The sequence below is a fragment of the Pecten maximus genome, chromosome 5, assembly GCF_902652985.1.
Source record: "Pecten maximus chromosome 5, xPecMax1.1, whole genome shotgun sequence".
Lineage (NCBI taxonomy): Eukaryota > Metazoa > Mollusca > Bivalvia > Pectinida > Pectinidae > Pecten > Pecten maximus.
The window spans coordinates 9,716,293-9,851,337 of record NC_047019.1 but is presented as its reverse complement, the minus strand read 5'-3'; the positions used below and the strand labels follow the sequence as shown (position 1 = coordinate 9,851,337).

The 135,045-nt window shown below is 36.0% G+C and overlaps 5 protein-coding genes across 6 annotated transcripts; 2 read left to right on the top strand and 3 right to left on the bottom strand.

Annotated features, from left to right (window-relative positions):
* Positions 1–1,669: 1,669 nt before the first annotated feature.
* Positions 1,670–21,037, bottom strand: LOC117327092 (catalase-like). Its single transcript, XM_033883922.1, is given in 14 exon segments — positions 1,670–2,669; positions 3,082–3,243; positions 3,534–3,685; positions 4,915–4,936; positions 4,938–5,054; positions 5,686–5,838; positions 6,956–7,147; positions 8,817–8,996; positions 9,673–9,723; positions 10,048–10,178; positions 13,081–13,191; positions 20,417–20,515; positions 20,518–20,587; positions 20,919–21,037. Coding segments are annotated over 13 exon segments (1,497 nt in total). The 5' UTR covers positions 20,976–21,037; the 3' UTR covers positions 1,670–2,669.
* An 11,943-nt stretch (positions 21,038–32,980) lies between these two features.
* LOC117327091 (glutamine-dependent NAD(+) synthetase-like) lies at positions 32,981–51,365 on the top strand. The gene is made up of 19 exons (XM_033883921.1): positions 32,981–33,141; positions 33,312–33,372; positions 34,022–34,138; positions 34,910–34,963; positions 35,266–35,407; positions 36,128–36,216; positions 36,956–37,073; positions 38,277–38,408; positions 39,254–39,328; positions 41,775–41,896; positions 42,486–42,637; positions 43,239–43,407; positions 43,891–44,026; positions 44,742–44,848; positions 46,055–46,186; positions 47,060–47,129; positions 47,955–48,083; positions 48,729–48,905; positions 49,301–51,365. The coding sequence occupies exons 1-19, from the start codon at positions 33,057–33,059 to the stop codon at positions 49,997–49,999; spliced, it is 2,766 nt and encodes a 921-aa protein (XP_033739812.1). The 5' UTR covers positions 32,981–33,056; the 3' UTR covers positions 50,000–51,365.
* Positions 51,366–61,375: 10,010 nt separating this feature from the next.
* Positions 61,376–70,886, bottom strand: LOC117327090 (mitochondrial uncoupling protein 2-like). Its single transcript, XM_033883920.1, has 5 exons — positions 70,586–70,886; positions 68,840–68,971; positions 65,714–65,918; positions 64,544–65,033; positions 61,376–63,500 (listed from the first exon to the last, which is right to left on the bottom strand). The coding sequence occupies exons 2-5, from the start codon at positions 68,954–68,956 to the stop codon at positions 63,326–63,328; spliced, it is 987 nt and encodes a 328-aa protein (XP_033739811.1). The 5' UTR covers positions 68,957–68,971; positions 70,586–70,886; the 3' UTR covers positions 61,376–63,325.
* Positions 63,507–101,881, top strand: LOC117327088 (peptidyl-prolyl cis-trans isomerase-like 4). Of its 2 annotated transcripts, none has more exons than XM_033883919.1 (12): positions 63,507–63,524; positions 91,918–91,985; positions 92,585–92,649; positions 93,463–93,580; positions 94,209–94,351; positions 94,741–94,837; positions 95,833–96,074; positions 96,212–96,278; positions 96,585–96,696; positions 96,885–96,969; positions 98,479–98,605; positions 99,144–101,881. In XM_033883919.1, the coding sequence occupies exons 4-12, from the start codon at positions 93,497–93,499 to the stop codon at positions 99,435–99,437; spliced, it is 1,251 nt and encodes a 416-aa protein (XP_033739810.1). In that variant the 5' UTR covers positions 63,507–63,524; positions 91,918–91,985; positions 92,585–92,649; positions 93,463–93,496; the 3' UTR covers positions 99,438–101,881. The 2 variants fall into 2 exon arrangements, with proteins under 2 accessions (XP_033739810.1, XP_033739809.1); XM_033883918.1 differs by lacking the exon at positions 63,507–63,524 and adding an exon at positions 91,254–91,425.
* On the bottom strand, positions 100,800–111,386 carry LOC117326755 (8-oxo-dGDP phosphatase NUDT18-like). Its single transcript, XM_033883477.1, has 8 exons — positions 111,378–111,386; positions 108,701–108,749; positions 108,199–108,359; positions 107,383–107,503; positions 106,981–107,077; positions 105,279–105,425; positions 104,200–104,305; positions 100,800–103,301 (listed from the first exon to the last, which is right to left on the bottom strand). The coding sequence occupies exons 1-8, from the start codon at positions 111,384–111,386 to the stop codon at positions 103,044–103,046; spliced, it is 948 nt and encodes a 315-aa protein (XP_033739368.1). The 3' UTR covers positions 100,800–103,043.
* Between the last annotated feature and the right edge of the window lie 23,659 nt (positions 111,387–135,045).

The window sequence follows — 135,045 nt, the reverse complement described above, 5'->3', positions numbered from 1 at the left end:
AGTTTAATAAGATGATGCTCAATAAATTAAAAGCCACAATCGTGAATGGCAGCCATGGCAATGACAGACTTGTGAATAGCAGCATTGTCCTTATGGAATAACACACCTTTATTGAACTTTCCGCGGCGCTTAAGTTTAACACTTTCCCGTAACTGCCTCAGAAGTAAAGCATAGAATGTGCCATTGATTGTTTGTTCCCTTTGGAGATAATTTACCAGCAGAATACCATCTGCATCCCAGAAAACCGAGGCCATAACCTTTTCAGCTGATGGAACAGTCTTTGCCTTCTTTGGCGTGGGAGAGCCAGCTAGACTGTTTCCATTGTTTCGATGGTTGTTTGGCCTCTGGGTTAAAATGATCCATGTTTATTCCATAGTGACAAATCTCTGAAGAAAGTTGGCAGGATCTTTCTCAAAATAGGCTAAGATTAGCACGCGATAATGTACGCCTGATGTGCTTCTGATCAAATGTCAGAAGTCTTAGTACCCATCGGGCCAACAACTTTCTCATTGCAAGAAAGGAATGTACTCTTTCCTGTGAAATGCCAACTCTACTGGCTACATATATTTATATTTACATTTACACTGCAGCCCCACTATATAACTTTACCAAGCTCACTTGAAGGTTACGAGTCCATAACTTCCAAATCTTTATTATGACGTCATTATTATAGTGATATAGTCATAATTGTAACGTTGGCGATAACGAAAGATGGCTGTTGAAAATTTGTTCATTCATCGTAGAACCAAAATTCCTGGATATAGTCTTTAAAAATCGTTGTCAAATGTAAATATAAGCATTGAACTGCTTTCATTTGGAAGTTATGGGCTGATGAATGCCAACTGGACAAAGGCAAATTCAACATGAAGCGTCTGTCAGTCATAACAATATCATGAACTTTCTACTGGCTACATATATTTAACTGTGACTCGTCTGTCTGTCATTATAATATCATGAACTTTATTTACCATTTCTGGGTTTGCAACATTGACAGGCCTTCCAGGACGTTGGTCATCACCAAGGCTCTGTCGACCGCGCTTAAATGCCGCTACGCATTTTTTCACTGTTACATATGAAGGAGCACATTTCCCTAGCGTTGCTACCGTATCATTATGGATATACTTAGGTGTTGTTTATGTAAATATTGGATCATTGCTCTTTCACCGATTTTGTCCATTTTGCAAAGGTCTCGCTTGTCCAATTTACTCTAGAGTGTTACCTCGTCGATATTAACTAACCAATGAGACCAGGGCCCAGTTGTTCAAAAGGCGATAAGCTTAATCACTTGAAAATCACACTTCTCCTTTACTTCAATATGTGTGTACATTCTTCAAAATCAGCAGAGAAGAGACTGGTAGGTGTAATGATTTATGAAAAATTTCTCAAATAAGTTTTACCAGAAGTTATTTTATCAAGATTTTAATATTGTTGTTATACTGTGCCTAATCACCTTTTAAACAACCCGGCCCTGGTTGTCGTAAGGAAGGAAAACCACATAAAACAACAATTTTGGGTACGGTTATCGAAAAGGTGAATTTTCTACAATCTTTTCCATTAAAAATAAAATATTTGAATATATCCCCTTGAATAAGTGATGCATCAAATATCAAAACACACTTAATGATCATCATAAATGACAAAGAAATTAAAAGATAACAAATTATTTTCATCAAGTTTCCTCCACCAAACGCTTTATTAATTGTTATCATTCAGACAATTTCACGGCTTATCAATCCTACCTGTAAGTCTCATCAATTTTCAGCATGCACACATCATGAAACGGACTTCAGTTATAATATTGAACTTTTTTATATAGATTTCTATATATATGTATATTCATATATAAATTATAGTATCCAATAAATTTTACAAAGTCTTAGGTTGGATGTAAGTATATAAAGGTGCAGAAGTCATATATAAATCAACATTATATAATTTGCATGTACATACAATAAAATATGTTGTTTTGATTTCATCAGTTTTCACAAGACGTAGAATTAACACCCACTAGGTAAAATTACAGTCTCTAGATAATATAATTCACGGTTATTCACCATCGGTTGGGGAAAATGGCGCGGGCCTAGAAACATTTGAAGTAGGCGTTAAAAGTATGGAGACTAAGACCAGTGTAAGATTGCAAGGTAGGTCAAGTGGAGTAAAGTGGAGTAAAGTAAAACATAACACTATGAATTAGTTCTGCTTTTGTAAAATTCTGCATAAAATAACCATGTCGAATTTATATAGAATTTACATCTGTTTATATATTATATATGTATATTTACACTGTACAGTGATATATGTAAATTGTATTCTCATATTAGATGTATTAAATGGAGAAATTTATCATTTGGAGATGTAGGCTGAAACCTGAATGGATAAAGTTTGGTTCCTGTTTAAACGTAGCAACATCGAATGCTGAATCATACTGCAGCCAGCATTATAATCCAGATAAGGATTTAGGACACTGGAGATGAAACGCTTGGCTTAATTTATAAAATTATCTCGGTAGCTGATGATACGTCCACATATATGGGTTCCTGGTGTTTAAGAGTCCTCATATTTGAGTCGCGGATGATTAAGTCTTATTCCAATATCTGGGTCTCTGGTGACGGTATATTTCAGTCAATATCTTGGTCACTGATAGACTCGTTTGCGTGGACCTTTGGGGCCTGAAATGCACAAGACACGATTACAGATTAGTCGTTCTAGGACTGAATAACTTAAAAATTATAGCCTAAAACCTCCAGTATCCAAAACAGGATTCTAGCTCACCTTGGGGACCAAAGGTGCATGTTCTGAAATGGGGAATATATCTTGTATCTCTTCCAATTCCAAAAGATATTTTGACTTGGTAAATCTTTTATACTAATTTTATAACCAATTTAAGAATGATTTGATTCAAATATATTTTATTTGCTTCAAAAACATGAAGGATTGGGTACAAAATATTACAACTTTACTAAGGCCCTCTCCACAATACATACTACATAAATTGATCACAATCAATACCATTTTATACAAATGATTAAAAAATAAATATCATATTACCGAAACTTTTGGCTGGATTTTACACAATATTACCTAGTTTTTGTAGGAGTCCAACAGTTTCTGGATACCACCTCCGAAGTCTGGATGGACCTGCGTAAAGTTGTAGACTGTTCTCTTTTGGATGAATTCCTGGGCGTCCTTCAAGTGACCTGCAATGTTCTCCACCAATCGTTGACGCTCTTCTTGGTTCAACACCTACAAGCAAGTAAGTATGTTGTAGAAATGTTTTAAGCTAGTTTATTTACCCATGTTGATGGTGGATATAAAAACGTGAAAAAAATGAAACGAATTTAAAATATTCTAAATATTTTGGATTTTAAGATGAATAAATGTGAAGGTGGAGATACACAAATATCGATAAAGGTACGCGAATGTCAGTTGTTGGGCCCATCGGCAAATTATAACAATAATATAGATAAATAAAATTAATAAAACGAAACAAATACAAACAAAAAAAACAAAAAAAAAAGAATTGTAATTATTACCTTGTTCCAGAATGTAGTGACCTGAGAGAAGTTGTCCTCATCGCGAGTCTCGTATCGGGTGACATCCCCAGAGATACTGAAGGGACATTCCAGGTACTTAGGATCGTCCTGTGGGCCAGAGAAACTGTTTGGGAAGTAGTTTGGTGCATTCCCTGAGAAGAAATCATATGCATATACTTCTATTTACAAAAATTATTACATGGAAAATTTGATGTAGTTAATACTAAACATGTTCTTTGTAAAATCAGGACCCAGTTTATAGATAACATGAATACAGAGATTTGCGAAAAGAAATCTTGTAAAAGTTTGTTCAGTTTAACGATATATACAATGGGTAAGTTAGGAGATTGACAAAAACATAAGGCTTAATTGGCAATAGGAACATTGAAACATTCATTTCAACAGTATATAGACAATTTATAAGAGGAGTCAGGGGATGGACAAAGCGAAAGTGTAATTCGTGTCCAGAAGTTTGCTTTCCCCCCAAGAATTATATGTAAATTTAATTAAATTGATCCAAAGGTTCTATTGTTAAGAGTTCCTTTTCTTGTTTAGAAATGTATTCATCTGGTCTGATCTATGAATTTTAATACCAGCTAGGTAGCTGGAATGTAGACTTTGTTTTGCAATAGTGACGACAAGGTATCACTAAACGACACTATTCCCCCAATTTGTCCATCAGTTATGGTGGTATTAACATAGGACCTTCAGCCTTTATTGATTTGGAAACAACTATAAGCAATTAAAAAAGCAGTGTTTGAAGTCTTAGTCCACTAGCAATTTTCTTATTTAACGAAACCATGATGACGATCAGAACCCGAGGGATCTGTCAAAGGGAATTCGAGCGGAAAATATTTTTTATCAAGAGTAACAGTGACCTTTACCTTTGAGCTTTCACGTGAAACAAACTGTTTTAGCACGGAAGCACTTTGTGAGTTTGTTTCGTGCAAGGGAACTCGGGTTATAGGACAGACACCTACTTTCTATTCATAGTACACTGACCTAGACCCATTACCTTTTGAAATCCGAAACAGACACTCCAAAAAGCAGTGTGTTATGTTATATCCTTATCGGCCTTCTTCAGCGTTCAAGAATAATTGAATTTTCTACTAATATTTTATAGTGGCCTTGGCCTTTGACATTTTGGCCGAAAAATGTATCTGGATATCAAACACGCAGTCCCATTGGAGGGGAGGGATGATGATATTGGAGGAACTAGAGTAATTGGAGACAGTCCATGTGGTTTGGCAGGTGACCATGAACTTCTTCATGTCTTATGTAATCAGACCCTATTGTGTTACTTTTATGAATTAGGCGTGTACTTGTCGACCACCTAAACTGATAGTAGTCTGAAGAATAACTGCCCAAATTCCCAAAGTACCTTGGTTGTCACCCACACACTGTGGTCCCGTCACGCTGGTAGTTTCTGGCATTGGCTTTGTAGGGACAGTTGACTTCCAGTTGGAGATAGTTACTGCCAAGTCTGTGTCGGTGGGTGTCGGAGTAGGAAAATAGACGACCCTGAAACATCATCAAAACGAGCATTAAGACTTGCGCCGACAGAACACTAACTTTAGCGACATGTAATCCTAGCAAACCAATAAATGCAGTATTTATTTTGTACTGCCTACTGAAAGATCCATATTACGAGCTGATATGAGAGCAGTGTGTGAATTCCATTAGAACGTGTCTTATTTAACGAGACCATGATGGCGATCAGAACCGAGGGATCTGTCAAAGGGAACTCAAGAGCGGAAACATGATTTTCATCAATAGTAACAGTGACCTTTACCTTTAACATAAAAAAGGAACCACAAAGTTTTGCTAGCAGGAAAGTCATACATGAAACATGTTCTTCGGGTTGATAAATGTGAACATACTTTGGTATCAATCTTCCGCTACCTTTTGAGTGTCCTTGAGAAATCTCCAATCAAGGAAGGGATATTCTTGGTTGTTTGATCCAAGACTGCCGAGGGGTAGTCAAGGAAGAAGTTCAACCCAAGGGTGATTCAAATGACCGTTGTGAACACACTGAATCATGTCACAGTCAGCTTTTTCGCCCTGTTCGAACCCACCACTTCATCATTTGATGTTTAAACAGTGACGCATATCCTTTTGACGAAAACGAGAGATTGTTAATTTCAAAACTAACCTGTAACATTTTGTCGGGGCTAGCCTCGATACCTGGAATCATGTGAGCAGGTGAGAATGCGATCTGTTCCACCTCCGCAAAGTAGTTCTTTGGATTTCTGTCCAGTACCATCTTTCCAACAGGGATTAGAGGGAACTCTCCCTGCGGCCACACCTAAAACATACACAAAGCAGTTTGCATCCATTTTCACATATCATTGTATGAAGACAGTTTAGTATCAAGAATTCTCAATCCAGCCATTACTTAAGTGTCTCACTAACCTTTCTTTTTTGGAAGAATCCGTTTTTCTTTACAAAATTATCTCTCAAACCTGTGTAACTTGTTTTACAATGTGACTACAGTCAGGTAGATCATTGGTCGCATATCGCACGACAACACAGCTGAACGCTGGCCTGGCATTATCGCACCATTTTGTCCTGTATCAAAGGTTGGTTTGTTTTTGTTTTTAAAGTTCTATTAACAGCCATGGTCATTTAAGGACGTGCTAGGTTTTGGAGGTGGAGGAAAGCCTGATTACCCGGAGAAAAGCCACCAGCCTACGGTCAGTACCTGGCAACTGCCCCACGTAGGTTTCGAACTCGCAACCCAGAGATAGAGGGCTAGTGATAAAGTGTCGGGACACCTGAAGCACTCGGCCACCGCGGCCACCTTTGTCCTTATATACTAGCATTAAGTACAAGTTTGCTGTCTGTGGACGACTACCACCTGTGGTATTGTACCTGTTGTGAATTTATATTTAAAGACACCTTTCTCTTGTGCTTCTTTTGTACACCCTTGTGAATAAACATCATATTACTTTCCATTATGGATTTAATTGTAAAATATTTTATCTACATCGCCGACAAAAGAGTAATTATGATTGATTGAAAACAAGAGAAGGATATTGTATATTCTTATACAGTACCAAACGTTAAATAGTTTATGCTATAACAATCCATCAAATGTTTGGATACTTAATATAAAATTCAAAATGGATACATGATTTAATACATCCTGCTGAAATTCTGGCAAGCTTCGCCTCTAAATCGTACATAACTTTCGGTCATATATTGTAAACTATCATTTCATGACGTTTTAAAACATTTTTTTTCATTTGTCGGTGTTACTAAGATTGTATATTTTCTGTGACAGTTATACGATGTCGGCGGTATATCATCTTTTAAATTGCCTCAGGATGGGATTTTCGGGTGAAATTATCCTTCGTGTAAGTAGATGTATTAATGGCAGAATGGACGTTTATCAGGTACTGCTATATGGAGTGTAAATTTACCTTGGTGAGGTCAAATGGGTTGTACGAGACCTTCTCTGCCTCTTCGAAGGTCATGACCTGGATGAAGACCGACCACGATGGGAAGTTGCCATCCTCTATAGAATTGAAGAGATCCCGGATCGCATAGTCTGGGTCATTCTTGGACAGTTCTGCAGCTTGGTCAGCCATCAGGTTCTTGATGCCCTGATCGGTCTGTAAAATAGCACAAATGAACAGTCATGATAAGATTTCATACTCATTTAGGATTGGAATTAGTTTTTTTTTCTATTAAATGTGAAAAGTGTAGTTCATGTGGAACTTATTCGTTGGCAAGGAGAAAACAAATCGCGTGTCCAGCATTGGCTAAATTTGTTTACTAGATTAAATCATATGGGATTAGATTTATGTCTGATGCAGGATTAAAATCCTTTGTTGTGTTTTAGCTCTACAGCTGTAAAATGTATCTTGATTTTCCAGTGTTTATCGAGTTTGTTTTTTACAACTATCATCACCTTCCGCTGATATTATGTCCTCGGGGAGACTTTTCCATGGTAAAGATCTTGTTTGTTGTCGATATGACATTTTCCGAGTGTCTCCTACCGCTAACGACGCGAAGCGATATCATCCCATTTTTCACGAAGACACTGGATGAAGCAACATGGATCTATCTTGTGTATCACTCTGATCAAATAAATTATGATTTTTTAATACTTTGACAGGAGCGTGTAGGTAAAGACGTAGTCTTTCTTGAAAGGTGAGAAAGGCGAAGCACGGAATCTCTTTGGTTGTTTACGATTGTACACTCTCAATTTTGTCAAAATGTTCTAAGAATTTTCATATGTTGATGTAAATAAAAGTCTTGACAAGCTCCCGGTAATTTCTATACAGTCGATTCTTCGCCGCTTGCATTTTGAATGACAAAGTTGTCATAATAGGGTAATTCAAACCTTCCATTATTATGAGATGTAAATATTCTCTGGTTGTACGAGTTTTTTTTTGTTTTTTTTTCGACAGACAAATTTATTACTTTTCAACATTATCTCCTTCAGTATCTATACACTTTTTTCAGCGGTGTTCAGGGCCTCAATGCCACTTTTATAGAACTCATTTTCTCGGCTGTTCAGAAAGTCATCCACTGCATGTTAGGGTTAGGGTTAGGGTCAGGGTGTCTGAAATAGCTGTTTTCAGATTTGGAAATAGATGAAAGACTGATGGAGCGAGATCAGGTGAATAAGGAGGATGCTCAATCAATTTAAACCCACAATCGTGAATGGCAGCTATGTCAATGACAGACTCTTTCACCCTAACCCTAACCGATTTTGTCCATTTTGCAAAAGCCGATCGTTTTGTTTCGTTAGTGCTTCCTCGTCGATATAAACTAACCAAATGAGACCATTCCTTGCGTACACGGCCCTATACAGTCAGAGAATAGTAGGACTTAAAAGAGCATCCTTGTGAATACCTCCTTCAATAAGAGTTTTTTTTCTCGTTATTTTCTACTATTTGATATAACTTTAATCTAAATACTGGTGGAAACTCTGTATTCGCTATATACTGATCCTAAATTTATCTCGATACTTTTTCGTGGTTTCAAAATCTCCAATATTACCACTAATTTGACTCACTTCTTGGATAAAATAATCATACTTTGACAAACTTAAAACTTATTATGTGTCACTGTGTCTAAAAGTTCAAGCCGAGGAAAAGAATACATTCACAAACTGATAACTTAAAGTGATGTATTTATAGATACCTTTACTGTTGGGTAAATTGATTTAAAAAAAAAAAAAAAAAAAGAAGAAAAAAAAAAGAAAACAAACAAAAAAATCCTAAACTATACATTTGACGATATATCTAGGTTTGTTTACACGCATTGTTTTACCTTAAAGACGAATTTGCAGTAAATAGGTTTGCCTTCCCCGTTGACCATCTTGAAGGTGTGACTTCCGTAGCCGTTCATTCGTCGGTAACCGTCGGGTGTTCCACGGTCAGAGAATAAGAAGGAAACTTGGTGGGTGGTCTCAGGCCGAAGTGAAATGAAATCCCAGAACATATCGGGGTCCTAGTCAAACAGGACGTAAAAAGGTATGTGAAAATGCTAGACATTGGAAATACACATATACTAACCTAAGACAGCTCTTTGAAATGCAAACTCATCCACAATGCCAATTATTCTCATATTTGACCTAGACACCAATTAATCTAAATATCAAGTCTGCATCGAGATTAAGCAGAAGACGATTACTCTTCTGGAACGCCTGGTAACATTTTACAACATTTGGAACTAGAATCACAGTTTCTATTCCATGTAGGCATTGTCTATGTTTAATTATGAAGTGTCTATAATGAAGAATATAAAGAGGCATTATAACCTCTACCTTAATTGACCTTTAATCGTTGAAAATGAAATTTACATCACACGAGTAATTTTAATTCCCGAATTTCGTAAAAAGTTTCACAAAAATATATTAAAAGAAATGATTATCAACCTTTGACCCCGGAAGTGGATATCATGGTGCCATGATTATTTTGGAATTTACACCTAACCTTCTGCTGGGACAGCAGATGTATTTTAAGATATATCACGAGAAAATTTGCAATATCAAGATGTTATAAATGAGACTGTTTTGTTTCAACAAGTAAAATATCTTGGTGGGGTGCAGGCTCTTTCGACCTCTTTTTCTTCTATAGAAATAGAAATATTCCAAATGAATGAAGTAATACACAGTGCTACATACCTTAAGATGAGTCTGTGGGTTTCTCTTCTGTGTGTGGATGAAGCTAGGGAACTAGAAAAAGGAAAGCCGGTAAAAACTGTTAATCAAATTTATTGATAAATTCAATCTTGAACTATCTCAGTAACTCAATGAGGTTGATGAATATCAATAATTGGACAACTAGCAGAAACTCAACATGGATGAATGTTCTCGAAAAAAATCAGAAAATAATGAAATAAAAACCAAGTGAGATGATTGGCGGAAATATATCGAACCTTACACAGAGTGACACTGATTCCAATACACATCTCTGAAATAATTTACAACACAGGGTTCATCACATCTAAAATCACATCAATACTCAAATGTAAATTTCATGTTGATATGAATACCTACAAATATGGGGTCCCGGATGAAGAAGATCGGGGTATTGTTGCCGACCAGATCCCAGTTTCCATCCTCCGAGTAAAATTTTATGGCAAATCCTCTGGGGTCACGGGCAGTGTCGGCAGACCCACTCTCTCCTCCTACAAACCCAAACATTAGTGACAAAGCATTAAAACAGACAAGAAACTATTGAGAAAATCTGCACTTGACCTTTGACCTTGAAGAACCTATAAAGAACAGGCACAATAGATTTGTTCTCTAATCATTCGAGGGAATTTGTCACAATAATCCAAGCATATAGAGCAATGTACATCTTCTGTAATTATGAATTAAAGGTTTTCAGCAGTTTTCATAAAAATATCCTATGGTTTTATTGGGAAAATTTGCATTTATCTGACCGTTAACCTTTGACCTTAGGTCAAGGTCGCAATGACCCAATCACAGAGCACTGCACTTCTTTAAGATATCTTAAACGGTTTTTTAAGTTACGACCGGACAAGAAAACATTAGAATAATCGGTACTAACAGTACATTATTTTCTGATGATCAACGAAAAGTTACGAAAATACAAATGTATAAGGATACGAGTACATTTTGTAGTTCCCCTTGTAACACATTTATCACCAGAGATGGCACTCGTCACATCTCGGCCTATTCCGTACCTACATCTAGGTTTGATGAAGGGTACCGGAATCGGCCGAGGTTAGCCGAATGCAGAGATGGATATAAAAAATGTGTGCTCTATGGACCGTGAAATGGCAATCAGTGCCAAGTCCCTGTGCTTAAGGTGACCAATTGCCTTATTCTGCTATACATCATGACCGACTTAATTGTGTACAGCAACAACATTAGGTTTTCCATGGTGGTCTTGACATACGGGACATTTTTATATCAACCAATGTTCATATGTATGTACACTCGTCACTCTCGGAAACTTTATATTAATTTATGGAGATACATAGCTTCAGCGCTAGCGTTGCCGGTCAATCATGCTCAGTAGAAGAGGCCCATTTGGGGTATAAATATGCGACTGTGACACTCGTGCATATAATTAATTAATTACTTTTTATATATTTATTCTTTTTCGGCATAGCCGTATAATTTTCTTTTGGCCCCGGATATGACGCGACAGGTGACGTTACTGGTCAAGATGAACTATGTGATTGGTCAATGTAGCGGTAAATGCAAAATGCAGATATGCAGTTAAAGACGAAACAAAAGTGGATGTATCTATTCAAATGACACATTAATAAAATAATATTCCTGATTCAAATGCTGTCTTATTATCACCAAAAATTATTCAAACTGATATAATGTTGTTATCCGTGCTGAAACGCATTGATTGATTAGTTCGTTAATGTATTTTTACCAGCAGTTTTACATTATAACCACCCGCATTAAAACTATGCCGTTTATCTTTTTAAAAGATATTTCTTGTTGATATATCTTTTTTGATTATTTATGTTTGTGTCCATAACATTTAAAAGAACTTCGGCCATGCCACTTTTTATTCAAAAGATGACGAGGATTCCTAAAATACCTCCCAATTAAAAAATACGTACATTGTTTAGACTTGTTGTCGCGTCGTGGTCATGATCTTACAGATATTTTATATCTGTGCTAAAATCTATCGTTAACGAAGGCCGTACGCCGACATGTGATGAAATCACGTGATTAAAATCACCTGATACAATTGTATCACCGATACAATAAAACTTGTTATATACGACCCTTTTTGACATTAAATCAATAAATCTTGATGTAATGTCCCCTATCTTTATCAGTAGACAGTAAAAACTTCACGTAACGGGTCTTATTTATGAACACAGTAAAATCTGTTACAATGCCCTCACGAGTCAGTATAAAACCTCAATATTTAATCCCTTGCGTTTCTTACAACTTAATAATACTATTCCTTTCTCAAGTTACTGTAAAATATCAAAATAGCACACCCCGTTTCTCAATTTACAGTTATTAAAATCTCAAAATAATTCTCATTCTCAATTGATAGTTAAACCTCAAGTAATGAACCTCGAAATGATGCCCCTCAATTTAAAGTAAAATGTCTAAATAATGCCCCTCATTTCTTAATTTACAGTTTAACCTCAAAATAATGACCCTTGTCTCAAAATATACAGTAAAATGTCAAAAAAAAACCTCATCATTTCTCAATTTACAGTAAAATATCAAAATAATGCCCCTCATTTCTCAATTTACCGTAAAATATCACAATATTCTCGATCGATTTACAGTTAAATATCAAAATAATACCTCTTATTTCTCAATTTACAGTAAAATGTCAAAATAGTGCCCCTCATTTCTCAATTTACCGTAAAATCCCACAATATTCTCGATCGATTTACAGTTAAATATCAAAATAATACCTCTTATTTCTCAATTTACAGTAAAATGTCAAAATAGTGCCCCTTATTTCTCAATTTACAGTAAAATATCAAAATAATGCCCCTCATTTTTCAATTAACAGTAAAATGTCAAAATAGTGCCCCTTATTTCAAAATCTACAGTAAAATGTCAAAATAAGGCCCCTCATTTCAAAATTTACAGTAAAATCTCAAAATAATGCCCCTCATTTCTCAATTTACCGTAAAATCTCAAAATAATGTCCCTCATTTCACTCTTTTGTAAAGTATCATATTGACACCAAACCAATCTTTACTCATACACTGGTAAAGAATGTCCCTCATTTCATGACCAATGGTTTGTCTGCCATCTTTTTTTTTACCTCGGATTTATTTTGAAATATCATTTAACTTTTTTCTAAGTTCCCAAAAATATTCTTGACACCCCTCGTTATAATGCCAATTTCAACGAGGGCAGTATATTGAATAGTATCTTACTTTACAAATGGTTGTAGTATAACAAGGTTTAAGCGGAAATGGCGACAACACATCCAAGTTAAACTGTACTGGTGATGGCAGTAGTTTTAGGAAAATATTGTGTATGGTTTATAACCCAGGCCCCTCATCCTTCATCGGCTGTTTCGCTATACTGATCAGAATTAACCTTTGGAGTGATACGTACCGACTGTTGAGAAGCGGATTCCCACTGGAGTCTTCTTTCCCACAAACTCAAACGGCTTGGCCTTACAGTACTTTGTGATGTCATGTGTAACCTCAAAGTATCCAAAGGCACCTGTAAAACACAATGTTAACTCAGCATCAACATTCCCACAATTTGTGGAGTGATTAAAACTGGATTATCTCCCCTGGCAATCTAACCGACATTATGCATCATTTCGACACGGATTTCAGGACTACAGGAAAGTTGATTATGATTATTTCGCAACGACAATATGATTTTGTTTGTTTTTGTTTAACGTCCTATTAACAGCCAGGGTCATTTAAGGACGTGCCAGGTTTTGGAGGTGGAGGAAAACCAGAGTACCCGGAGAAAAACCACCGACCTACGGTCAGTACCTGGCAACTGCCCCACGTAGGTTTCGAACTCGCAACCCAGAGGTGGAGGGCTAGTGTTGAAGTGTCGGGACACCTTAACCACTCGGCCACCGCGGCCCCTACGACAATATGAAATGACGTATCGGGATACATATGTCGTATGACAACAGATGTTATCGTCCACTTTCATCTGTCAAACGACATCTTCTAACATTGAACCAGGCGAGGGTTCAGTACTTGTACAGCGTTGTGCGCCATATGGGTATGACATTTTATAGGCTTGCATCCAGTTTAATTAAGTATTATGTATATATGGATGTTATCTTGGTATTTCGACTTTTGTATTTCTAATGGTGATAATAAACTTTGAATTGAATTGGATTGGATTGAATTGAATTGAATTCAACTGAAAGTATTGAATTGAATTCAACTTAAGGTAGACCGACCCTTCTGTGACGTCACAGACATGAGTCCGGCGATCCGGCAATCCGGCGTCCGGCAATCCGGGCCCTTGATTATGTTCACGAATAGTTATAATTACACCTGGTTTTATTTTCAAGTCAGCTGGGAGATAAATGTTTAGGCCTACAGCACGATGCAGTCAAGAGGTGAAGGGGTCAGGTTTGTAAAACTTTGCTTTCAATGAAGTGAGAACATAAATTAAAGATGGTCCATTGAAAACAAGGACAGCGCCGATGTATCACATAATGTGCCAATGTGTGACGACCATATAACATTAGTTACAGTCTCGGCGGAGACAATTTATATCAAGTCAGGAAGAGGTTAGCACATCTCCAATTTATGGCAATGTAAAACAACAGGACACTTCATGGCGCACGGGCCGACGCATATTGGAGTTGGGGACTTTGGCCGATGCTCTAAAAGCATGTGCACTGTGCGGCAACCAACAATTACTTCATTATGTACTCCATCTGTCAGATTGTATATTGTTAGGGGAACGTAAGTTCGGCCTTGGGCACTTTACATGTGATATATTGTTATTCAGAATGCGAAGTAGTCAACCATATTCCAACCGCGGGTAGACACAGATCAGAAAAAGGAGGAAACGCATGGGACGTAAACACAAAACTTGCAACATGCATTGATGGTATAAAAGATCTATATAAACTCTCACGAAATTTACGTTGACATTCGACAATTTTTCAAAAACCTAAAACCCGTGAAATTGATGTAGATGTTAAGAGCCTTTTTACTCATATTCTGGATATATTATAAATATTGTATTTAATCAACTGTAGGCCTATAAAACACGTTTCTTGTGATCGGTCTAGGCTGGAGATTTCACTCCATGGGGAGCTCTCTACAAGGTTCGAGCAGTTTTATAAATAGATCATAACAAAAACGGATGACGGATTGACAATCACAAATTCGGACCCTTTAAAGAGGCATGTCCGTGAATGAATTGTAACGAGTTGCATAAATGCAAAAAATACATAAACAAAACCCATCAAAAGGCCAACTCTAGTTATTTCTACATCACTACCATGTCAGCAAATTGCGGCGCCCGGGTGTTAAACTCAAGAGCGTCTTGTTGCCACAGGTGTAGAATACGGATCCAATAAGACTTGACAATGTCAAAATATATAATTCCGATAAACTGTGAAAATTACAGTCATTTCAATCGCGGATTTTGCTGTATATGTTGCATAATTCGTGGATTGCGGCATAATTTGGTCATACCCGCCTACAATGTGGGCGAATTAGCAAAAAATGAGAGGTGTTTTTTTCTGTCAGTTATCCTTGCAAGTTATAGCCAATTTATCATTTTGTTCCGTGGTCGGGTTATTTTCCTTGAAGGACATCATTATCACATCAAAAAAGAGAAAAAATATCCCAACCGTTCTTCCGATCTCGTCTTCGGCGTTCATTTTCTATAGAAATTATCGTTGCCCGGGTGTAAAATTCATCGATGCCCAGGTGTAAGCACCGGCGTCCGGTCAGTACGATTGAACCGGCCGGTGAGTAAAGCCTGGGGTCGCGGTTCGATGACGGTGGAGGCACACTACTTGCTTTTCTGTTACATCGGTTGACCATTCCAAGTGCAAGCTATATGAAAATGAGAGGATTCGTTGGGGATAAAACCTGGGTTAATGTGTGTCCGGAGCGAACTCGTTTGAAAAGTGAGGAATAGTGAAGCAGGTTTTAATTGTAAATAGGGTACATAGTGATTTCAGGTGGGGGAATTTCCATTAATTCAGTCGGTAGAGCGACGGAGCAGTAAGCAGAGGGTCGCGGGTTTAACCTCTTGTGGAGGCACTAAATTCGCTTTCCTGTTATATATATCATGAAAATATTGTTGTATCGTCTGCCCTTTTACGTTGTTAGTAGCAAAGAAATATGGCAGTAGAATACTGATGCCTGCATTATTAAGTGCACGATCATTTGGAATCCAACAATGCAAAGTAAAGACAATGAAATTCACATCAGGACAACGATGGCCTGAGGCTATAGAAAACCTGGTCGGTCTATGTAAAATTTCTTAGTGTTGGCCCCAATGGCTATGAAAAGTTTGAGTCCTGACATACATTACAATTCATGTAAACAACATTCCAATATTTTCTGACAAATGATGATATGAAATCAGAGCTTAAAATAGAGTTGTTTTTTTTAACCCAATTCCATAATAGCGTGTTATTACTGGATGATGCAAGCGTTTGCGTGACAGTAATGCTACTTTTCAACAATATGTTTACAAAATGGGTCTATGGAAAAATGACTTGGGCTATGGGATTTCAATTTTTTGTAGACATACTGTCTAAGGAATTTTCATATATACTTTCATGTATAGATGTTTAGATGTAATACATAGTTTATGTTACAATGTGTTTACATGTTTAGATTTAGATTTTTTAAAAAGGGGGGTATAATCACCTATTATATTTCGGCCTAGTTTGTAGCATTTTTTGTGTGTCATTCTTTTAAATTAACCCCCCCCCCCCCCCCCCTAAAAAAAAGTATAAAATCTGAAAATGTGGTAGAATATACATGTTACGGTGAGTGATTACTGTCATAGCTGCGCTCTTCTAAGGCTTTGCCTTCATTCAAATTATATTATCGCATAGGTTGGAACGCTCGACACTCGAGCAACATTGTTAAGCGCTGCAAATGAAGCATGTTCTGGCATTCTGTATCGCCGATACGCTTCGTTTGACATGGCGTATTAGAAGCAAGCGTCTGAAGGACCATTAGTGTAATGTTCTAATTTTCATCCGGAAAAGAGGAAAATATCCAGAAAATGTTAATTGCGTTTGGGAAATCAAACAAATAAAATTCTTTTAAGAAAAAAAGAAAGTACCAGTAACATAGATTACAATATAATTTATGGAAGAAAATGGTAAAGATTTAACAAAAAAAATCATCAATCTCAGATTCCAAAATAACTGCTCTAATTTGGTAATTTGAGCCATACTTGAAGCACAAGTTTTGGGGTACCAGCAAAGTAAACGGCCATGGTGTGAAAAGTAATATGGTGAGGTGTTATTTTAATTTATTTTTCTTAAAGCATACATATGAAATTTTTAATTAAGCAAAAAAAGGGGGGGTCATTTTTCTGTTCATTTTTTCAGGAAAAAAATAAACGTGTATTTTTTTAAACAATTTTTCACTAAAAATAACCGGTTTTTCGTATAAAAATAGCCATATTTTGTTAACCACCCAAAGAATCTTCTCTTTTTTTGATAATTATGAATGATATTGCTCATACTGATGATATAAATAGGATATAAACTTCTTTTTATGCTTCAGGTGAATATTATCGGGGAAAGATAAAATCTACCAAAACCCTTAAAAATATGGGTTCAGCTATTAATTAATACGTATCATTATGGGCCCTGGTAGTAAAACGAACGTGGTGACATATGTTTTTTATGTGCTTTTTGTGATAAGGGCATAATTAACATTGAAGTACAAATAAAATTAAGGAGATCTATCAGAGGAAACCCGAAGGGTCGGTCTACCTTAAGGTATTGAATTGAATTCAACTGAAAGTATTGAATTGAATTGATTTGAATTCAACTGAAAGTATTGAATTGAATTCAACTTAAGGTATTGAATTGAATTCAACTGAAAGTGTTGAATTGAATTGATTTGAATTCAACTGAAATATTGATTTGAATTTGAATTGAATTGAATTGAATTGAATTGAATTGTTTTAAATTTAATTTAATTTAATTTAATGTTGTTATGACAATACATCACACGTTCATACCTAAACTGGGTCAATAATTGCTTGTAAAATGGTAACTCGTTCCTGAATCTATACACTCATGTAAATACCATGACAAACAGATACACGTGATATATTAAGCCTTTTTATGCATGGTTTCAAGTAGCGGATAGATTAGGTTTCACATACGTTACAGACTTATAGGTATTAAATAAAGAGGTCCAATGGGGAGTTGCAAGTTTTATTGTGTATTTTGAAAAAAAAAAAAAAAAAAGGTTTAAATGTGGCCTCTGGTTATAATGATGTGTTAAGATGTTCTGTTCATACACAACTTTGTGGTAACACTTTAAATTAAAGCGAAAAGGGATTTGTTTTAATGAGTTCTGAGCTGGGTTGATTTAAATGCATTGCCATGATTCCAATGCTTGATAATTAAATGAAAATTGTTAAAATTAACTCATAGAACTTTTTTTTACTAAAATTTATGGATATTATTTTTAAACTGAAAAGAGTTCAACTGATAATCTGATAATGTACCTACAACCATCTTCGGCCCCGGGTGAAAATCGCACTAACGCATGAAAACGTGTTGATGCATAAGCGGGATAAGGCACTTTAAGTGGTAGGAGAAGCTCTGTACGAGTTCACGCCCAATGTTGTTACAACTGATCTGCTATTGTCATCAATGCTATATATTAACTAAATGTACTCGCCATTTCAATTATCCGGAAAAATCTCGATAAATTTTTAGCTACTTTCGTTGAGTTAAAATATCAAACTCAATCTCCAACATACCGTGACGTGACGTCATAAATTTTAGAGAGAATTTTTAAAGCAGATTACATATAGCTCACAGGTGACCCCATACATTTTCACGACCGATAGGGGAATCGAACCCCGGCCGCCTAGGTGAAAGGTAAGGTTTGTTACCACTGTGCCACCCGACCTTCTTCAATTTATTCATTGCTTTAACATAGCCCATCAGTGCATTAGAGGTAATTTCAAGGTGTTCTATCAAAGATACATATATAAATGTAATTTTCTGAGGCGTGAAATCTTAAATGAATCCAATTTTCTAGGTGGAGTTTCAAAACGTTGACAAATATTTACACTAATTAAGAAGCTGCCCTCAGGCTTTTGAGTTTCAATGATTTTATTTTTTTTCTCGTAAGAACATTTTGAAATATAAACAAGATTTGCCAGCTGCATACACCTCTAGAAAATGAGTCTAAACTAAACCGAACACTATGTACAACCAGACAAGATATGTAAATTTAAATATTTATATAATGTTTATAATCACCAGCCTTATATGGTATTAATTTGAGAATTTGTGGGGGGAAAAAATACTGATGACTGGCGGCATTAAGTTTGCATAGTGTTTCACACTAATGCTTAACATTTGACATTTCGATATTATAGATATGTGATTAATATTCCTAAGTTATGCACATTTCTCGTTGTCTGCACCGTTGATTAAAGTAAATGTCCTTGAATTTGCTAATAGAAAATAATTCTGCCTCGTAGCATATTATAAAGTTTAATTGCCTGAATGGAATGAGTAAGAATTTATATTTCGGAGAGCCCCGGCGCGTGGCGCGCGAGTATCGGTGGCGGAAAGTGCCGAGCGTTTCCGAGTTGGAACACTTGTGTTAGTTCAGCTGTAATGTTGTTTTCGTAAATATTCGTAGACCACCGTGCGTAGACATGTCTTTTTCAAATTTTGAATAAGATGAATTTTTTTTATAAAGATTGGGAAGAGGTTAAGAGCATAGATATTCTTGCGACAGATGAGTGTTTTTGAGCATTGTAAATCTTGATGTTGTAAAGAAATAAAACTTGTGCTCGGCGTTGTCGAGCCATTGTGATTTATTTGAGATTTTATGTTATAACTTGTCATGAGTATGTTGATGGCGAAGGCACGATACAGTGTTATAGGAGATCTCGAAATTTGTGAAATAGTTTTGGGGTTTCATATTCTTGAAAAAAATTATCCGAACATTCAATTATCCGAATATTCATTTATCCGAACATTCAATTATCCGAGTATTCAATTTTCCGAACTTTCAAATATACGAACATTCAATTATCCAAGCTCCTGAAGTGTACCCACACAAAAAATCCGGACATCTGGATAACCGAAAAGCTACTGTTGCGAGATATAATGATACGAGAAATGTGTATATGATTTATGGCCATCAAATGTTTTACATATCTACTGCACTATCTACCACACATACAGCATCAGTGTCTCTGTTCAGACATATCTATAATATGGAAATGTATTTTGACAGATGATTCAGGAAACTGTACATGAACTTTCTGTACAGGTGAACAGTCGACCAAAAAATCAAAGTAATTTACCCACATCGCCTGCCCTATATAACTCATGTTATGTCCCTGTACAACCATGTCATCAGATTTTTTTTATTTCTTTTCATCTTGTAAACAAAATCCACTAAAGCGTAAAATAGTAACCTTTTTAAAACGTAACGCTCACTGATCTTGATTTTTCATTGTTCTCAACGACCTAAAAAATATGGTGAGAGCCAAAAATATGTTGCATGGGTAACTTCAAGCCATCATTTTGAAAATTTTAAGATAACAATATTATGCTCTATTTCTTTCGGCAAGGACAGGCAACGTCATAGGAGAGACAATTACGAAACTGGTTGTTTTATTACATGTACTATTTTAATCAAATAAACGCACGGAATTTTTAATAATAGTTCTAACTGGCCTGAGACGAAGGCATGAGCCCTTTTAGACCACTGACCTGCTCCCTTAGCATGGACGACTCGTTCCGGGATGCGCTCCCTATTGAAATGGGCCATCTCATCCGTGAAGGTGAAATCTTGGATGAGGACTGGCCCCGTGGTCCAGCGGTCAGTGTGGCCGTCTTAGTGCCCACTGGGGCACCTGTCCCTGTGGTCAGTACATCAGGTTTCTAAAAAAAAAAAAACATCAATTGATCTGGGTAAAAACAAATTTGGTCAAGACTTGAAGATTGCTTAGCAAGTCCAAAACATATATATCTTTTTTTTTCAGATGTTTAAAATTAATTTATTTTAATTTACACTACAATAGACAATACCGATTCGACAATCTTGTTGTTACGTTTACAGGAAGCTAAATAAAATGAAAAAAATCGACCAGCTTGATTCACAAACTCACGAAGAATTTACTTACTTAAGTTACCTTAATATATGTTAATGATGTCAACGATAGCCTTTTGTTTTACACAAACTGTTGTACACAAATTTTCATCTTAAACTTACCGCTTTAGATTTCCTGAAATCATTGAGCTGGTTTGTAGCTTTGTCCCTGTTCGACATCTTTATTCTAGCTCCTGTCCGCTCCTGAATTACGTTCCTCCAGTGTCGCAGTCAACTTAAGTAATACGAAGTTTATTATACCTATCGCTCGCTATATGGCTAGGTTGTGTTCTATTTTTAGTTAACTACAAGTGTCGTTGTGTATTCATCCATTTCAAGATCCTGGTGTATTAGTTCAGGTGAACAAGATACAAGCTGTTTGAAATGTCCTTTTCCTTTTTGAAGTATGTATACACATCGCGCGGTTAAAATGTACAAGTTTAATCAATTTAATGTTTCAGTTATGTTTGTCAAAGACGGGAAGAACTGATGTCAAGGTGTCCGTCCGGCGTCTGTTCATCCGTAAATAATTCTAATTATCGCTACTCCTCCTGAACGGTTGACTATAAAGTGGCTCATGTGTATACAACAATTGAGTCGCTATAGAATATGGACTACGATTGGTCCTGGGCTAAATAGACCCGTTCAGAAATGACCGTCGTCTTGAAAATTTTCTTATCGCTCCCAACGGAAACTGGATCACTCCAAGACGTTATTTCCAAGAAATGCGTTTTGTGAAGGTTCGTGAAGAAATGAACAATGACGTCAAGAAACATTTCCTTCTGTGACGTCAGAATACATTTCATATCTAGATGCACAGGTGATTGCCGCTTGACTGCCACATGCATAAACATCTAGTAAGCATTCAAGTTAGCAAACATGAGCTGTAAAATTCGAAATGAGAGAAAAATATACAACAGAGGTTTGTTGTATGTTGAAGATGGAACAAGCTATTAAATGTTAATCTTTTTTTCGAATAAAATTGTATTCCTGTCGAGGGAGCTGAGAAAATTAGTCAATGGATAATTTTAAAGTGTCCATTTAGTTGTCTTTCCAAAGCACAAAGAGATTTATTGCTTCGTTTCCATATGTTAACCAAACTTAGTTTTTTTTCTGATAGGTCACGTTTATCAATGTTCATGTGGCAGACAAAGCCGGGCCATCGCACGGCTCTGATACTGACAACATCACACGTTAAACTGAGCAGACGGTGTTGATACAGCTAAGGAGGAGGGAATAGTCCCAAGGAAGGGAGATGGAGGCGTAGCCCTTGTATTGGAGTCTGACGATTCAGAAACCTGACGCTTTGACATCTCTTGCTCTCCCCGGTGCTTCCGAATACAGAAGGAAATGCCCGCAGTACGCCACACACTCCTGGGAGGCATGCAGAGCTGTGATATACGGCTCTCGACGTCGTCTTCCTCCCATATACAGGACAGCTATTGACGTCAGCCAGACACGGGCAAAACGCAACCGAGAGAGGAAGGCGGCCGAACGAAAAAGCCAAATGGACCAAGAGCTACGCCAGAGTTCAGGGAACAATTCAGAACTCGAGCGATAGACAAGGACTTGAATCCGTTATCATTTATATACGCTGTTTAGCATGATTTCTTTATTGATATTTTAACACATTACGGATATTTCAGTTTTTTTATTTTATTTTATCTTACATAATATAATTACATAGAAACGTCGAAGCTTCACAGAAAGTCAAATCGGTCAAGAGTTACGCCAGAGTTCAGGCAACAATGCAGAAGACGACCAATACATAAGGACCTGAATCTATTATCATTTCTGTATACATTTTTGTTTTTCTTTCCTTTTTATAGTAAAACATAACATTCATATGTTATATTTCAATTCTTTGTTTTATAATTTCACAAACACAATTTACTTAAAAGATCTCAAAATCTTTCAATTTTCATAAAATATGGCTGGCTATGCAGCTCGATCTCTTATGCTTTCCACTGTATATTGAACAATATATTTTTGACTACTTTTTCTATGAAATAACCTCAACCAGAAAAACTGACGTCATATCCGGTGTATAAAGCAAGAGCATTTATATGAACAACAATGGGAGTTAAAACACATAAAACAAGTCCAAGCAAGTAACTAAAACACGATATTTAAATTAATTAGCCTTCTGAAGTTTGTAACCGTCGGCGACCATTCATTGATTCCTTACAAAATATAAGAGACAGAAAAATATTTTTTTTAAATAATTATTTGTGTGTTGTTGGTATAAAAAAAGTGTCAATTTTTTTTTTTTTAAATAAATCTGTCTCTGATAAGAGTCGAACCTCTATGGTTCCTCGCCGCTCGTATCGGTTTCCATGGTTCTTTATTCTCACAGTCATCGGCTCTCAACCGCGGTACTGTGTTGACCTGCAGGTCTTCCGTAGCGTAAACACTTTGACAGATTTTTTTTATGAAATATACAACATCCGATAATTATTACAATATAAATTTAACTATTTCTGAGTTTAAGTGTGTACTTGTCTGAGTCAAGTTTTGCTTATTAATAAGTGATTTTATAGCTTAAAGTGACTACTATCTTATGCGATCATGATGGCCTACATCTTGAAAAGACCATTAAATATCGGGTAAACGACATAAGAAATGTAATAAAAGCCTGTGATGCGGAAATCTGATCTATGGAGTAGAAATGTGAATCATGTTGTAGATAAGCAGAAATGTAACTCTGGTTTAGAACTTTGACCCATGAGCTCATTCATATATTAACCGTTCATCAAGAAATATAGGCGGGTTGATTCTCTATTTTATAAGCACCGGGGGTTTCATTTTACCGAACTTCAGTCTAGCCCCTAAAACGTCTGAAATGTGATATATACTAGGGTAGGATCAAATACACGTAGTCAGTAACACATTCTCAAGGCCGCGGTGGCCGAGTGGTTAAGGTGTACCGACACTTTAACACTAGCCCTCCACCACTGGGTTGCGAGTTCGAAACCTACGTGGGGCAGTTGCCAGGTACTGACCGTAGGCCGGTGGTTTTTCTCCGGGTACTCCGGCTTTCCTCCACCTCCAAAACCTGGCACGTCCTTAAATGACCCTGGCTGTTAATAGGACGCTAAACAAAAAAACAAACCAAAGACAAACCCCGTAAAGGGATGGTTATACGTGGTCGTCGAATACATTGACAAACGAAAACTCCTTGAAAATCAAAGTACTGTTCAAGCTAAACTCTTGTGCAATTTCATTAGTTGACAATGTTTTACAAGTCTTTTTTCTGATGGAATTGTATCATAAGCAGGATTTCTCTTATTTTTGAGCAAGTCAATATTCAGTTCTTTCATTGGTTTTGATTTGAACATATTTTTATATTGTTTAGACACAATTGGATTGGGCCCTCTCCATAAATATATATTACAAAGATTGTGATAGCGACACAGTATACTAATGATTATAAAGAAAGAAAAGCAAAGAAGAATGACAAGAAGAAAGACAGATCTAGACATCGAAGGGTAAGATAAATGTTGGTATTCATTACTGTACTTTGACAGATAACATATTTGGACCTGACCAACCTCAAATGTCCAATGTATGCATTTTAGTTAGTCAAAAGCCGTTTGAATGTGTTTACACAGTTGTAACATTGAATATGTTTGATGTTTACTTGTTTCAGCAAACTTTGTTGAGGTCCATTACAGGAACGCACCAGTCAAATGTAACTAATCTAGAGCCTTTCAATTTTGTGAAGTATGTAGTTTCAAGGTAAGAAATGAATGTGAGACGGACACTGCAACATTTTGAAGCGTTTGACCAGAGTCATTGTATTGAGATTGTATTAGCGATATAAGACTCTTCCGACTCTCAACTCCAAGATTAGTTGAATCTGAATGATGAAGAACTTGGTCGAGCTCAACTAAGTTTGGAGAAAATCCGCCATATTGCGATTCTGTTATTGCACGGAAAGGGTATAGATGGTATCTCTTGTCAATAAATAGGCCATAAGTCCCCCGATGGCAAAAGTGGCAATCGAACATGGCCGAGCTTTTAAGGCATTTCAACTTGTAACCAAGTTTGATGGAAATTTCTCCGAATAGTTAATGTCGAGAAAACTAATAGTGAAATTTAGAAGTCTTTACGGCATTTAACCAGGTCATCAGAAAAAGGTACAACATTTGTTGCACGGAAGTGAAGTGTGAAAGATAGACGAACCCAAACTAATACCCTCCTACCCCCTACCCTGGCTAAGTGATATGTCTGAAATTTTACTTTACGGATACATCAGTTTGATGAATAATTTTATGTATGCAATGACAGTTTGATAGGAATAATGATTTAGTCCAAAATTGTATGAACAGGAATACGAAATGACAAAGAATAGGTTAAAGCTGTATACAGCATTTTAATACAGCTTTTATCTTTACATCGCCAGCTAATTTAACCGACAAAGTTCATGCATGTTTCTTTATTTCATCAACAGCTAATACAACTGAAATTATAATACAGATTTCATATAAATATCAACAGCTGATGTCACTGACAAAGAAAATGTTACTATGTTTCATCTATATCATCATCATTTCATTACTACAACACTATACTATCATTTCATCACTATATCATCATTTCATTGCTACAACACTATACTATCATTTCATCACTATATCATCATTTCATCATTATATCATCATCATTTCATTACTACAACACTATATCATCATTTCGTCATTATATCATCATCATTTCATTACTAGAACACTATACTATTATTTCATCACTATATCATCATTTCATCATTATATCATCATTTCATTACTACAACACTATATCATCATTTCATCATTATATCATCATCATTTCATTACTACAACACTATACCATCATTTCATCACTATATCATCATTTCATCATTATATCATCATCAATTCATTACTACAACACCATACCATCATTTCATCACTACAACACTATACTATTATTTCATCACTATATCATCATTTCATCATTATATCATCATCATTTCATTACTACAACACTATATCATCATTTCATCATTATATCATCATCATTTCATTACTACAACACTATACCATCATTTCATCACTATATCATCATTTCATCATTATATCATCATCAATTCATTACTACAACACCATACCATCATTTCATCACTACAACACTATACTATTATTTCATCACTATATCATCATTTCATCATTATATCATCATCATTTCATTACTACAGCACTATATCACCATTTCATCATTATATCATCATCATTTCATTACTACAACACTATACCATCATTTCATCACTTTATCATCATTTCATCATTATATCATCATCAATTCATTACTACAACACCATACCATCATTTCACCACTATAGCACCATCAGTTCATTACTACAACACTATACCATCATTTCATCCCTATAGCATCATTTCATTACTACAACACTATACCATCATTTCATCACAACATCATTGCATTACCATTTGTTTATTTAATGTAAATGGTATAAATAAAGCCTCAATCAACACGATTGTTTCATTGACATTAAAACACATTACGGATATTTGTTTTTATTTATTTATTTGACATAATATAAATGCATTGAAACGTTGAAGCTTCACAAAAATAATAACTTAGAAGACATAAAATGAAAAATTCTTGCAATTTGAAAACAGGGGCTTGACAGTTTCTATGACAGAGCATGAAATTTCTTGCTATAGAGTCAGACAAGAGACAAATGAGTTTGGGCGCAGACACTTGGAATAAACATAGGAACGAGTCAAGTTTCTCGCTGAAATATAGAGCTGTGTCTTTTTACAATTACCATACAATTTATTTTTGATGACCGGCTTTATATCTAATGTGTTTACGAAGTCTTTATGAATTTGAAACGCCATTAAACAAGATCCCGCATTTCCCCCATAAAGCCCACGGGAGGTTGAGAAGTATACCGGCCAAGATCCTGAGGTGTTATGAAAGGTTATATGTGGGCAGTGTACTCTGGGACACAGGGACTGGAGAATTAGTTGCAGTCTACATGTATTTGGACCTTCCCTGGTGAGTATAGCACATTTTCTGACGTTTTTGGGGGGCTAGATTAAAATTCGGTAAAAATGACACTCCCGGTGTTCATTATATAATGACCGAATTTTAATATAGCCCCCCAAAATGTCTGAAAATGTGCTATACACACTAGGGAAGGTCCAATTACATGTAGACTGTAACTGATTCTCAAGTCCCTATGCTCTGAGAGACTGTTGTAAAACACTACAGTTTTAATACTGTACAGTGAACCATTTTCAGAATTTCTTTTTGTTTGTTTGTTTTAAATCCGTTACCATTTTAAAAGGTTCATTAGGTTATTGACATTGCTGCCTTTTCAACCTTCGCCGTTATGGTTTTCAAAAGGAATCCACACTCCTTAGAGACAGTACCATTTATTTATTTATTTATTTATTTATTTATTTACTGATTTATTTATTTTTATTATAATGGTGGTTTTTTTTATAAGATGATATTAAATACAAATAAATAAAAATGTTTTCCTTTGATCCTTCTTCAGTTGCAATAAACGCAAGATTTTGATCGGCCATTACTTAATTTGTTCTGTATGTAATTCAAATGATGTCGAGGATGAATTTCATTTTATTCTAAAATGTCTTTGTTATTCTGATATTCGTAAGAAATATTTGAAAAGTTACTATTTAAAAAAACCCAAGTATGTTTAAATTGATAAAATTATTTAACGGGCAAAATACCAAAGAATTAGAACAAGAGATCCCAGAGGGATCTTGGCGCCCACCATTGAATGATCTTTATAGGTTCCATGTCAGATTGATCTTTTCTCTACTTTTCCCTTCTTCTAAGTCTTACTAATCTGTGTAAATTCAGAAACAGCCCTCTATAGCTAGTACTTTTCCAACAAGGGGAACCTATATATAAAATTTAAGATTTAGCGATAATGGCTGTCTGTCGGCCATGTTGTTTTCCGATTGGTCCCAATATGCAAAACTATATATAGCTAGGCACTGAGGGGAACCTACATATGAAATTTGAGAAAGATCCCTTCAGCACTTTCTGAGAAATAGCGATAACAAACTTCAATTGTCAAAATCCAAGATGGCTGCCTGTTGGCCATGTTGTTTTCCGATTGGTCTCAAAATGCAATTATGCATAACAAGGCACCAAGGAGAACCTACATATGAAATTTGAGAAAGATCCTTTCAGTACTATCTCCGTAATAGCGATAACAAACTTCAATTGTCAAAATCTAAGATGGCTGCCTGTCGGCCATGTTGTTTTCCGATTGTTCTCAAAATGTAATATGCATAACTAGGCACTAAAGGAACCTACATATGAAATTTGAGAAAGATTCCTTCAGTACTTTATGAGAAATAGCGATAACAAACTTCAATTGTCAAAATCCAAGATGGCTGCCTGTCCGCCATGTTGTTTTCCGATTGGTCTCAAAATGCAATATGCATAACTAGGCATCAAGGGAAACCTGTGTATGAAATTTGAGAAAGATCCCTTCAGTACATTTTTGAGAAATAGCGATAACAAACTTCAATTGTCAAAATCCAAGATGGCTGCCTGTCGGCCATGTTGTTTTCCGATTGGTCTCAAAATGCAATATGCATAACTATGCACCAAGGGGAACCTACATATGAAATTTGAGAAAGATCCCTTCAGTGCTTTCTGAGAAATAGCGATAACAAACTTCAATTATCAAAATCTAAGATGGCTGCCCGTCGGCCATGTTGTTTTCCGATTGCTCTCAAAATGTAATATGCACAACTAGGCACCAAAGGGAACCTACATATGAAATTTGAGAAAGATCCCTTCAGTACTTTATGAGAAATAGCGATAACAAACTTCAATTGTCAAAATCCAAGATGGCTGCCTGTCGGCCATGTTGTTTTTCGATTGGTCTCAAAATGCAATATGCATAACTAGGCACCAAGGGGAGCCTACATATGAAATTTGAGAAAGATCCATTCAGTACTTTCTGAGGATTAGCGATAACAAGAATTGTTTACGGACGGACGGAGGGACGGACGGAGGGACGACGGACCACGGACGCAGGGCGATTTGAATAGCCCACCATCTGATGATGGCCAAATACATCAAAGTGGCAAATGTCAAAAGAGTTTCTTTAACATAGGTATGCTCTCCGAGTATATTGTCTCTGGCACGAATTTATGTTTTTTGTGTGTGTTTTGTCTGATGTTGTCAATGTTATGTAACATTTGTACATGTATATTATGTATGTATATGATACTGATGAGTCGGAAGACTCAAAGTCAATAAAGAACTTGAACAGTCCGGGAGCTATAAATAGCTGAAGCTTGGATTTCATCTGATCACGATCACTTCAAATATATGATGAGAAATACACTTTAAAAATGAAATCCGGGTACAAAGTCTATAGATCACGCAAGATATTGATCTATTAACGTATATAATTACAAGCACCGAGGATATTTAAAAATTTTCTGCAAAAATATGACTAACAACACAACAAATGTACTTTATATAAGAACGTGACCCCCCCCCCCCCCCCCCCCCCCCCCCTCAGAAATACACTTGTCCTCCATTTAGACACCAACGCTTGAAAACATGAATTTTCAGGTGACATTTTCAGATTTTCGTCAAACGTCGTTGTTAGTTCAACTGTATTGCACAAGTTCAAAATGACAGTGTTACTAAAATATTACGTTTTAGTACAATAAGGTCACAAATAATGGATCTGTATACTATCTTTCTAATTAAAATTCGATGTTCAATTTAACTCTGTATGTATAATTAAATTAAACATGGAGTTTCAATAAGATTGACATATTGTATAACACGGAGATGTGAAATGTGACTGGCTATGGACAGGTGACCCCTTCTGTGGAAATGTGACCCCTGATACAGAGATTTTACCCTTGGTTTTGAAATGCAACCCCTGTTATGGAAATGTGATCCCTGTTATAGCTATGTGACCCCTTTTGTGGGTATGCGACTTATGCTATAGAAGTGGAACCACTGCTATAGAGATTTAACCCCGGCTATTGAGGTGTGCCCCTTGCTATAGAGATGTGATCGCTGCTATTGAGATGTGAGCCCTGCTTTAGAGATGCGACCCCAACTATTGACCTGTGACCCCTGCTATAGAGATGTGACCCACGCTATAGAGAGGTGACCCTGTTATAGAGATGTGGCCCATGCTTTTGACCTGTGACCCCTGCTATTGGGATGTGGCCCCTGCTATAGTGACGGGACCCCAACTATTGAGATGTGACCCTGCTATAGAGATGTGACCATATCTATAGAGATGTGACCATATCTATTGAGATGTGACCCCTTCTATAGAGATGTGACCCCCGCTATAGAGATGCGACCCTGTTATAGTGACGTGACCCCAACTATTGAACTGTGACCCCTGCTATAGAGATGTGACCCCTGTTATTGACCTGTGACCCCTGATTTAGAGATGTGACCTCTGCTATTGGTATGTGACTCCTGCTATTGAGATATGACCCATGATATAGAGATGTGACCCAGTTATAGTGATGTAGCCCATGCTATTGACCCGTGACCCCTGCTATAGAGACGTGACCCCAACTATTGAGATGTGACTCCCGCTATAGAGAAGTGACCCCCACTATTGAGATGTGACCCCGGCAGTAGAGAGGTGGCCTATGCTATTGAGATGTGACCAGTGCTATTGGTATGTGACTCCTGCTATTGAGATGTGACCCATGCTAAAGAGATGTGACCCTGTTATAGTGATGTAGCCCATGTTATTGACCTGTGGCCCCTGCTATAAAAATGTGAGCCCAACTTCTGAAATGTGACCCCTGCTATAGAAACGTGACCCCTCTATTGAGCTGTGACCCCGCTATAGAGATGTGACCCTGCTATAGTGATGTGACCCCCGCTATAGTGACGTGACCCCAACTATTGAGATGTGACCCCTGCAATTGAAATGTGACCACTGCTTTAGAGGTGTGACCCCTACTATTGAGATATGACCCTGTTATAGTGACGTGACCCGAACTATTGAGATGTGACCCCAACTATTGAAATGTGACCCCTGCTATAATGATGTGACCCCTACTATTGAGATGTGACCCCTGCTATAAATATGTGACCATATATAATGATGTGACCCCAACTATTGATATGTGACCCCTGCTATAGAAAGGTGACCCTTGACCTATGAAAGTTCTAGCCTGTTAGATACAAAACCAGAAGTTACGATAAACTTTTATTTTTTATCTTTTAAAAAAATCAGATGGATAAATGATTTAATGCACCCGAAGATTTTATATATAACCTTCGGTCATTCCGCGATTATTATCATGGCGCCATTTTTCTGGTGATATAATGAGATATATTTCTAAAACATGGCTACCTTTTATGTATGTTTTGTGTGAAGCAGTGTATATTACACATTCGAATACCGATCCGTTTTTGCAACCGGTACACATACATGTATATCACGATTTCAGTGCTTGATACATTACATTAAAACGTCCTATATCCCATCATCACGAATTGACACTTCGCTTCGTCGCACCATGACTGTAACCGACATTCAGAAAACGAATTACCTAATAAATGTGTTAAAAAACTTGTCCTAAAAAATAACACGGTAACGGGAGTTGAAAATTCGCTACCTGGCCGGATCGTGTACGTGTGTACACGTGACATGTCACCTAATGCGCTCTTACAAAACATTGCAATTGCAGTTGTATAGAAACAAAATACCTTTGATATTTTTGATGTCCTGTTAGCGTCCGGAAGGAGACACTGCACATATACATGAATATTACAGTAATACTTTATTTTAATTAAAAGCAAAACATTCAAACCGTCCTCGTATGAAAGATGGGTCTCTATGTAAACGAAAGACCGTCATTGGAGCAGACCTTATCTGGGGAATGAATCGGAACGCACATCAATTTAAAACCAATTTATCTCTTTGAACTATAGACGGTCGGGAATCCGGGTATTTGCATCATCCGTCCGACCTCACTATGCAATACTAGTTTACACCCTATACTATAGTCATAATATGAAATCCACCGTATCAGTTTACTTGTGTGAACGTTATACTTCAAATCATGAGAACAAGATGACAAGAAAAAGAGCTGCATATGGGTTAAGGGAACAAGATACTACAATAAAAAAAAAAAAAAAATGAAAAAAAAAAAAAGAAAAAAAATGGAAAAAAAAAAAAAAAAAAAAAATGAAAAAAGTTCCCGATCCAGAAAGTACCTTGTGTTCTTTGTGCTATATTCGTCTTTTCGACTTTTCGCCCCGAATAAAATATTGCCTAGGCAAAATTATTTCTGCTTAAGCAAAAATAAGTTTGCCTAGGCAAAATTCGATTTCTGCCTAGGCAGAATTCGATTTTTGCCTAGGCAGAAATAATTTTGCCTAGGCATCAATCGAATATTGCCTAGGCTGAAATATTTTTGCCTAAGCAATATTCGATTTTTGCCTAGGCAGAAATAATTTGCCTAGGCTATATTTTAATTTTGCCAAGGCAAAAATATTTAATCATGACAAGTTCTTTGTCAGATAAGCATGTCTGTTTTAAAATGTAGGAGTATACGTCCCTATTCACCATGCCTAATTTGTAATAAGTATATACAATAAACTGAAGTCAGTTGTCAGGGCAGAACTGATATGACGTAAGTAAGCATAACGGATCGATATTTCTGAAAAGTATTTTCTTTCCTTCTTTGCTGGATTAAATCGACCAATGTACAGACAGCTCATTTTGAGACGGTGTCTCCTTATAGTAGTTAGTGACTACCTCTCTGAATAACAGAGTACCTCAATCATCGCTGAAACGGCCCGATCCTTCCTCGATCCTGTCTGATCCTGTTAATCCTCAACCGATTATGCCTAACTTCCTGTTAATCGTCTTACCGTACCGCATGCAGTCTTTGACAGGGCTCGCGATATCACGTATTTCTGCTTTAAATACTTGAGAGTCTGGTGAAAATTCAGCTTGCTATTGATTTTTGTCATTATCAAGAAGATATGATAAAGCATGGAACAAAACGTCTGCTACAACTGCAACATTAGCAAATAATGATCGCTCTCGAGGTACTCCGAATGAATATTCCAGAAGTAAAAGTCAAAGGTGTCCCACATTATTCGAACTCTCCTGTAAGGGAGGGAAGGAAAAAAACTAATCGATTTTAGCAGAAGGTTGTTGCTCGGTTGCTGAGACGCTGAAGAAACTCGTGTTGTTTTACATGACAGAAGGAAATGGGGCGAACGGCAACGCTTGCAACATGTACCCTTAATCAATGGGCGATGGATTTTGACGGAAATATGTCTAGGATTTTGCAAAGTAAGAAATCCTACCCGATTCGTGTCTAACAGTAATTTACCTAGCCTACTTTCTGTTGAAGTGTTGTGCGTTACCAGTTGTCCTGCGACACTGGTCTGAACGTGAAAGTTAATTTAGGGAAAGATGTCTAGATATGGACTTTAATGATGTTAATTTTTTTTCTTAACCAGGTATACAAAAAGCCAAAGAACTTGGAGCTAAATACAGACTAGGTCCAGAATTGGAAATTTGGTAAGATCATTAGAAAGACACAACTATCTTTAGAAACATTACAATATTGGTCGACACTATTAAAATCAAAATCTTAAGAAAATTTTGATATGACTTTCTGCAAGCTAACCAAAAATGAAATGACATCTAATTCTGCAAGTACACGTATGTTAATGTCTAATTTTTTCACAGGGAAAAACATCAGATAGTTTCAGATAGATAATGAAAATACAAATGTTCATGTGACTTACTGTAAAAACCTGTGTAATTTGGGCACCAGTGTAATTTGCGCAGGTACTTTTTGGGGCTGAAAATGCTGAAAAAAACCCACTTCTAATCCGTATATTTTGCGCATGAACAATTTTGACCATGTCCATTAAGTCCCGAAAACAATGTGTGAAAATGGCACTAACGCGGATTAGCACAAAACTTTGCTTAAAATCATTCTACTAGATACTTGATGATTAAAATAATCTGATTATTTTGTATCATTGAGAAGGAGAAATATAAAGAAAATCACTGAGAAGCTTAAGGAGATGGCAAAGTTTCGAATCTTGATTATAAGCATACACATTGCCAATTACTCTGAGGTTAAATTTGTTGTCATCATTCCAAAGCAAAGATTATGTAAAAATAAAATGAAAATGTTCTGAATTTTAATTCTCCACAGTGGATATGGATGTGGAGATCATTTCCTGGAGAGTGACACATTTCTACACAGCTGGCAAGTCCTAGCTAACCTACTGACAGCTCCTGAAACACAGGACATTCTTTGTGATGTGGGCATGTAAGTGTTGATTTGGGCACTGGTCATTTGGGCCGCACAGATTCTTACCAAGTCTGCATTATTTTTTTTATGATAAAATCCATATTAATAAATTTTTCATATTTTTTCAATCAGATACAGATTCTGCCAAGTCATGAAATGTCAGATAAATGAATATGGTAATGGACTGGACCTAACTTACAAAATTCATCACAATGAGCCTTTTAAAAGTTACATCCCTTGTGACTTGTTTCAGCAAGCATTGTCAATTTTGCATGGCCTTACTGCAATAACTCATCAATCTCAAGCCATATGTTTTTAAAGATTCATAGACATTGTTTGGACTCTCTGAAGCTGAATCAATGGTATTGTGTTTCAAGTTTGTATACACTTCCTCCAAGACACAACAAGAGTCATAGTGAAAAGTAATGGCTAACTGTAGTGTGTATCTATTATTGATTGATAAGACAATTTTATGGACTTAATGATGTAAAGGAATCAACCTTGTAATATATATTGATGTATGTGGGCAATTGTACCCTAAACCATACCTTGATTATCCTCAACTAAGCCCCTCCCTTAGTGTACAAGACTAGTACCGTATTTACCCTCAAGTAAGCCCCTCGTTTAGTGTAACAGTTTACAATGGTTTGTACCAAAGTTATTCCTGTATATACATGCTAACAATATTCATTTATTATTTATTTATTAATTTACAAATTGATTTGTTTATTTTTTAATTAATTGATTTATTTTTTATTTACCGGTGTTGTTTATTTATGTGTATTTCAGGCCTGTTATGCACAAAAATGTTGCTTACAACTGCAGAATAATCTTCATCAACAAGTAAGTACATAATACTGTGTAATAAAACCTTTTTAATGACCTTTTTATATGATAGAATTTTAGGATGCTGTTGGGGAGGTGTGTATTTGTAGAGTCATTATAAGGAGTTATAGGTCAAGATCAGTCATAGAGGGAGGTTGACAATAATGTTCCCAACTATGTGAAGAAAGTAGATTCTTTTAATATTATCATTACATGTATTGAAATCGAACAATGAAAATGATAAATATATTGTCGGACATTCACAAGAAATATGCTTAAATTATTTACTAACTGCCAAGTCTATTGTTGTTTTTTTTTAGAAAAATTCTCCTGATTCGACCAAAGATAGCATTGTGTAATGATGGTAATTATCGTGAGACACGCTGGTTCACGGGTTGGTCCAAACGGAAGATGACTGAGGATTACTTCCTACCTAGAATGGTACAGGACATTACAGGACAGGTGTGTTATAGCATGTAATGTGTTCGTGGGTAACAGGCTATCATTTTCACTCCTTTTATTAGAAATCTCCAGTGATTTTCTGTTTGGAAAATAAGACATGTTTGTACAGCTGTACTATTAAGAAAAGGAAACTATTATTAATAGAAAGAAAGAAAGACAATGCGCATGAGAGAATTTTTCAAATTCAGCTTTGAAAATGACATCAATTATTTGGCTTTTTTGGCTTAAATTGGCACAGATAGAGTGGCTTGGCCTGATGATCGGTGGACTCATCATTCATCCATTTGTCTATTAAACATATATCAAGCTTGAATTTTAGGTCTGTTTCTTGGTCTTTAAATACTTTTAGATTTTGCATAGATATTTTACATATTACATGGTTGTTAAACAAGAAAATATCCATAGTTTTAGTCTTGAGGTATAATTAAGCATTTTTTCCATGAAAGCTGTTGGTTTTCAGGTGAACCAAAATATTTATTGACAAATTTAGAAAAAAATGTGCAATTAAAGCATTTTAGAATCTTGTCACTTCATAGTAACGTTTTACTAAATTTTCAATATTACATGCAGTTGTTTCCAAAAGAGCAGTGTTTCCTTTAATTAAGGGGAAAATAGTTCATTAAAACTGACACATTTAGGAGTCTTCACGGCCGGTCTTTGGGGGTTGGGTGCGATACTACGACTTTTTGTTTTTCACACAACATTCATATATTATTACAGAAAACGGTACCCATAGGTGACGCTGTGATATCTACTCTTGACACATGTATTGGAAGTGAGATCTGTGAAGAATTGTGGACGTCACACAGGTCAGTGTGCATTTTCTGCATTCTTATAATAACTAATTTGAAAGTATAACAGTATGCATTCTAATTACATTTTTCCTCTTCTGTTTTCAGCAAAAATAACATGCTTTAGATATCCTGAATTCTCTCTGATCTAGTAATTATTGATAAACTTTATTTATTTCACAACAATTGCGAAACAAGTTATATCAACTTATATTAATCACCCTTGTTGGCCCAGATGAAAGTCAACGAGGGGTCTTACTGTGGGAGGAAACCGGAGTACCCAGGGAAGCCCAGGCGGTCAAGCGCAATCCATACCTTTTCACATCCGATTGGGGAATCGAACCTGGTGGCCTAGGTGAAAGACAAGTGTGTTACCACTGTGCCACCCAACCACCCAACACTTATTGGTTGGCAAGATGGTGCAGTGGTAACACACTCGCCTTTCATCAGCTGGGGTTTGATACTCTGATCGTACATGAAAAGGTATTTCCTCTGGGTATTTCATTTTCCTCCAACAGTAGGATTTCACTGGTGTGTCCATTTGGGCTGATATGAGAAAAGTTGATAATACTTGTTTTGCAATAGTTGTAAAAATATAAGTGAACATTTAATCTATATATATGATTATGTTTGGGAGATTTTTAGTCCTGCATACCATTGTCCCTCAGCTACAATTCATCAATCTCCCGTAAAAAAATACTTATCGTAAATTTGTGCTATTGGTGATTTCAGTTTGTGACATGTATCTGTGTTACAGTCAGCACATTGACATGAGTCTTGATGGGGTAGAGATCATCACCAATTCAAGTGGAAGTCACCATGAACTGAGGAAATCCTACGTCAGGGTGGACCTCATAAAATCTGCCACCATGAAGGTACGACCTACTCATGTGTTAATTCCTCTTCTCCTTCCACCGCTGCCCCCTCTCAACACACACTTACCACACACATGTAGCTGGCGCATAAGGATGACCATCCTTATATGATCGAGTACCATTACTGTTGATAGGATTTGGTTTGTTTAACGTCATCAACAGCTAAGGTCATTTAAGGATGGCCTCCCATGTGCGCAATATGCATGTGTGTGGTGGTTGCGTATGTGTGTTTTGGGAGGCTGCAGTATGTTTAAATTTATGTGAAGTCTTCTTGTGATAGGCCAGAACTTTCGCCGATTTATAGTGCTACCTCACTGAGGCATACTGTTGAAGACACCCAGCAGGACACTACACATGGTCACATTATACTGACGATGGGCAACCAGTCGTCCCACTCCTAGTATGCTGATCGCTTAGCAAGAGTAGAAACTACCATTTTCAAAGACTCTGGTATGTCTCGGCCAGGGGACAGAACCCAAAGCCTTCCTCACAGGGGCGAACACTCGACTCGAGGCCAAAAGTGAGGCATTGTCAAGGGAGACAATTAGGATGAATAAAGTTGTTTAGAAAGAAGAGAAAAGATAAGACCTCTTACGATTATACAATGGGAGCAAAAGTTACAATTCTAAAGCCCTGCCTGCAGGGTTCTATTGATAGGAAGTTAAAAAATTCAAAACCAAACCATTTTCATTAAATATTTCTCAACGAATTCACTTTCTCGTTAATTTCTTTAAAAAAATTTATTCTAAGCTTATAAGATTTCTGCTGCTCTTTAGAATATTAGAAGAGAATTCTGACTTGTGAATGAAACTGTAATTCTAAATGAAAATTTATTAAATAGGGACAAAAATGAAATATGGATTTATACAGCAAACCTGGCAAAAGTACAGAGAGAACAAGATTAAGTGTTATGGAAGGTCTGGCATCTTCATTGAAGACACTTGACCAGATTCCAGATAATGTTACATTCTCAAAATGTCAACCAGGGTGGTGACAACAGAACCATCAGATATATCAAAGTTTACTTTTAAGAATTATTTATTGAAGATTGCCAACTCTCTTCTATTTCTGTTTGGGAATTCTTAATTATAGATTTGTGACCGCCTTAGAAATGAGTTGGTACTTTTCTATCATGGTTTCCTGTTCACTTAGGCATCCTGACAACAATTGTTTTAATATTCTGTGATTTTCTTTGTTTTACAGTGTGGAGGTGTTTACATGTTTGCTAACTTTGTCGGCTGTGATGGAGAACGTACCTACTATGATGGGGGCTCGGCTATTGCTATCAATGGTCAGATGGTTTCTCAGGGGCCTCAATTTGCCATACAGGAAGTGGTATGTGTTTGATATCTGCAGTTACTATATTTATCTTCCAATAAGCCCCTTCCCCTTGTGTATAAGCTTAGTACCATATTTATCCTCCAATAAGCCCCCTTCCCTTCTGTAAAAGTTTAGTACCATGTTTCTTATCCAATAAGCCCCCTTCCCTTCTGTTTATTATCCAATAAGCCCCCCCCCCCTGTGTAAAAGTTAAGTAACTTTTTATCCTCCAGTGAACCCCCTCCCCTAGTGTGAAAACTTAGTACCTTATTTACCCTCAAACATGCACCCTCCCCAAGTGTAAAAGTTTAGTACCATATTTATCCTCAAACGTACACCCTCCCCTAGTGTAAAAGTTTAGTACCATATTTATCCTCAAACATATGCACCCTCCCCTAGTGTAAAAGTTTAGGGCCATATTCATCCTCCAATAAGCCCCCTCTCCTTCTATAAAAGTTTGGGGAGTGCTTATTTGGGAACCACTATAAGCTTACTATACATGTATTTTAAAATTGATGATTCTGTGATAATGAAAAAGGGGCTCATTTGTGGATAAATACAGTGATCTTGTAAACCTGCATAAAGTAATGTATAAATTCATATTTTGAAAACTCTTACACTAGACTTTAAAAAATATATCTTCCGTAAATTTTCTTTTGAATTTTGCCCTTAAATTGTTCAAATTTTTGTCAAAATCAGAATTAATGCATATGTAAGCGTATGTAAAACAAGCTTGATCTTCAGGTTCCTAGCACGTTCTCAGTGTTAGCACAATCTGTCATTAACTCATAGATATAGTCATATTCAGTTTTAAATGCATACTTGTGAACCCCTAGTAATATTAATTTGTTACCACTTAGATCGTGAACACTGCTACGGTGGACCTGGAGGATGTTAGGGGTTACAGAAACTCACTGAGGAGTCATTCTTGGAGAGTAAGTGATTGATACTAACTATAATATATTGTCGTTTCTACCACAATACACTGTGTTATTCCACTCTCAAGTCATTGTATAAATGTGCCGACTGTTAGATATATATATGTTATATTCCACTAGTGGAATATGACCTTCCCATCTTTTGATTGGTCAAGAATTCGAACTTTGACCCGAGCTGCAATTGTTATTGACGTCATCAATAATCAAATGACGTCACATCACCGGGTCCCTGCCGTCACCTGTACACCTTATTTGTATTCACACGCAGTGGCCGAGTGGTTAAGGTGTCCGGACACTTTATCACTATATAGCCCTCCACCTCTGGGTTGCGACTTCAAAACCTACATGGGGCAGTTGCCAGGTACTGACTGTAGGCCGGTGGTTATTCTCTGTGTACTCCGGCTTTCCTCCACCTCCAAACCTGGCACGTCTTTAAATGACCCTGGCTGTTAATAGGATGTTAAACAAACAAACCAAATTCAATATCATCATCCTGTTATCTACTGAAATTGCCCATGTAATATTTTTGCATATTTTACTATTGTAATATACCCTGGAGCATCTTTAATTGGTGGCAAAATTGAAACTTTCATGATGTAAAATTGCGCAACAAAGTGACTGCCTACATTTGAATTTGTCCTCCACATTTAAAATATAGTTCTCTGAGTTATGTAATGGTAAAAATTATCTTCACTTTGGTTTCATTTGAATTTTCGTATGAGATATATTATAAAAAATTCAATTTTGCTTGCAATGAATACCTACAAAAGATTGCAAATACATGTATCAGAGTAATTTATGATATTATGTTAGAGAAAATCTGATGATTTATTATGTCAGAGTGTAAATATGGCATTGGTTTTGTACAGTACTTTTGTACAACTTGAATACTAAAATCAATGTTTATTGAAGATATATAATTTGTAATGTACATAATATCTGACAATAAGCGTGTCTAGATTTGTGACTTATTTGTACAACTTGAATACTGAAATCAACGTTTATTGAAATTACAGTCAAACTTCGATGTTTCGAAGTTCAAGGGACTAACAGAAAAACTTCGATACAGCGGGACTTCAAATTATTCATGGTTGACAATAGATCGATGTTTTCTTGATAATTAAACAGAATATGTATCGGTTACAAAACACTTATATCGCGTTTAACAGATAAAACAAAAGAAGTACAATGCACACTTACGTAAGTCGTTAGGCTTTTCTGCTAAAGACACGTGCGTTTACGTTATGTGCATATAAAATACGGAATGCCGATCGGTTGGAGAATGCATGATTGAATGACAAATAATCGATTTACTTGGATATTTATGTATAAGTTTGAAACGTGACACTTTGAATATGAGTGAAGCCATTGCTAATTGTTTGTGTTTAAAAATGGTCCGGTTGTTTTACAGTTCCTTAAAATTTACTCACCGAACGCTGATTTCAATGGCGGCTGAGATTATCAGAGACGACTACCGAAATGTTTTACCGGAGTGATTAAATGTCATGGCTTCTAAATACACTTTTTATCTATCAATTTGATCTGATTATTAATAAACCCCATGACCGGGAGTGACAACACACGCTATCGTTATCCCTATTGTCAGTCAGGGTATTTGGGGGAGAGGTGTGAAATCTTGCCGCAGGGGTCACGACAAACACCTGTCCAGTGGTCAGTACAGGTAAATTTTTTGTTCGAATCATGAGATGTCAATTACCTATAATATCATAGCTAACGGGTCATGAAAAAAGTTCGATACATCGAAAACTTCGATTTATAAAAATTCGAATCATACATAGTTTCGTTAGTAGTGTTATATAGTGAGAAAATTCGGGACCAAGCAAAAAGTTCGATACAGCGAGAAATTCGAATCAACGAAGTTCGAATCATCGAGGTTTGACTGTATATATGATTTGTTCTGTACATAATATCTGGCAATAAGCATGTTTAGATGTGTGGCTTATTTGTATAGCCTGAATACTAAAATCAATGTTTATTTTAATGTTTTAAGTTTATTTAATTGGTACTGTATGGTATATGATATATCTGGCAATAAGCCGAGATGGCTTACGTGTAAGCACTGACTCAAAGTATGGGAATAAGCTTATTACACAGCATTGAAAGTATTTGTTACTATTTCTGCGGAAATACAATAAAGAAATGAGCTCATCACTAAGCATGGTCTTATCACTGATTAGATACAGTACATTGTACACAGGCATGACAAAAAATTACAGTTCATAAAGATTTTTTGTTTTCTAATATATTTGTCTTCAATTTGCTGAATATATGTTTATATATATTTCTATATTTACCAAAATTGTTGTCATTGTTTGTTAAGTGATATGATCATAGAAAGTTGGTCTGTTTTCATTGACATTCTCAGTTGATCCCGTTTTAAATTAACATGTTATTGAGAATAAATTACTGTTTTCTTTTAAAGGCGTCACAGAGTACATCGTTTCCCAGAATCCATTGTGATTTTGCAGTGACAAACAACGATTTCTTCAAACACACAACTGATGTCCTAGAGTGGAAATATTGTACAGCGGAGGAGGAGATTAGGTACATGATTAGTGTGTGTGTGTAGACAATATATATTACAGCTTTCTGTTGAATACAAGTTAAATTTCAACAGTATGACAGAATACTCCAATATTTTCAATGTGTGCCAGAAAGAACAAAAAAAAAAAAAAAAGAAAAAAAAAAAAAAATGATATGCTCTACCACATGGTTGAAATATAAAAACACAAATTTCTATTACTTCTTAAAGCCTGCACAAAGTTCAGTATTTTATCATTCTTCAGTTAACATGAATAAAATATATAACTGTATGAGGTATGATACTACAACCTTGGTTGGTCCGATGTGTGTGCTTCGATCCCTACCTAGGCATTTTATATTTCTCATGAAGCTGAGAACATGACCATCTTGTGCTATCATGGTTGCAAATATTTCTTTGGATAAGACACTTTAACTAAATTGCTTTAAATAACAAGTGACTGACATCAAGTATGATGTTCAGTGATGTAGCCACAAGCTACTACAAGGTGACAACACCATGAAATGGTCCTGGCTCTTTATTGGGGCCATTAACCTACAAACATGCAACCAAACAAAAGCTGTATAATGATAGACCCATAATGTGTTACAGTGACGGGCCTGCCTGCTGGCTCTGGGACTACTTGAGACGGAGTGGCCAGGGTGGATTTTTCCTGCCACTGAGTGGTGGCATTGACAGCTCCAGTACCGCTTGTATTGTGGCATCTATGTGCCACAAGGTCTGTGATGCTGTTAAGGAGGGAGGTAAGATTTATATCATTTTAATATTCAATTAAAAAAAAAGAAGTAGAAGAAGAAAAGAAAGAGCTGTTTTAAGTATAACCATGACTATACAGATGATATACACATATTTTGTAGTGATAAGTACATTTAAAATGAACATTAATATAAATTCAGTCTTACAGAACATATGTAAGTGATTAGAACATTAAATACATATTGATTAATAATGTATATACCTAATACTTGCTGAATACTTACAAAAAATATGGTAAAATTATAGCATATTTCTGCTATCAAAATACTCACAGGACCAAAGTCATAAAGGATGTATTTGTGGTCGAAATACTGTCAATTTAGGAAATATTAATCTCCTCAATGTTTAACAAACGTGAAGTTATAAATAACCTTTTGATTGGATGAGTATATTTTCAAATTGTTAATCCTTAATAAATTATAGTACTATCAAAAGAATTTGGAAATCAAATTAAACAACTACTTGCTACAGTTAGTCTATCAATGCTGAATCGAAGAATCTCTTTCTTATGTTTAAGAAACAGTAACTGTTATATTCTTTTTTAATACAAAATTAATTCAAAATAACTGTATGATTTTACTCTTTCAGATACTAAAGTGCTGTCTGATATACGTCGTATCATTGGAGATCGGGCTTACATTCCTCAGGACCCACGTGAGCTCGCCAACAAGGTGTTCACCACCTGTTACATGGGGTCGGAAAACAGCTCTCAGGAGACAAGGGACAGGGCAGCAGGACTAGCTCAGCAGATTGGCAGGTATACTTGGGTCAAGGTCACAGTGGCAGTATAACTAGGTCAAGGTCACATTGAGAGAGGCATAACTAATTCAAGACCACAGTGGCAGATATACCTAGGTCAAGGCCAACACATTTTACATATATTATTGTAATTATCTTCCTTTGTTTTTCGTTTTTATCTTATTTATCTGCAAATAAGTCCCTTGCCTACAATTAAGTCCCACCCTCTTCTTCATTTTTGCAGAATCATCAATCTTAAAATCATGAGATAAATGTGGCTGGTTCACAAATAGGCCCTCCCCAGATTGAATTAGTGATCTTATTTTACATTTGGGAGGGTTGCTTATTGATAATAATATGGTAATGAACATGACAATACATGAATCATTTACAATATAGTTGATGATAATAAAAGCTCTCATGTTATTATTTTTGTGACTTTATATACCACATTAACCTTCATTGTGTATTCACCTGTACCTCCCTTCATTCTCTTCTCCAGCTTCCACTTGACAATCAGTATAGACATTGCCGTGGCAGCCCTCCTCAGCATATTCACAGCCACTTTGAAACTAGTGCCCAGATTCAAGGCCACAGGAGGAAGTCCAAGGGAAAACTTGGCTTTACAAAATGTTCAGGTAATTTAGTTATCTTTCAATATGTATACTTCACTATATATGCCTATTGTATTATTAAAAGGCAGTGATGTACTCATGAAAAAAGAGTTGTCTAATACAGTTAAACCTGACTTTACCGACCACTGACTTTCATGACATCCTGTATCATTTGACCATAGTTGACAGAAGTGTGACATGCTCCACTATCATTACCGACACTAACTTTATCAACACACTGTCATGTCCAACACATTGACTCAGCCCCATACAATCAGTATGTCAGGTTTCATTTCACACTGAATCTCTGTCTCAATTATGTATTGACTAATATAGTTTTTGTAACAACAATTGTTAACATTTGTTTCTTGTTTTGTTTTTCATATATTTCTTCAAACAGGAAATTTTTGATACTTAAATTGTCACTAAGCTTTTTGACATTGCTTATAATCATTGTCCATCAAAATAACAATGTAATGAGTGAAACTAAGTTATCAAGGACACATTATAAAGTTACAGATATGATTTCATTAAAAATATTACTGGACACTGGAATTTATAAATGCATCTGCCATAGTGGTAATTAATAAAAAAAAAATTAGTTCTGAAGAGTAAATGAACATATCAAACATTTCTTACTATATATTATACCTGTAGTTTTATGAAAATGTCCCAGGTCAAACAACAGTTTATTAATTAGTAAAACCTTTGAATCAATTTGTATTTTGTTTGTCTGAAGGCCCGAGTGCGGATGGTTCTAGCCTACTTATTTGCCCAACTGGTTTTATGGGCGAGAGGGAGATCTGGAGGTCTCCTGGTGCTTGGGTCAGCCAATGTGGACGAGAGGTAGGTCAGTCAACAGGACGAGAGATTGGTCAGTCAATATGGACAATAGATAGGCCAGCCAATGTTGATGAGAGGTAGGTCAGTCAAGGTGGAATAAATGTGGCCATGGTTGAGCTGGCTGTTTTACGTAAGTAGGTCTGAAATGTTGAGTATTTTGAGGAGGTCTATGTGATGTCATCTTTTATATTGGGGAGAGGAAAATACTACCAGCTCATTTTTAATATGGTGGATCTGTGTTCTTGGGCCATACTTTTGACTTTATGATGACATTGTACATGTATTATACATACTTTTCTTCATATTGTCTTCACACAATCTTCATCAGTGGAAAGATACAAAATTTGACTTTTACCTTTGATCTAGTGACATTGCCTCTTTGACCTAGTATCCTTGACCTTTGCTTCATCAATTCATAACAAAATGTTCATCAGTGAAAATTTGACCTTCTGATCTTTGTACCTAATGAAATTGACCTTCGACCTTGATTTTTGACAAATTAAAGTATGTGTATTTTTGTTACCAAACGTCTCAACCAAATTTCATGTAAATCAGTGATAAGGACAAAAATTATCAGCCAGGAACATTTGTGGACAGAGGAAAGAGAGACAGAGTGATTACTATAGGACACCCATATTATCTCTAGTACAGGGCCCTATAATTAGCTCTTTTGAAACTGTACAATAAATACACTTCAGAAACGAAATTGTAGACAGATGTATGCATTCATAGAGTCTGTATATGATGATTGATCCACTTTCCTGGAAGTTTAGACTCTGTAATGTGAAAACTTTTAACATCTGTGATAATGTATTTCAAATATCTTATTAACAAAATCAGCAGCAGCTTGATATTCTTGTGCAAGATATATTTTAATTGATTTTTACATTAATTTTGTTAACTTAGTCTTATAGATCATCTGCAATCAAAATTGATTAAGAAAACATATATCTCCAATTATAAGAATTGATTAAATTAAAATTGCATGGATGAAAATATTCAGTATCAATACTGAATTTAGTATTTTGGAAATATTTCCCCTTTATATGCCTATATTAAATTTTGACAAAACCAGCTATTTCAGTATTTCAGGAACCGGCACACTTTCACCCATGTAATTGGGTTACTTATTTGAGAACATAAACTATTTAGTCTTCCTGTGACAAATGAAAAGGCCTGACCAGAGAATTGCTGTGTTTTAACTTGTAGCCTACGAGGATATATGACCAAGTATGACTGCTCCAGTGCTGATATCAACCCAATAGGTGGGATTAGTAAGACAGACCTACGGAGCTTCATACGGCACTGCATCACCAAGTTCGGCTTCACCACACTGGAAAAGTGAGTTCTGTTTTAACACAAGTGACTTAAGATATGTACAGTAAATGACATTCACATATTTATTTCAGAACTTCTGAATCATTGAATGTAGGTTGGGGAATGGATATCTAACTTTGTGATCCAAGTAGAATTAGATATTACTATCATGGTTATTAGTCCCTAACTGGTGAAACCGGGGCGACTATAGGTTTCCTTCCTGTCTGTCTGTCTATTCCTCCGGTGAGACGGATGCACTCACTCAGATATACTTGTGGGGGGGAATTAATGATTCATTCTGTGCAAATATTTTTGTCGCCTATAGGAGGTGAACTTTTATGTAAATCATTAAACCTCACTGCACATGTGCTTTTTTAGCGATGAAATGAACGGAAATTAAATGTGATGTCCATGCCAAATTAAAACTTGTGCCTTGCACCCCACAAGTTCACAGACAAAACACTTCACCTCATAAGACAATCTTGTCCATATCACTGTCCGTCCACTGAGTTTTCACACTTTTCTCAGCCATGCTTCAAGGTATGTTGGTGAAAGTTGTTATGTAACTTCAATATTAGTAGCTGCAAATCAAGTTTAAGGGGTTTTGGGTCAAGGTCATCATTACTATTTTTAGTGGGGGCCGGTAGTGGATGTATTGCTTTAGCAATACTCTCAGAATGCTTGTATTTCCAGGTATTTGATATCGGAATTATTGAATAAAAATTCATTCTATTATGTGGTTGCTGTAATTTGTCAAATTTCAATACTATTGTCACCCTCGTTATACTGCCAAAATTGATGTGAACAGAATGTGGCGGTATAATAGGGTAGACAAGCTGTACTTAAAAAAACATCACTCTGATTCAGAAATTACAAGGAAGATTTCTTTTGTTGTAGAATCTATGATGCTCCTCCAACTGCAGAGCTGGAACCTCTATCCAATGGTCAACTGGCTCAGACAGATGAAGTAAGTAGAATATTAAAAAGTACTCTTTGGAAAGTAAAACAAAAGTCACTGTTAAATCTAGTAATCTACTCACCAAGGCAAACTGTATCAAAGCCCCAATATACAAAACAGAGTGTGATTTATATACATTATGTAGTATAGAGTAAATTAATTTCTTTATAGGATAAAATTCCAGTTTACATATGTATGTCCAAATAAGGAGAAACCATGGTTACGGTATATACACAATGGTATCCTACATATTAAGCTTGCAGGGAAAAGTCACAAAACCACAAAAATACCAAAGTTAAATCATAGCAGATAGCATGTGCTGCTGCAAATACTCAGGTGTCTTATGGATTGTGACTTGCATGATCGCACACAGGGGTCTGTTGTTACGGTCAGGTGAATTCAGTCTTTTAGCTCTAGGGTTTTTCTGTGGGAAGCATTTTATGCATGAAAGTAAATCTGTAACTAGATGTAGAAAAGTTTCTCTATAGTTGGTCGGCCTAAAGAAATGCAGTTCAAATGCGCTTTCTGCACTCTACAGAATTTTGTCCTTCAACAAATTCAACCCAATAGAAAAACAGTTAAATTTTAAAATGCAGTGACATTTAACCAGATCTCACTAACTCAGTAACTGAAGTACAATATTAATCAAATCACACTAGGTTGAAAGGTCTCGCTAACCAATATGGTTGAAACTGATCTTAAAGGTCTGAAATACATTCAAGACTTGGTGTTTTAATGTTGTTGTCAATTTCTCTCATATGTAATAAGGGTTATTTATTCAACTTCAACAATTCCAATGTCAAAATCTAAAATTTAAGATTTTCTTGGTTTTAGGAAGACATGGGGATGACCTATGAGGAGTTGTCCATATATGGGCGTCTAAGGAAGCAGAACCAGTGTGGTCCATACAGTATGTTCTCCAAACTGGTTCACACCTGGGCAGACAGGTATTCACCAGAACAGGTAAGTTTGAACAAGCTTGTTTCCAAAACAGGTAAGGTCATGTAAAATTACACCAAAAGAATTTATGGGTGTTCAAATAGATCCAGTGTTTTACTGTGCAGTGCTTAAGTATTACTTTCCAAATGTATCTTATCTCAAAAATATAGTACCCGTCACAGGGGCTTGACTCATTCCTTTTACCCAGAATGAAGTATTTATCCCCAGGTTCTGATCCCCTGATCACTTATTCTTGGTCATATGAACGTTTCAAGCCCCTGTGGTACTTGTATGTCCAGTTTTACAGCTATATATTTGTCTGCTTTTTTCAGGATTTATTAGTTCGCTGAATTCAGTATGGAAAATGAAGACTTTTGTCATTAACCTGCTAAGACCTACAAAACATCTGGAGTGAAAGATCATAAAGTTATGAAGGCCGTATATTCAACTGTATTCCATAGTTGCCACATCTGTATAATAATGTTGAGATGATATTGAATGCTATTTTATTATGACCTTTTATTTCTAATTATTTGGTAATGATATGGCTAATACTAAACTGACCTGATGAAATCAAGTGTGAAAACTGAAGAAAAAATAATTCTGATCCTGAGTAAATTTTAGAACATTTATTCCTCACATTGAACTTAAGCTTTTGTTTTACAACAGGTTGCTCAGAAAGTGAAGCACTTCTTCAGATGTTACGCCATCAACCGTCACAAGATGACAACCCTGACTCCGTCCTATCACGCCGAGTCCTACAGTCCGGACGACAACAGATTTGACCATCGTCAGTTTCTCTACAATGCCACTTGGCCGTGGCAGTTTGGCTGTATAGATGAACAGGTGAGATTTATAATCCTGACAGACAGTACCAATAATGTACTTTACTATCATGTTATTTATTGTATCAGGTATAATTCTTAGCTATTCCTGCTACCGGGGAATTTCAGGATTATTAGAATGAATAAATAATAAAAGTAGTTTGGATTTCAAATAGTGCTTCCTGATAATAAATTAGCAAACATTTTACCAATAGGCCATAGTAAGGTTTGCACTACTGGTATTTTGTTAACTTGTGTGAACGCCTGTTCATTGTGACATAACGTCATTTATGACGTCATTGAGTTCCCTTTGAAAATAAATCTTACCTGAAGAGCCCAGCGATAGGTGAAAGCTGCTAGTAACTTGGTCGTTTATTCCTATATATAATGTAGATACACAATTTATATCAATTTCAGACTCAGAAACTTACTGTACTGTATGAGGAGAGAAAAGACCAGCAGACAGATAGAATTCCTTCACAGAGTCGTGATGTAAACAAAAGTATTAACAGCAATGGCAAGACAGACCACAGCAAGGTTACAAAGCAAGGCTGGGGAGGGATGTCCAATGTAGGTGTGGAGGTTGCCATTGGAGGTCAGGGCACCTGCTCAGGGCCAAACGAGGTCAAGGTTGAAGATGAAATGGAATCAATGCATTCAGAGGCATTCGAACATTCCAAGGTGGAAAAAGAGGCATTTGAAAATTCTAAGATGGAAAAAGAGGCATTGGGAAATTCTAAGATGGAAAAAGAGGCATTGGGAAATTCAAATTTGGAGGAGGAAGAAATGTCAGGAGACATCCATGGAAATTGTGATAAATCTATACTAAGGGAAGATATAGGAAAGATATGTTTTGAAGATTTGGATGGGCAATCTGGTTCTACCTCTACTGGAATGGGTAGGGGGAGATCCTTAGAGAGAGGAGTAATGCTAGAGAGATGTGATCCGACCTCTGACAACCAGGACCTAGGGTGGGGCTGTGAAATACGAGAAGTTGAGAGATGTGGCCCCTCCCTAGAGGACAGGGATGTAGGTGTACAGGGTAACAAGAGGAGGTGGCTGGAAGGGACCCTGTTGGAGGGGAAACGGTTCCGGCTGGTTCAGGGAGTTGCCTGATCTCAGGCAGCAATATAATGAACATGCATGAAGCTGTAAATTTAACATTCATTTTGTGATATCTTGAGATATTTGTTACGACCTTTTCATTCAAAAATTCCTTTAAAGCTTTTTTGATTCAAAACGTTTTCAACGGATGGTTTCATTTTTTTTTCTTATTATAACTGATCATGAAAATACAAATGCTACCAACTTTAGATGGAAATAGACTATATTTGATGGGAACCTGGCTTTAAGAGTTGTTCATCTTCTTTTTGATTTCAAAACTGCATGTGTTAGAATTTTAAAATTATCAGCACAACTTTCAAGAAAGTTTTTAATTTAAATTTAAAAATTCATGATAACAAAAATATCTTTATATGATGTGTTGTCATTAAGATCTAGAAACATGCAAATACTGATTTCAGTAATTATGAAAATTTTACTTCAAGTGTGCATGTATGTAAATCAGAATTTTATGAAACATGCAAATGTTGATTTCAGTAATTATGAAAATTTTACTGCAAGTGTACATGTACGTAAATCAGAAATTTATTTTACATATTAATTATATATACATATACATGTGTATATGTATCGGTTTGTTGTAGGATTTTGTTGAGCAGATCCATGACATCGGGTAAAAACCACAAACCTGTGGAGTGATATATATTTGTGGAGTATGATGTATACTTAAATTCCAGTTGAATATACCTGATATATTTCATTATGAATCTAACAACAAATTCCTCTAGAATATTACTGATCAGTATTTTGATATTCAATCTGATTAATATACAGATCACCATTGATCATCCTTGGTTATCTGTATTTTAATCAGACTGTTTGATATTTATACAAATATCAATTTTAGCATAAATATGTGAATTTCTTTTTGCCAGTTACCAACCAGAATCAGTTTGATGTATTATTTGTTATAAAATTTGTACATGCATTTAACTAATGCTGCAGCAGTGAATCAAAAATTTTAATTTGATATATATGAGAGCAACTATTTTCTTACAATTGAGTGCCATTGCTTGACTAATGTGTCATGTGACTATTAATAGTGCATAAACAACATACATACATGAAATTTTTAATATAAGCTTAAGGATACTATTTATTTACGTTATAGAATTTAAAATGAGATTTACATAATTTTTATATACACCATGTATAAGTTTAACCTAATGGCATGCCCATTTTAGGACTGGTATATTGTTGGTTGAAAATCTGCTGTAAGTTGATAACAATGAAAATCATATATGGCTCGGTCCAATTAAGATTTTGGTTTTGTTTGGTTTATTTTGTTTAATGTCCTATTAACAGCCAGGGTGTGGAGGTGGAGGAAAGCCGGAGTACCCAGAGAAAAACCACCGACAATGGTCAGTACCTGGCAACTGCCCCATGTAGGTTTCAAATTTGCACCCACAGGTGGAGGGCTAGTGATGAAGTGTCAGGACACCTTAACCACTCGGCCACTGTGGCCCCCTCCCATTATGATTAAAAGTAAGACAAGTATAAGCTTAAAATAACCAAAGGAAGGGAGATGTCTATTTGTTCATTTTACTTTCTTTGCATTTGATCTCACTTAATCTGGCAAAAAATAAATTTGATTGTTAAGATTTTTAGCTCACCTGGTCCGAAGGACCAAGGTGAGCTTATGCCATACCGTGGCGTCCGTCGTCCGTCCGTCCGTCCGTCCGTCAACAGTTGACTTATTTGACTTCTTCTTCATAACCACTGATCAGAATATGAACAAATTTGGTCAGAAGCATCCCTATGGGTAGGGGACTCAAAATTGTACAAATGATGGAGCTGACCCCCTGGGGACCTCTGGGGTGGGGCCAAAAGGGGTCAATTTGGAGCTATTGATATAAACGACTTCTTCTCTGAAACCAAGCAATGGCTATCGCTCATATTTGCCAGGTAGCATTACTATGGGGTGGGGATTCAAAATTGTACAAATGAAGGGGCTGACCCCACAGGGGCCTGAGGGATGGGCCAAATGTGGTAAATCCAGCTATATTGATATAAACGACTTCTTCTTTGAAACCGAGCAATGGCTGTCGCTCATATTTGCCTGGTAGCATCATTATGGGGTGGGGATTCAAAATTGTACAAATGATGGGGCTGACCCTCCAGGGGCCTGAGGAGCAGGGCCGAATGTGGTCAATCGGGCTATATTCATATAATTGACTTCTTCTCTGGAACCAAGCAATGGATATCTCCTATTTTACTGGTAGCATCACTATGGGGTAGGAATTCAAAATTGTACAAATGACGGGGCCGACCCCCCCCCCTGGGGGCTGAGGGCGGGGCCAAAAGGGGTCAGTTTTGCAAAATTGAAATAAACGACTTCTGCTCTGAAACTAAGCAATGGATTTCGCTCATATTTCCCGGGTAGCATCCCCATGGGATGGGGATTCAAAATTGTACAAATGGTGGGGCTGACCCGGGCCGCCAGGGGGCTGAGGGGTGGGGCCAAAAGGGGTCAATTTGGCTAAATTGATTTAAACAACTTATTCTCTGAAACTAAGCAATGGTTTGACTGGTAGCATCCTATTGGGGTAGGGATTCAAAATTGTATAAAGGAAGGAGCTGACCCCCAAGGGGGCAGAGGTCAGGGTCAAAAGGGGTCAATTTGTCTAAACAAGTTCTTCTCTGAAACTAAGCAATGGATATCACTCACATTTGTGTGGTAGCATCCCTCTGAGGTCGTGGATAAATGCACTTTTTGGAATTTTCAGTATTAAAATAAAATCAATGTACATATACCCATATAAAATGCTTATGATATATATTGACATAGCAATACCAGCGACAAATATACTTCATCATCATTCTTGTTTCATATCTCATGAAACCAGGTGAGCAATACAGGCCCTCTGGGCCTCTTGTTTTGAAACATTTTCATTTTTGCTTGGCTGTGTATAACATCACATGTCATTCCCAGGTCAAGGTGAGAGGTCAAAGGTCAAATAATTGTTTAGATGTGACTTTCATACACTAAGTGCTTATTCAGACATAGACGTATTTTTACACTGTTGATTTTGAAACAAAATAAGCATTCACTGATCATATGAAACCTGTACTGTAGCACTGGCCTATCATGTACCTATCCTGAAAGTCAAGGTCATTGGAATTCTCAAAGGTCAAATAAATTGATTTCTTCTCCAGATATCCATTTTGTTTCAGTCTTTAATGTGATATGGCCCAAGGCATAGTGGGCCCACAGAGTTGACAGAGGGCTTGATTCATAGAACCATTCCACTGTGATTTTGAGTAAAATGATTTGTAATAAAAACTGAATTCAAGAAATTAACTTTGGCACTATTACTGACATAATTAGCAAACTGTGAATTTTCAGTGTAGTTTGCAATCATATTAATATTTTATGAAAATTATTAAATAACTACAAATGAATCAGTAAGCAGTCGACAGGATGCTGAAATTGTGATTCCAGTTATGAACTGAATTCACTTGACAGCTGTATAGTTTAAAGTCATCCTAAATGGTTGATGTTCAATTTCAATTGCTTATTCCAAAACAATCATCATGCTTAGTTATAGAATTTCAATCATTTATTCAGAAAATTCATCATAAGTAATTATAATCTAGAGATTCTATTAATTAGAGATAATTTAAATCAAATCAAATACGACACTTCATTGGACAAGTGCATTAATATAACAAGAAGTTCAAGATTATATTCTAAGAAATCTTTTCTCGATTTTTATAATTTTTGTTTTATTAAAATCAGAATTGATTTATTCTAATTTTGTAGACTTTAACTTTTAATCACTGTTCTTGGTTTAAATCATATATTCATATATATCCTGGTTGATGTTAATTATAATATCTAGTAGATATTTAGATGTGTGATGTTTTTTGTGAGATAAACATTTATGCTGCAGCAGCTGTTGAATTAAAGTATCAATCATGAATTTATACTGTTGGAAGTATGTATAATTATGTATTTTGTTTTCTTCAAGTAGATATGAAAATTGTACTTGAGTTGTTTTAAGTATTAGTTTAAATTTTCATTACTCAGAAACAATGACAAAACAAACTTTAGCAACTTATGCTAATATTGCTCATATTGGCTTGTATGGAAGTGTACATGGGGTCTGAAAGGGTTATTTTACACAAGGTGGACAATTTTTACATGTAATGACTGATAAAAGCATTGACTTCAACAAGTTATCTTTACCTATGGTCAGTTTGGACGAGCGAAACACCCCCGGCCAATATAGATTTAGATATGCACTAACTATATAGTGCTTTGGGGAATGTGGAACTGAAGAGTCATTGGATCATATATTTTATGCAAAGTGTTGGGTAAATACACAAAATTGTATGTTTTTATCTTATAATTTTGCTGGGATCACAACTTCATTGCCTTGTAAGGCTTATGTCTTGTCAATTTTGAAATATAAACATATATTTTACAATGTTTAGCTAAAAAAAGGCAAAACTGTTGGGGTGCAATCACATCATCACTACCTCATGAACATTTCGTAACTCAATCTAGCTTGATCTATATAGACAAATGTTGTATGTTTGTGTATAATCATGATTATGATATATGTCAACAGACAATTTCTATGAATATATATTAAAATGATATGTTTGTGTGATTTAAAAAAAAAAAAACGAAATCCTTGTGTGGAATATTCCTTTAATCCTTTAATGTGTAAGGAAATCAGAATGCCCCTGTTAACAAAACAGGGTCAGTACCATACAGTCATTGATTCTATACTTAAGAATTCATATTTGTACTTTTATTTTATATTCTGACAGATTAAAGATTTAAAAAAAATGTTGGGTTATAGTTTAACTTGTGTTGTATTCTATGATCATGGTATGGATGTGGGGGCCGCGGTGGCCGAGTGGTTAAGGTGTCCCGACACTTTAACACTAGCCCTCCACCTCTGGGTTGCGAGTTCGAAACCTAAGTGGGGCAGTTGCCAGGTACTGACCGTAGGCCGGTGGTTTTTCTCCGGGTACTCCGGATTTCCTCCACCTTTAAAACCTGGCACGTCATTAAATGATCCTGGCTGTTAATAGGACGTTTTACAAAAACAAACCAAACAAACCAAAGGTATGGATGTATATAAATTATGTAGTGAACTCTCGACACCAACACTAGCTGTGGTGTCTCACTTCAGAATGGCAGGATTCTTGAATGCGTCAGATGAATCTGACGATGGTGGAGCTTAGAAGACAATATCGCCCAACCTCTTGGAAAATTAGTTGTGACTGATAATTGAGACCATCAAGGTATAACAGTGCTGGTGGTCCTCAGGCTCACTGACTGTCGGCTCTTTTTTAGATGTTTGGATGGATGTCTCATCTGGCAGGTCCATATTTCCTTGCAGACATGAAAATTAATACAGTAGTCATGTGTTCATAGATCTATGAATGCATACATCTGTCTACAATTTTGTTTCTGAAGTGTATTTATTGTACAGTTTCAAAAGAGCTAATTATAGGACCCTGTATTAGAGATATGGGTGTCCTATAGTAATCACTCTGTCTCTCCTTCCTCTGTCCACAAATGTTCCTGGCTGATAACTTTTGTACTTATCACCGATTTACATGGAATTTGGTTGAGATGTTTGGTCACAAAAATACAAACTTCGGTCAAAAATCGAGATCGAAGGTCAATTTCATTAGGTACAATGATCATAAGGTCAAATTTTCACTGATGAACATTTTGTTGTGAAAAGTCAAGGTCACTGGTTCAGAAAGGCAAGGTCACTAGATCAAAGGTAAAAGTCACATTTTGTATCTTTCCACTGATGAACATTTTGTGATGACAGTATGAAGAAAAGTTGGTAGGAATGAAAAAAAAGTAGTCAACTGACCAGAGATCAAGGTTACTGAGTCAAAGGTCGAGGTCATTTTGGCTTAAAGGTAAAAAATCACAATGTCAGAAATGTCAAGGTCACCGCGTCAAAGGTCAAGGGCAGTGTAGGTCATGGGAAGGTAAAGGAAGGAACAAGACTGACATCATCAAGAAGTATATATTATGTTTCCTTGCTATTTTTTTCTCTTTTTTTTTTAAAAGTTCAAATGTCAAATGTCAACTTGGTGACATGGGCAGATGACTTTGGATGATTATTTGGAGAAATTTCCAAACGACAGGGCCCTTCCTGACCTGTTGAAGTTATTCTTGTCACCAAAGAATTTTTGTTAAACACTGATATATACATGTAGACACCCCAGATATCTCCTAAACATATTATGTCTATAGTTTGGTTTGGTTTGGCTGCGGTATGTTTGTGCTCGTTTTCTTTGGATAGTGTGGAACTGGTGTCGATATTATAGTGCTACCTTACTGAAGTATACTGCTGAAGACACCCAACAGGACACCCCACTTGTCACATTATCCTGACAATGGGCGAACCAGTCATGCTAAGCACTAATCAGGAGTAGCTACTACCATTTATATAGGCTCTGGTTTGTCTCAGCCAGGGAACAGAACCCAAAGCATTCTTCACTAGGGAAAACACTCAACTAAAGACAAAAATGAAGCAGTGGTAGGGAAGACATTAGGAAGAATAAAATTGTTGGAAAGAAGAGAACAGATAAGATCCCAAATTTAGTTGCCTCTTATGATCATGCATTGGTGGCAGCAAGTACAGTATAATTCTTATGCCCCAGGACAGTGTGTCTATAGCTTCTACTTCTCTTACATTGTGAGATTCAATACCCATAGCTACTGTCTGCTTATAACTACTCAAACTGGGTGGTAACAACATATATCCTCTTTATCCTGCAACTGCCACCGCATTGTCGGCATACACCCACCGTATATATTTTTGCTGTATACGGCAGTGACGGAAAACAGCTGTATTTTGGAATCTTAGCACGTGCGTCAGTTCGACTGACCTACCTTCAAAGTGAAACTACGTTAGAACCGAGACATACTTATATACATGTCTCTGGTTTGAAAGGCGAACATATTTCTGTCATTTTTGACACCGTTTCACTTCAAAATGATTATTTTTGATGATTATTTTTTATGACTGTTGCAGGATAAATAGAATACATGGTCAGTGTCTTAAAATATAAGACAAAAGTGGCTCGCCAAGGCTCGCCACTTTTGTCTTTCTTTACCCTCGCCAAAATACAGCTTATATTTTAAGACACTGACCATGTATACTCTATATATAGCTACACAAGTCTATGTTTGAGACTATCTGCCTCTAACTACAACTTCATACAGAAAAACCCACATGGTTAGGCAGTTGGCAAAATGCCTTTTCATGTCTGATCAAAGTATCAAACTACCACCTGTTTATAACAACCATCTATCTATAACAATCATCTGTCTATAACAACCACCTGTCTATAACTACCACCTGTCTATAACTACCATCTGTCTATAACTACAATCTGTCTATAACAACCACCTGTCTATAACAACCACCTGTCTATAACAACCACCTGCCTATAACTACAATCTGTCTATAACTACCAAATGTCTATAACTACCACATGTCTATAACTGCTTCCTGTCTATAACAACCATCTGTCTATAACTACCACCTGTCTATACTACCGCCTGTCTATAACAACCACATGTCTATAACTACCACCTGCTGTCTATAACTACCACCTGTCTATAACTACCACCTGTCTATAACTACCACCTGTCTATAACTACCACCTGTCTATAACTACCACCTGTCTATAACTACCACCTGTCTATAACTTCCACCTGTCTATAACTACCACCAGTTTATAACGACCACCGTTCTATAACTACCACCTGTCTGTAACTACCACCTGTCTATATCTACCACCTGTCTATATCTACCAAATGTCTATATACCACCTGTCTACAACTACCACCTGTCCATAACGTCCACCTGTCTATAACTATCACATGTATCTAAACCCATAAACTAATTAAGAACATATCTGACATTGGTTTGTTTTTCGCCTTGCGCCTTAATCATATTCGTTCTTTCATTACATACTATATACATGTACATGTAGTTATATCAATAAAAACGGACGATATTTTTGTGAGGAAATATCGTAAATACTACGTTTGAAAATAATATGTGAATTACAGAATGATGTGTGGTTGGGATATGTAACAAGTCCTTGTGCTGCAATTATTTGATGATTGTCACTTCGTCGAATATACCAAGTCACCTTCGTGTATGCGTACCCTATATATATCATTGTATATAATATATATATCAAATTATAGCGTGAAGAGTGGATATTGGAATCAGGGTACAATGTACATTGTCAATATCACCCCAGAATGTCAACGTTTGGCGTGACCCATATACAAAAATGTATATGTATAAAGAATCTCATAAAAAACATCATGCTAATCAGAGCAGGACTAACAGGCTATTTTATTTTTATTTTTGTTGAAATGGAATATTCTTTCTACACAAGGAAGTGCTGGTCACTCATGTGCGACTTGTTTTGCAAAATCCTGACCTTGTTCCAGGTTGTTTATCAGTAGATTTGACCTAAATCACCTAATTTGCATTGTCTGGGTCAACTCCAGTAGCGTGGGCCTTTCGTCGTTTTAATGCGAAAATATAATTATTTGAAGGGATGAATTATACAAATCTAAAGGGAGAAAGAAAAGAGAGATAGAGAGAGAGAAAGAGCGAGAGAGAGCGAGAGAGAGCGAGAGAGAGAGAGAGAGAGAGGGGGGGGGGGGGGGAAGATCTATTCAATGTTAAAACCTCTGCAATGGTTATAAGTTACAAAGCTGTGTACCAACCGTCAGGAAACTATTGCCTGCTATCTAATGAAACGTGTTTGTTTTTCAAGAGAATATGTTTATTTCATGACTCAATCACGTTTATGTAAATTACGGTCTCAATTTTACACGTCAATGCCAACATCCTTTGGAATGTGTTATTATTTTATGGGACACAGTTGTTCTGGACTTTGGACCCTGTACATACATACTGTTGCACCTCCTCGACCAACATTTCTTAAATATATTACCGACCTTTGAGACGAACTCGACTATGTCAATGTAAAACCGTACATATATTGATATATTACATCTGGGTATGGAGGGACCCGCGCGATTGAAACCTGCTATTTGACTAACGCCTAAGTTAAAGTACATGCATTTCATAGCGCAAAAGACAAGAAACAACGGGAGTAGGGAGTTATCAAATGGTATGTTAATTACCTGAGCAAAGCTCGAAATGTGCCAAGGCGGTTATGGGCCAACACTGCGTTGTCGAAATAAACAAAAAGCAAAGCAAAATCTGACGATGAAATGTGTCCGACACTTGGCAAAAACAACTGCATATGCAGTTTTTTGACCACATTTTTCTTGAAATCTTGGACAAACATCAATTGCTTATGTATATATTGTCCAGGCGTATATGGGCCGTCGAAGGAAACGTAGTTCCCAAGAAAAAACATGTTGTCAGGCAGGTGACCTCGTGTAGCGAATCTCGTCCGCATGTGTGAATGCGTTAATACTGCCCAAATAACCACCAAGGACATGTTTACATGTAGATTAAAAAATACGTAAAATACACCGAAATGAAGCATGCATTTTGAGTAACATTTTCACGGCGAATCAATTTCACTCGAATCTCATTGCAATCATGCGTATCAATTAGCCTCGTTTTCGTTGAGAACGAATACAGCCATTTTGAAAGTTTGGAGGGCTGTGAAATTTGAAAGAAGAAAATAAGCAGCGGATAGAAAAAGGGAAAGAAAGGTAAACTCTGACAATGGAAAGCATTCATCAAGTTGAATATGTCTTCCAAATGTTTCACAATATTTTAGTTTTAAGCCGATAGAAATTATAAACTAGACCTATCAAATCCCGTAGTTCTCGCTTCGAATCAGTTACACAGTGTATAGGCCTATATATATTGAGTACATATGCTTCACAATGGACGTTCTCGGTTGTACAAAATATGTGCAATGCATTTCAGTTACAGTTTCAATCCGTACGCGTGCGTTGACATGAAACACAATGACGGGTTCCACTTGCGGTACCGGTTCACATACAGATGATCTGGTTCCAGATCCGGTTCGTTCAATCTCCTTGGCGCCTGTTATTTTTCCGTGTCAATATCGAATTCTCGGTCATGTTGGTATTGATAAAATCGTACATGATATTTTTGCTGATTCACCTTGAGCTAAAAAAACAATTTCGTTGACAAAACTCTCGAAAACATTTTGGGCCGCGGGGAATTATTTATAACTACTCTTAACATGTTTTCACATGGATGCATTATTTCAAATATGAATGTTAAAATACTGTTATTAATTCAAGATCCTTATCAGAGAATTGTACATTGTCGTATACACACGGCCATTTGTATATATACAGTATATATATGGTCACTATATATAGTAGTATGTACGTTTGCGTGAGTAATTGTCATCAGGGAACAACTGTATGACGAGCGCGTTATAATCGCCCTTCAACCCGATACATTATAAATCGTGTCATATTTTACGCAAATATTACGCCTTTAAACGTCATGAATGAAGTATTTTACATATGTTGTAAACAAACATAAATAATAGAAATGTCATGTCAAGTTAAAGTATATAGTATTGTTATTATAAAAACGACCTAGTTCCACAGCTTCTGTTTTGAATTTCATTATCCTCAAACCAAAATTGTCCTTAAAATGTTCCTGCAGAGAATAGCTAATGTCGATAGTTATTGATATGTAAACTGTCTGTGAAGTAAGTGTTATTTCCTCTTCTTTACTGCACATCAACAAACACATCACAATATTACATGACTTCCACTCCAACCAGCATATCGGTATTATCAATACTCGGTAAGTAATGCCGCGGATATTCGGCGACACCTCTCTTATCTGGCAAACATTTATCTAAACATGATAAATGGGTCGGAATACTGAAACAGCCGAATAAAACAACGTGTCTTAAGATTCGCTAAATAAACGCGTGCATCTATTTATGGTAACATTCATCCCACCAATAAATGTTTGAGATTGAAATTCATAATACAATATCCTATTTCATATTTAACCAATCGACATTGGCAGATATGTCGGATCAACAACATTGCTATATATATTCAACATAACTTGACTATAATATAGTGAATAGTGTTACCCGAGGTTACTCTGACCCTGATACCATGCCTGGTGTGGGTGAAAGGAGCCCTACACCAGACAGGATGTCAGGGTCAAAGGAAACTCGGACTATGAATTGGTGTTGAAATTTGTTATGAAAGCAGTAAACTTTTCCTAAAGCAAAATACGAAATCTAATGATACATAAACTAATGTTACAGTATATGTATTTTTTTTCAGATACATTAACACGGTAGCGACACAGACCAATTAGGCCTCTTGTTTATTCCGAGTCACTCACAAATAACATAATAATATAATAAAATGTAGTACTCATATGTTTTATTCTATGGAATGAGAACAAGTTAATGGCGGACCCAGGCGCTGACTCGGAGATGAGAGTTCCAATGTTGTTTGTATTAAATACAAAATTTATGAGACAAATATGTTATAGGATAATGTGTACATGTATTGTTGAAACTCCGGAATCAGCGACTAATTCGTCACTATTGAAATGTTTGAGCGCATTATAAAATATATACAATGAAGTGAACTTCCAGCATAAGTCTACATTTGATACCTCTTTATATCAACTATAAAATAACCCAGATTCATTTGATACAAATGTATATTAACAACAATAAAAACACACCCTTATTCATTTGATACAAATGTCGGGGATGTCAATTAACATTACAACCATTTACAAATAACAAATAACTGCGAGAGGAACTCACCTGAAATTTTCCGGACCTCTCTCATACTAGAACAATGACGATTGCATCATCATACACAAAACTGATGCAATAATTTGAAAGACAGCGGCGATTCCATAGAAGTAGAAAATTCTACAGAATATAATTATAAGCTCGGCACAAGGCCCTGTGTTTAGGATGATAATTACCCAGGAATGGGTAAGGGACAGGATATGGTATACATATGAAATCTAGGACTGAACATTGGGACCCGTTACTTTCCGTATGTGATATTTGTGATATATGTGATAATTGAAATCCTCAATGTAGAAAACTATGTAACTTAACTGTTTTACCACTCAACAACTGAATAAATGGAAACCTGATTCTTAAGAACGTACGTGTATACTCAACACAAATTAATGATAATCGTGTATATAAATGAGGCACACGTAAAAATGTACATATTATCTTATAGTCACCAAGGGGAAATTTCACATGTAAGTGATGGTGATAAAAGGAACAATAAGACTTCTTGGATGTCTAATGGCAAATTAACATAATACTATTGATTAGCAGGGAGCAAGTGTGTAATGTATACAAAAATTTACATTTGATGTAAATATATGGTATACTAATTAAAAAAAGACCTGTTTGTACACGTAAGCATGATCCCTTACACATCAAAATCAAACTTATTGGAAAATATGTATTTTTTCCAAGTTGTTAAAGTTATGATCTTTACATTGATAAGGCAGTTTTACTCTCAAGATAAACCAAAGTTCTTGGAGTATTAAGTCCTGAAAATTCTTAATTCGACCCAAAGTATTTCTTATTACTACAAAGACATCGTATAGTATACGATAAGCATCTTTCCTGTACATTTCGTCGTTAATTTCATTACTTGTTGGCACAAACACTTGTATAATCATCGTTCGGACACAGATTTCATCAAATGAAATTGTGCATGTTTCTGACGTGCGAACGAAGGAATGTCCCTTCATTTCAAACACATGCATACTGCATTGTAAATCTCTCAATGTGTTGCATGCGGAGTACCAACTCTAGTGTTTTACACATGTACATGCATATCTATAAATAGAACTTGCAGTTCTCTTATAAATGTTGTACGTATAAGTTGATAACGTACAACCAATATTGCTGTCAAACATTACGTGCGATGAAGTCACAATACACCTCGATGTATACTTAGTATAAAAGTCACGTGGCTTTTTCCACGTCTCTATCACTGCATGGAATGAGATGATTGGTTGTTACAAGAGTTTGACATACATGGTTGGTTGGATCATAAAGTGTATCTTGAAAATCCGGTATAACGAATTTCCGTTGTAATGAGGTTATCGGTTCATAACCACCTTTAATCACGTCACGTTCAGTTTCTACACTGGATACACGTGTTTACAAGAACATAAATAGCATCACATGCACGTTCATTTCAGTGACGTCACAAGCATGCAACTACAGTATTTTTGTAAGTATCGTAGCACCCTTTTAATTCCGTGAGCATCGCTTGGAACCTGGTTAAGTCAAATATCTTATACTGTATTGAGGAGGTTACTCCGTTTGGACGAGTTGCTGATCTCTTTTTTCGATGACGTCACAATGTGCCTTGGCCAACTTAGGAACGCGGAGCGTGGATGGCGGATCCATCACCAGCCGTTTGATTTGTTCATAACAAACAAACGTGGCAACATTCCAAGATCCCAGTCTGACGAAGGACGGCGTGAACCTGAATAAAACAATAGATGGAATCGTAAGTACCAGGAAGAGCACAATAAGCAGGAAAACTTCAAGTATCCTTTTATTGTTACGATTAATCTTGATTCTGATATAAAATCCTGCCCTTTGGTCTTGAGCCAGACTGTTGTTATGCTAAAGGTGCTCTGCACTGTGTGCACTGGTGACGTTTGATCAAGGTCATTAAAATGTGTAGCACTAAGCTGTTTACACATGTGCATGATGTTGCAGTGGTATGATTTATGCTTGATTTAGTAATCTGGTCATAATACATACTATTGACGCTAGTCTTAATATACCCCCGTGTCTAAATAAAAGACTGTTGTTATGGTATCTGAATGAATTATGACCCTGGCTTTGCATGTTCAGTATTTCTTGTTGGTGTGTGGGTGATGTAATTATAGAACACAAACAATCTCGAGAGAATCATATATATTCACTCTTAACGTTGTTACCCGGATCCCATGTTTATTTGTGGATATAGAGGTGAAACGGAGGTAGTTCTAACTAGGAAAACCAATGCACCGCCTTGTTTTCTATTCTGTGTCCATGTTTACTCTTGTCATTTCTCCGAAATTGTAAATTTGTATCTGACACCAATCAGTTAAACGCCAAAAGAAAGTGAAATAACGATAAAACAAGAATACAGACGGTATATTCAAAGTCGCAATTTCTTTGTGTCAAATTCTCCCGCCAATTTCACTTTTAAATATACGAAGAAATGAACGCTCTATAAGACGAAATTACTATATACAACATATTAGCATCTTCATAAACGTATAATATAAGTAACCTAATCGCAAATATTGTTTTGATAGCACAAAGCGTCGCGTAAATTTCTATATAGCTTATGAGTTCCCACTTGTAATGAGTAACCTCATGGACCAATCAGAAATGCCATGTGATATTTCAGATATCACATATGTGATATTTGAAATATCACATAGTATGCAATATAACGCCAACAAAAGATCAAAGAAAAACCGAGGCGTCATTGGATAAAAGAAATAAAATAAACATCAATGTCAAACTTACCCTTTATAGAATGTACGGAAGCCGTTTTCATTGAAGACTTTGACTGCACAGTCTATCACCCCCTTGTAGCGTCCTTCTTCGGCATTCATAAATCTTGTCTTTATAACGTCAACTGGGTTAGCAATGACTGTGGCACAGAAGCCTGCTCCGAACGCAGATACGAAATGGCACGGGAGATTGTCCGACAAAATGTCCCTCGATATAATGTTCGTTTTTAATATGTCGTAGGTGACTATCTCTCCGACATTGATGATGCTAGTTCGGGCCATGTTTGGTATCATTCCTTTCCATAAGCCATACCGGACCCCCTCTTGCTTGGCTATAGTCTTGTATGCATCAATACATCCCGAATATCTATTCGGAACGCCGCCAGGCTGTGCTTGCATTCGTACCTTGACGACATCTGTGGGTTGAGCGAACCATACGCAAACGGTACCGGTCGTAATTGCAGAGGAGATGCGAATGAAGAAATTATCTTTTTTGTTGGTGTCTGTAAAATAGTAAAACAAATACATGTATATGTGTATATGAAATGTTAGGGAAAGAAGAGTATCTTTCACACTGTCGGGTTTAAAACAGAATAAATAGAGACAAACATCAAAGTATTTTCTAAGTGGAGACCTAAATGAATGTGGACACAAGAGATTTCAAATATTTCCTTTTTATAAAATATGCACATGGAGAAATATCTAATGCGATTGTTCAAGCCAAAATTGAATAGCTTTTCATATATATTTATATAGACATGATCTCCCTTTTTAGATTATGACGTCATCATACAAACAATGCTTTGCTGTTTGTCTCCTCCTTTCTTTGAAATGTTTTGTGTATATTATACGATTGCCAATCCAGCGACATAATACGAAGTATTTCAAGATTGTTGTTCAGTCATTTTGACTTCAGACTACTTTTGCCCAAGAATATGGAAAAAACAATGTGGTATATACGAAAAACTCGCAAAAAGATAAATTTGACTGTATCAGAAACGAAAATTACCTCTCCGATTTTATGCACGAGATTATAAAGAACAATAGGATCTCAGAATCACCAGTAAGTCGGAATTAGGGGTATTTTTGTGTTTGCGGAAAATGATGAAATGGCGTTTTTTGGACGCGATTATCAGCCGATTGATTGCGCCATGGATACAACAGTTCAATGATAGATAATTACCATTATAGATCAGCTTTTTGTATTGCTTCTTGACCTCGTCATAGGATCCAAGTCTGATGGACGAGAAACACATCTGCCTCTGTAAGCCTGGCACAATCCCCTTATACAGTCTCCGGGCCCCGTCCTCACGCACAACCACGCGGATTGTACCAAACACGCCTCGGTATTTTAGGGCTTTGTTAGGGGACATTTTCTCACCCTGTACCTGTAAACGCAAAAAAAAATGTAAAAAGTATTAGTTTTCTAGAACAAACACATTGTTTAGGCATATACAATACGTTCAAAAGATGTAGATTTGCGTCATTATAGCCTTAACTGAAGAAAGGAATTTGTTGTCCAAATTAACCAGATAATTGTTTCGCAACCCATTACTCTTTAACTGAACTGAATAGCACGATGTGAGGAAGGGAGGTTGTTCGATATCATGTTGCATTTGTATTTTAATGGACGCCGAACGTTGTGGCACGAGAGATCGTTCGATAGCATGTTTTCACTTTAAGTTTGTGATAGCTAAAGGTAACTAATTCTAAGAGCGACGATCTTTTTCAAACAAAGAGGGTCACGTGATTTGAATTTAGCTGAGTCAAAACAGCAAAATCAGTGTTTATTTTGTAAGCAGGTATATTATGTACATTGTAACATTTAAGTAAGAAGCTTTAAGGAAATATATCGATGAACTCATTGTCTTGTCAATTACTGTATATTACCTTAAAAATTACTGATGTTGGTTAGTTTACCTGTATATTCTATAATAGACTGCATTTACAATTTATATTATTGCATCCAACTTTATTTTTAGAACTCATAGTTCATTAATTATTATTTCGTACATGATATGTACTAATGGTTAATTAAACTAGCGGCGTGATGCATACGTTACATATTTATATTAAGTTTTCTTCCGTCACCTGCCACGGGATTTAGTCTATTATCACATGGTTATGGACTCGGGTCATGGGAACTGAGATCTATATGCTAATAAGCATGAAGTTATACCCGTGACGTGATAGAAATAGCTCTATAAAGCTGATGTCACCTTAAGTTACTGTAACACATCGATACCAAAACATCCTGTACATAAAAAATGCCATTTTGGAATTTATTATATATTTGTTACGTTACGCTTTGGCTACATTGAAGAATGCAGACGATGTGTCACATGATCTTCGATTATTTATCCTAGATCACGTGATTACGGCAGCTGATTGCTGTCATTTCATGAGATTTGGCAATTACAAGGTCTAACGTTGATCAGAAGGATCAGGAAATAATATTTCTTTATTCCACAGTTTTGCTTATTTCATAATTTATACGGGATGATAAGGTGTCGTGTGTCTTGGATCCTTATAAGGGGACAGTAAAGAGTGAATAGGGTCCACATAGGATGACTTGCAGAAAATATTCGGTCATTGATGCATATTAAAGTACATCTACGTGCCGAGAATTATCCATATAGCTTCTTTGACCTACATTTCTACTGATGCTAAGGTTGATTGCCCTCGAAGAATGCCTACATGATTTACCCGACTTGTGTTCTACATGTGTACGTATTATTACTGTGCTGCCGCAGTGTACACAATGAGTGTATTTGCAGAACAATTAACATTTTCAGATTTTATTTTGTTCGTGGCTCCACATAATCATGCAAAAGGAGACGGAAATATTTCAAACTATAACCTTAAGTAGCTAGTTTTTAAAATCTTTCATACGTTTCGAGGAATGTTTTTCCCCTTCGACATCTTATCTGTTCTCATTCAACTCAATTCAATTCAAACTTTACTATCACTAACACAAGTGTAATTTGATAGCTGAACAAGAACAACATGAAACTAACAAAATTATGTATACAATACATAATACTTATACAAGATGCAAGCATGTCATCCTCAGCTCTAATTGTTTAATAAAAAAACAGGTCTGAAGTAAGGTCTTGTATTGGATGACAACGTTTTTGTATTAGATATGGCTTACCGATGAAATCCCCCTCTTTTTTCATTTCAAATGCAAATATATATGAAAGCAAGAGACACTTTCTGAAAAATGTTTTGGGTCAATGAACTTATAATATGCATTGTCATATAATTATGAAAAACATTGTGCAAGGTAGAAAACTGACAAGTCTGTGAATGAATCACCGCGAAAAACTACTGGTTTAACAGTATGTCAGTACACAGTTTGTTTTGCTGTTGTCAGCATCGCCCTATTAAGTCGGTGAAGTGTTGCATTTGTTGTATACATGCATACACAGGATCACTATTACTGTCACACTCGACTGCGGACGGACTTTGAACCTGTAAATAAGTTATACTGTCTTCGCATGTGACTGAACGGAACTGAATAACCTGTATAGGGATATATACACATTTTCAATCTGTCTAGTTTTGTCGTCGATGTAAATCAATAGCAAAGACCTTGATATAGATCGGAGGATTTTTAAATTCGCCCACATTTTAATGAAGTCATCGGTGACACAGTGTGACATGCTCGCTGGTATATGATGAGTAAACATTCATCGCTGATAATGTCTTCCGGTTAACATACCCCAATTAACTGTTCAACAAGTATTTTAAATACTTTATACCTAAAATTTTAAAACGTTAGTTTCTTATGGAACATTTACGTTAACAGCGCTGTAAATATTCAGCATAATCGCCCTTTTGAAATCAAAATATATTAAGTCATATGTTTTACCAATAACTGGTCCGTCCTTAAATGACCTTATCTCATGACATGAGGTTAAATATTTCATAACCAAACACATAGCTGTGAAATAAATCATATCACTTTATTAGTCAATCTTGTTGACCAAAATAGAAAAGCAAGCACAATGTGAAATTCCCGGTCGGCTTGGTAACCTATCATTGTAAGTTCGATAAAAGAATCGAGCCCCTGTCACTCCAGTGTACACCGAGTGAGTTTCATTTTTAAAAGCCACAAAGCATCTATTTTTTTACAGTCAATGTGATTTTGATTTTAATCTACAGTATGATGTCTTTGCTCATTATAATTTTCTATTGATATAATTCTTCATGAAGAGTATTATTTACTTTCATCATTGAAGAAATATTGTGACGTGGTTGTTAAATATCAAATGTTGGTAAATTTATTAAAGAAATCTTTGATTACCTGCAGGAGGACCTTGGCCGTGTCCAATGGGAACGTCGCACAATCAGCAATACATGCTGCTGTTCCAGCGCAAGCTAGATTCTCCAGAAGATCTGGTTTTCTGTGTTTACTCGCCATGGTGTAATTGTATACCTGTAAACACAAGTGAGAGTTAAGGTCATATTACTACATTGTGAAGTTTTTAATTTTCCTCAAATGATTCCAGTGGTTTTTAGATGAATAATATCTGGAATAATCATGACAATATGGTAAGCAATCAATACATTCAAGGTTATTGTGAAATTCAAAATGGTCACCATGAGAGCATGTTTTGAAAAAAAGTTAACCATCTGAAGGACCTAGTTTTGCCCAGATCTATTTATGGATGTCATTTAAAACGTCATTGCAAATTCAGCCGCTTTTGTAAATATTATAGACTTTTAAAAACAATGAACATCTGAAAGCTGTTTCCGCGGTAACTGGTTGAAATTACCAAAATCAATACGTTCTTTCTTGATAAAAAAAGTTTACCAACAGTTACGGTAATTGTTAAGTAAATAAATCAATAAGCATTGACCGGCATCTTTGTTAATCCTAGTTAACGAAGGGATACATAATCGAGTACTTGAAGTGTAAACAATTGATTTCTTTGGTATGTTATCTTCCCTGAAGTCGTTACAAAGAAGAACAATGTCGATATTACTGGATTCTCCTACTTCCTGTGGTATATTGACCTTACTTTAAATTCTTTATTAAGAAATGCTATGACTTTTTTGTGGTATAATACCTTCATGTAAATTCTTTATAAAAGCCTGTGCAAAAGACAGTCACGATATCAGCACAAATTTAGTTTTAGATGCAGTTAAGCCAAAAGGAATTTAAAGAAATACTATACAAAGCCAACTTAGTGACTGAACACTCCTACACATGCTCCATATAGATTTATGTATATATTTGGCATTTGGTAGTTTTCTTTGGCAGATAAACATCCCCGTAAAGTCTATAATGACGACTGTCGTGTTGTTGGCACTACCTCCAAAACGTCTTTATAATCATGTCATTGGCTAACTGTATTTGTTACGCTCCTTTATATAAATCTATTGACATGTGATGTGTATTGGACGATATTTTCCTTGGCATGTAACAGTAGATCTCTATGTGAAATCCCTTTTAATGCCATGTGGTTATTATTAGTTCAGGGACAATATAATTTGGTATAGTGACTGTTGTTGCTGTGTTATTTGCGAAGTGTATAAACTACCATTACAACTCTACGATTGCATAATATGTCATATCCCCTACGTAACTATTTACTCCCAAGCCCACCGACCAATGACGCTAGAAATTAAAATAAGTGTACTTTCTTTTTCAGTACTAAGAGGTGAGTGTTGGTTTGAATTCTGATGTATATAAGAACCGTGTAACGTTAATCGCAGGTACGTTCCACCCAGGTAAGCACCAGACAGTATTATAATGACAATACATAATATTATATACAAAAAAAGTGTAGCAGGTATAATATACGCTAAATCTATATCAATCTCACAAAGTGTTATTACAAGAGAATATAAGTATATTATGATGAAATTTACAACGAAAATACATTTATTGTCTTTAGTGATGTTATTTACAATTTCTAATGACTCATTTGTTTAGTCAAACTTTTGAGAATTATCAAGGAAATAAAACATGAATTTCAAATATTATGTCATCAAATCATTTAAAAATCACAGCTGACATAAAAACAAATGACGTAAATAAACTTACCCGATGCCACTAGTTATATGAATCCAGCTAAATCTCAAATACAATGTATACAGCACAAGGCTAGCTGACAGATCAGTCTGAATGTTCACTGGATTGCAATTGAAAATAGTCTTGTTGAGAATTATTTTGAGAATTATTCGAAGTCATTCGTCTTGATTTCTCACTGTTGAGGAAAAGTAGTGATTGTAAACTGTTTCTGTAAATCATAGTTCTTCTGTGTTCGAAAGCTGTCTGATATCCTGGTAGTCTGGTAAATGTGTCGGTACCCGCTCCTTTGCACCTAGATTTATAGGCAGTGATCAGCTGAGCTGATGTAATCCGTTCTACGTGGAAGGTGTGTCTCGTTCCAGCTCTCTGATTGGTTAAGAAAAATTTAGGTCAATGATCTCCGTGACACGTGTATAGGATTGTTTACAAACACTGAACTGGTTCGTCTTCGTTCATCGTGTATATATTATTCGCACGAGTCATAAAGTTGTCTTTCTTCGTCATTTGTGTTACTCTGTTATATATCCAATTATTAGCACAGTCTATGATATGCACTTTGTGTTGATGATCCGAATGTAAAGATTGAAATTTCCTGTCGTAGTTGTACTGTAATTTATATATATACACATACACATCTATATTTATATACTGACAGTGTGACTCGACAGTAAAATAAAGTTTGAAGCAATTCTAATGGAAAAAATTTCCTATTATTACGTGTCTGATTTATTAAGAGGATATTATATCAGGTCACTACGCGTTAAACATGTAATCTACGGAGGGGTATTGATAACCCTCTCACACAATGTCATTTACTTGTCAACTGTCAATATCGTGTCACAACTCTTTTGTGTAAAAATGCTAAACTATATGCAGTATTGTTTAAAACATCGACAAGTTTACCAAGATAATAAAGCTCACAAGCTCATCTCGGGTGACGTAAACATGTAAGTTAATCAGTACATTGGTTAGATAGGGGACTAGCTGTTAAATTTCCGTTAAATGGCATGCCCCACGTACACGAAAATCGAGTAGACAATCAAAGCTTTCATGTAACATGTTACTGTGTGTAAATAAAGTTTTGTTGGTATTGTATTTTGAAATAAGACAGTCAATCGAATTTTCAATCGTTAATGTACCCACATTAACGATTGAAAATTCGATTGACTGTCTTATTGCCTCCTGCGACCACGTCATCCGTGACCCATTCATTGTTAGAGAGAAACGCGATGGGGTGACTTTTGTTCAAGTGGTACTTCCGCTTTCTGTTCAGTGCTTATGAACTCTTTAAATATGTTCATAATAAAGCAATAGTTCATCATTTTGTATATAATGAAGCATTTTGCATGCTTTTCTAGGGAACAATGCTAAAAAAAGAAAATTTAGAATGTTTAGAAGGTGTCCCGAGTGGTCGTTCTGTATGTACGTATATTACTTAGTCCCTATAGTACAGCGTTTGGTATCTCCCGGGTAGGTGTGCTTACGCAAACTTTGTTTTAATTAGGTAATGAAAATTATTCGTATCATTGAAATTTTAAGTCAAACTTATTATGATGAAACACAAACAGTTGCTACTTCTTTGCAATCATCTTCGTGTTTTTAAAAGAAAAATCTCTCAAAGTATACTTTTTTTGTTGAAAAAATGATGACAATTTTTACGAATATATTAAGGTAGCATATGCGTATAATTGATTTAGCTATATTCTATTTTAACTAAATCTAAATAATGCATGACTAAGAAAACACCATTATATTCGATCGGTGTTTATTGTATCGATCAATAATTCAGTTTTCCTATATAGCTTAATATGTAACCGAGCACGTCCGTTCAACAAATTTTATCAGCCTCCTCATATTGTCAGTGTACTTAAAGTTCTCAAATATGGACATGTCGAACATGAGACAAATTCAATGTATATTGCACAACATCAAAATTGCTATCTTGTTTGCATTTACAAAAAAGTAAAAATGAGTGGCCATGCAGAATGTATTAGTTTTATGTTGTTATTTATCGCAGTCGACCAGAACAAGGTTACATGCATGACTGATCACTGTCGAAAATATTGCTGATAATTCTTGTCTTCCATGTTTACATAGAAATATGTAGGGAGGCACATAATGAGAATGGATTACCGTTTAAGTTACACAAAGTGCAATCACAAGCTTGTTATAATGATGTATATTAAATGTTACACAAATTCGTCCTGTCACAAACTTGTTATAATGATGTATCTTAAATGTTACACAAAGTCGTTCTATCACAAGCTTGTTATAATGATGTATCTTAAATGTTACACAAAGTCGTTCTATCACAAGCTTGTTATAATGATGTATCTTAAATGTTACACAAAGTCAACCCATTACAAGCTTGTTCTAATAATGATGTATCTTAAATGTTACACAAAGTCGTCCTATCACAAGCTTGTTATAATGACGTATCTTAAATGTTACACAAAGTCGTCCTATCACAAGCTTGTTATAATGATGTATCTTAAATGTTACACAAAGTCGTCCCATTACAAGCTTGTTTTAATAATGATGTATCTTAAATGTTACACAAAGTCGTCCTATCACAAGCTTGTTATAATGACGTATCTTAAATGTTACACAAAGTCGTCCTATCACAAGCTTGGTATAATGATGTATCTTAAATGTAACACAAAGTCGTCCTATCACAAGCTTGTTTTAATAATGATGTATCTTAAATGTTCTCAAAGTGCAATTACAAGCTTGTTATAATGATGCATCTTAAATGTTACACAAAGTCGTCCTATCACAAGCTTGGTATAATGGTGTATTTTTCATGTTACAGAAAGAGAAATCAAAATCTTGTTATAGTAATATATATTTAATGTTACACAAAGTCACCCTATCAAAAGTTTGTAAAAATGATATACATATAATGTTCAACACCAAAGTTATATGTAACCGTAAAATTTTCCTTTGGAATATCACTACAAGTTGTCAAAGTGCTAGTTTCCACACAATGGTGATCTAACCAGAGACCTATATGTAGTATATAGGTCTCTGATCTAACTAACTTATTTTGATTGGCGACAAATCATAAAGTGATATCACGTGATAATCACTTTCCTATCACGTGAACATTTTGGTGACATAACGTGATCGTTATATGTAATTATAGTGTTGTCACATGTTCAATAATTACAGTGAATATCACTATTTTATATTCGACGTCGTGATACCCTTATAACGATACGATAGAGCCATTGAATTTGTTACCTTGAGGATTAGTGTTTCACAATAAAGATGAACTGGTTGATCACATTACGTAGATCATTGATTTTCATGGAATTGGCGATTTTCCAATTTAACTCGATATATCAATTTCATTTATTCGGTTCAATGATATTCCGAAATTAAATAAACATTAAACGGCTATATATGTTTCTGATTTGTTTTGTCGCATTAAAAGCGTATACTGAATACGGGTATATATGTACACATGTACTCTTTTCTACTTTCGTATTTACAAGTGTCCTAGAATATCTATAGTATCTGTTTATAGAACATTCTTGAAATTTAAAAAGATGATAGACTAATCTCCGGTAATGTTGTATTTTCCCGTTCTTGTCCCTAAATGAAGAAAGTAAAATTAAATTTTAGTTTTGGTTTCAATTTGAACTGGTCGTAGTTAATCGGCGAGAAGAAATGTGATTTATATAAATATATATGTTTATTGTTCACGATGACTGGTTACGTCCTTGTAATCGTTAACCTGTTTCAGAAACAACAATTGCAGAACAGCCTCTTCATGAGTTTATTTGCTCATTTAAAACATAAACTTTTATTAACAACAAATTTATTCAATCTGTATCAATTCGAAATTCATTTTGATTTGAAGCCTTGGTTATTTTTTTTTATCTTGCCGAAGATTACGCCTTGTTGGGACATTCTGCATTAAACAAACACCGTGTTTACAATTTGCACCATATGTCCTTCTTAAACTAGTTCATTGTCGGCCTTGACAGTCAATAATTCAGCCACATGTTTGCGGTTCAAAATTTGCGCTAGCTTTCCCATAATCGTTAATGTTCATACTGTAATCATATATAACGTTTTATGGAAATTGCGTAGTTGTTGATCACACCCTGTAAACGTGGTTTTTGGCAATTAGAATATCTGTGTTTGGAAGGATTGCATAATCAGTGCCAATATCTACAGCCGGAGACATTTTTTTTTACCAATTAGTTGTTGGTTTTTAAATTTTTCAAAAGATCTAATTTGAAATCCCGACGCAAGGTGAAGAGTATGGGTGTACGTATTTTAAACTGGATTACTGGTGTGTGGAAAACTGTTATAGATTTATGCAATCTTGTCAATAATGAAAACAGGAATCACGTTCTTTTTTAGGAATTTATTTTGAAATTGAATAAACCATCACCGCCAAATATAAAATCACATACAGTTTAACGCACTGTTTATTTTTGGTTTGACAAACACTCGCACAAAATTTCCATTCTATAAATAACAACAACACAACATTAATTTTACATTTTATTTTTGAAAGTGATGTTATCCTGGAATACCTTCCAGCTTAGCTTGTCTTGGTCGCTGGTTACACCCAAAATTCGCACAGCGGAGGGAAAACATATATAGGCTTGCTTCATTGTGTGACGGGCCAAGATGTGGGATGCAACATCCCACTGCATGCTGATTATAGTAAAAGAGGCGACTAACAATGACTTCCCTGAATAATCGAAGGACTTTTAAAGCTTCTATGGCTCTACTCGAGATCCGTTATTTTATTAATTTCCCAGTCTTTCGTTTTTTCCATGTCTGTTCTTTCTTTCTAGTATTTTAATTTATTCCTTTGGTGCCTCTGTGACACCAACCTCATGAAACTCTGACTGTTGGTGTCTCATGGAAATCAGTATATCATCTGGTACCCCCGTCCTCATATAACCCTGGCTGTTATCGTCTGGTACCCCCGTCCTCATATGACCCTGGCTGTTGTCGTCTGGTACCCCCGTCCTCATATAACCCTGGCTGTTGACGTCTGGTACCCCCGTCCTCATATGACCCTGGCTGTTGTCGTCTGGTACCCCCGTCCCCATATGACCCTGGCTGTTGACGTCTGGTACCCCCGTCCTCTATGACCCTGGCTGTTGACGTCTGGTACCCCCGTCCCCATATGACCCTGGCTGTTGACGTCTGGTACCCCCGTCCTCTATGACCCTGGCTGTTGACGTCTGGTACCCCCGTCCCCATATGACCCTGGCTGTTGTCGTCTGGTACCCCCGTCCCCATATGACCCTGGCTGTTGTCGTCTGGTACCCCCGTCCCCATATGACCCTGGCTGTTGTCGTCTGGTACCCCCGTCCTCATATAACCCTGGCTGTTGTCGTCTGGTACCCCTGTCCTCATATGACCCTGGCTGTTGTCGTCTGGTACCCCCGTCCCCATATGACCCTGGCTGTTGTCGTCTGGTACCCCCGTCCCCATATGACCCTGGCTGTTGTCGTCTGGTACCCCCGTCCTCATATAACCCTGGCTGTTGTCGTCTGGTACCCCTGTCCTCATATGACCCTGGCTGTTGTCGTCTGGTACCCCCGTCCTCATATGACCCTGGCTGTTGTCGTCTGGTACCCCTGTCCCCATATGACCCTGGCTGTTGACGTCTGGTACCCCCGTCCTCATATGACCCTGGCTGTTGTCGTCTGGTACCCCCGTCCTCATATGACCCTGGCTGTTGTCGTCTGGTACCCCCGTCCCCATATGACCCTGGCTGTTGTCGTCTGGTACCCCCGTCCTCATATAACCCTGGCTGTTGTCGTCTGGTACCCCTGTCCTCATATGACCCTGGCTGTTGTCGTCTGGTACCCCCGTCCTCATATGACCCTGGCTGTTGTCGTCTGGTACCCCTGTCCCCATATGACCCTGGCTGTTGACGTCTGGTACCCCCGTCCTCATATGACCCTGGCTGTTGTCGTCTGGTACCCCCGTCCTCATATGACCCTGGCTATTGACGTCTGGTACCCCCCCCCCCCCCCCCCCCCCCCCCCCCGTCCTCATATGACCCTGGCTGTTGTCGTCTGGTACCCCCCCCCCCCCCCCCCGTCCCCATATGACCCTAGCTGATGGCGTCCCCTTGACACCTGCTTCTTATGACTCTGGCTGATGGCGTCCCCATGACATCCGCCTCATACGACGCTGGTTGTTAGTGTCTCCTTAACACCCGCTTCTTATGACTCTGGCTGTTCGATTCCCCTTTGGCACCAGCCACATATGACCCTGGCTGTTTGCGTCTCCTTGATACCCAACTATTAATAAAATATTATGACATTGATTGTTGGTGTCTCATTATCACCCACCTCTTATAACCCAGCTGATAACTTAAGATACCGTAATCCCTTAAGGGATGGGCAATATTTTATCGTAACTCATAACTAAATCAATTTTTGGCAATTACATGCATTATAGTAGTTGTTACATAATTTAAGATAAGAGTTTGCCGTTTTCAAAGCCGCCGATACCCGAAACCTTGGATGACATAATTGTTTTGATACCTAGGTGTGATGACAACGTTTAAACTAAAATAAGATAAAGATTATACCAAGGGATACTGCATCAAGGTAGGATTAGGAATCGTTAAAGCATCACTGACGAGTCCTAGAAGAACCCAGAGCTGAATTGTGCAGTGATGAACTTTGGCTTTACTGTATCGAACTCTTAGATTGTATAGAAAAGTCCTAATATCTTGCGTGTGTTTTGTGCAATCCTGACGGTTTTTGGAAATCCAGCATTGAAAATCATGAAACGTATTGAAATTAAGGATCTTTTTCACCTGCCAATCTACATTTTGACAGGTATTTTACCTATTTCGATTGTTTTGGTCTCATATGTTCATTTTAGGCCCTTAGCTAGTCATCAAAAGACAAAATGGCTGTATGATGTCCCTAACATCACTGCCGAGTCCTAGAAAGACGAAACAGATGTATGGTGCAGTCAATTCATTTTGGCTAAACTGTATCAAACAAATTTGTTTTGATAGGTGCTAATAAATCTTAAGTTTACAATTCTCCGAAAGAATAACTGTTTTAGAGACACCTGTCATTTCTGCCGGTTGTAATATATTCCTGAAACGTTATTAAATGTGTCTGTATCAGAGAAGTAAACGAAAAACGAAACTTTCTAATATAATGTTATATGTACTGTCAAATTATTATGCAGTGGCTTCTCTTTAGCGTAAATTGAAGAGTTCCATCCGGAGAGTTAACTCTGTAAGCATGTTAGCTATTTTAGTGCATAAAATGTGTTTAAATTATATCTTATTCAATATCTGGCCTGTTACCTGTCAACGGAAATATGCATGTTCTTAATTTTACGTAGGAATCTTAATATAATGCGACATATTAAGATTCCTACGTAATATTAAGAACCTACATATTTCCGTTGACAAGTAACAATCCAGATACTGTATTGGATATATTTGAGATATCTGCAATCGAGCCAGTACATACAAAAGAAAGCATTTCTGAGAATGAGTTGTGCAATACTTGTCAACAAATCTGCATGCACGGCCCTATGGTGTTTAATCGATTTCGATATGACTGACATTTCACACACTCTAGTCTTTATTATAGAAGAATAATTTCCAAATTATAAATAACAGTCTAAATTAAGTCGTTGACCTCATACTCTTGGATAAAAATAATAATTCGGCAATATGATCGGGATAATAATAGTGCATCTGGTAACAATTTAAATGTCCGACGGTTTTGACAAATCAACAAAATAAGTTCTCTTCCCATCGGCTACTTTATTATTCACGAATGATTTAAATCTTGTTTAAGGTAGAATATTATTTTACGTGTATTAAGTAGATAACAAATAAAACATTATTATTTTTCAGTATGTATCAAGCAAGATTTAAATGTCGTCAATAGTATGTTTTAACACTGAGGAAAAATAGATTACTTTCCGCTTGATTGAAAACGCAACGTATTTAATTCAAACAGAAACCAACGTTATGGACTGATCATATCAATTGTATTGATAATTGCACAGAGGAAAAGACATGTCTAACTATATATTTAACTGTGAAATTCTACTGAACTGTATAATATACTTTTTTCGTGGTTTTGAGCTTTCAAATTATTTCGTGGTTATAAATGTTCGCCTGCAACAAAGATATCACAATAACACATACAACAATATTCGTTGTGTCTATATTCGTGGTTCCAGCAACCACAAAAACAAAGAAATTTATACACAACGAACGATTCTCGTTCTGTAGTATATGTTATCATATTCATAGGCGCAAAAAGAATCTGCACATGTCATTAATTTGGTCTTTCATCGTTTCTGAATCACAAATAGAATTATAACTTTTTTTTAATTTAAAGATGAAGAATTTATTTTGAAACTAAAATACAAAAGATTAGACCAAATATATACTTATATATACAGATCAGGTATGTCCAGTGTTCAGGCCAAATCAGGTCAAATATTTACTTAACTATGCATTGTGTTGATACATGCGGCGAGATCGGGTCCAGTGTTACAATATAATGAGGTAATGGTAATAGAAACATCAAAATATAAAATGACGTAGTTTAACAGATCATAGAGCTGCCATGCCCCCCCCCCCCCCCCCCCCCCCCCCCCCAAAAAGGGACAAATCTACAATCAAATGCAGTGTATGTAATTTAAAAAAGATTAAAATCGATAACTGTACCTAATGGGTTGTGTACTTTAGTTAAAATTATACATGACCGTCGTGAGGGCAAGCTTGTTGGACCAAATACAAACAACGATAAAGACAACACAGAGACTAGTTAGAATTGAAATTGGCCGTTTATTATATGTAAACGACGGACTTGAAAATATGAATTATCAAATGTGACATCCAACTTGACATACAAGAAAAACAATTCGTCCTAGGTGGGGATAAAAAACATATTTCAGATTATCTCACGAGGTCAAGCGAAGATAAATACACGTACATAACTATGTTGGGATACTGCATGAGTCACGCTCGTGCATCCAGTGCGTCAGATGTGTGGAATGTTATTAATAGTCTTTCCGAGAAATACACGGAGGAAGTGGTATTGCTACTCCTTTTCCAAGGTTTCCGAGAACTTACTTATGATAAATAAATCAATACATCGAGACCCAGCTGGTCAATAGAACCAACCCGGAAGGTTTATAAGTTGTTTATTATCCAGTTTACCATGCGTAATTGCTTGAGAAATATAATCCGAATTTGGACTGCTATCAAGAATTTGGTCAGCCAACTCCGCCTTTAACTGGCATGACCATGAAGGTCATGGCTAGCTTTTGAGTGCTCTACCTGAGTATTTTTTAATACTGACCACAGGTAATAAAGGGATTTATTCACTTGATGAAATAAATCTGATAACTAATGACAATTATATACAATTACTCCGTATAAAGAAGTAACTGTTTGTATATGCTTCTTGCGAAAATCGTCATTAGGTTTAATCACAATATAATAAGCCATTTTCTTACTTCATTATAAATGTTACTTGTTAAACTGGTAGCTGATATCAATGTAGCATAGTGTAATACAATGGTGTTCATTTCTTGCAAATTTTAAAGATTGAAATATGTATCATGGTTTTTTAGGCTGATATATCAAAATTACTATCATAATTGTTTTCTTTTAAAACAAAAACTTGCACTAATTATCTAGTTCGGTGTTTCGGCTTGAATAAATGCATTAAGCAAAACCATTAACTATAATTAAATGCAAGATGTCCTAATTCGTGAATTGAAAATATCCTAAACTCAGAAAATCGTTTCATTGTATGATGTTGGCACTGGTCCGAGGTTAGTGAACGGACACAGTGGATTCGCCGAGGACGTGACCTTCCTGATACACAACTAAACATGATATACGGAAATACTCGTTATACAGTGGACCCGCGGTAATCCGGATGCCGATAGTCCGGAAAACTCACAGTCCCGACGGAATAGCACGGGAACGGATTTCCGTAACGTTATTTGTACTCACCAGTCCGGAAATTCGGATTCCGATTCCGGAAGCCCATTTTGGGAACGGAACGTACTTTTTATTAGTAAATTTCCCGCAATAATCCGGACGATTTTTTCACCACGAGGAGAGAAAAATGTATATGGCATGGCTAAAAATAAACATAACTACAAACTCATTCACATTCAATTATTTCTTTAGTCAGGATTTCCACACAGGAAGTTTAAATAAATAATTATTTGACATATGCTGTGTATTACTTACATATATGACAGCTTTTCAAAATGTGTATTTTGCATGCGTATGTCTTCTGTGCAATCTGAACACAAACTGTCTCTTACATTTCAATTTAAAAATCACATGCTTTCTATCTTTTTTCTATGTGATCCCTGAAAAGAAATGATTACCTGCAGGTAAAGGACAAAAGCGTTTACAATATGTAAGGGGGGTATATCGGGTACCGATCAGTTATCATTCGGCTGAAGCGTTCGTATAGAGTTCTGTTTGTTGAATTTTCTCCACATTAAGTACATTACATGGGTCGAATGCCATTTGTAACGTTATATTTTCAATCCTCCTCATATCTGAATAACTAAACCTACTGTCACGTGAAGCAGGTATTAAAGTTTTGTCCCGAATTGTATGCCCCTGTTCGGCAGATGCAGGAGCGGTTGTAAATGTATTTATCTTTCTTATGGTAACTGTGACGGTGTGTTTCCGACACAAGTTTTACCGTCAAAATAGTACTTGTATTTACAGACATCGATTCTGAATATTCACACGTATGCCCCATATTTTTTTTTAATTATCCAATATCCAAAAATTACAAGACAGATGTTTATTGCTCCTCTCCTTCACTTTTAACACTTATTTGATTTCCCAACTTCCGTATCTATATTTTTGGTCTCTGACATTACTGACGACTCCAATAAAGACGAGACAGTCGGCATCTATTTAACATTAGAAATAGCAGTGTGTTTTTGTGCAGCGAACAGCTTAATCTTCTGCTATCGGAATCGAAATTGTTTGTTTAGTAAATAATTAAACTAAATTTATCAATTGAATATTTGAATAAATTCGAATCGTAATACCTCTCTCTCTCTCTCTCTCTCTCTCTCTCTCTCTCTCTCTCTCTCTCTCTCTCTCTCTCTCCAAATATAATTGATAATGTTTCAAATGTCATCATGTCATCTTGTATAAAAATTGTAAAAAAGTCATGATAATTGGGAAAGGGCTTCATATAAGTTTGAAAACTTGTGCCCAATCCTCTTGTATATATTGATACAAATGAAATATGTTTAAATCAAATCTATTTAACCGCTTATTAAAAGCCGATGATCGCTTAAAGCTCGATGTCATCGATAACAAATATGTGTGCTATATGATTTTGTACATCCCTTCACATGCATGTTAGCAATTATAGTTTCGAATATGGGCGTGATCGCTTAAAGGTCAATGTCATTGTTACAAAAAATGTAGTCACAAGTTGTCATCTCTTCAGTGATCGTAATTACTGACAGATTTTGATGACATTTCATGGGTATGTTAGCACTGAATGTACAGGTGATTTTCACCCCAAATTAATTTGGGCATCTTTGGGTTCGAATAACATCATGACCAGCCAAAGGTCATTGTTACCGTTACTATAAATAGAGTTTGTGCACTTGCATGCCTGTTAGCAGTCTTGTTTTCCTTAACACGACATCTCAATTAATAAAAGTTAATAAGATATATCTAGTGTGTTCAAATGAATGACCACTTTCATAGTCTCAGGAGTCGAAAGTGTTCAACTACTTCTAAATGCTCCTAAATAATAAAACAGCGTATAGTTATAGTGTTTTGCCCAGTTCCTTGCTGGAGTAATTATGATTCAGTAATAACCTCAATTCAATTTTGATTGACAGGAATTAAAGGTATTGAATCCTGAAGGAATTTTTTTCTGAATGCCAAGTGGCTAAGATGCAGCAGCGTAGGGACATGAAAATGTGTTACAGTCTGTGGGTAATTGGACCATCTCTAATGTATATAGCATATTCCCCCAAACGTCTGAAAATGGGCTACACACACTAGAGAAGATTAAGTTACCCATATTATGGTGTTCCGTTAGGACCAAATTTCTAATATCGCTCCTTTGCTCCTTCGACCTAAACACGAAAGAGCGAAAGAGCGAAAACACGACGGCGAAGGAGCAAAGAAGCGGAGCGAAAATACGATGGCGAAGTAGCGAAAACACGACGGCGAAGGAGCGATGGAACTTCTCTCTTTCGCCATCGTATTTTCGCTCCTTTGCTCCTTCGCTTCCTCGCTCTTTCGCTATGAGGTCGAAGGAGCGAAATTTGGCCCTAACAGAACACCAGTTACACATAGACTGTAACAATTTCTCATGTCCCTGTGAGCAGCATCTGTTTATTAAGGATTTGACCTTCGCAGTGTCAAAATGTATCATATTCGGTTAAAGCAATTTTGTTAATAAGATCAATAGTTAACAGGAATCAATGTCTAACGTGTGTGTTCAAAGTAATAACCGAGATTATATGGGTATGATATGTTTCTAGTATCATGCTATCTTTTCTCTATAGACATCTTAAAATCTACCTCATGTAAGTTTTTGCGATTTGGATTTTTTGAGATTTAAGAGTTTCAGAAGATAATAAACACATTCTATTTTCACTTCAACAAACGATTTAAAGTTGTCTTAATTTCCACGTATCCTGTAACACATCTCAACGACGTATTAAGTAACGAGACCTAGAAATAGGCGAAGTAATGTAGGCGATAAACCGGTAACTTACTTAAGCCAACAGAACACTAACTGTCGTCTGCGAGACGAAACCTTGAAATAGGCGGAGTAATGTAGGCAACAAACCGGTAACTTACTTAAGCCAACAGAACACTGACTATCGTCTCTGAGACGAAACCTTGAAATAGATGAGTCATATAGGATATAGACGATATACCAATAATTAACTAAATTCGTAGGATTATAAATACTATTGGATTACCATTATTGCACTCTTTTGTCTTTCTGTCGCGTGCAAACGATCGCCCGAAGCAAGAATTTAAGATGACGTAAGATTATTCAACTGACTTATAAATTTTTTGTCACTAGTAGCTTAGCGTAAATACTGGTTTATAAATCGCATGCAGCCTTTGATTAAACATGCATAAACGCATATAAGTTAAATACCTATTACACATGAATCCCGAGCGCTTCATGCAATATGTATATAGCCAATTTGTTTTCATACCGGCGTGAACGTATACAATACCACGGTATATTACTTATGAACCGTTTAAATAGTGTGTGACTACCAATATTTCGTCGGTTTTTAATACATTATACATATCTGTCCCTATTTTCTTATACAAAGGTATAGTTGGTACCACTCGATATGTTTTCGTAAACTACTTTATCAAAGTATGTTTTGAAATTATGCTACAGGGGAAATGCGTGCAGAATATTTCGGTTAAATATAAGAACACGGATTATGTACTACTAAAACTATCATTTATTTGATACTTTTCGCTTGATTAAATCTATAAGAAACATTATTCTTTATTTCATCTTCATACAGGATGTCCTTGATCAAGAAGAAATTTTCAATACTCAGAAATTAAATGGGATATTATGTTGGCATCTGTCCATACCCAGTTGAATGACACCCAATTGAACTCGTATAGCTCTCGACGAGACCTATACACTCCTTCGTCTTACAATACAAGCTTGCAAACATCTAAATAAAACACAATAGTGTTGTGAATTTACAAATCATTTATACTATCATGTTTAAAATCTTGACCATTACTAGGAAAATGATAGAGACTATCATCCAGCCCTTCCTCAAAATACCAACCGCCACCCTATCAAAAATATACGAGATCTCATTTCTCATTACCTTCCAGTCATTTTCACGGGAACAATTAGGCGTGTTTTTGTTTTTTGTTTTCTTAACATAAAGGTATTAGTTTTAAGGTCGGTCAGATAATCTCTAATCTTGATGGTGGTCATACTGGGATTTTTTGTCCCGGTTAAATAAAAGAAACCTCGCTTTTAATCACCCACCTGACAGTTTTAAATCCACAGATATAAAACCAGAAAATAACCAACATATTACTTACTGTAAATCTAACACCCCCCCCCCCCCCCCCCCCCCCCCCCCCCCTAACCCCCGACAGTGGTTAACTCTTCACCAAAAAGACATTAACAAGGAGACACTTTTTTGAAAATGTACAAAGGGCGTGTTCCGGAGGCATAAGCGCCTTCGCGTGCTTTATTGACGACGCTAGCCACGTAAATCTAAATCATATCCAGGTAGACACTTTCTCAAAGTGTGACATTAGAACCATCAGAAAGAGCAATGAGGGTTAGATACATTTAACTTAATATCGTACAAGAAATGCACTCACCTGGTCTTCATCAACATTTTGAAACTTAGTGATGTACAAAATTGGCGAATAACGAATCAACTGGGAAATGTAAATACCATAGGTTGGGGAAGAAGGTGTTTTGCTATCTAGAAATGAAAACAAATACAATAGGAAACTTATAACAACACGTTTTTCATGCAATTTATTTCGACATGTGAACTGTCCCGGTATTCTTTGTAATTTCTTTTGTTTGGAATATTTCATCTGTTCGTTGCTGGTAGAGGTTACAGACTATTATTTTATCTACACGTAAATGCACGTCGGAAGATTATAAAAAAGACAAATAAATATGATAAAGCTAGATAATTGGTACTAATGTACCAAGATACTGGACCAAGATATATTTGTAACTGTTAGGATTTTTTAATCGCTTTGGTCTTATGATCGGCTTTAATCATCAATTAATTCCGTCTCAAGGTTTCAACTTTAATGATAACATTATAGTGCAAAGACTGGCGTGAAACTGTTTAGAAATCCGAAGAGAGTGTGTTGTATATTACACCATTATAAGGACCGTCTCTTCAACCAAAAATCTACTACCCCAACAAAACGACCATTGAGGAATGTCTTATAGAGACCGATCTATCAAAAAGATTTGCCTTGGTCTATTAACAACCCTGGTTATTGTGCACCAAACAGTGGTCTATACAAGTACCATAGAGAGCCAATCTTTGACATGGTGGGGCCGCGATGGCCGAGTGGTTAAGGTGTCCCAACACTTTATAACTAGCCCTCCACCTCTGGTTGCGAGTTCGAAACCTACGTGGGGCAGTTGCCAGGTACTGACTGTAGGCCGATGATTTTTCTCCGTACTCCGGCTTTCCCCCACCGCCAAAACCTGACACGTGCTTAAATGACACTGGCTGTTAATAGGACGTTAAACAAAAACAAACAAACTATGGACATGGTCTTTAAGATCGTTCCGACTCAAACGCTACATTTTAAGAACAGTATATGTGTGAGGAGTAGCCGTAGTTCTGTCTCCCGTCAATCCTTGCTATGAAATCATCACTGATAACATTAAGCTGATAGCTTGCAAAGTCGTTATCTATTAATATGCATCACTTTACAGAGGACAAACGACAACTCTCCATTCGACAAATCTGAAATCATCTCCATATATGTACCGAAGGGATATTTCAACAGTTGATCAAAGGGAATAACTTTGGGGTCTGGCCTTGGTTTGTTTTTCGGCATAGCCGTATATTCTGGTCAAGATGCAGTATGTGATTGGTCAATGTAGCAGTAAATGGAACATGCAGATATGCAGTTAAAAACGAAACAAAGTTAAGATTGAATGCAAGCTGAATAAGTGGATGTATCTTTTCAAATGACACATTAATAAAATTATGTTCCAGATACAAATGCAGTCTTGTTATCACCAAAAATGATTCAAACTGATATAATTTTGTTATCTGTGCTGCAAAACATTACTTGGTTAATTTATTTCACCAGCAGTTTTACATTATAACCATCAGCATTAAAGCTATGCCGTTTATCTTTTTTTAAAGATATTTCTTGTTTGTATTGTTTAAATCCGCTCAGTATATACGTATTAAACACATGTTCAATTGTATATATGATCATTTAAGGGCGGCCATCTTTGGATTAGTGAGTACCACAGTCATAAACAATAAGTTACACACTGAACGGCTTCATTTAAAAAACTAAGACGAAGGACAAATTATTTTACTTTGTGATGTTCCTGTTTGAGGGCAATTGAAATTAAAGCAAAACTCGAGGCAAGGCCATCATTCCAGTCCACAGTCTGTACAAAGTCATTTTACATCAGACGCAAAACATCGAAAATCGAATAGATCTGAAATAGGCTTGGAACATATGCACTGTGATTTTACCTTCAACCGCCCTTTCCAGGAGAAAATTATCTCGATCAAGTCTAGCATGGCTGTTTTCGTTTTTGCAGTCCAAACGGTTAGTCTAGTTGGACCGGTGTTGAAAAGACGGACCGGCAATTTTATATTGTTTTCATACGAGCCTTGACAAAGACTTCCAAGGCCTGTATTAACATTAGCAGGTCCGTCAAGATATATGATTGAAATATTACATTTAAATACTGACAAACCGGTTTGTCCGCATAAACGAACAGGCCCAAGGTTGTGATTCTGCTCAAACTACAATTTAGGAAATATTTACCGGTAAAAGCTTCCGTCATACCGTACACAGTGATATTTAATTATGTCGGTTTCGGTCAAGTTGTCGCCAGTGTAAACCTTGTGAGGGTTATAGTGTTTCCCTTGTTATGGAAAATGTTCGCAATCATACATTGATGTTGATTATTGTAGTCTATCTTCTGTCATTGCTTTCGTCAGCAGACCTGAGTGACGAATTAAGTTTTGTTGTCAAGTGAAAAGTTCATATCTGGGCTGGAATAGAAAGGCTCCTTCGTGGTTCATTGTAGATACTACATCTCCAACAATCGCCATTTGTGATAAGTGATTTTAAAACTAACATTTTATCTTTAATGTAATTTCTGTCTTAATTAACTTTTCCCGAACTTTACTTTGCCGTGCTGAGTTAACACTAGACCCCCCGTGCTGAGTTAACACTACCCCCCCCCCCCCCCCCCCCCCCCACACATCACTTAAGCCACTCATCTGACCACGTTGCTTTACACGTGACCCCATATCTAGCTGTTAACGTGTAGCAGGTGGGTTAATTTTAGTTTAAAGAAAAAAAAAAAAAACATGGCGCAAGAGTTATTTTCGCCATATCGTTTATGTAGGGAAGTAATCATTCGTCGTAGTGTGTGGCTCATAGTACAACATTACATAGATCATTTAAACCTCTGTAAACTGCGTAATACTGCATTTAATAGATTACAAGTATGCAGGTTTCTTTGTGTTAGGAATAATTGCACCATATTTTCTGAATAGGCGAATGTGAAGGTTGCTTGGAATCATGTTGAAATATGCTAAACTATACCAGACTTGTTGAGTTGGTGCTTTTTAAACCCTTTCTATCGAAAATCACAAATATTCTTAAATGTACAATTTTGAAGATGTTTTATTTTAATGTGTTGAACATGGACTTAAAATCTTAAGTCTATTTATTCAACTACAACATGACCGAAATGTTCCATTTTCAGTTTCATTATGACCCGAAAAAAACCAACCCAAATAAACTTCCGGGTCCACGACTGAAAAGTAATTATATATAAGGCTATGACCTATCTTTTTTTAATTGACGTCATTATGTGGGCCTCGGTCCTTGGTCGCGATCGGTAACAACTGTTGATGTATTATGATAATTGGTCAGGTGTTAAAACATGCACTCTTGAATTCTTGCGGGTGACGGAAAGGAAGGTGATAGATTTAACCAATTGCCATAACCCCTTTTATTTTGAATGTTTGATTGTTCACGTATTCAAAAAACAATTTTCATATACATGTAAATGCATGAAGGAAGATGATATAGAAACATTTTTGATAAAACCGGAAAATTGGTAGAAATGTATCGAGTATGGGGACAAAGACATTTGTAAATGTTGGGAACGATTTAATCACTTTGACTTATGGTCGACTTTATATGAAAGTAAAATCGGCAATTATTGATTCCGTCTCAAAGTTCTTCAAGCGTATCGAACGGTATTATATATAGCTGTTGTAATGCTATTTTTTCTCACTGTCACTGTTAGCAAGTGTAATCAAAAGATAAGTCATGACTAAAACGTTTTTTCAAGCAATATCCTTTATCTAAAGGATTTTAGTTTTCGGTATACCTCAGAATCGACATAATTCTTGGTAAGCGAAGATGACAATTTTCTAACCTGTCTCTTTTTTTCTACGAAACTTTTTTGATGAAGTTGTATTGATTTTCGTAACATTCTCATGCACATAGAAAATATTTCATTAAATATAGGCTTGCGCGATGCATTGCTAGCGAAAAGAATATCGTCAGCTAATAAGCAGTATATGTACCACCTCACAAGATACATCATGTACATGTATGTATAGGAACCACGGAACCAAATGATTTTCCACAGACAGTAATGTTAACGTTTACCACTGTCCTGCTTAAATGGAGCTTTCAACACTGGTCCACTAGCCATAATTTTGAAGAATGTCATCTCGCAAACCTGTAAATAGAATATTTTAAAATTCTACCAATTTGAACTTTTCTTATTTGGGCCACCATCTTGTATTTAATTCAAAAACAGGCTAGAAAAAAATTGTTTCTATATATTTTACACCTACATGTTTTGCCCAGCCCACACATAAAACATTGGAAACTTCTTTCACCTGAATATCCAGTCAGTAGGCCTCGATGCAGTCACCTTCCTATTAACCCAAAATCTATTTTGATTTTTAATCTGAGCTATTGATATCCAAACTTTGATTTTATTTATAATATTTGATGTGTGAAAATAGGCTTGGATTTTTGTAAAAAAAATAATAAAGGAAAAAAAATGATAGCGAAAATTATTGAGTAAGTTATAAAACGGCGCCCCATTTAAGTCATCGTAGGGGAACAATGTTGAAAATGACCATTGATCGAGTGATAACACTATTATATATATACATAAAGCATAGGCACTCATGATGATGCATATGGCATTCTTTCAGGTGGGGGGAGGAGTGCAACTTTAAAATCTTCGTTGTTTGGCAAATTTCTGGGGGAGTGGGCGGGCTGCGACAAATCATTCAGGTTAGGGGTCTGGGTGCCGCCAGGTCCCCAGAAGCTATCCAAGAAATGGTGCAATATCCTGCATTCTGAGAAAATGACCTATGGTATATATATCTATATTTTCAGTGTTTTTTTTTAAAATTTAATTTAATTTAATTCTAACCCCCCACCCCCGATGTTTAGATGTACGTAACAAAGGAAACAAGGCGTGGTTTTGTGGGCTGCCCAGGTCCCCAGAAGCTCTAGACAAAGTGGTATATTATCATAAAATTCTGGGAGTTTCTGGACCGTATTTTTCAAGTTTTCGTTTTTAGTTTTTTGTTTCATCTACAGGATATTGTTTTCCATGATTAACTGTTCTAGGGTCACGAAAATAAGGTGGAGGTCTGGGGGCCATGCTTATTTTTTCTGAATGATGTTTTCAGGATTAACTATTTAAAAAAGAAAACAGGGCAGGGATCTGGAGCCACCCCAGAAGCTCTTGATAAAATGGTATATTATCATCATATTGTGGAAGTTTCAGGATCACATTTTTCCTACTTTGATTTTCGCGATTTTCTTAATGAAATTTCAGGATTAACTGTTTAGAGGGCGTGGGACATAAAAGAAAATTAAGCGGGGATCTCGGAGCAGCCCAAGACAAATTGGTTTTAAAATGGAGCTAATAAAACGATAATATCTGTTGTGATTATCTTTAAAGGTATTTATATATATATATACATACTTCCAAAAATGCGGAGTTTTCAGATTACATAGAACCAGAGACGTTTTGATATACATGTACACGTCTCTGATAGAACATACAAGATCGTTTTATCTCTCAATTTGTTGTCGTGCATTCATTTTTTAGATTTGCAAATGCTAAGGCAGCAAGATACATATATAGTGTGTAGCGGGACTGGAATGGGTCGATCATCGGTGACCAGGTAGCTCAATTGGTAGAGCATCCGGCTAGTGTCCGGAGGTCCCGAGTTCGAACCCCGGTCTGGCCGCCACATTTTCTCCTCTCCTGTTACAAGTGTTTCGATCGTAATTTTTCTATATGTCTTACTAAGAGTATAAAGTGTACATGTAGACATTCTATACAGAGAGAAAGTGACAATGGAAACGACTGAAAACTGTAAGGGAGGCTGAGAAAAGAAAGATGTTGACAGAAGAAATGCGTGAAATATTCCCCCCATATGAAAAAAAAACCCAGAAACAATTCTTTATGTCATTGCTATTTTACATAAACATCACCTTTAGATGTCAATGCTAGGAAATACTCTTCTGCACACTTCCTGTTGAAATCGACAAACTATAGCCATTGTCTTGAAAATGAGACCTATTCCATACCCCCTCTGTTGTTATGTAACAGTATCAGAACTGTACTGTATACATGTAAGTCTGATTTGGGGCGTAGTCCCGAATATTTTATAAATATTTCTACCCAATATATGATTTACAGTGCTATCTGATGATGGAATTCTTTGTTTTAGTTCTTGCGAAAAATTGTTCACTTGGGCAAATTTTATGGAGGGGTCGATTGAAACAGTTTCCAAAAAAAATACTGCTTAATCTTGTATATTTTTAAAAAGCAGACACAAATCCGTATTGTTCCATATCCGTCTCCGATATTGACTTTAGAATAAGCCGCTACTTTTTCTATCTCCATTTGACGAGAGCTGATCGAGGAGTTTTCAAAACGTACATGCATATGTGTGGTTATATATTTGATGCGAAACAGCAGGGATGGCCGTGGTATTGGAGACGTCTCTTGGTGATATAACAATCGATTTGTTTACCGACGAAAGACCAATATGTACGCCACTCGTTTCTCCCTTAAAAATTCTTATGATCGGTCCTAGTTCCATGTACACGCTAGCGCTTTGGTGTTTAGCACAATCATCAGCTGATCATTATATTACAATCTAGGGAACGATCGTATACATCTTAATAATGTAATTATTATCTGACTAATGAGCGTGCAAAACACCTAAGCTTATATATATACTATGTATACGAAATTTCTGTGTCCTACTGGAGATTTCTGCAAATGATTTTTAATAATGAATCAAAGCTCAACATTCTGTTTTCACATTTTGACTTCTGTGTGTGACTTGTTACATGTACATTTTTTTTGTATCTAAATTAGATATTTTACCCATATCAACAAATGGTGTTCAAATCAGACTTCTTCGGGAGTTTCTGTAATATATCATAAATAAAAATATTGTGAGGGTGAAGGATTTAAAAGTCATTCTCTACACTGCCATTCAAACAATTATCCCGTCATTTTTTTGTTTTGTTTCAGGTTGCAAGAATTTCTTGAAGCTGTGTAAAGTAAAATATTACAATTTCTCACTCTTCCATTCTGTGCAGGTAATTTGAATTTACAACAACTGGTCTGTTCTACCATGTAACAATTATTATGACATACGTAAACGTATGTGAAATAACACAATGGTGACGTCATTAATAAATTATGTCATTAAATCTTTATGAACTAATTAATTAACATACATTGTCTTTGACAGTGAAGGCTATGTGCATCCTATAGAAATCTGAACTGAGAAACTTAAGCTAAGTTTTGCATATTATTATGTTGGGTTATAGTATGCATTTATGTTTACAGCCAAGTTTCCTCTGGCCCTGGCACCATATCTGGTGTCCAGAGGAAACTCAGACTATTATTTCTACTGTATACATATTTGTATAATAAAACAAGTTACTGGGGTAAATAATTTGATATGCTAAAAGCATATGATATCCCTATGATACATGTATTTTGAGTAAATCATTAAACTGTGAAATATTAATTAGAAATATTCCGTTGAGAATGAACAAATAATTGCCAAATAAAGAATCCTAGATAGGCTTAAAGCTGTATGATGAAGTTTATTATATAGCATAAAGCATATATATTACTAAATTCGTGTTTAAATATGCCTTTCACTTGTGTTTTTTTACAATACTTTCAGAGAAATTTAGTTGCCCAGACAGGAGATCCCTCAGGAACTGGCAGGGGAGGAGAATCTGTAAATGGGTGAGTAACAATCTGATGTAATATGTCAATTAAGCTGTCAGCTTATCATATTTTTTTCAAATTAAATTTTACTTAGAGGATGGTTTTACCTTAAAACAAATTTAAAACTGAGGTAAATTATGATTTTGTCATACATATGTATATGTCAAATTGTTGTGGCTGAATTAACAGAATGGGTTCACATTAATGGTAACTTGATTCGATAGCCTGATTCAAATTATATTAAAAAAAAAGAAGAAGAGAAATCAAGAATAAGATATGTCAATGTATTTATAATGGTGCATGGATCACTTTATTGGATAAATACCCAGAAGGACTATAATTGTTCTGTATATGACAGCAAATAGAGTTCATATGTATCGCATGTTGGAGCCAGATATTGTGAATGGAGTACTTTAATGAAAATTCAATTAGGTGATTTGCATCAGCTGCAATACCACCACTTAGGATTGAACCCATGACCTCTGGCTTAGTCTTATGCTCAAACGATCGAGCTAAAGAGATGTTCTCTGTACCTGTGTGGTATATTATGGGTAGGCACCTAGTATCTGTAGCTGAGTGGTATTTTATGGGTAGTATTTACCAAGGTTTTACATGTGTTTAACTTAAATTTATGGACATTAATTTAAAGCATTTACTTGGTTGGTCCTTATAACAGAGGTAATGTAAACTGTCAAAGATTGGTCAAATGATTAATGCTGGTTGGAGCAATACCTTTTCAATTGCTAGATATTTTTCCATGCCCCATAGATGAATACATTTTGATGAATTTAAGCTAACATGCCTTTAATGTTATTAACAATTGATTTCCAGATTGCTGTATGGAGAACAGGCACGTTACTTTGACATGGAGCTTGTACCCAGGATGAAGCACAAGAAGGCTGGCACTGTTTCTATGGTAAACAACGGTGGAAATATGCATGGCTCCCAGGTACAGAATTATGGAAATCTTCAAAAGAAAGGAAAAATATACGCAATAGCTGAATAAAAATTTGGTCAATTCTTCACCCTCTATAGCAAAATATATTATGTGGGACTATGGTGGCACATTTTTACCCTGAATGAAGTCATTAACTGGGGACTGTAGATTATCCTACGTAATTAAGTTTATCATTTTCCAACAATTTTTGTAAAACTATATACAGACTCCTTTGACATCAGAGGTCATATTTTAAAGAGTTGCTTGTGTTTCTGGTGGTTTTGCTTGTGTAAAGGGAGATAATCAGACTAGTACAACCAATAATCAATAAACTATGCATATTTACTTCTGGGTTTCAGACAATGTCCTCAGTAAATTGTTACACAGAATTTTTTATTTTTACTGGCTGATGGATGTTTTATAAAAGTAAATAATCAAGTTGTTTGCTCTTCCTTCAAAGTAACTGGCTTTAAATTTAACAAATGTGAATGTCTCCTTGCCTCCAAACTTAATATCTAACAACAATGAAACCTACCTGCCTTGAAATATAAGGTCCCTATGAGATTGGCCAGGTACTCAAAACATGGCAGACCTAACAAAGTTTTATAAGTAGATATTAACCTAGCATTCCTTGTTACAGTTCTTCCTGACCCTGGGCGAGGACCTAGATTACCTGGACGGAAAGCATACTGTGTTTGGGGAGGTGTCAGAAGGAATGGATGTACTGACCAAGATCAATGAAACTTACTGTGATGAAGACCATAGACCCTACCAGGATATCAGGTGTGGTCTCTAAACAAATATTACTTTGTAGAAGTCAAACACAAAAGTTCTAAAAATTATTGTTTGGTGCTGTTTCTGTTTTCTTTTTCTGTTCTTGAAACATTAATTCTTGGTTCATTCATGCCAGAAACCCTGGTTTTTCTCTCTTTTTTATCTTAATTTTTTTTTTTATTATTATTTTCAAGATTAATGAAAATATAGCATAATTTAAGTGTCAAAATGTATGATTTAAATCCAAGAAACAAGTTTGAAATTGTATCTTAAATTGACTAAGCAAGGGATATCTGTATCTTGACTATACAATTATAATATTCTTTCTTCAACATTAATGATCTGATATCTGCTGGTCTTGGGTGTTTTTATTGACTGATTAAACTGGTCTGTTACAGAATTTACCACACTGTGGTCCTGGATGACCCGTATGATGACCCTTCAGGATTGGATGTCCCTGACCGATCACCAGAACCAACACAAGAACAGCTCAAAGTATATCTAGGATCATACACTTTGTCCATACATCTCAGAATTATCCATACACCTGTCTGTCCATCAGTTCAGAATTGTCCATACACCTGTCTGTCCATCAATTCAGAATTGTCTGTACACCTGTCTGTCCACCACTTCAGAATTATCCATACACCTGTCTGTCTATCAGTTCAGAATTGTCCATATACCTGTCTGTCCACCAGTTCAGAATTGTCCATACACCTGTCTGTCCATCAATTCAGAATTGTCCATACACCTGTCTGTCCATCAATTCAGAATTGTCTGTACACCTGTCTGTCCACCACTTCAGAATTATCCATACACCTGTCTGTCTATCAGTTCAGAATTGTCCATATACCTGTCTGTCCACCAGTTCAGAATTGTCCATACACCTGTCTGTCCATCAATTCAGAATTGTCCATACACCTGTCTGTCCATCAATTCAGAATTGTCCATACACCTATCTGTCCATCAATTCAGAATCGTCCATACACCTGTCTATCCATCAGTTCAGAATTGTCCATACACATGTCTGTCCATCAGTTCAGAATTGTCCATACACCTGTCTATCCATCAGTTCAGAATTGTCCATACACCTGTCTGTCCATCAATTCAGAATTGTCCATACACCTATCTGTCCATCAATTTATAATTGTCCATACACCTGTCTGTCCATCAATTCAGAATTGTCCATACACCTATCTGTCCATCAATTCAGAATTGTCCATACACCTGTCTGTCCATCAGTTCAGAATTGTCCATACACCTGTCTGTGAAATGAGTTCAATATAACTACTTTATTTTTGGACTTTGGACCAAAAAAAAAAACCAGATAAAAGGGTTTCACAAAAAAACAACAATTTTTAATAGAACCTCTGCTCTGAGTGCTAGTATGTCTATCTCTAGTGTTGGAAGCTACTTGGTTAGGACCTCTGAAATAATTATTCATGTTCATTCTTTCTGACATCTATTACAAAGTTTGATATATGTTTCAGAGTTTGCGCATTGGAGCGGATGAGGACATTGACGACTTTAAGGGTATGGACGAGGACAAGGTAAAACAGATCATGGAGCGTAAAGAAGCCAGTGCTAATGCCCAGCTGCTGGAGGTCATCGGAGATCTCCCAGACGCAGATGTCAAACCACCAGACAATGTCCTTTTTGTGTGTAAACTAAACCCAGTCACCACTGAGGAAGACCTTGAGATCATCTTCTCCAGATTTGGGCCAGTAGAGAGGTATTGTGAACTGCTTTCAAAATTACCAGAAGTAAATCTTAACTTCTCTTGGATTTTAAAGAAAAATTGTGTGAACTTAAAAAATGTTGTGATTTTTAAGATCAAAAGTTGTGTTAATTCACTGTTTTTATTTGTAGTTGTGAAGTGATAAAGGATCAAAAGACAGGAGAATCACTACAATATGCCTTTGTAGAGTTTGAGAAGGTAATGTTTTACAGGATTTGACATTGATGTACTCCAGAATAATACTGATGCAGACATTGAAGTACTCCAGAATAATACTGATGAAATTTGTTTGTCATCCAAACATTAGAAAATGGGAGTTTGAGATATTTCTCAATACTCTGTTTTTAAAAGAAATAAAAATTATTTAGTATATCACAAAAGAAAAATAGTTTTTCAATATTTCCTACCTGAAGCAAGTAGTATTATAAATGGTGATTATATTCTGTATTAGAATGTCAAGCAATGCTAACTTAGTATCTTGGTCAATTTCTACTTCCATTTTAGGAGGACGACTGTGAACGTGCATATTTTAAGATGGACAATGTCCTCATTGACGATCGCCGTATACATGTGGACTTCAGTCAGTCGGTAGCTAAGGTGAAATGGAAGGGCAAAGGTCAGTGAAGACACTGTAAAAAATACTTCCTATTTCTGTTAACAATTTCCCTCTTTTATTAGTTTTTGTCAATGTATTATTTACATAATACATTAAGCCTCTTCAAAGAATTAATAAATCTAGTGGTCAGTTTGATGTCAGCTGTGATGCTGCAAGTCTGAAGTTGATGTAGTTATTGTTTTACACAGGTAAAGGAGTGGAGAAGATTGCAGACAAAGATGATGAAAAAGGACCAGGCTATGTGCTGAAGGACAGGAGTCGTAAACAGGACCCGTATCCTTGATAAATGCTGTTCAATGTGTGTGAAATTTTTGTGATACTATAGTTTTCAAAACTCATTTTGTCTTCCAAACTGATAAGTAACTGGTATCTACTCTCTCCTGAAGAAGTCCTAACTTCACATTTGACATACAAATGTATGCACTACAAGGCCTCGATTTGATATTTAGATGTGTAACCCTGGTAAGTACAAGTCACAATATACCACTCGCCTAGAGAGAACATCTTTTTATTTTGACCTGTTGAGCCTCAGACCCATTAAACCTTTGGGCTGAATTCCTAGCAGAGACATTGAAATAAACTAAATTTATCATACATTTTGATCAAAAAGATTGAAATAAGATTATATTTTAGTCCCCTGATTGATATTCCCCCGATATAAACTAGCCCATAATCTAATACCACTTTTGTTATAAGAAGTAATTTAATATGAATCTGTTATTTGAAGAGTGTCCCGTGAGCTATGTTTGGATGGCTAAATATGATCTGTTATTTGAAGAGTTATGTCCCCTGAGTGATGTTCTGGTGGCTATAACTAGAACCAGTAAATATGATCGGAGCCCCGTTCGATTTGCACTCTTCTAAGAAGAGAAGCCTTCTAAGAAGATTGTATTCCGTTATATGTAAATCGAGTAAACCGGGAGAATAAAACAAAAAATAAGTAAGTTTTTAAGTTTTCTCAAACACGATGACACAAACATGTGCATGTATGTGTTATAAATCCTTCTCTAGTGAAACTCATCACTCGCACACTTAAAACATGGTCGCTGCCATCTTGGAAGATAAATCTTCCAGCTTTGAGACGGAAGAGTAGAAGATCTTCCAGAAGCAGAAGAGCTTCAAATCGAGTGACCGGAAGATATCTTCTAGAATCAGAAGAGTGCAAATCGAACGGGGCTCTGGTATTTGAAGAGTTATGTCCCCTGAGTGATGTTCTAGTAGCTTTTACTAGAACCAGTAAATTATCTGTTATTTGAAGAGTTATGTCCCTTGAGTGATGTTTGGGTGGATTTTACTAGAACCAGTAAATATGATCTGGTATTTAAGGAGTTATGTCCCCTGAGTGATAATGTACAGTGACTATAAGAAGAACCAGTATGTTTTACCAGGATCGTTTTCACTTATCACGGTACAAACAGTTGGACTAGAGTTGTTTGTCAAGATTTTACAATTAAAAAATGTCCTACTAGTTTATCCACATAAATGAACAGGCCAATGGTATTTAAAGAGTTATGTTCCCTGAGTGATAATGAACCTCCTGTCATGTTTAGGTGACTTGGGGCCTGTTTGTTTATTCGGACAAACCGGTTTGTCAGTTTTTAAATGTAATATTTCAAATATAAATCTTGACGGACCTGCAAATGTTAATACAGGCCTTGGAAGTCTTTGTCAAAGCTCGTCTGAAAACAATATAAAATCACCAGGTCCGCCTTTATTTCATTAAAGAACAACACCGGTCTAAGCAGACCGCAAAAAACAAAAATGGCCCTTAACTAGAACTAGTAAATATGATTTGGTATTCGAAGAGGATGAAGATGATACAGGCAGGAAAAGCAAAAAGAAGAAGAAACACAAACACAAAGAAGAGAGAAACTACAGTGATGATGAGGATAATATGTCTAAAAAACAGGTATGAATTTGATAGACATGAAAAAATAATAATTAATTATTGTTTATCTCCTGGTATTCACTATAAGAGACAACTAAAGGAAGGAAAAAATAATAATTAATTATTGTTTATCTCCTGGTATTCACTATAAGAGACAACTAAAGGAAGGAGGTCTGATCTTTCTCTCGTAGGCTTGTAGAGGTTACACTCAATTTACAGGTTAACACTTTGGCGAGAAGATCCTGTAGGTTTTACACAAGCTAGACATCTACATGTATTGTTATGTACAAGCAACTTGTCTGTAATCTTTTATTAATTACAGTACATGTATGTGTAATAGCTATCAAAGGCGTCATGATATTAATATTTGTAATAGTTTTACAGTTTCTCAAAAAATACATTATATGGATTTGGATTAAATATTTTCAGTTACTTAAATTCACTTTGAAATGTCCAAACCACAAGCGAAAGATAAAAACATTTAAAATTCAATCGACCATATTGTACAATTACACCACTGTGTATAATTTACACTACAATGTAATGTCTGTTTGTTTAGAAAAAGCACAAGAAACAGCGCTATGCGAGTAGATCACGCTCCCGAAGTCCGATGGAGAACAAACGAAGAGAAAACAGATCTCGATCACGAAGTCCAACAGAGAATAAACGAAGAACACTTAAATCTCCAGACAGAGGTAGAGGAGGTGACAGATATAGGGACAGACGTGACAGATCGCCCCAAAGAGACAGACATCGAGACAGGTCACCAGACAGACGTCGGATCAGATCACCAGACAGACATCGGGAAAGACACTCTGACTCACGGTACAGATCAGACAAACATCGAAGATGACCTTAGGCTGTGTGATATATATTGAGAAATTTCTGACGTCACTGGCAATGTTATATTGCCGGTAGTGATTCTGGGCACTGGATGTCTAGAGCGATATAGCACAGTCTGGAGGTTAAATGCTGATCAAGGGGAAAGAAAAAACCTACAATGACTGGCCTGGCCTCGATTAAAGTGCCTACTGTTGATATAGAAACATGGATTTTTACACTTTTAAAAACTTTTGCTAAATCTAAAATTGATTTCTGAAAAAAAACTACACTTGCACTTTGATAACTCTTAATTTCTCAAAAAAAACAAAACAAACAAAAACAACAACAACAACAACAACAAAAAAAAAAACTGATCATTGCAAAGATAACTTGTAAATGCAAATTATTTCTTATAGTGATTACATTAATTTTGGAATCTACAATTTTTATCTATTTATAGTTAGTACTGTTACCAGGTGTTTTCTTCATTTCTTCAGGATCACAAGTGTTTTATCAACACTGCTTCAGATATCAGCAAAGGACAGGATTATAAATGTTGCAGAAAATAGCCATGTTTTTCAAATAAAACTTTTTGAATGACTTTCCTTTGGAAATTGTTGTTCTTGAAAATGGTTTTGACAAACAGCACAACATTCAATAATCAATCAGCCATGATTCGAAATTATGAGATAATTTGTTATGATATAGATCAAAAATAGACAATTCTCAGTTTGTTAAAAAGGATTTTTATTTTATCACAGACAGACGATAACAAATGTGTACAAAACATCTTACATTTGTAGCACTTGTTAACAATAAATATATAAAACTCCATAATTGTATTAAATATTGATAATAGTTTTAAATAAAATTGTACTGGATAATTCACTAGATATTAATGTCTTTTATTGTTTGTTGACATAATTTAGAGTGTAAATGAAATAAGTTTCTTACAAAATACACAATTTTTGATCAAATTCAAGGAGATCAAAACTCACCTGTTTCATCTGCTTTCTGGACACTTATGCACCCTGTGTATTTTGTTTCATATGATCTTAACATTGTAAAGTACTTGAAAATATTATATCATGTGAAGCATTAAGAGTTGTTTTACAAATTAGACCGTGCACTTTATAAATGTTGCATATGATTAATATTACAGGAATCTTATAGATAAATTATTTATAATTATGTAACCTTTTGTAGCATATAGAGAAAAATTATATTTTGCACAGTTCAGATCAAAAACATGTATATATAGAGTGAAATATTAATAATAAATTTCTGTGTAGTACAAATGAACACAAGATAACATGTAAAAAGTCAGGTGGTCATAATTAGGTCAAACTTTACATCAGGAGCGAGTTTGATCAGCAGGTATGACTTTGGTTTAATGATTAAATAAAGATGGTCTCTTAGGTAACATGTACATGCACATTTGTACAGAAACAAGTATAAATGCACACCCACCCAGCAGTCTGACCAGAACAACTGGATGTCATTTGTGAATGCTTTTTCGTAGTGATTGTTTTTTGTTTATTTGTATATTAGAAGGAACAGTCTGGTAAATGGTTGATTATCAAACTTGAATGTATGTTGGAAATTCGTGCCAAAGTCCCTGTGGCTTTAAGAGACATAAAAAGGTGGACTTTTTACAATAAACTATTACCATGGGTGTATAAAAGATGATGTATTACTTAAACTACTGATTATCTCCCCTTAAATTGAAAGATTGTCTCCCTTTAATATTAAAATTCCGTCCATAGATATTTTTATAGGGCCGTTATTACTAAGTCAATTCACATAAATGTGTATTTAACAAATACCAAGTCCTATATGTCATGAATTTTACATCATAATTAAACATGACTGAAGGGTATTTACCCTGCTCACTGTCTAATCCGACAGCCTGTGGGATTGACCAGGCTTACCTGTCTAATCTGACATAATCAAGATACAAAGTAATGATCAGTTTAGACAGGATTTTCAAAAGAAATGAAACATATTTGGTGACAGGATGTTTGAATAGTTAAGACTTGGAAGACGGATTCACATATAAATGCAATTGTGCCGTCCTATCATGGCCTTCCTGAGAGAAAATGCAGTTCTGAGATGGACACAACACAACTATGTGAAAAATCAGAATGGTTATAATCACTTTTTCATCTATTTCATCATGGTTGGATTACACAACTATGTAAATATTATATAGCCAATATCACATATACATGTATTACAGTACATCATCCTAGCTTTTCCAGGGGTTATGTTCTCATACACTCTCTAGATCAATGTTGTATTAACCTCTGGAATATCATATAACATAAATCTCAGCAAGCGTCATATTCCTTGATAAAATCCTGTATTAAAAGCTAACAAAATCTATAATTTGATATGTTAAGAGCATAAACCATTTACCGTTTATTAAACAACAGATTCAATTTATCACAAATTTCATATTCATGAGATGATAAATGGTAAAAATGGTAAAAACCTAAAATTTATTTCTCTACAAGACAGATGAAATAAATTGGATGTTTCAGTTCTGACAACCACGACAATAATAACACTATCAGGGAGCAATACATGGAAGTATGGGACTGTTCTAGGTCACCAAAGTTCCACTTTTATAAGCATTGTTGTGCATCATTAAATATACTTCAGCTAGCTAAAGGTCTCTGGCTATTTTTTATGTTCTGACGCCAACCAACACAACCCGTCATGACTTTCTCAGTGTATAATCCTCTAACACTGTTCAAGTATGTTAAATATAGATCTATTAATGCTCTTACCCTGGACAGGGATATCCAAAATGTTACCATGTGAAATTTTCTTTTCTCTTACCCTGGATAGGGATATCCAAAATGTTACCATGTGAAATTTTTCTTTTCTCTTACCCTGGCCAGGGATATCCAAAATGTTACCATGTGAAATTTTATTTTCTCTTACCCTGGACAGGGATATCCAAAATGTTACCATGTGAAATTTTCTTTTCTCTTACCCTGGACAGGGATATCCAAAATGTTACCATGTGAAATTTTTCTTTTCTCTTACCCTGGCCAGGGATATCCAAAATGTTACCATGTGAAATTTTCTTTTCTGTTACCTTGGATAGTGAGATGAGGAACATATCCCTTGTTTTTTCACCTCATTGAAAGACCTTAACATTGCCAACAGAACAGTTGTTTAACTAAACCAACACCTTTTTTTAGTGACAAGGATATACATCACAGAACTTTTTACTTATTTTACTATCAAATAATCAAAAATTATGTAGGGAACCAAATCCCCTTTTCTTACATTATATATCTTTCTTATTTAATATGTATGTATTCATCTGCTATACATGCATCACAATAGTAGGGACACAAGCAATCTTTGTCATTAACAATAAATGCAGCCATTTTCTATCATATCAAAAATTTAAATTAAAAAACCGACACTTTCTTTAATAAAGATTCAGTAAGACGTCGCTTTCTAGTTCTATCATCTGAAGGTTTTTCATAACACATATGAACAAACTAGGTTCCTGTCACTGGAGACAATTAGTCTATGGCAAGAAAATGATGAACAAAATATCTATCTCAACAGATATGCCAATATTTTGGTCATTGCAGTTAAGAGGTAAAAATCCACATTATATGTCGAGTAGAGGGACACATCCATTTTCCTTCAGGTGAGCTATCAGCTGGACATTAAAGGTTGGGTCTAGTTTATTGAGCGACGTCCATTTGTAGGAAGAGTCGGACCGTGGAGAAGGCTCGATCTCCAGCCCGTCCATTTGCAGCAGAGATGTCAAACACAGTCCATCTTTGTTGCTGGCTGGAACCCCCTGGTGTTCTACAGATATCAGGCCTTTCATTTTCAGCTGAAAATCTGACGCCCCAAAGGCTTCCTGTTTGAAAAACAATAAGGGTTAATGCATGTATGAAGTTTATTTTGCATATATGCGTTGTGACAAAACATAGTTCAGTAACAGTATTCTAAAACTTGAGGACTTTGAGGAATAAATTTGTACAAACATGATCTTACATACAGATATCAAGTCACCAAATTCCCTCATTTGATTCAAAAGACTTTTCAAGTACAATGATTAATATAAGGTGAAATGGAGGGTTTTGAAATTTCACCCAAGACAATTTTTTCCCATCAGACATAAATTCAAGGACTTTTCAAAGCTTTTATATCAAACTCTTCAAAGACTTCAAAGGTATGAAACTGAATTTCAAAAAGATTTCAGACAAGAGCTGATATTCAAGGATTTTTCATATTGGGGAACTAGAAGTATGTTTGTACACAGGAGTGTTAGTAAATATAGCGACCACAGCATAATTCAAGACTTGACCAGTATCATTTTAAATATAGGTCAAAGTCATTTATATTTGAAAACATTTTTGTAACATTCTTTTGCACCCCTGGAATATGTCATTAAGACAAATTACAGCAAACAATGAAAGGCATAATCTCTGTTAATTACAAAAATAAAACAATACAGATTTTTCATTTTTTTGTACACAATGATGTCTTTAAAAAGTGGGCCGCCGTGGCCGAGTGGTTAAGGTGTCTCGACACTTTATGACACTAGCCCTCCACTTCTGGGTTGCGAGTTCCAAACCCCAAGTGGGGCAGTTGCCTGATACTGACCGTAGGTTGGTGGTTTTTCTTTGGGAACTTCTTCACCTCCTCCAAAACTAGCTACGTCCTTAAATGATCCTGGCTGTTAAATGGACGTTAAACAAAACAAACAAACAAACATGAAAATAAGCCTGGCTTATAACCTAAATGATACCAACCTTTATCACAGAAAATACGGAGATCATTAATGAGAAATCAAACGGTGAGATGTAAGTTGTAGGTAGATGTAGTCCCTCCTTATCTGTAGTCAGCACCTGGATATCTCTACAATAGAAACAATAACCTTTTTTCAAAGTGTAAAGTCAATGTGACATTTCATATTTGCTTTACTGGGTTACCCGATTCATTTCAGACTGTTCTGATGAAGAAACTAGCATGAGGACAAGCTACAATGTATAAACTAACTATTTTGAAACATGTATGCCCCCATCCTCAACTCCAGCGGTTACCAGGTAGGTCACTTTCATTCTCGACCTCTGGAGTATCGAGTATGGTAGATACTCCAGGGATCACCAGGTAGGTCACTTTCATTCTCGACCTCTGGAGTATCGAGTATGATATATACTCCAGGGGTCACCAGGTAGGTCACTTTCATTCTCGACCTCTGGAGTATCGAGTATGATATATACTCCAGGGGTCACCAGGTAGGTCACTTTCATTCTCGACCTCTGGAGTATCGAGTATGGTAGATACTCCAGGGGTCACCAGGTAGGTCACTTTCATTCTCGACCTCTGGAGTATCGAGTATGGTAGATACTCCAGGGGTCACCAGGTAGGTCACTTTCATTCTCGACTTCTGGAGTATCGAGTATGGTAGATACTCCAGAGGTTACCAGGTAGGTCACTTTCATTCTCGACCTCTGGAGTATCGAGTATGGTAGATACTCCAGGGGTCACCAGGTAGGTCACTTTCATTCTCGACCTCTGAAGTATCGAGTATGGTATATGCCCCTGGTTTGACCGACTAACATTAGCATAAAAGCAAAATTTTATACAGATAAAAAAAAAAAAAATTAACTTGATAATTTTCTGACTTGACTGCACAACAATAGCTTTTAATCTGCAAAATATAGCAAATATTGCTATTAAATGAGTGATTATTATGGAATTTAGTGAATCTGTAGAGAGACAGATTGACGAAAGGCAACACTATACATTCTACATGCCTCAAATCACTTTGTAGCAGGGGCATAAAAATCAAGATTTTAAAAGTTTTAAAACATTCAATGGAACTTACCCATTAAAGGAACAGTGTGTGAGTATAACTCGGTGTATGAGACGATTGTATGGGACGAGGGCCGGCATGTTATGGGAATGTCGACAGTCCTCACCGAGACTGTTGTATTTTCTGGCGATGTTAATGAGTTGTATGATATCAGGGCTTCTACAATAAAAAGAAAACACTTTCTAAGTCAAAAACAAGAACCTGTTAGCTCTATATTTATCAAAAATAAACAGAAATTACAGGTGAGTTACACCCAAATTATAGGTGAGCTACAATCAATTACAGATGAGCTACACCCAAATTACAGGTGAGCTACACCCAAATTACAGGTGAGCTACACCCAAATTATAGGTGAGCTACACCCAAATTACAGGTGAGCTACACCCAAATTATAGGTGAGCTACACCCAAATTATAGGTGAGCTACACCCAAATTACAGGTGAGCTACACCCAAATTATAGGTGAGCTACACCCAAATTATATGTGAGCTACACCCTAATTATAGGTGAGCTACACCCAAATTATAGGTGAGCTACAATCAATTACAGGTGAGCTACATCCAAATTACAGGTGAGCTACACCCAAATTACAGGTGAGCTACACCCAAATTACAGGTGAGCTACACTCAAATTATAGGTGAGCTACACCCAAATTACAGGTGAGCTACACCCAAATTATATGTGAGCTACACCCTAATTATACATAAGCTGCACCCAAATTATAGGTGAGCTACACCCAAATTATAGGTGAGCTACAATCAATTACAGGTGAGCTACATCCAAATTACAGGTGAGCTACACCCAAATTATAGGTGAGCTACACCCAAATTATAGGTGAGCTACAATCAATTACAGGTGAGCTACACCCAAATTATATGTGAACTACACCCAAATTATAGGTGAACCACACCCAAATTATAGGTGAGCTACAATCAATTATAGGTGAGCTACACCCAAATTACAAGTGAGCTACACCCAAATTATAGGTGAGCTATACCCAAATTATAGGTGAGCAACACCAAAATTACATGTGAGCTACACCCAAATTACACGTAAGCTACATCCAAATTACAGGTGAGATACAATTAATTACAGGAGAGCTTCACCTTAATTACAGGTGAGCGACACCCAAATCATAGGTGAGGTACAATTTGTAAACCCAAATTACAGTTTTTTTAAATTTTTGTTTTAAATTTTACAGCAATAATGAAACAAAATGCATCAACTCAATATATTTATCTCTCTTGTTGTCTCAAATGGAATAGAAGAGAAAAAAACATCTTAATGTAGGAGGAAGCTGGGGCTAGCATGTCTTGCCCACTGACCTTGAACCAATTATATACATGTACTTCATACATTGAACTTATGAAATATGTGGTTGATCAAATATGGCCAGTTGGATATGTGCAAACTTCTAAAATGTTGTGTTACCATTAAATACCTAAGTTATTCTCAAATGCCTTTTTTAACCTCAAATTAACCGTCCTTGATAATTTCACACCCAGACTGGCTTTTGATCAGTCCAACCTGGCGAAATTTGACTCATTTTTTGTGTGTGTCCTTTACACTGGTATAGACATTTTTCAGCCACTTCAAGGTGATTTTTAGTGTGTACAGTAGTAAAATAAACAGTTTTATACGGTATCCCATACAGTGATAGTAGTGACAGATTCAATCCGATAAGTATGAAGGTACGTTGCACAGACAAATCTTACCGCAGCTTGAGTGTTCTTGTTTTTATATTGACGAAGTCAATCCACTCGGCCTGAAGGGATTCCTTGTCTTTCTCCTTCAGCGTTTTTAACTTCCCACCTGAAAAAAAATGTTACACTGAAAAATTATAAATCAGATATAAAATTAAATAATTTAAGATATCATATATCAAAATATGTTCAACATATTAAGATAATTGCTTAATGGCCCCAAATGAGACACAGAAAATATATATCTATCAAAATGGCTAATCTCGATCCATTTCATAAAAAAATATATCATTTTCACCTTTGTTGAAAGTCATTTGTCCCGTGACAATTACTTATATGTAATATAATGTGAACAATCTAGTCTATATCTTGGTCAACATCTGACCCATGGTAAAAAGTACTGTGGTAATTTACCTGTCACATAACCGGTAAAGTTAAATCTGTACCAAGTTCCACAACCAAACTCGACAGAAATCAGAGTGGTGGGTTGAAATGTTAGCCCTGTTTCCTCCTCAACTTCCCTCATCACTGCTTGCTGACAAAACAAAATCAGAAGATTTTAAGATGCTTCAGAAATAACAGCAGAGCAGAGGAATCACAATAAAATTACATAAGTCTTAAATATGGATCACAAGCTGGAAAGATAAGTAGGTTTAGTCAAAGCTTGTCTAATGTTAGTGTGAGGTTTTAGATTTCTTTTCTTTTTTTCTTTTTTTTTAGGGGGGGGGGGGGGGGGGGGAAAGTAATTTTTAGATAAGAATAAAAAAACTAATGAAAAAATAAATGTTACAGTGTAAATGAAAGAAATGTTTATCAAACTTTTTGTAAATTTAAAATGTCATAGAGATAACCTGCAACTCTTAAAAAAGAAATCAATATCAATTTACATTAAATTATAGATGCTTTTGAAAACTTAATATAGAATACAGAAAAATGTTTGCTATACATGTATATCTACAGTAATTTAACTTACATGTACATACATGTATATGAATATGTATGTTATTGAACTTGATAAGAATACAATGTATGTGAGCCCCAAATTAAAATACTTCTGTCTGAAATTGGATTGTACACAGTACTACAATCTATAATCTACGGAAAATGTTCTGAATTTTTTTAAAATGAATTCTATTTCAACAAGTGTTCTAAAAATTCTATGTGATTCTATGTGAATGTAATATAGTATTATACACTTCTTCCTTGCAGCAAATCTGAAGGTGCTCTCACCTCGAGGTTTTCGCCCCGCTCCATGCGGCCAGCTGGTAGATACCAGGTCCCGTAGCAAGAATATTTCGCCTCTTGCATCATGAGAATTTGTCCCACGTCATTGATAATGACTGCACTAACAATATAGCCTACATTGCTTTTTGTCACAGGCTCAAAGGAATCTGGTGACAAAAACATAAATGCGTGTCAAAATTGTCATTTTATGGTTCTTACTTCATCAAATACATTTGTACACAAAAAATATATATGTTACCAAAATGCAAGTTTACGATATAATTACTTAATTCTGTTGCACGACCTCTGAGTGAACATTCTACCACTAGCTTAATGACAAGGTTAGGGATCATTGAACCACGTATCTAGGATCTTCACCTAAGATTACCTAGCTGGCGCTCTAACCGACTGAACTATCGCAACCCCTGTCAGAGCTAGTGAGGTGACCTTATACTATCCACTTTAACAATTCCAAAATTTTAAAAATGTACCTCATGATGTAACTCACCTGACCGTTCACTGCTGATGTCAACCTTAGTGACAGGAACTGCTTTTCCCTGTAAGAGTTTGGACAGGTCAGTCTTCAGCTGGTCAGTGTCCTGACATCCTTGTCCTTACCCACTTCTGGTCCAGTCCCTGGTCTTATTCAGTCTCTGAAGAAATACTACCGACCACAGCCTGATAGTTGATGTATTCTCAAATAAGTACATGTGGGTATAAAAATCATTTGTATATGCTACTGTATCTGAATAAGGATCTATAGATATTTGCAAATTAAAGGTCATCAAATTTTTATTACTATCTATAAATGAGTGAAAGAGAAATTCTCCCAAAGTTGCCAAATTGATGGGGTGTGATATTATCAGTAATTATTGGAATTTTTTTCATGTGAGTTTTTAAGGGTACCAAAAGTATATATGTACATACATGTACATGTACATGTAGATATTATCGGTAATCAAAATTTTGGAGTCCAATAATTGGTTAAGCATGAGAGCAGGACTAAAATATCTGAGTCAAAGCATACAAGCATCATGTCATTTCATTTGAAAAAAAAAAGAATATAATAATGCACACATTTAAATGTACAGTTCCAATATGATGAGGCAGCAACGGAAACCTGTTAGTATATTAATTAGCTTTTTAAAATTATCGTTATATTCTTATTTCTACATTTTTGAAATTCTCTTTAGATTCATTAAGAATTACATTATAATAAATGAGAATATAATTACAAAAGAAAAGAACAAAATATATTCTAAATCAAATTCCTTTATTTTTAAAAAAAGAGTCTAACAAAGGAAAACAAATAGATACACATGTAATTACTCAGTAGATTACATCTGTAAATAGTTAAAGTACACTAATTACGAAATATATATGCAATTAATAATTTAATGAATTAAGTTGAAATTTATCCCATTAATAATTAGTATAATTACAAAACATAAGATACAAAACTTAGAACTAATAGAGCATACAAATTACACCCATATCACATGGATATTTAACAATGAATCATATCCTTTTTTTGGAACATTTAACGTTTAACGTTACCACCAATAACATACAACATGTTTACAAACCGACAAATCCCTGAAATGGCCAGATGATTTTCAACAAAGTACACGAAATCGATGTTTATGCAATATTAACTATTTTCATCATAATAAGTATAATCTATTACCAGCATCAACATATTGATATAACTTCCGTCCACCTCAGGTTACTAATTAATACGACTGTTTGTAAACAAACAACGAACAGGCGACATGATATGTCATGTGTGGACTTGCGTAAACAAACGGTTATAAACATTACTTTACATCGCATTAACTTAAACGTGTCGCATATAAGTATGGTTAAACTTACCACATTTACCGTTGGTAACTTAGCAAACAGGAGGACATACTGGTCTCATCTAGCTAGTATCAACTCAAATGTAAGTCGTCATTCCTCACTTTCACTTTCGAATCGAAAACAAATATCCGGATGTGACGAGTGCTAAAAAATATTTAGAAACGGACACGCACCGGTAATCCGGATTTGTTACAGAGATAGGAAACACACTAATTACAGTCTCGAGTGGTTTATAATATATTCTATTGTGTGTGGATTATTTTTGGTAAAATATACTCCTCATTTCTGTTGATAATGAGCTCCAAAAATAATAAAACTTTAACGACCTGTCAAACCAAGGAAGATAACTCTTACAGTCTTACGGAAGAATAAATCTGTGCTTTTACAATAGTGTGATTTTTGGAAGCCTATGCGGAGAACAAAAATAAAACAAAATATAAAATAAAACAGTTATGTTAATAAGTATGGTGCTTAGAAATCTCATTGCGCGTCCCTAATTAATTCAATTTTAAATTTTTATGTCATAAAACATCTTACAGTGTATGTTAGTGGTAATGTAAGAAACAAGCAAACAAACAAAAATATAAGCAAACAAACAAAAATTCTGAGTGTTTTAATTGCAGATATCTTAGATGTTCAGGATAGTTTTTGGATGAGGAATTATCCTTAAAGAACGAGGAATTGAATTGTGTTTAAACAATATCTTATTGACAAAGTAATACATTTAAAATCGTAAATTAAGGATACAAAAAAGTGAAAGTAACAGGAAATTATACCGATGTCTCTTTAAATTTGAAAGGTACTATATATATATTGTCTGAAATGTCTTTTGTATAATTCTTCGAGATTGCAGGCGATAGAGACTGATAGTGTAGGTTTCGATCTCTGCTCTATTACATAAGGACCTTTCAAAACACCAAACGTGTTTTGAGAGGTCCTTATGTGAAAGAGCATATGCTGAATTTGATTTAGATCACTGCCTCTGCTAGGGATCGAACCAGTGACCTCTGGCTTACTACTCTCACGCTCAACCAATAGAGCTAAAGAGAAGATCTGTCTAGCCGAGTGGTATATCGCGCTTAGTATTTACCAGGGTAACGTACTCCCTCTCCAGTAAATAATTCGCCCTCGAGTTTTTCTTGGGATAAGAGAGATGCCTGTAGAGCAATACTGAGTACCCCATTTGAGGTTCAGACATCATTTTATGCCCCCAGAACCACATAAAATACTCGCATGGTCTGGTTGTCAGAACTTACATACCAAATATGGTCCATTTACGTCCTTGTCATTAGCAAATAAGAGTGATTAATATAAGTTGATGTTACCTGCTTCATCTTGAACCCACCCGATAGGAAAAGACTTTAATTATTTTCGGTTTACCACTGCTCTCCTTCCCGAGGGGATCAGATAAAGAACTTTGTCTATTCAAGATAGAATCTCCGTCATAAAGAGATGCTCCGGACCTAAGGCCAAGTTCAATCCATGCATGCAGCAAAACCATTGTCCTCAGGGAAAGATTATTCATGCAGGCGTTCTAGCATTTCCCTGACATTTTAAAGACCACAGTCCTTTCAACCAGGTGTGGTACAAATGTCACGTGAGTCACCAACTTTCTATATTAAATTCACATTTAAAATATCCAAAGATAAGTCCGTATTTCCCCGTGCATTCAATCCTACTAAATTAAACTCTATTCAGTAAATTCAATTTAAGGACTCCTTTGATTTAGTCCAGACAACGATTGCTAGGAACATCGGGTGAGCCATGCAGGCCCTTTGAGCCTTTTGTTTAATGAATCAGTTTGTATCAATCGTGTAAACAAGTAAGAGACAGACAAGAAATCAAGAAAAAAAATGAGCGAAACATCTTAGAAATGCATATCGACCCGGCCACACTTCCGTTAAGTATGAGTTACGTGGGCCTCTGAACACTGACCGATATTGACCAGCGATGACGCAGCAGCGTCCATTTCACACATAAAACATTGATAACACAGAATTACTCCATACATCAACGCGGCACTTAATGGCAGACGACAGGGGAAATATAGCGGGAAACATGACGAGAAAACATCCAGACAGCGATACCCTGGCACGGAATGGAAACATTAATTCTCAGTTATTTGGGATGTCTTCAGTATTTTTGGAGAGAACTGGCATTTTCAGAATAATTTGAAAACCTTGTATATAGCATGATGTACACCATTTAAACTACAACACTAAGAGTTTCCTTCAATGATGATTTATTGAGTTGTTGAAAAAATTCGAGATGACGTCGTGTGTTTATTATTCTCAGAGAGTTGCTGTCGTATTCCCAATAGGGAATGGTCTTTTATTTATCAGAACAAATCTGACTGAGACAAGTACATGTACAACTCAGAAAAAGTTAAAACTCATATTACAACATTTATCGAATGTGAATCGCCGTTCATTTTTGTTCATATTAAATTATCAAAACAACCCTAAGTCTGTCTTTGTTGTCAGAGAGACTCTCTTGTATCATCAGCTTTAAAGCAAAATGGTGTTTACATTCGCAGCCCTATAATATTTACAAAACTCAAAGGAAAACAATTTTGTTTACGTTAAAAGTTGGCCTCCTAAATATTATAGCAAATTCGGCCGAAAATGCTACGGAGTGGTTCCAAAAAAAGAGATACATCTTGGTTATGGGTTGGTCCCAAATAATGACTTCAATGAAATTCCTTCTTCGTTTGAGTGGATATCCGACAAATTTTGTACTAAAATTCTGGGTTTTTTTTCTGTGTTAGACTATGTATTTTCCTAGTCATACGGGCCATCTTTAAACGACCTATGTATACGACAGTGTGAGCATGGCATTACTGACCAATTTCTTCATATTATATGTCAGTCAACGTTTGAAAATAAAATGGCGAATTCTATATATAATTGTACGCGGTAGCACAGTTAAATGTTGGTCAATGTCTGTGGTTGGCTGAATTACGTCTGTGGTGATGACGTGTGTTATCGACACAAACCTAGCATCCATTATTTACAGAAAGGAACTGCAAACATTTATATGACTATATATACATATAAAGGTCAGACTCACACGCATCCTTCCAGAACAGTCCATTTATTGAGCAATAAAGTTGGCTTTGCCTTCAATTATTGAAAAATCGGTCATTCGAGAAAATCAATTTCTGATTTTTTTTCTGACTAAGTGATTGAACGGAACATGTCCATAGTTCAAATATTTATCAAATAAACATGTTTCTGGGGGAAATGAGAAAGAAAAAAAAGCATATACAATGTGTTAATATCGACATCAAATTGATCAAAATCACTTTCATGTCTAGACAGTGCTGTCTCCTAATGGGTAGAGTTAACATGACAATATCGAGGATTCTTTCGGAATTGTAACTGTAGAATTCGGTTAACGTAATACAGCATTACTTAAAAGCAAACAGAATGTAGAAATCTAAGACCTCGTATGAAAGGTTTCTGCTTAAAAACCCGGCACTGAGGAATAAGTGAGACGCATTTGTTTATTCATCTATTATTACGCAACAGTCCGAATCGCTTCAAATGATATACTCCGATATCGAGTAAATTGCGTATTTTGTCAGCCAGTCATTCTACACGCATGCGTCAATGATATGCTTATGTCTTTCAATGATAGTGTGCCCGCGAGAGCGGAACAGCTGTTGGAGACAGCATCTGAAGGCCTCTACGTAGGGAAGAGAGTGTCTGGTCGTTATCCAGTCAATTCAAGATCTGTGCAGACGAAACATACCAATTAGTGAGTGTTGTAATTAAAACAGTCACGATACCCTGACAAAGAGAACTGCGTTAACGAATTTAGACATGCACCGGAATAGATATCGATTTGTTAAATGAATTATATCAGTCAATTTATTTGTAAGAGATTACATATTACGTCCTCGGTGACAGAGTGGGAGCACATATGTTGGTAAAATCAAACTTAAACGTGATTTATCTATATTTTGAGCATGCAACAATTTTACAGGATGCCGTGAAAGCCAAGGATGAGTAAAACACGTGTCTATGGTCGACGCCATGCTATCTTGGTATATGGTAAAGTATATGAAGTTAGTTTTGTTCGGATCTCGTTGATGCGTCTGGTGGTTCCATGGTCCTTACCCCAGTTCCCATTTTGAGAACATGACATTTCAAATGCATGCACGTTTATATTCAGGGTGTCGCTGAAATAGCATAAGGCTCTTACTCTACTGGGACGCATGGTATTTTCTCTGTCTTTATTTTGCACTCGTTTATTGCTTAACATAATATTGATTCGATATCACAATATTTGCATGAGGTTATTGTATTTCTCCTGTATATCACTTTACTACGAATGGCTACAACTTCTAATCATAAGATAATTATTAATAAAAGTCCTCTCCCTGCGTAGATAAGTTTATCACAATCGACCTGTTATTCAGAGATTTCGCCCATATGATATTTTTAGATACATGTATATGTCGCTAGTTACATGTATATATACCCTGGAGCGTTTTAATTGGCTGTGCCAGTCAGAAATCCATTGTGACGTCATACATGGGGCAATTACGTGACGTCATAAGTTTGCGAAACGCATAACAAAGTGGCTGTCCCTGTTTGATTAAGTCCTCTACATCGTGACTTTAAAACCACTCAAAGGTTTTTCTGGGTTATGTGATCAATAGGATTGTCTCGAAGTTGTATTTTTGCTCACTAAGGCTCCCAAAATTAAAAAAAAAAATTCTAATACTCGTTTCATAAAATCCCATATGTAATGAAAACTCATTTAAAATCCTTTATACATGTATACAGTATGACATTTACATACAATAGTATTCCTTCTAATTTGTGACGTATATCAACGGAGTTTATCTTATTTTTAAGCACTGTCAGCTACTGACCACAGGCGCTTGCATATAGAAAATATCACTTTCGATTTTTTTTTTATATGACAGCGGTATGTGTAATCTGTGCACAGGCGCTTGCATATAGAAAATATCACTTTCGATTTTTTTTTTTATATGACAGCGGTATGTGTGATCTGTTAACCTGAAGGTTGGCAACTACGCCACGAGCGAAACGGCACCTTATCTCACTTCAACCGGTCCAGTAATTTAGTGGTAATGTGGTAATGCGAGCGCCATAAGCGGGAGCCGAATTTTTTTTGGCGAGGGGTCTGGGGGCCAAAATTTCGGAACAAAATTTCGGAAAAATGAAATGATTAAATGATTATAGCAAATTTTGCAATCTTTCGAGAATAAGATTTTCGATAAGTGGAAAGGGGGGAGGGGGCATATATTGATTCACACAGAACGTCACTATCGTATCGTTTTCTAAATAATGAAATAATTGTCACAAAGCTAGAACAAAATGCTTGTGATCTATGATCCATCATCAATTTATTTTCATTTCCCACAATGTTAGATTTAATGTTTGCTAGAAGTTCTTCGAGTTCAAACCAAATTTTATGAGTTCATCTATCACTGTATGATTATAGAAATATTGAGTTCCTTCAGTCATTTTGTTTTAAACCCCTTTTTATTCAAATTTTCGAAACAGTATTACTTTCTTACGTTATTTCGGTTTTAATACACTCGATATCATCAGTTTGCCCCTTTGTTTTAGTGTCTACAATCAGGGGCGGACACAGGATTTTAAAATAGGAGGCGTGCGAAATTTAAAAAAAAAAAAGGGGGGGGGGGGGGTGTCCGCCGGTACTCCCCCTGAAATAGCAGGTTAATGCAAAGTGTGCGCCGTGTCAGTTTGAATAAATGTGTTTTTTATTTTTTAGCCGGTTGAAGTGAGATGGGGTGCCGTTTCGCTCGTGGCGTAGTTGCCAACCTTCAGGTTAACAGATTACACATACCGCTGTCATATAAAAAAAAAATCGAAAGTGATATTTTCTATATGCAAGCGCCTGTGCTCCTGACTGGCTGGACTTTGAGCTGTGTGTTGGCGAAATTCATTCTTAAGAAATCAATCAATAAAATGGATATTGAATGTGAAGAACTGGTTAGAATGATTACAGTGACGTAATACCTAGGTAAATAAGAATCTGTTGTTTCTAAAACTTGTCCGTTATGCAAAATTATACGTGCTTGCCTTTCTCTTTCCTCTTTGTAAATGGTAACGCTTTAGTTTAATCGATTTTACCCAAACTTTCCATTTATCGCAATACTGTTGAAAGTATTTAATGCGTTTTTTTTTATAACATTCGCTGTCTCGGAGAAAATTATAGTATCATCCGCATTCAGTAATTAGGGGATAGTAAGTTGTTTTTCGTAGCCACGAAAAACAACGTACTAGATCTTATCTATCCCCATTCTAACACGTTTACTATTAGTCTATATCGCATATATTGAGAAACATTGTTTTACAGCGCTACAAGTACGCTGTTAAGTACTCTGTGATCTCCGCTAGTGACGTGTCATACTGTGGCGGATTGACCAACCAGAAAGAAGCTATCAAAGTCGGTCAATTGGCCACGCCCATACTGGCGAGAGCTCGGTCTGTATGTTAACGAAGCGGGGTATTTGGATTGTTGTGAAAGTCCTGTTTCCGAAGATTTAAAGACATATTTGGATTTACGCAGCATGCTTAACGACATGTGCATTTTAACAAAATCAGGGTTGATGTGTTTCTACAGGCTCCACCGTTATGTGAAGTTGTGTGCACTTGTTCCATTTCATTTCGGATTTTACTTGACCTTAGATGCTTACACACGGACGAAATGAAAGTTTCAATCAATAAATGACGGTAAGAATGAAGTTAACGATTTTTATTAAATTTATTAAGTTAATTCATTCTATTCGATTTCTTCACTTTCGATTCCAATATCACGGGTCATCAATCATAAAAATGGTGCAGAGTGTTGAATTTCGCTACGAGTCGAACTTGACGCCATATTGTTTTGATTAGAAACGGGGCGTGGCTTAACACGATATGTTATGGTTATATCGCAGATTAGAAGTCGGTCCGCAACCAATCAAAACACGCGTTGCAAACGAATCGTGTTAGAATATAAAAATATTCAAAACTACTTGCAGTATATTGGATAATTTGTCTTCAGTGGTTTGAAGGGAACTAACTCCTGCAGATTCCATTGAAAATAGAAACGATGAGAAGGGTTTTCTCCCTGGCGAATGCCAACTAGGCACGGGAAATCCAGATAGTTTCTAGAGGTTATCGTACATGTTATACATTCTCTAAACATTTCCCTTTGGTTTAAGTCTTTCCTGTTTTCTCTTTTGACCTAACCACAGATAATCAGGGTTATTGCTCTATAATTATTCGGATCTTCCTCGCTTTTCTTTCTTAGCTTTTAACATGAGTTTTATGATACCAATAGTCCAGTTTCCGGTATAAATCATGTGTCATCGTCGTCATCGTCATCGTCATCATCGTCGTCATCGTCGTCGTCGTACCACTAACATCTAGGTACACATGGGCTCTTCTTCTTCTTTAATTTACATGTACGTGTTCTTTGGTTGGTAATTTCTAAACCTTAATATCAGAAATTATTTTTGAATTTCCCTTCATTTTTCCCATTGTTGTTGTTGTGATTGTCAGATAAGTTTTTATCGGTTCACAGACGTCTGCTTCTGGTTAATATTTATAGAATACATGTAAAATAGCCCTTACCTTCCTATGTCAACAAGATGTAACATTAGAAGATCAGACCATGCATCTAATGTGGAACGGAAGTAGACTCGAATGGTCGACAATTATAGTTAGTTTACAGAGTTGTCAACCAACCGGATTGCCCCTTGCAAATTTTTTATTTTATTTTTTTTGGGGGGATTCCATTTAACATGGTTTGAACGATCCCTTTTTTTTAAAACTTGCGAACGAATTACATATTGACAATTATTTGGTGTGATGTGAAATCTACATCCGATCTCACAGGACTAAATTCACAAATTTTAAAACAACACTGGTGTAGTGTGGCATCTGTTCTAAGCTTTCCCAATATAGATTTTCCAATTTACTAAGTTTAACTACAACTGCTTCCGGATATGTTTTATCCACTCAACTTCTCGGAAACAATTATCAAATACGTTTTCCTGCACCATGATTTAATCTGCATGGTATTTTCCGGGAGTGTTTCTGGAGTTTGATGAACAGGATATTACTTTGGACGCAGGGGACCGTTCGGAAACAAATTGGAAATGACGTAATTGAATATAGGTAAAATATCTTACCAATATATCACAACTAAGTTAAGGCACAACAGACAATAATATTTAGCGATCCAGCGATATCAACGGAATATGAAATAACCACCCCTCCCCCTATCAACCACCAACAAATACTTGAAAGTGCATTTAGGAAACAAGAGATTTACACGAAATGAGATGGAGGGTCTTGAGCGAATATACAATAATTGGATATTATCTCCAGTTTTCTCTATGAGATCATTAAATACATTCATCAATAGATACATCGGCAGTCGATTTCAAAGGCGTTCATTTAAATTAGGGCCGCGGTGGCCGGGTGGTTAAGGTTTCCCGACACTTTTTAACACTAGCCCTCCAGATTTGGGTCGCAAGTTCGAAACCCACATGGGACAGTTGCCTAGTATTGACTGTAGGTCGGTGGTTTTCCGGCTTTCCTCCACCTCCAAAACCAGGCACGTCCTTAAATGACCTTGGCTGTTAATAGGACGTTAAACAAAATAAACAAAATAATTTAAATTAAGAAAGAACTAGATGAGTTTTGGGGTTGCATATTAAAATAATGTGGACTGGACATGGACATATCTGTAACAGGTTGATACTGTGAACATATAAAAAAAAATTCGTTTGAAGTTTGATTTTGTGTGATATTAACAACATAAAAGCATTAATATAGTTCATGTCCTGCTATTTCTATTATCGTTGATACTTGTGTTTATTTACCGCGTACATGTCGTGAGTTTTAATAAAAACCAGTCGGACAAGTTGTGTCACCAGATCGAATGACAGACCCGGGTTTAAATTAGATAAAAACATCGACGGAGCTCCCACAGTCGAGTCATTGAATGGTCTGAATATAGACCAATTTGTACAAAAACGAAACGGCATGGTCCTTTTATCATGTCGAGTAAATTAGCCTACCTAGCGATATTCTCCGCGTGTTATTACGTTTTAAGATTGGAGATGACAAAAAGTTGTTTGTTCGTTGTGTGAAAATAAAAAAGGCTATAGAAAATCTCCTTATCTGATCCAGTTGTTGGAAATTTCGGTAGTGGACATTAAGGATATATGTACTATTTTTGTGTGATGTTTAACTCCTTTGCAAAAGAGTTCCATTCAAATGCAGCTATAATTTTTTTTTTTTTTTGTCTTTAGCATCTTTTTTTTTCAAGAACATGTTTACATCTTTGAAAAGCCAGAATCAAGAATTAATAGCACATGTGAAAGATGTCCGGAAAATGAAGACAGATATAAAACTACGCAAGAATTGATGACACACTGTCAATGTACACAAGCAATGATGACATATACACAGGAATTGTTGACATGAAAGAAAAGGTACGCTGAAATTTGGTGACATATTTAAAAATAAACAACAGAAAAATCCTATGTACTGTATAAATATCATTCCTTTCATGATTTTTATTGTTTTAAATAATTGAATTATAACATTGAACCGTAGTTGTCCAGATCATTTTCTGAATGTTGTTACGTGTTTTGATAAAGGCCTTTGTTCTGTATAATGAAATTAGTTATGAGTCATACATCTTATACATATAAAATGTTGTAAGATAACGCTGGAGCTGAAAGTTAATCTGAGTTGTGCAATTTAGATGTGCATGAGTCATCACGTGATGACGTAAGATTCAAATTTAACACGTATACCTGTAAGATTTCACGCTCGTCCTGGCAGGATAACATTTATAAAGAAAGCATTGAAAATAAATATACTGTTGACAACGTCGTCTACTTGTTTGTTGTTTACATTAACGTAAATCAAATAACACACACCTGTATAATGAAATGTTTTCATCCGGATCCAGTCGCCCTACTGAGACACTCGAATTGCTCTTTCCTTGGAAGACAGTTTTGATGACCAGGCACTGGTTTCATCAACCTCCTTAAATTATGTTTCTTGACTGAACATTTTCCATAGGAATGCATTACAGAATTTAATGAAAGTCCTTAACTAATATTTTCCCTTAAATACTACAATGCTTCCATATTTAATTCATGTTAAATGTATTTATATTAAATAGGTTTAGTGAATTGAAACCGAGGCCTGAACCCCAAAATCATTAACCCAAGCCAAAATGTCAGGTATTGGTACAGCACGTGATGGCCGAGCAAGATGCAATGAGGGTCATATGTGTTGGCTAAACTTCATGACTAAGATCACAAGATCTAACTGCAAATCTAATAAATATTTGACAAGTTTCTTACACTATCTTAAAATAGATTTGTTGTTTATTTTGATCCATCTAATACGTTCTCAAATTTCATAGTACATGAAAATTGGAACACAGGCTGATATCTTAAGTTGGTTACAGTGCAAAACAGTGTATATATATGTGTGTATTGTATTTCATCAGACAGATCCAGCAAAGATTCTTAGTCAAGATTCGAAGGATCTATGCACGATAGGCGGAAAGGGTTGTTGTTGTTGTTGTTGTTGTTGTTGTTGTTGTTGCTGTTGCTGTTGTTGTTGTTGTTGTTGTTGTTGTTTGATTTAAACATATTTTATTGTATCTTAATATATACATGGGAATTGGCACAAGTTATCAAACTTATATTAAGCCCTTTCCCTGGTTTTTTTTGTGTTTCTTGTTGTTGTTGTTGTTGTTGTTGTTGTCGTCTCGAGCCAAGACCCTGTGCTTACCCTGGTTACATATTCATAGTTTTATAGTAACCGCAAACAATCGGAATCAAATAAGGTTGCCGCGACAATTGTAAAAATCTATATCATACAAACAAACAAACAAACAAAACTCTTTTGTGTTTAACTGAAATTTTATATTTTGGCTTCAAAATATGCCTCCATGACCGTATGGGTCTTGTTAGAAAACAACCGTCAAATAAGATCAAATAGTGTGTGCCCTGGACAAACAACTTCTGTTCCAGGCTATTTTCTGCATAATTTTCGAACTGTTAAATTGTATTCAGATATTTTTATAGCCTTTAATGGTCCCGGGCTAAAACATTACATGCATGTAGTTAGAGCTGTTTTTATATTCCTTTCAGCACTTAAAATCTATTATGTTAAAACCCCTCGAATGCATGTTTCTCGTTCTGCATAATTTAATCGTGTAGAATTGCAGTTCATGCATGGAGTCTAGAATGCTCGGATTGGCCATACATAACAAGTAGGACTCACCTTCAAGGTCAAAACACTTGTTTACCTGTTTATCGCGTGCCTGGATACAGGTAAGAGTTTATCAGGTATGCAGGAAGTGTTGTACAATTTGATCTAAGTGATACCGACGTTTTGTTATGTTAGATAAGAGGAACAGTGCCATGAATTAATTTGTTATCTTGTTTATATCAATTGATCATTGTTACAATTATCACGATGCGCAAAAATTTACATTTACCTGGAAAATGTCCAAGATTGAACTTACAAAGTGAGTGACGTGGAAATGAAACGTCGTTTGACATCGGCAATCTCCGCCAGTGCACGTACTTTCCCGAGTTTGCCGCGTTGATCATTGTGACATTGTACTTCATTGTACATGTATATAATAGTCACATATTCATGTTTGTGTTATACGCTAATTTCCAAAGAGTAAATACTGATCATATTCTGATGTATGTGTATAATAAATTAAAGAATAAATTAACTAAGATGAAAGTTAATTTAGACTTGTTGTGGTAATGCATGCATAGCCAATGAATTTTCTAAAGAATTTTGATAGTCTGGTCTGCCTCTGTGCACTTAAACTTCCTTGTCAATTAAAATGAAGAGTCAGTGAGATGAAACTTGAAAAGGGACTGGTATGGATTCCTATGATGACGATGTCTTGGTTCAAGTTAATCTTCCCGTTTAACACGGTCACTAAGCAAACCAGTATTCGTAAATATGGTCTCTTTGACACACGTCCACATATGACCCTGGCTGTTGGTGTCTCCTTGACACGCGTCCACACATGTCCCTGGCTGTTGGTGTCTCTTGACACACGTCGTCATATGACCCTGGCTGTTGGTGTCTCCTTGAAACGTGTCCACATATGGCCCTGGCCGTTGGTGTCTCTTTGACACACGTCCTCATATGTCCCTGGCTGTTGGTGTCTCCTTGACACACGTCCACACATGACCTTGGCTGTTGGTGTCTCCTATATAACCTGGCTGTTTATGTCTACTTGACACCACCAATCCCTGGCTGTTGGTGTCTCCTTGACACCACTAATCCCTGGCTGTTGGTGTCTCCTTGACACCACTAATCCCTGGCTGTTGGTGTCTCCTTGACACCACTAGTCTCTGGCTGTTGGTGTCTCCTTGACACCACTAGTCTCTGGCTGTTGGTGTCTCCTTGACAACTGTTTTTATATGCCCTTTGCTGTTTTTGTATCTTTGACACCCGTCCTCATATAACCCAGACTGTTGGTGCAAAACACGAATTTTGATGAATACCAAACCTGTGTTAATTGAAATTGGCACAGTTATAAGGCTATGTGAATATCTAACCAAATATCTAAATAAAGCATGTATTGATACCGACCATTATAATGTCAAGGCGTAACCAATCGAACGCAGTTTTCTCAACGAATATGATTAAAAGATGGAGGTCACACGAGACCTTCACATCTGAAGTACTCTCAGCAATAAACCGTGGATAGCTCCCACACACGATGTATATCTACTCCTATATCTAGTTGGTTGGTCCTACCTCGGCTCAATTTCCATTTGGAAAAGTAATGCAAACAGTAATTAATTACCAATAGTGTTCAATTATTCAATTGAGGATATTAGCGTCACCATGGTATCTTGTCAGTCAGACCACACGCTTACAAACTACGTTTTACAAGGATCGTATATATCTACATTGTATATATATATATATATATATATTATCTGTTGATTGGTGCTCGTTACATTTTAAATGGCGAAAATTGTGTACAGAAATCCCTGTTTTATTGGGATTTTAACGTTAAGGTTTGGGGTAATGCTCTGTAATGCCCCTAGCTAGGCTATCAGTACATTTGTGGGGCGTGACAGCGTGATTGCCATGCCGACACAGATCGATCATAAAAGGGCGTCACGGATTATTTAAGACCTACGCATCTGGATCATAAAAGCGATTTTCTCCCACGCGAAAAAGAAAGAGTTTTGTAGAGTTAGATATTGATACTGTGGGTTTAAAGTTAACGTTTCGCTTGATACACACGACTTATATTTTGAGGTAGATAGTCCCCGAATACTACGACAAGATATACTCATTAAGTTATATACCACAAAGGTACAATAGCTGATGACATCGTGGTTTGGAGGCAAAACAATGACACATTTGCGAAGTACACAAGAATTGATGACATATTTTAGAAGTACACAATTATTGATGACATATTTTCGTACAAGAGTTGATGACATGTTTGACTACACAAGAGTTACTGCATTGTCGGTAATATTCGCGAGGTATTTAATTTCGCTATAAACGCAAACATTACGTTAAGCGCAAAAAATGTACCCAGTGAGTGTTTATATGTACATGTAAAAATAAATACGCAGATGCGTTAATAAAAGGAGCGGTTGGGTAAAATGTATTGCCCGCGAACTATGTCCGACTGGGACAACCCGCGAAATATTAACCCCGTAAATTAACAATTATATAGTATTTCAGAGGTACTCATTCACAGTTGTTGAATGTTTTGAATACGCAAGGATTGATGACATTTTAAGAGGTACAATTGTAGACAAGTATTAATGACACGATTGGAAGTTGCACAATTAGTGATAATGCAGACCTTTCGAACAGCTGTATCCGATACATTGGTACCTTTCAAAGCTATTAAAAAGTATAAGCAGAATTGGGCAAGTTCGAAAATATTAACGACATAAAGAAGGTATGATGGTATCACACATTTGAAGAGGAAAGTACGCATTTTTTGATGACACGTTTGAAATGTACATTACGTACACACGAATTGATGACACTAAATGCATTATCGCTCGACAATTATTATTGAATGAATATTGGAGCATTTTACAAAAGGGTGACTAAAACAAAATTTTATTTGTCATGATAAGTCGATAAACTTGTAAATGTTTACGCTCCTTTATATCTATATACATAGTAACTGTTCCATGTTCTATGTCTATATATGATCGTTTGTAACTTACCTGTGTCTTGATAAAGGGGCAGATTGTCCCGAAAATTCGATAACTTACTTGTCTGTACTGACGTTATTACTACTTAACAATTATGTATTCCTAGTTATACGCATCCAACATTTGTTTGTTAGGATCCAGTACCTATATTGGATTGTACCATCGTTATTACTTACTAGACCCTATATACATGTATTAATGTATTCTTGAGTTCAACTCAACATCCGAGATATTTACCGACGCCAGCTTTCAAAATCTCCTTTACAAGATCAATACGCCAATACTAATCAATATATAATCTGCAACGTCAGTATTATAGTCTGATAAATCGTGCACATATATGTATAAATCCACCTACTCCCGTTCACGGTATTTTGTTGTACAGACACATATTGGCTTTGCTAGGCTTTATCTACCAGGTGTGGCCCAGGGCGTTAACCCTATAAATCCCACGCAACGTACAGACATTCTTTGGTCGCCCACTTTAAAATCATATCAAAGGATCCCAGACAGGTAAAAATATCGACAAAAATACAACTGTCACATGCATAATATAAATCATCTTCACGAGTGCATTGGAAATCAAAATTTAGTTGAAAATATTGTACATAATCCACAGAAAACTGAAAGCGACGAAGATTAAATAATGAAATTTTTAATTTAGAAAGTATTAAATAACAAAAAAACAAAACAAAAAACAAAAAATTTACAGAAATTATATATATCTACACAAATGTGCAGAGCGTGGGAGGAGCTAACATTGATATTGGTTTTCATCAAAGCCACATATGACGATTCTAGTGATTGGAACGAGTGCGATAAGCTTACTTGTGTGTGTACATCTTCTGAATTTGAATAAAGGAATTAATTTTTGATACAGAAAAATAAACAGTGACTTGCAAAGAAATACTGCATCCGGCTTACTGGTGTTCAAGGCGAGTTCACGTTGCATTATGTATAATACCACGGTCGGTTGTTCCAAGGACAGTCTGCTTAAACTTGATAATTCACACAAACTTTTTAACTTTCAAAATATTAACGAAAATGTCTGTCTAGTGAGGTAGTGTTGTGAATAATATCACAAAACTATTTAGAGCTTCTTAAAAAGATAATAAAGAAAACGTCCATTTAAAAAAAAATTGATTTTAAGTTTTATTAAGCTAACTGATCTTTTAACTACGGAGTTTGTTATATAAATGTAAATTTCAATAATGTTTTACACGGCAAAGCATTGTAAGCCTCGCAAACTAATTAAAAATGTACAACATATTTTTATTCCTACAAGCTGTATTCATAAACACACGAGCTAATTCTAATGTAATTCAGAAGTTAGTCGGGTATTTAAATTTTAACAACAACGAAGTTTGCAAATTAAGAAAAATACACGTCAAAATGCATTATGAAATATCTTGCACGCTACTGAACACCATACAACATTTTACATTTATCGCGGCAACAGCAACATTAGAAGTATTCTAATCACGAATTTGCATGTTATGCTAGGTTAGACATGATAACAATATGCATAACATCCTGCTCGGACAGTCGGCAGCAAACAGCAGTTTAAAAAAAACTGAAAATTACGTGTGCCTGAAATGTCATGTACAGTGTATGTAAAAACACAAGGCAGATTAAGAGTTACGGTTTAAAACAGAAAATATAGTACATGCATAAAAGCATCGCGAATAATATCGATATTCGTCATGTATTACCGGAATTTACCGGATTTACGGATGACTCGGGTCCAGTTTTTTAGGAAATCAAGTTGACGGTACTTTGAATGACAGCGTATATGCAAATCTATAATGGTTGTTGGTTATACGTAAACATTAATATATAAATTGACCTCTTGTCTATGTACGTTATAATTATTTGCTGGACAATGTCCGGACAATTGGTTCGAGCACTCGACAGGACTGTGGTCAGTTTGTTGGCGCGCAGACAAGTACAATAGTTCAAATATTCCCATTGTGGGTTCAATTACGCCATGAAAAATTACCGCCGACTTCAAGGGCTGACAGGGGACTATTGGATAGTTTAAGGCTAAAGCCTATTATAGCTGCCATACAGATCGAACAAGCGATATTAAACTGAGATAGCGAGGCTACCTTTTTTTTAGGTAAAAAAATAGATTTATCAATAAAAAAGCATGAAATTATCAAGATAATGGAGGTTCCGCTGTACAAATGAAACACATTTTATGGACATGCAAGGTTTCATTATGCATATATAGAGCGAATCACATATATCTGGACTACGAAGGTTTTACTGTACATAGAAAGTGAATTATCTGGACTAGCGAGGTTTCTCTGTACACACAAAGTGAATTATCTGGACTAGCGAGGTTTCTCTGTACACATAAAGGGAATTATCTGGACTAGCGAGGTTTCACTGTACATAAAAGTAAATTATCTGGACTAGCGAGGTTTCTCTGTATACATAAAGTGAATGATCTGGACTAGCGAAGTTTCACTGTAATACAAATTGAATTATCTGGACTAGCGAGGTTTCACTGTAATATAAAGTGAATTATCTGGACTAGCGAGGTTTCACTGTACACAAATTGAATTATCTGGACTAGCGAGGTTTCACTGTAATATAAAGTGAATTATCTGGACTAGCGAGGTTTCACTGTACACAAAGTGAATTATCTGGACTAGTGAGGTTTCACTGTAATATAAAGTGAATTATCTGGACTAGCGAGGTTTCACTGTACACAAAGTGAATTATCTGGACTAGTGAGGTTTCACTGTAATATAAAGTGAATTATCTGGACTAGCCAGGTTTCACTCTACACAAAGTGAATTATCTGGACTAGTGAGGTTTCTCTGTACACACAAAGAGAATTATCTGGACTAGCGAGGTTTCACTGTACACATAAAGTGAATGATCTGGACTGCGAGGTTTCACTGTATACAAAGTGAATTATCTGGACTAGTGAGGTTTCACTGTAATATAAAGTGAATTATCTGGACTAGCCAGGTTTCACTGTAATATAAAGTGAATGATCTGGACTGCGAGGTTTCACTGTACACAAAGTGAATTATCTGGACTAGCGAGGTTTCACTGTACACATAAAGTGAATGATCTGGACTAGCGAGGTTTCTCTGTACACATAAAGGGAATTATCTGGACTAGCGAGGTTTCACTGTACATACAAAGTAAATTATCTGGACTAGCGAGGTTTCTCTGTACACATAAAGTGAATGATCTGGACTAGCGAGGTTTCTCTGTACACAAAAAGGGAATTATCTGGACTAGCGAGGTTTCACTGTAATATAAAGTGAATTATCTGGACTAGCGAGGTTTCACTGTAATATAAAGCGAATTATCTGGACTAGCGAGGTTTCTCTGTAATATAAAGCGAATTATCTGGACTAGCGAGGTTTCTCTGTAATATAAAGCGAATTATCTGGACTAGCGAGGTTTCACTGTAATACAAATTGAATTATCTGGACTAGCGAGGTTTCACTGTAATATAAAGTGAATTATCTGGACTAGCGAGGTTTCACTGTACACATAAAGCGAATTATCTGGACTAGCCAGGTTTCTCTGTAATATACAGTGAATTATCTGGACAAGGTGTCTCTGAACACAAAGTGAATTATCTGGACAAGGTTTCTCTGAACACAAAGTGAATTATCTGGACAAGGTTTCTCTGAACACAATGTGAATTATCTGGACGAGGTTTCTCTGAACACAAAGTGAATTATCTGGACGAGGTTTCTCTGAACACAAAGTGAATTATCTGGACGAGGTTTCTCTGTACCATCCCCGTTCCATGTTTTATCTATTTACAGTCGCTGCTCTAAAACGTTGGAGTAGGACACTGCCAAATGTGTATCGATTATGAGCCGCTATGAAAACGGGGGGCTTTGTATGTAACTGGAAAATTGCATTTTCAAATTAAGCTTTCCCACGCAATGTTTTTTGACACCAGTCTTTGATAAAACTTATCTAAAAAAGGCCAAGTCTACATCACTGTAAATAAATTGTGTTAGTTGAAATAAATGTGTGCTATTGGGACGTATAAATTGCTTTAAGTGAAATGATGAAAATACAAAAATAATGCTATCTTTTAAACATACATGTACATGTATAATGCTGATGCTACTGTTAGTTGTTGTTGTTGATGAGGAGGAGGAGGAGGAGGAGGAGGAGGAGGAGGAGGAGGACGACGACGACGACGACGATGTAATGATCAGTAATACCTTTAACACATTCCCTTTGGACACTGTCATCCACACATTTCTGTTTGCGTGTAAGCACGAACGGCTTCCTCCACGCGCCTTGTTTAATTTGACGAAGATCTTGTTAATCTATTTTCAATTTGATATCACGGTTGCATCTGTCCAGATTCCAATCAGATCTCCCGCCGCACTCCGTATTTTTATATCTTCGTAACACATCTGATTTATAACATTGTTTCAGCAGAAGCGATGACGCAATTACCACGCAAAGCACAATGTTTTGTTGAAATAATTATTAAAAATCTAACTTGATGGTTTACGAATGCAAAACGAAAAGCGTGCTTTTAACTTTGTAATATTATACACTATATCAGATGTTGGCATGGTGACGGTGACTATAGCCACTAGATGGCGTTACAAATATGCATGTCGGCGGCCATTTGTATTCCGTGTTCAGTTCATGTTGTAACGAGACAGATTTCAGGTGTACACGCCGTTCATTATTGATGCTGCGCAACTGGCATTGTGAAAATCATCTGATCCGATTACTAAACGCTACATTAGCAGCATTCTTTCTTTTTTTTACATTTTGTTATGCAACAAATGTTTTTCCGCTGAAGTTTCTGGATTGTTTCGGAGATTGTAAATCATACGTGATCAATTTCAAATGCCATATATGTACATTATGTGATATAATACATATCGGTTTGCCTTATTATTAGATATCGTGGTGTCTTTCTCCCAACTGCAATCGTCAGAGTATCTCAGCCGATGGAACATAAAATCCCAAGAGTAGATCAAACTCTGTGTGTGCTGTCTCGGTTGTGTCCTTAGGCACTTCACTTGTTCTAGATAGCATGACAGACATCTCGCGTGATGGTCAGTGAGGTAGTCACCAGCTACTACAATGTAACACCGACTCAAAATAACCATAGCTGGTGACAAGGTGATAAATCCAGCAAATATATCCTCATGAAAATGCCATACAAACCTGGAACATATGTCTTTAACTGCTTCTTCGACTTCCATATATTCAATATTTTCATTTGCAATCCTCACCATCCTCGTCAAATCATAATTAAACACTCGGATTTTTTCGTTTTTTCTCACGAGTTAACCTTGAGTTATTATGGAAATACCCGAAAAAGTTTATTACGTCACCCTTACCAGTCTAGTCTCAGCTGAACGCGGTCCTATTTTCTATGGCATCCACGAACATGGTGTACAAATTTACATGTCGCCTACCAAAATAACCTTAACAAAAACAGGGGCCACTTCAATCAATATCAATTGAAGGAAATTTCTTAACTGAAACTGAAATTTTCCATAGAAAATCATTTCAGAAATTAAGAAAGGTTCCTTAAGTAAAATGTTTCTTTAAATTCTGTAGTGCTTTCCTATGGGAAAATTAAGTCAAGACTTTTCCTTAAGTTAAAGAAATTCGTTGAAACTGGGGCCAGGAATATTTTATGGATTGAAGTTGTAAAACACAGTGAAACGTGCGTTGAAGCACGTATTTTAAAGCTGTCATGTTTCGTTAAGTGTTTACAAATGGACGGCAGTTGCTAATTTAATGTAACCAGAAAAAAAAATATATATACATGCATGTATATTCAGAACATGTATCAGCTCTAAGAAACGCATAAGTATATTGCGATCAAACTATTCAAATCTAATCTCGTTTTACAATCTAAATTCAGGTCCTACTCTTGTAGATTTTAGAGAATCTACTTATCACCGTAAAATTTGATTTTAATTGACGGTGACAGACATGCTGACTAGTAATGACAAGAAAGTCCGCTGCTGTATGTTTATGTAACGAAAATAAATTACCCACAGTTCAATGCGTCTAATCATGGTCTTTTCTGCGTTTATCATCAGCTATTGATACGGACGTCAACAAACTGCTGTGCATGACGTTGATATATATGGAATAAAGCTTATACTCTGTAAGCTCTCGTTATAATGTCTCTTGTTTGTAAACAACAAAATCTCCATTTAATGCCATTTGTAAACTCTAAAATCTCGATATATTGCCTCTCTTTTGAAACTGTAAAATCCCGATATAGTGCCTCTTGTTTGTAAACAACAAAATTTTCATATAATACCTCTCCTTTATACACAATAAAATCTCGAAATAATACCTCTCGTATGAAGCTGTAAAATTTCGATATAATGTCACCCGTTAATATACAATAAATTTCGATAAAACGTCCCCTGTATGCTTCAAGGTAGATTCTTAATCCTAATATAAAATCCCCAGTCATAAAAATACAATTCTCAATGTAATTTCTATGCGTTAATATGAATGAAGGCAAAGCCTTAAAAGAGCGCAGCTACAATGAAACACAGGGACATGCGAATAACAGTCTAAGAACTTGTACTACATTTAAAGATTTTTAGATTTTTTTTTTTTTTTGTCATTATTTTTTTAATTATGCTACATTGCGTCTGCAAAATATGCTACAAAGTATGCCAATAATAGGTCCTAATACATCCCCCATTCCAAAAAAAAAAAAAAACACACACAAAACACAAAAAACAACAACAACAACATGTAAACACCTTGTAAAAATAACAATGCATTACATCTATACATATATCGGCTGAAATTCTTATTGTTTGTCCTGATGTGACTAGCATTGTCTTCACTTTGCATTGCCGGATTCCAGATTATCACACATATCATACCCGTGATGACATGTGCACTGCATAATGACATCATTATTCTACTGCCACATTGCATATGCTACTAACAACGTAAAAGTGCCGACGATACAAGATTGGCATGATATATATAACAGGAAAGCGAATATAGTGCGCCTCCACAGGGGATCGAACCCGTGACCCTTACTTACTGGCCTGCCGCTCTACCGACTGAGCTAAAGGAAAAATCCCCCATCACCGACACTAGAAGCAAGACGGCCGTATCACTATGTACACTATTTACAATTAAAATCTGCCCCACTATTCTCACTTTTCAAACGTGTTCGTCTCGAACACACATTAACCCAGGTTGTATCCCCAACGAAGCCTCTCATTTTCTAAAACTTGATCTCGGAGTGGTCAACGGCACCAAATATAACAGAAAAGCAAGTAGTCTCCAACGGGGTCGAACACGCGACCCCCGGTTTACTAGTCAGCAGCTTTGCAGACGAGCAAAAGGGCTAGAAGGCAACCGTATCACTATATAAACTATTTGCGATTAAACTTGCGACGTATATTATCTTTTGTTTTATGCATGTTTTGGGTTTTGGTTCTGTTTTTGTTTTGTTTTTAAAACGGGCATATATTAGTATGTATATCTAAATCACCCACTTAGACTATTATTTGAAATATATTATAAACATCGATGTTTTTAATTTGAAGTGAATGCGTATTAAACAAGTTGTGAAAAACAGGTTTCGTTTTCCACACATAGAAACAAATTACAAAGTCTGTTTTCTCCTGGAAATTTTGGTATACGTAACGTACGCTGTACAATGATAACTTGTGCTATATATTTTTCATTATGCCTTGTTAATCACAATATCTAGTGATTTAAGGCCATGGTGTAAAGAGGTCGGCACAGTAAGATTTTTTTTTTATTATGAAGTTTTGATAAAATTCTATAATAAAAAATGCAAAAACTACTGCAGTTAATGCAATCTATACCCACTTAGAAAATACAGAAGATATTGAATTGTTTCCCTTAAATTATCACATATTTCAAAGACATCTGGAAGACGAAAAACTCTTAAAATATATGGGCTTAGAAAGGGCGGGAATCATTGGCGAAATCTTTGACGTTGAATTCTTATGACGTCACGCTTGACGACAACAGCACCATTCTGAATGGGATGTTCAACTCAGTAATATTTCAGGGTTTTCGGTTGTAACCTTGAAATTTGTGCTTACAATGCTGTTATCTAATGATAATACAATTAAAAACTGTTCTATATAATGCACATGTGCAGCCAAATAACCTCTTAGTCCACTCTCGCATCCAATTTGATCAGTACCGAAACTGGGAGGGTTCAGATTTAGGTAACTAACAAAATATCTCAAGCCAATCAAATTCGCAAAATACATTTACCTCGTCAGTCAAAAGAAAAATAGAAATGGTAACTTTTAAATGAATCATGCCTTTGTCATGGGTTGTGTGGATATTTCGAGAATTAAGTAATTTGAACTAACTTTCAGTTATTTGTTTCGACGAGAGAGAAACCAGTTAGATCTCGTCGTGTAGGGAATGAGATTTCAAACATGGCTGCCTCTACTGGAGGCGCGCGACTTTTCCCGCGGGACACGATTTCAATGTTGAAGGGGTATAGATTTGATTGGAATTATAGCTTATACACATGTTGTCTTAAAGAGAGCTTCGGGCGCGATGAGCTGCGCTCTTATTATATAGAAAATCTCGAAAGAATAACAATCGTTTATTTCCAATAACATCTCGATATAACGACCCCCTATTTACCGGCGGTAACAGAAACGGTAAAATCTGGATGTAAATGGTATAGATAATCTAGAAAGATCATTACGAGACATATAATTACACTGCCTAGTTTTGTTTTCCTTAGTTAGTCTTGCAACTACGCATATCCGTTTCTGAATGCATTGACCTTGTAACCTTACTTTTTGTGGCGTCGCCTTGAGTCTGTCAAAAATATCTTTATCTTTACGTAGAGCAGACTTTATAAAGGTGTAACATCTCTGACAAGTATAATTATGATTGATTGAAGACAATATTAGGTTGTTCCGAGAAATAGACTGTTGGGTATTTTTATACCAGGGATTTATACATCATAGGGACTTGAGAATTAGTTACAGTCTACATGTATTTGGACCTTCCCTAGGTTATAGCACATTTTGAGACGTTTTGGGGGGCTAGATTGTAATTCGATAAAAATGACAATAAAATGACACCCCTGAACACTGGGGTGTCATTTTTACCGAATTTTAATCTAGCCCCCCGCCCCCAAAACGTCTCAAAATATGCTATACACACTAGGGAAGGTCCAAATACATGTAGACTGTAACTAATTCTCAAGTCCCTGTGGTATACATCTATGTATGTCCCTGCTTTATACAATAACAGCAGTTATATAATTTACCTATTACATGTATTGTATCACCTACCAAAAGTAGGAGACTTCTGAATTTGAAGTGAATAAATAATAAATTGTATCATAAATAAATTTTATCGAACTCCGTACCTATATTTGTGTAACTTTTAAGCTTTTAGACATTTTTAGGATGATCCGAATAATTATTTTATTAATTGACGTTAATTACATGTAGCTGAATTTCTATACCGAGAGTCCATTTTGTGATTTTTTTTTTTGACACACAGTCGGCGGTTAATTTTGCACAGACAGCGATGACATATGTGCATTACACTACACGGGATCCATCAGTGTCATACATACATTATACAGACATAAATAAAGTCCTTCACACATCTAATTGTAAGGTGTATTCAGTAGATGTTACACTTTCTCTGACTGATGGCGTCCAGATTTTTGTCAGGGGGACATGACATGTCTGCCCCTGGTAAGGCGATTGCCTGTGTCAGGTTTCGCGTCACTGTCTTAAATGTACAATATAATCCGTGGGAACTGTCTTTTACCTGTTGTATATACTTTTAATTTAGTCATAATAATTTCACCATGAGAAATGTCAACATATATTTTGCATATACGTTAAAAGCAGTTATACAGTAAAATGTACAGCTAATGATTAAAACTATTCACAATGAGACTTGGTTTGTTTTGTTTAACGTCCTATTAACCGCCAGGTTTTGGAGGTGGAGGAAAGCCGGGGTACCCGGAGAAAAACCACCGGCCCACGGTCAGTACCTGGCAACTGCCCCACGTAGGTTTCGAACTCGTAACTCAGACACTTTAACCACTCGGCCACCGTGGTCCCCGATTTTGAGAATGCAATATCATAAATGTTCAATGTAACATATATGTACTTTCTATAAATATCAAGCCGTAAGAAAATCAGTAGCATTAAAACTCAAAATTTCATCCAATACATAGTTGCTTGAGAATGTCGGCGAGGAATTTTTTTTTTTTTGTGTTTGTTATAAACATTCTGAAAAAATCAATATTTAAAACAAAACAAAATTTACAGACAGTTCTATATTTATATTCCTTGTCTAGTTTTATTTAGATATATTCAACTGGTGTGATTTTTTCACTACAATTTATCTATTTATTTATCTATCTATCTTTTAATTTATTGATAAACAGTCGAGTAAACCTTCACGTTAAGTACACCTTTAGGGCGGTCGAAATATACTCCTGAGTTTTGAAACTGCTTTTGTTTAAAGCCTTCTCTTTTCAGCACGCCTTCTCCAGTCAATATAATACAGTAACTTTAAAAAAATAAATCTAATTGTATGCATGAATAGGTAAGTATTATATTACATTACAACAATTACGTATACAAATATTGATATTCAATGCTTGAATGCGTTTATAGTTCACCGATTATTTTATTCTAATGCCTGAGTCATACGACCGGTTGAAAATCTACGGAGAGGGTGTTGTGTAACAA

Coding starts and splice junctions, on each gene's coding strand:
- LOC117327090 (XM_033883920.1), bottom strand. CDS start 68,956: ATGGCGAGTAAACACAGAAAACCAGATCTTCTGGAGAATCTAGCTTGC. Junction 65,919..68,839: donor CGGCCAAGGTCCTCCTGCAG/GTAATCAAAGAT, acceptor TTGCGTTTACAG/GTACAGGGTGAGAAAATGTC. Junction 65,034..65,713: donor CAAAAAGCTGATCTATAATG/GTAATTATCTAT, acceptor ACTATTTTACAG/ACACCAACAAAAAAGATAAT.
- LOC117327088 (XM_033883918.1), top strand. CDS start 91,356: ATGGCCGTGGTATTGGAGACGTCTCTTGGTGATATAACAATCGATTTG. Junction 92,650..93,462: donor GGAGGAGAATCTGTAAATGG/GTGAGTAACAAT, acceptor ATTGATTTCCAG/ATTGCTGTATGGAGAACAGG. Junction 93,581..94,208: donor GAAATATGCATGGCTCCCAG/GTACAGAATTAT, acceptor TCCTTGTTACAG/TTCTTCCTGACCCTGGGCGA.
- LOC117327091 (XM_033883921.1), top strand. CDS start 33,057: ATGGGGCGAACGGCAACGCTTGCAACATGTACCCTTAATCAATGGGCG. Junction 33,142..33,311: donor TATGTCTAGGATTTTGCAAA/GTAAGAAATCCT, acceptor TTTCTTAACCAG/GTATACAAAAAGCCAAAGAA. Junction 39,329..41,774: donor TGAGGAGTCATTCTTGGAGA/GTAAGTGATTGA, acceptor TTTCTTTTAAAG/GCGTCACAGAGTACATCGTT.
- LOC117326755 (XM_033883477.1), bottom strand. Junction 108,360..108,700: donor CATCAGCAGTGAACGGTCAG/GTGAGTTACATC, acceptor TTTTGTCACCAG/ATTCCTTTGAGCCTGTGACA. Junction 103,302..104,199: donor CCGTATTTTCTGTGATAAAG/GTTGGTATCATT, acceptor TTTTTCAAACAG/GAAGCCTTTGGGGCGTCAGA.